The sequence below is a fragment of the Mesoplodon bidens genome (assembly GCF_964165515.1).
Source record: "Mesoplodon bidens genome assembly, chromosome: 10".
In the NCBI taxonomy this organism is placed as follows: Eukaryota; Metazoa; Chordata; class Mammalia; order Artiodactyla; family Ziphiidae; genus Mesoplodon; species Mesoplodon bidens.
The window spans coordinates 66,607,041-66,751,219 of record NC_138172.1 but is presented as its reverse complement, the minus strand read 5'-3'; the positions used below and the strand labels follow the sequence as shown (position 1 = coordinate 66,751,219).

The 144,179-nt window shown below is 41.6% G+C and overlaps 2 protein-coding genes across 3 annotated transcripts; both read left to right on the top strand.

Moving 5' to 3' along the window:
- Positions 1-17,308: 17,308 nt before the first annotated feature.
- LOC308623219 (small ribosomal subunit protein eS10) lies at positions 17,309-23,109 on the top strand. Its single transcript, XM_081245295.1, has 6 exons — positions 17,309-17,385; positions 18,234-18,383; positions 18,607-18,778; positions 20,261-20,338; positions 22,324-22,379; positions 23,015-23,109. Exons 2-6 carry the CDS (start codon positions 18,234-18,236, stop codon positions 23,054-23,056), a joined length of 498 nt encoding a protein of 165 aa, XP_081101421.1. The 5' UTR covers positions 17,309-17,385; the 3' UTR covers positions 23,057-23,109.
- A 19,188-nt stretch (positions 23,110-42,297) lies between these two features.
- On the top strand, positions 42,298-138,683 carry LOC308623218 (diphosphoinositol polyphosphate phosphohydrolase 1). Of its 2 annotated transcripts, XM_081245293.1 has the most exons (6): positions 42,298-42,620; positions 77,830-77,910; positions 98,096-98,206; positions 132,292-132,336; positions 133,681-133,765; positions 136,916-138,683. In XM_081245293.1, exons 1-6 carry the CDS (start codon positions 42,522-42,524, stop codon positions 137,092-137,094), a joined length of 600 nt encoding a protein of 199 aa, XP_081101419.1. In that variant the 5' UTR covers positions 42,298-42,521; the 3' UTR covers positions 137,095-138,683. The 2 variants fall into 2 exon arrangements, with proteins under 2 accessions (XP_081101419.1, XP_081101420.1); XM_081245294.1 differs by lacking the exon at positions 77,830-77,910 and having other exon boundaries at positions 42,312-42,620.
- Positions 138,684-144,179: the final 5,496 nt, after the last annotated feature.

Below are 144,179 nucleotides of genomic sequence, written 5' to 3'. Positions count from 1 at the left end.
CTGGAAGGGGAGACTCCCCTGTTTGTTTGGTTTTTTTCTTTTTTTTTTTTTTTTGGCATTACCATGCAGCATGCAGAACTTCCCTGACTAGGGATCAAACACACGCACCCCCTGCAGTGGAAGCATGGAGTCTTAATCACTGGACCACCAGGGAAGTCTTCCTCTATTAGTCTTAAATAAGAAAACATCCAGGCTATGAACAGCCTATGGAGAGGGCCACATGACAAGAAATTTGGGGCAGCTTCTAGAGTATAAGGGCCGTCTCCAGCAATCACTGGGAAGCATCTGGAGCCCACAGTTTTGCAGTTGCAAGGAAATGAGTGCTGCCAACAGCCAGAATGAGCTTAGAAGTGGATTCTTCCCTAGTTGAGTCTCCAGATGAGAATGCAGCCTGACCAACACCTTAACTGCAGCCTGTGAGCCCCTGAGAGGAGGACCCAGCTCAGTGGTGCCCAGGCTTTTGACCCATGGAAGCTGAGAGATAATATATGTGTGTTTTTTTTTGTTTCTTTCTCTTTTTTTTTGGCTGTGCCTCACAGCTTGCGAGATCTTAGTTCCCCGACCAGGGATTGAACCTGGGCCCTCGGCAGTGAAAGCGAGGAGTCTTAACCACTGGACCACCAGGGAATTCCCTATGTGTGTGTTTTTTTAACCCACTAAATTTGTGATAATTTGTTACACAGCATAGAAAAACTAATACAGAAGGAGAACCTACAGATTAAAAGAGACTTAAAAGACATCAACTTTTTTTCTTCTATCTCATTCTTTTTATTTGTGCCCTTTTTTGTGTGTGGATAAACCTTGAGGACATTATGCTAAGTGAAAATAAACCAGCCACAGGAGACAAACATGTATGATTCCACTTATATGAGGTACTTAGAGTAGTCAAAAACATAGACAGAAAGTAGACGGTAGTTTTCAGTGGCTGGTTGGAGGGGCAAATGGGAAGTTATTGTTTAATGGGTATAGAGTTTCAGTTTTGTAAGATGAAAAGAGTTCTGGATGGTGGTGATGGCTGCACAACAATATGAATATACTTAATACCATCGAACTATACACTTAAAAATGGTTGAGCTAGTAAATTTTGTGTTGTGTGTATTTTACCACAATTTTTTAAATTAAGGGGAAAATATATGTAAAAAAGCAACATCAAATTTTTTTCTTATCTCATTCTTTTTCATGTGTGCCTTTTTTTCTTTTTTCATTTTTTTTTTTTTTCGGTACGCGGGCCTCTCACTGTTGTGACCTCTCTAGTAGTTGCAGAGCACAGTCTCCGGACGCGCAGGCTCAGCGGCCATGGCTCACAGGCCCAGCTGCTCCGCAGCATGTGGGATCTTCCCGGACCGGGGCACGAACCCGTGTCCCCTGCATCGGCAGGCGGACTCTCAACCACTGCACCACCAGGGAAGCCCTCTTTTTTCATTTTTAAGTAGACCTTGTTTTGTAGAGCAGTTTTAGGTGGATAGCAAAATTGAGCAGAAAGTACAGAGAGTTCTCATGTACCCCCTGCCCCTCTCCTCTCAGCTTCCCCCACTATCAAATCCAGTACCAGAGTGGTACATTTGTTACAATCAATATTTGTACAATTTAAAAAAATTTTTATTTTGAACTAATTTTAGACTTAGAGAAAAGTTACAAGAATAAAGAGTTTTCTGATATCCTTCACCTTGCTTCCCTTAATATTAATATCTATATAATCGAGAATAGGAAGTTAACATTGGTACAATATTATTCATTAAACTACAGACCTTACTTTAATATGAATTTCCCACTAATGTCCCTTTTTGCTTCCAGGATCTGGTTCATGATCCCACATTGCATTTAGTTGTTATTTCTGCTTAGTCTACTTCAATCTGTAAGCTTTCCTCATCTTTTTTTTTTTTTGCCACACTGAGCGGCTTGTGGAATCTCAGTTCCCTGACCAGGAATTGGACCTGGGCCCTTGGCAGTGAAAACACGGAGTCCTAACCACTGGACTGCCAGAGAATTCCTTGGAATTTTTTCTTGATTTTTTTTTTAATTGAAGTATAGTTGATATACAATATAGTGTTAGTTTCAGGTGTACAGCACAGTGATTCAGATATATCTATCTATCTATATATCTTTTCCAGATTCTTCTCTCTTATAGGTTATTATAAAATATTGAGCATAATTCCCTGTGCTATACAGTAGGTCTTTGTTGGTTATCTATTTTTCCTCATCTTTTATGACACTGATCAAAATATTTTTTTAATGAGCAAGCCAAAACAATTTTCTTTTAAAGGATGAATGAAGTTGGAAGACTTATGCTACCTGATTTCAAGTCTATCTATAAAGCAACAGTACCAAGAAAGTGTGCTGTTGGTGTAAGGATAACACTACAGATCAGTGGAAGAGAAAAAAGAGCCCAGAAGTAGAGCCACTGATGTGTGATCTATTAATTTTCAATAAAGTTAATTCAATGTGGAAAGAGTAGTCTTTTCAACAAGTGATGCTGGAAGAACTAGATATTCATTTGAAACAAAAAGAATCTCAATCCTTATACCACACACAAAATTTAATTTGAAGTCGATCATAGACATAAGTGTAAAAGTTAAAACTAAAAGAATTCATAATGTTCATTGCAGCTCTATTTACAATAGCCAGGACATAGAAGCAACCTAAGTGTCCATCGACAGATGACTGGATAAAGAAGATGTGGCACATATATACAATGGAATATTACTCAGCCATAAAAAGAAACGAAACTGAGTTATTTGTAATGAGGTGGATGGACCTAGGGTCTGTCATACAGAGTTAAGTAACTCAGAAAGAGAAAAACAAATATCGTATGTTAACACATATATATGGAATCTAAAAAAAAATGGTCATGAAGAACCTAGGGGCAGGACAGGAATAAAGACGCAGACATAGAGAATGGACTTGAGGATACGGGGAGGGCAAAGGGTAAGCTGGGACAAAGAGAGAGTAGCACTGACATATATACTCTACCAAATGTAAAATAGATAGCTAGTGGGAAGCTGCTGCATAGCACAGGGAGATCAGCTCTGTGCTTTGTGTCCACCTAGAGGGGTGGGATAGGGAGGGTGGGAGAGAGACCCAAGAGGGAGGAGATATGGGGATATATATATATGTATAGCTGATTCACTTTGTTATACAGCGGAAACTAACACACCATTGTAAAGAAATTATACTCCAATAAAGATGTTAAAAAAAAACCCAAAAAACTAAAAAAATGGGAATCCCCTGGTGGTCCAGTGGTTAGGACTCTGCACTTCCACTGCAGGGGGCATGGGTTCTATCCCTGGCCCAGGAACTAATATCCCACAAACCATGCCGGGGGTGGAGGGTGGCTACTAAAAAATCTTCTAAAGGAAAACGTAATAGGATATTCTCGTAAGCTTGGGCTAAGCAAAGATATCTTAGGACACAAAAAGCACAGGTCATTTTAAAAATTAACAAATTAGTCTATTAATAAATTAATTAATTGAAAACTTCTGGGGGTAGCAGCCATCTTGCCTTCCATCAAAGGAGCCCCGTCGTGCCCGAGGAAGGAAGACAGAAGATGAAAGAAGCATGCGAAAGAGTGGCAAGGACTCAGAAACCCTCTTACCCTCTTCCTGTATTGTGCCTTCCCTAGAGCGCAGGGAATGTTATTCCATCTGTCTTTGCATTGTCTTGTGATATGAGGCTAAAGAGCAGTTGGGTAGTTGTTTGCCTTGTGTATTAGTATCTCTGGAGTGGTATTCAGAGACATTTGTGCCACTTTTATAAATGTAAAAAGTAACCTGATTAAAATAGCTTGATGCTTGTCAATATTAGATGTTCAGATTGAAATTCAACTTAAACAGGCAGAAAAAAGCCCTACATGTTGAACAGTATTCATATTCTTACATGAATAAAATTATATCTTTGTGTTCAAAAAAAAAAGCAAGAGAACTTTTGGGAGATTGGGATTGAGATACACACTCCTACATATAAAATAGATAACTAATAAGGACCTACTGTATAGCACAGGGAACTCTACTCAATACTCTGTAATGACCTATATGGGAAAAGAATCTAAAAAAAGAGTGGGTAGGGAATTCCCTGGCGGTCCAGTGGTTAGGACTCTGAAGTCTCACTACCAAGGGCCCTGGTTCGATCCCTGGTTGGGGAACTAAAACCCCAGGAGCCTCATGGTGCAGCCAAAATAAATAAATTAATTAATTAATTAAAAAAAAAGAGCGGTTATACGTGTAACTGATTCACTTTGCTGTATACCTGAAACTAATACAACATTGTAAATCAACTAGACTCCAATGAAATTTATTTTTAAAAAAAGAAAGAAAGCTTCTGGTCTTCAAAAGCTATTGTTAAGGAAATAAAAAGACAAGCCACAGACTAGGAGAAAATATTCATGATATATACACATATCTGAAAAAAGGACTGGTATCCAGATTATATAAATAACTCCTACAACTCAATATTAAGAAGAAAAATGATCCAGTTTTTAAAACAAGTGAAAGACTGAACTGTATACTTAAATATGGTTAAGACTGTAAATTTTATGGTGTGTATATTTTACCACAACTGAAAAAAAAATTTTAATGGGCAGAAGATTTGAAAAACTCTTTCAGAAAAGAGGATATCAAAACATCAGGCCTTAGACCTTAAGTATATACAATGTTTATTTGTCAATCATACCTCATTAAAGCTAGGGGGAAAGTTTTTTTAAAAAATAATATTAATAACTGACTTTCTTGAGCACCTGCCACGTGCAAGGCACAGCTCCAAATGCATCATTTATACAAACTCTTTTAATCCTTCCCACAACTCCACCAGGTTGGTACTGTTATTTCCAGCAAAGAAATGAAGAAACCAAGGCACAGAGAGGCTAAGAGCCCCACAGCTACAAAGTGGCAGAGGTTTGCCAGGCAGTGTAGCTCTCGATTCTGTGCTCTCAATTGCAGAGGTAAAGAGGCTCCAATGGGCAATGAGAGAGGAAACCCTCCCAAGAGAAGTGTGGCTGCCTTGCTTGTCCTGGTGGACTGTGCTGAGGAAGGAGGCCCGGCAGGAAGAGGAAATCGAGATAGATGTTTCAAAACCAAAATGCATCACAAGCTTCATTCATTTCCTTAAGAAATATTTACTGAACCTCTCCTGTGTGCCAGGCACTGTCCCAGGCTGCTGGGGATCCAACCATCAGCACCACAGGCACAAATCCCTGCCCTTGTGGAACTGAGATTCCAAACCTTCCCATGCCTCAGTTTTTCCAGCTGCAAAATGTGTACTCAAAAATATATTGGATTGGCCAAAAAGTTCATTCGGTTTTAAATAAAAATAAAGGACACATTTTTCATTTTCACCAAGAATTTTATTGACTAATGTATTCACTAACTGAACAAACTTTTTGGCCAACCCAATAGTTAGGCAGTGAAAAAGAAAACAAGGGAGTATGAGAAATGCTCAGAGATTTACAGGTGACAATGGATGAACCAGACCTTGACAGCAACATGGATCACCTCTGCAGGCAACAGATCCAACAGGCTGTCAACAGGTGGCAGTCCCTGAACTCTGTCTGCAGTTTTTGCCTCCACATTGCTTATTATCAAATAATTCAGGAAAATAATCACGGCAGCCTCAGGCAAGTGAGGTCAGAGGAGCTGCCCCAAACAATGACAGGCAAAGAGGTGGTAGTCGATTAGGGAGAGGTCGTCTGCGGTGTGGTTTGCCCATGTGGAGGAGAGGGTCAGGCTCCATTTAGAGAATAAATCACACCCTCAGCCCCATGGCAACAGATGTGGGTGACGTGTGTGTGTGTGTGTGTGTGTCCGGGAACGTGTCAGTAGCCATCTACCTACAGATCACAAACTCATATATGCCTTGGGAGCTATAAATGTAAATTCACAGCAGAGATGGCTCTTTCGAGGAGGTTTCTTCTGGAGTGGGAGGAGGTGTCATGCTACAGCATTAGGAAGCTATTCTAGATAGTGTCTATTGAGGACATCTGGTTTACTGTTGTCACAGCCAGGGCCTCACTGTACCTGGGCCCTAAGAGGGTGCCCTCCACTCTGTTTCCAGAGTCACAGAAATAGAGGCCACCATGCTGACCACAGAGGGCACTGCTCCCCAGGACTCCTTCCCTTTCCTCTGTGACCGGGGAGATTTTATTCAAGGCTCTGGAACCTCAAAAGAAAAGGAACTGCAACTAGAAAATCTCTACAAGGTAGTTTATTCATTTCCAATCTGGGGGGACTCCAGGGGGTCTCTGGGGGCCTAGAACCTGACTTTCATTCTTCCATCTTTCCAGCAGCCCACAGGATTTTATAGCTTCGCTAAGTCGGTGGTTCTCAATGTTGGTGGCTTTAAAACTGCTGCTGCCCATACCCATGTTCACCAGAAAACATGTCGAAGTACATCCTTAGCAGCTTTATTTGTAAATGCTGGAAACTACTTAGGTGGTGGTCCATCAACTGGTAAATGGATGAACAAATTGTGCTGTAGCTGTACAATGAAATGCCACTCTGCAACCAAAAGGAACAAAGTACTGATGCCTGTGACGGGGATTCTCACAGACCTGATGATGGAGAGGGGTGGGTAGCCAGACACAAACCAATACATACTGTGGTGACATCAGAATAGTGTGTATCTGGAAGTGGGGGTGGGGCACTGACCAGAAAGGGAGACTTCTGGGGTACTGGTCATATCCTCTCTCTTGATCTGAATGGTAGTTAACATGGATTTACACACACACACACACATAAAAATACACTGAGTTGTAACTTTAACATTTGTGCAATGTACTGTAAGTATACTACACATCAAGAAAAACTAAAAAGCAAAATACTGGGGGAATTCCCTGGTGGTCCAGTGGTTAGGACTCTGCGCTGCCCCTGAAGGGGACCCAGGTTCCATCCCTGGTCAGGGAACTAAGATCCCACAAGTCTCGTGGTGCAGCCAAAAAAAACAAAAAAGGCAAAATACTGACGCCTTGGCCCCACCCCCTGTGTCTGACTTAACTCAGTCTGGGGTGTGGCCTGGGTAAATGGATATTTAAAGGCTTCCCAAAGGGTTCTACTGAGCAGCAGGCATGAGACCAAACCCTGCAAGAGCCAGAGCCCTTCCTCTCACTTTTCTGAACCCTGGGCTCTGGCTCCCTGCCCCTGACCTTGGCCCCAGGAGGAACACCCCATTGCAGAGGGGCAGCCTGAGGTATCAGGAAAGGCTCCAGGCTCTGCAGACAGAGTCCAGTTCCATCAATTCTTACTTCTGCGACCTTGAACAAGAAACATCTGTTTCTCTAAGCCTGTTTTTTGTTCGTTTGTTTTTTGGGTTTGTGTGTGTGTGTGTGTGTCTTTAACACGGGGCAGGTGATAGACCTATATCTCACGCACAATACAGCGTAGGAGTGGTAAAAATGGGGTTGGTCTTGATAACGGTAATCTCTTTAAAATATACATCTGATCCTGTCACGACTGCCTGAAACCTTTCCGTGGTTCTTCATTGCACTTTGAATAAAATCCTACCTCTTTCCTGAGGCCACCATGCCTGTCCAGGTTCACCAGGCTCACCCTGTCCTGGTCGCTGGCTTGCCTCTCAGTTCAAGCCCTTCTTTGCAGCAGGGCCTTGCACTGGAATAGTTCCTCCTGGTTTTTCTCAGCCCAAGCTCTGGGTCATCACGCCCTGATCCTTTTCTTCATAGCTCCCAGCACATAATAGAGGTATTTGTTGCCTGGCGTGGGATCCGAGTGTGTTCTTGCCTCCACTTTTACCCCATCACCGGGCCCAGGGCCAGGTGCCTTGTGCCTCACTGCTGAATGGAATTCAGTGAACTCAAGGGTGCGCTGTCATCTGAGAAGTCTTTTGTAAATGTCAGAGTGTATTATTATTCGTCCTCCTTCCTGACTCAGTAACCTCTAATCTCCTCTGCTCACCATGAGGTTGCTGTTTACTCCTGAAACATTTAGTATCCCAATCATGTGTGAGACATCATGGTAACTGCTGGAGAGGACAAAGAGAGGAGCAAGGCATGGCCCCTGCCCACGAGAAAGCTCCATCCAGGGCTGGAGACACCACAGGAACCTCATCTGAGGATGAGCTGGGAGGTGCTGCAGTGTCCCTCCGCATCCTCTTCTCACTCCACATCCTCTCTAGGTGATCTCAGAGCCTCACAGGGTCTTAGATGATTCCCTGACCTAATGTAATGCAGCTCTCTCCCACAGGACAAATTCTGAGCTCTTTATCTAAAACCACCCTGGGGAGCTCTACCCACCACCAGTCCCTGCCATTAGGAAGCTTGCACAAGCCTCTTAGATAGCCTCGTCCACCAGAGGGCAGACAACAGAAGCAAGTAGAACTACAATTCTGCAGCGTGTGGAAGGAAAACTACATGCACAGAAAGACAGACAAAATGAAAAGGCAGAGGACTTTGTACCAGATGAAAGAACAAGATAAAACCCCAGAAAAACAACTAAAAGAAGTGGAGATAGGCAACCTTCCAGAAAAAGAATTCGGAATAATGATAGTGAAGATGATCCAGGACCTCGGAAAAAGAATGGACGCAAAGATGGAGAATGCAAGAAATGCTTAACAAAGACCTAGAAGAATTAAAGAACAAACACTGAGAAGAATTAAAGAAAAAACAGAGATGAATAATATAATAACTGAAACGAAAAATTCACTAGAAGGAATCAATAGCAGAATAACTGAGGCAGAAGAATGAATAAGTGACCTGGAAGACAGAATGGTGGAATTCACTGCTGTGGAACAGAATAAAGAAAAAAGAATGAAAAGAGATTAAGACAGCCTAAGAGACCTCTGGGACAACAATAAATGCAACAACATTCGCATTATAGGGGTCCCAGAAGGAGAAGAGAGAGAGAAAGGACCCGAGAAAATATTTGAAGAGATTATAGTCAAAAACTTCCCTAGGGCCTCCCTGGTGGCGCAGTGGTTGAGAGTCCGCCTGCCGATGCAGGGGATACGGGTTCGTGCCCCGGTCTGGGAGGATCCCATATGCCGTGGAGCGGCTGGGCCCGTGAGCCGTGGCCGCTGGGCCTGCGCGTCCGGAGCCTGTGCTCCGCAACGGGAGAGGCCACAACAGTGAGAGGCCCGCATACCACAAAAAGAAAAAAAAAAAAAAAAAAAAAAAAAAAAAACTTCCCTAACATGGGAAAAGAAAGAGCCACCCAAGTCCAGGAAGCACAGAGAGTCCCAGGCAGGATAAACCCAAGAAGAAACACGCTGAGACACATAGTAATCAAATTGGCAAAAATTAAAGACAAAGAAAAATTATTGAAAGCAACAAGGGAAAAATGACAAATAGCATACAAGGGAACTCCCATAATGTTAAAAGCTGATTTGTCAGCAGAAACTCTACAAGCCAGAAGGGAGTGGCAGGACATATTTAAAGTGATGAAAGGGAAGAACCTACAACCAAGATTACTCAACCTGGCAAGGATCTCATTCAGATTCCATGGAGAAATCAAAAGCTTAATAGGCAAGCAAAAGCTAAGAGAATTCAGCACCACCAAACCTGCTCTACAACAAATGCTAAAGGAACTTCTCTAAGTGGGAAACACAAGAGAAGAAAAGGACCTACAAAAACAAACCCAAAACAATTAAGAAAATGGTAATAAGAACATACATATCAATAATTACCTTAAATATGAATGGATTAAATGCTCCAACCAAAAGACACAGGCTCACTGAATGGATTCAAAAGCAAGACCCATATATATGCTGTCTACAAGAGACCCACTTCAGACCTAGGGACACATACAGACTGAAAGTGAGGGGATGGAAAAAGATATTCCATGCAAATGGAAATCAAAAGAAAGCTGAAGTAGCAATACTCATATCAGATAAAATAGACTTTAGGGCTTCCCTGGTGGCGCAGTGGTTGAGAGTCCGCCTGCCGATGCAGGGGACACGGGTTCGTGCCCCGGTCTGGGAGGATCCCACATGCCGTGGAGCGGCTGGGCCCGTGAGCCATGGCTGTTGAGCCTGCGCGTCCGGAGCCTGTGCTCCGCAACGGGAGAGGCCACAACAGTGAGAGGCCCGCATACCGCAAAAAAAAAAAAAAAAAAAAAGACTTTAAAATAAAGAATGTTACAAGAGACAAGGAAGGACACTACATAATGATCAAGGGATCAATCCAAGAAGATATAACAATTATAAATATATATGCACCCAACATAGGAGCACCTCAATACATAAGGCAACTGCTAACAGCTATAAAAGAGGAAATTGACATTAACACAATCATAGTAGGGGACTTTAGCACCCCACTTTCACCAATGGACAGATCATCCAAAATGAATATTAATAAGGAAGCACAAGCTTTAAATGATACAATAGACCAGATAGATTTAATTGATATTTATAGGACATTCCATATAAAAACAGCAGATTACACTTTCTTCTCAGGTGCACATGGAACATTGTCCAGGATAGATCACACCTTGCGTCACAAATCAAGCCTTGGTAAATTTAAGAAAATTGAAATCATGTCAAGCATCTTTTCTGACCACAACGCTATGAGATTAGAAATCAATTACAGGGAAAAAAACGTAAAAGACACAAACACATGGAGGCTAAACAATACGTTACTGAATAACCAAGAGATCACTGAAGAAATCAAAGAGGAAATCAAAAAAATACCTAGAGACAAATTACAATGAAAACACGATGATCCAAAACCTATGGGATACAGCAAAAGCAGTTCTAACAGGGAAGTTTATAGCAAAACAATCCTACCTCAAGAAACAAGAAACATCTCAAATAAACAATCTAACCTTACACCTAAAGGAACTAGAGAAAGAAGAACAAACAAAACCCCAAGTTAGTAGAAGGAAAGAAATCATAAAATCAGAGCAGAAATAAATGAAATAAAAACAAAGAAAACAATAGCAAAGATCAATAAAACTAAAAGCTGGTTCTTTGAGAAGATAAACAAAATTGATAAACCATTAGCCAGACTCATCAAGAAAAAGAGAGAGAGGACTCAAATCAATAAAATTAGAAATGAAAACGGAGAAGTTACAACAGACACTGCAGAAATACAAAGCATCCTAAGAGACTACTACAAGCAACTCTATGCCAATAAAATGGACAACCTGGAAGAAATGGACAATTCTTAGAAAGGTATAACCTTCCAAGACTGAACCAGGAAGAAATAGAAAATAAGAACAGACCAATCACAAGTAATGAAATTGAAACTCTTATTAAAAATCTTCCAACAAACAAAAGTCCAGGACCAGATGACTTCACAGGTGAACTCTATCAAACATTTAGAGAAGAGCTAACACCCATCCTTCTCAAATGCTTCCAAAAAATTGCAGAGGAAGGAAAACTCCCAAACTCATTCTATGAGGCCACCATCACCCTGATACCAAAGCAGACAAAGATACTACAAAAAAAGAAAATTACAGACCAATATCACTGATGAATATAGATGCGAAAATCCTCAACAAAATACTAGCAAACAGAATCCAACAACACATTAAAAGGATCATACACCATAATCAGGTGGGATTTATCCCAGGGATGCAAGGATCTTTCAGTATATGCAAATCAATCAATGTGATACACCATATTAACAAATTGAAGGAGAAAAACCATATGATCATCTCAATAGATGCAGAAAAAGCTCTTGACAAAATTCAACACCCATTTATGATAAAAACTCTCCAGAAAGTGGGCATAGAGGGAACCTACCTCAACATAATAAAGGTCATATACTACAAACCCACAGCAAACATCATTCTCAATGGTGAAAAATGGAAACCATTTCCTCTAAGATCATGATGTCCACTCTTGCCACTATTATTCAACATAGTTTTGGAAGTCCTAGCCACAGCAATCAGAGAAGAAAAAGAAATAAAAGGAATACAAACTGGAAAAGAAGAAGTAAAACTGTCACTATTTGCAGATGACATGATACCATACATAGAGAATCCTAAAGATGCCACCAGAAAACTACTAGAGCTAATCAATGAATTTGGTAAAGTTGCAGGATACAAAATTAATGCACAGAAATCTCTTGCATTCCTATACACTAACAATGAAAGATCAGAATGAGAAATTAAGGAAACAATCCCATTCGCCACTGCAACAAAAAGAATAAAATACCTAGGAATAAACCTACTTAAGGAGACAAAAGACCTGTATACAGAAAACTATAAGACACTGATGAAAGAAATCAAAGATGACACAAACAGATGGAGATATATACCATGTTCTTGGATTGGAAGAATCAATATTGTGAAAATGACTATACTACCCAAAGCAATCTACAGATTCAATGCAATCCTTATCAAATTACCAGTGGCCTTTTTTACAGAACTAGAACAAAAAATCTTAAAATTTGTATGGGGACACAAAAGACTCCGAATAGGCAAAGCAGTCTTGAGGGAGAAAATCGGAGCTGGAGAAATCAGACTCCCTCACTTCAGACTATACTACAAAGCTACAGTAATCAAGACAATATGGTACCAACACAAAAACAGAAATATAGGGCCTCCCTGGTGGCGCAGTGGTTGAGAGTCCGCCTGCCGATGCGGGGGATACGGGTTCGTGCCCTGGTCTGGGAGGATCCCATATGCCGCGGAGCGGCTGGGCCCGTGAGCCGTGGCCGCTGAGCCTGCGCGTCCGGAGCCTGTGCTCCGCAATGGGAGAAGCCACAACAGTGAGAGGCCCGCATACCGCAAAAAAAAAAAAAAAAAAAAAAAAAAAACAGAAATATAGATTAATGGAACAGGATAGAAAGCCCAGAGATAAACCCACGCACCTATGATCAACTAATCTATGATAAAGGAGACAAACATATACAGTGGAGAAAAGACAATCTGTTCAATAAGTGGTGCTGGGAAAACTGGACAGCTATATATAAAAGAATGAAATTAGAACACTCCCTAACACCATGCACAAAAATACACTCAAAATGGATTAGAGACCTAAATGTAAGACCAGACAATATAAAACTCTTAGAGGAAAACATAGGAAGAACACTCTTTGACATTAATCACAGCAAGATCTTTTTTGATCCACCTCCTAGAGAAATGGAAATAAAAACAAAAATAAACAAATGGGATCTAATGAAACTTAAAAGCTTTTGCACAGCAAAGGAAACCATAAGCAAGGCGAAAAGACAACCCTCAGAATGGGAGAAAATATTTGTAAACAAAGCAACTCACAGAGGGTTAATCTTCAAAATATACAAGCAGCTCATGCAGCTCAATATCAAAAAAAACAAACAACCCAATCCAAAAATGGGCAGAAGAACTAAACAGACATTTCTCCAGAGAAGATATACAGATTGCCAACAAACACATGAAAGGATGCTCAACATCACTAATCATTAGAGAAATGCAAATCAAAACTACAATGAGGTATCACCTCACAACGGTCAGAATGGCCATCATCAAAAAATCTACAAGGAATAAATGCTGGAGAGGTGTGGAGATAAGGGAACCCTCTTGCACTGTTGGTGGGAATGTAAATTGATACAGCCACTATGGAGAACAGTATGGAGTTTCCTTAAAAAAGTAAAAACAGAACTACCGTATGACCCAGCAATCCCACTACTGGACATATACCCTGAGAAAAGCATAATTCAAAAAGAGACATGTACTCCAATGTTCATTGCAGCACTATTTACAATAGCCAGGACATGGAAGCAATCTAAGTGTCCATCCACAGGTGAATGGATAAAGAAGATGTGGCATATATACAATGGAATATTACTCAGCCATAAAAAGAAACAAAATTGAGTTATTTGTAGTGAGGTGGGTGGATGTAGAGTTTGTCATACAGAATGAAGTAAGTCAGAAAGAGGAAAACAAATACCATATGCTAACACATATATATGGAATCTAAAAAAAAATAAAAAGTTTCTGATGAACCTAGGGGCAGGACAGGAATAGAGATGCAGAAGTAGAGAACAGACTTGAGGACATGGGGAGGGGGAAGGGTAAGCTGGGATTAAGTGAGAGTAGCATTGACATATATACACTACCAAATGTAAAATAGATAGCTAGTGGGAAGCAGCTGCATAGTACAGGGAGATAAAAAAAGAAAAAAAATCATCCTGGGTTTTTTCACCAGTGTGTCTCACAGGCACAAATGCAACAAAATCTAAAACTGAATCCATCTCTCCTAAACAATTTAGTGATATTTCAGATAAAAGCATAGCTTATTGAGGTAATGATGCTGAGAAACCAGCTTACCCTTTGGAGGGAAAATTTTTACATCAGAAGACATTCCAGGAGGATAAAAGATTTATTTTTTAATTAATTAATCAATCTTATTTTTGGCTGCGTTGGGTCTTCGTTGCTGTGCACAGGCTGTTCTCTAGTTGCAGTGAGCGGGGGCTACTCTTCGTTGCAGTGTGCGGGCTTCTCATTGCAGTGGCTTCTCTTGCTGCGAGCCCAGGCTCTAGGTGCATGGGCTCAGTAGTTGTGGCTCTTGGGCTCTAGAGCACAGGCTCAGTAGTTGTGGCACATGGGCTTAGCTGCCCCTCGGCCGGTGGGATCTTCCTGGCCCAGGGCTCGAACCCGTGTCCCCTGCATTTGCAGGCAGATTCTTAACCACTGCACCACCAGGGAAGTCCCTAAAAGATTTAAACATAAACAATTTAGTCACGTAAAGACTTTGAATATTTTTGTAAGTGAACTGGGGAGTCCTTGGAGGATTTTAAGCAGAGGAGTGACATGGTCTGATGTTGTAGCAGGATCACTCTAGCCACGGTAAGGGAAGAGACCTGCGAGACTGTATTTCAGTAAACTGCATCCCAGAGCTGCTGCTGGGAAGTGAGCCATCACCCCTGTGTCTTCCTGCTGGCTGCTTTCAAGGTCTTCTCTTTGTCTCTGATGTCCTGCAAATTCATTATATGTTTAGGCATGGATCTGTTTTTATTTATCCAACTTGAGATTTGATGATCACAGTGACTCTGAAGTGTGTTGTCTTCCAAGAATTCTTGAGGATACTGACAGTGTCTCTTTCCCATATTCTCTATCATTTTCTTATGTGACTTCACATAGACATGTCTTAGACTTTCCCTCTCTATCCTTCACACCTCAAATCCTTTCTTTCAACTATCCCATCTTTTTTTCCAGTTATATATTTTTTTATTAAAAAAATTTTTTACTGAAATATAGTTGATTTACAATATTGTGTAAGTTTCAGATGTACAGCACAGTGATTCAGTTATACATATATACATATATTCTTTTTCAGATTCTTTTCCCTTATAGGTTATTATGTAATATTGAGTAGAGTTCCCTGTGCTATACAGTAGGTCCTTGTTGACTATCTATTTTATACATAGTAGTATGTATTTGTTAATTCCAGCCTCCTAATTTATTCCTGCCCACACCCACTTATTCCATCTCTTTTAATCTCTGGACTACATTGTGAATGTTTTGTTTTTTCACATCTATCTTCCCTTTCATGATTTTTCTCTTCAAGTGTGTCAGATCTATTGTTTATTTTTTTAAATTGTTTTAAATTTCAATCATTTTAGTTTTCATTACTAGGAATTTTATTGTATTCTTTTCCAAATATGCTTGACCAGTCCTTAGATTATGTTTTTCCTTGTTCCTTGTTTCTTGTTGTTCAAGACTTTTAAAAAAATTTTCTGGAAACATGTTATGAATACTTATTTTTTAACTTGTGACAAAATACTCATAAAATTTACCATCTTAACCATTTTAAGTGTACATTTCCGTAGCGTTAAGTAATTCACATTGTTGTGCACCCAATCTCCAGAATTCTTTCCATCCTGCAAATACTTATTTTTAAACAGTGAAACCACAAAAATACTTGAAGAAACTATAGGTGAATATTTTTTAAAATTAATTTATTTATTTTTGGCTGCATTGGGTCTTCATTGGCCCCCGTTGCTGCGCGCGGGCTTTCTCTAGTTGGGACGAGCTGGGGTTATTCTTTGCTGCGGTGCGCGGGCTTCTCATTGCGGTGGCTTCTCTTGTTGCAGAGCACAGGCTCTAGAGCGCAGGCTCAGTAGTTGTGGCGCATGGGCTTAGTTGCCCCGCGGTATGTGGAATCTTCCCGGACCAGGGCTCAACCCCGTGTCCCCTGCATTGGCAGGCGGATTCTTAACCACTGCACCACCTGGGAAGTCCCTAGGTGAATATTTATATGATGTGCAGATGTGGAGTGCCTTTTTAAGCATTGTACCAAAGTCTGAAACCATAAAGATTTGAATACAAAGAAATGTGAAAAAAAAGTGAAACTTCTTCGAAATACCATGAAAATTGAACAAATGAAAAAAACTGGGAGAAATTCTTGAAAAATACGTGACAAAGGGTTAATAGCTTTAATACATAGAGTAATTTCAAATCAATAAGAAAAGAAAAAACTTAATAGGACAACAGGTAATGGAAATGAATTTATAAAAGAAGGAACACAAACGCCTAAAAAGAAAACTATTTAACCACAGAAGTAATCAAAAAAGCAAATCAAAAGAGCAATGAGATTAATAATTCTTATCTATCAGACTGAGAAAAATGAATATCCAATGTCACCAGGGTTAATAATGAGGAAGTGAGCCTTGTTAATAACAGCTGACCAGAATGTAATTGATAATGCCGTCCAGAAGTCAATGTGGCATGTGTCAAAAACCTTAAAATGTGTACTTTGTTACTCAACAATTACACTGCCAGGACTTTGTCCTAAGAAAAATATTTGAGAAGTGTGCAGGTGTGTGGCATCGTTAGTTATAATAGTGAAAAAATTCTAAAATATATATCCAGTCATAGAGTGTTGATTAAACCATCCATCAGCGGACTACTACGTAGTCGTTACAATTGAAGGTATTAATTAACAAGAAGAGATTCATGATGTATTAGTAAACGAAAAAAACAGGTTTCCAAACATCATACCATAACGTACATACAAAACGTCCCATTTTTGTTAAAAAATACACTTTCTATGAGTTTGTAAGAATATATACCAAAATGTTAACAGCGATCCTTCGGTTGATGGGATTCTATTTTTATTCTTTTATTATTATTGTTATTGCAGTTATTATTATTTCGTCTGGTTTCTCTTTCCCCCCCTCAAAGAGCATATATTATTTACATAATAATAAGTTAAATTACCGACGGGAAACAAAAGAAAGACGTAGCGACTTTCTAAAAGGCCTGCCCACGCAATAAAAGTGACCATTTATTGATAAAGCACGCAGGGTCAGAAGCCTCCAGCGGCGGTTTCCACGTGCGTTCGTCCTCAAGGCAGCCAGGGTTCGCGGTAGCCCGGAGACGCCAGCCCCTCAGGCACCGCCGAGGCCACCTCAGGCAGCGCGCGGGTCCTGACAGGGGGCGGGGCACGGCAGCCCGGAAGAGACGCCGCGCCGCACATACCCCTTCCTTTCCAGCTCCGGCCCCGGACGCAGCAGCCGTCGCGGTGAGTTCCTTTGGTTTTCGGGTTCCATCGGCCCCCATCCTGGCCCTCTCGCCGCCGTAGTCGCTGCTCCTCCCCGGGGTTGTGGCGGAGGCTGCTCGCTCCCGTTCTCCTCACTTCCATTTCTGAGCAATGAGAGGGGCCAGGGGCGCACTTCGCGGGGTAGTGGGGCCCTGGCAGGCGAAGAGTGGCGTCCCGATAGTGGAAGGCGGAGGGGAGAGGAGGATGAAGCCCTTGAGTGGCGGAGAAGATCCGGACGAGGCTATGGAGACTGTGCTCCTCTTGCACGCTGTTTTTCGGGGTAGAATCCCGCACCCTGAGTTGCTTCTTTGCTTGGTCATGGAAGTTTAGTTTGGGAGAAGAGTGGTAGGCTGTGAAGGTTTCAGCCCTTTGGTTTGGGGTCAGCGGCCTGTCATGAATCGAGGGCTTTCCTCTGGGTCCTTCCCGCGCACCTGAAGGTACCGCCGCTTCCATTCCGCATTAGGTACTGTTGCTGATGGTCCCCAAATAGTCCGAGCATACAAGGTCTGCTTCCCGTTTTATACCTTTGTTGTGAGTGTGAAAGTCTTGCAGCGAGTATGTACCTCCCTCCTCGTTTTATTTTAACGTCCTGGCAATTTCTCACCTGAATCGTGTTCTCGAGGGTGGGGGAGGGAACTAGTCACTGTTGGACTTAAGGTAGCGGAGTTTGAATTCTTGTTTTTCATGGTGTGTTTGAGATTTCAGTCCATTGGACAGTGATTTGTGTGTGTGTGTGTGTGTGTGTGTGGTCTTTGGGGGTGATGAACTGGGTTACTGGCCCGTGGCCACACTGCTCAAAAATGCTCTTGATAATCTCTTCCTTCTTGCAGATGTTGATGCCCAAGAAGAACCGGATTGCCATTTATGAACTCCTTTTTAAGGAGGGAGTGATGGTGGCCAAGAAGGACGTCCACATGCCTAAGCACCCCGAGCTGGCAGACAAGAATGTGCCCAATCTTCATGTCATGAAGGCCATGCAGGTAGCCGGGGGGGCTGCTGGAGTGGGGTGCAGATGGAGGGATTTTCCACTGGTGTTCAAGGCAAATTCCAAGGAGAGGTCAGGACAGCCAGAGCTGCTTGCTGCCTTGAAGGGCTGAGAGGTAGATACACCGTGAAAATTTGTCTACTGTGAAGTTTAGCTTCCCATTTGCGCTGCTTTTCTTGCCTCTAGTTATGTCTTAACTGTGGTTTTCTGTCTTACAGTCTCTCAAATCACGAGGCTACGTGAAGGAACAGTTTGCCTGGAGACATTTCTACTGGTACCTAACCAACGAGGGTATCCAGTATCTCCGAGATTACCTCCACCTGCCCCCTGAAATCGTGCCTGCCACCCTGCGCCGCAGTCGTCCTGAGACTGGCAGGCCGCGGCCCAAAGGTATAGTGCCCACATAATGCCTCTGAAGGCATTCTCTGAAGTTACTCTTTCTGGGGAGAGAGGTGAAACAGTGGGGTTTTTGTGTGTGGGGCATGGAGGTGCTCTTAGTAATATAACATTGGAATCAGTTTTTGAGGGACTCTGGCACGCAAGACCTAGGTCAAGTCCTAGAACCTTTAATGGAACTGGACTCAGGTCTTTAGGCAATTCCTAGAAATGGCATTAAACACATGATATTAGTCTGTGGCAAGATAAATGTGGTAGAGTATTACTGAAATTTTTCCTGTAGAGCGAGAGGCTTATCCCACCCCCGCCAAGAAATCCAAAGCAAAGCTGTTTACCATGTGAAATAAATGAAGAGTTGTCTAGAGTTTCTTGGCAATGGGAGCAAAAATAATCACGACAGATAGGGGAGAACGGATATAGAGAGTGCGTGTGTGTATATTAGCAGTGTGCAAGGGGTCTGTGTGTGGGGAATTACCTTCTAACTCGAGGTCATTGTTGGCTTACAGTTGGCACTTGTCAGGGCTAGGGTTCCTTTTCCTTAGGTTTTGAGAAAACTTGTCACTGGAACTTTGTAGGAGGAGCAGTTTGTGAGTTTGATGAGGTGAGATGCAGAGATTCCTAAAAACAGATGATCATCAGACTGTCAGGTCCCCTGGAATGGCACTTCATGGAGCTCAGGAATCTGCATTTCTTATGAAAGCTCCCTAGGTGGTTAGGCAGGATTACATATCTTTAAAGCAGAGGTTCTTCACTGCATCTTGGAATCTTTGGGGGCATGGGAGTGTTGCCAATGCCATTGTTTGTTCCCACACAGATTCCAGTTTGCCATAGGTGGGGCCTGGCGTTTATTTACTTTGGCCACTTACTACAGATACAATCTAAAAAAGTCCATCTTCAAATCATGAACTCTATAGGTAATTTTCCAGCATAACAAGGTAGAGAGAATACTAGATTAACCTTTCAGTGTTTGTGAGAATGTTATCCCACAACCTAGCGAGACGCGAGGAGGAACTAGAGGATTCTCAGTGGTCTCTGTATTTATATACTTATGTTGGAGGTGGGGCTTGCAGCTTATGGTGCCTCCTTTCCTGTTTGCACAGGAAGTTTTCTATTTCAGAGATGGGTCAGTTTCAAAACTTTGGCTATTCAAATGTTTGTAGAAATGGCTGGATTTCTTAATTTGCCAAGGAATTGGAAAATGTCTGTTTATGCTGAGAAATACAGTAGAAGAAAGCAAACTTTTTGCAGGTGTATGACATTTTAATTAAGGTGTGCGTTTTCCTAGGTCTTAGAGGAGCCAAAACGTCAGCGATGGCAAGTTTCTAGCTGACAGTTCTGGGTGTAGGGGTTCCTGTTCCCATTAACCCATCATAACTGAGTGTTGCCCAGTGAGAATGGAGAGCAGTTCGTTCTTTTGGCCTGAAGGGGACAGTTCCCACGTTGCCCTGTGTTCATACTGTGGTTTAATTTGTGTAGGTCTGGAAGGAGAGCGACCTGCAAGACTCACAAGAGGGGAAGCCGACAGAGACACCTACAGACGAAGCGCTGTGCCCTGTGAGTAGCATCATCTGTATCTGGGTATTGGGGTAGAATCTTGGGATTCTACTCTGGTTGGGGCTCGGCCCTTGTAGATGCCAAGGTAACCAGTAAAGATCCTTCGTTTCATCTCAGATCATCTCCGGCTGGAGTCCTTTGTACTTTTGTCTTATGCAGGGATGGGGATTAGAAGGAAAGCCCTTTGAGCTGGGGACACCAAAGACTGTAGTTGAAGACCTTTAGAGCAAAACTGAAGACTTTTAGGAAAGCAACATGCTTTCTTTGTTTTGTAGTTGTGTTCCTGTGTTGTGCTTGAGGGCAGGGCCCACTCACGTCACCTTTGTTGCTTTTTTATTGCAAAAATAGTGTAAAATCTTATTTTTAAATAGCACATGTTTGCACTGATGGGAAAAACAGATGTCTGTTCATTCAGCAGATACATACTGAGTGCCTATGGTATGCCAGACACAATTCTAGGAACTGGGGGGCTAGTAGTGTACATGAGAGACAAAAGGCCCTTCTCTTGTTGAACTTGCATTTTAGTAGTAGGGGGTGGATAAACAAAAATAAGTATATATCATGTCCATCGTGGGTGCTATGGGGGCGGGGGTGTGCGGTTTCCAATTGGATTTTTAGGGAAAGTTCTGTCGAAGTGAGATTGAAGCAAACATCTGCAGGAGGTGAGGCTACCTGGGGGAAGAGCATTACAGGCAAAGGTCCTATGGGGAAGGCACCTGGCTTGTCTAAACAGAAGATGGTGGGAGAGTCAGATAAGGATGTGGGTCTCATAGTTCTGTGGGCCATGGTATGACTTGGGATTTTACTCTGGAATAAGATGGGGAGCCATTCAATTTGTTTTAAAGAGACTCTGTCCTTGCTGCAGAAGCAGTTAATTGTGATATAAAAGAAAGGTGTAAAGGGAGTTTTTATTAACTTTTACTGCTCTTGCCTCCTACTTGTGCCTGATTCTTCAGATGTGAGATAGAAGTGAGCAGTTAACCTAAATAGCTTATAGGATAGTAGTAAGAAAGATATCCTCCAGCAAACAGGCTCTCAGTTCAGAGAAAGTTCGTGGTCACTTTTATTAGAAGTCAAACCACACGAATCAGCCAGGGGATGTTACAGTTGGTCCTCAAGTTGAGGGTGGGGGAGTGAGCATTTCAGGGAGAGATTGGCATGAACAAAGGTACGGAGTTGGGGGGGATACTGTGGCTCTGGTCAAAGGGCCAGGGGGTGAGCAGACAGGAGCCTATGGTGGGTGTGGTCTGAAATGGGCCAAAGGGGAGCTCCGATTTGAATAAGATTTGCTGAAACCACACTGACTGTTAGCCCTACCCCTCAAATGTGAATTGTAAAATTTCCTAGTGGTCACATTTAAAGCAAATAGAAATGGTTTATGTGAATATTAATTTTTTTTAATCCCAGGATATTTTGAAATATTTTAATATGTAACCTGTATAAACATTAATGAGATATTTTGCATTCTCTTAAGTTTTGAAATCTGATGGGTATTTTGCACACATCTCAATTTGGGCTAGTGGCTGACATAGGACAGAGCAGCACTAGGTCTTTCATCTTGTTTGCCACTTTCCCTTGGTCATAATAAAGTTGCTTTTTGCTTCTGTGGGCCCTTCACCTCTTAGTTCCCCCTTCATTGAGCTCCCTCTGAGCTAGGTGCTGGTCTGAAGCATGGAAGTAACTCAGTGATGGGAAGTGCCATATAGGAAGTGCACATAATCCAGACTTCATGGTCAAGGCAGCCTTCCTGGAGGAGGCAATAGTTTGGTCTGTGAGTTTTGTAAGGTGACGTAAGGAAGGCTGCCTTAAGGGATGGGGCAGAGGTGGCTCAGAAGATGTTTCCCCACTGCAGGTTATAATTTACTTGTACTTCATGGTACCTTTGCTGACATGGCTTTTCTTGCAAGGTGGGGTTGGGTGACTTGTCCTTGTTCTGTAGTGGATCAGATCATATGATGAATCTAAATCGGTGTTTCTCATTCCAGCTGGTGCCGACAAGAAAGCCGAGGCCGGGGCTGGGTCAGCAACCGAATTCCAGTTTGTAAGTATCCCCTTTTTGCTCTTCATAAGCAGTCACTATTCTGGTCTCAGCCCTTTGGATCTGCATGTCCAGAGATGCAGTATAGTGTGGTGGGTCCCACCCCTCTTCCCAAACACATATTCCAGATAGGTTTTTGTATTAAGGCACAGTATGCAAACATCTGTAAATATATAAATTACTGAAACATGTCTCACAGATCAATACTTCATGAGGCATAGTGGTATTTTCTAGTTCATTAATGGCCATCATAGGCTCCCTGGATTAGTTTCGTGAACCAAAACAGGGTTGAAACCTGAACACTGGAGATTGAGCAGGCTCTAGACTCCAGATGGTGTGATCTTCGGCAGGTGCCCCTCTGTGCCTGTTATCTCATCTATAAAGTAGTAGCTATCTCAAGGTAGTTGTGAGACTAGTTAATCCAAGTAAAGGATTAACCCCGGGGATGGTGTATCACTGTTGGGACAGCAGCTGTCCTAGGCAGCAGGAAATGGGCCTAGGAGGTGAATGTGGCCCCAGAGCCTGTAAGAGGCAGGGCTGGGTTTTCTGAGCCCTTACATACGGGGACCTCTCCAGTGATGATGAGGCCTGCTGCCCGGCATACCACTTATGCTGATGTCATGTGCTTTCTCTTGCAGAGAGGCGGATTTGGTCGTGGACGTGGTCAGCCACCTCAGTAAAGTTTGGAAGAGATTGTTTTGTGTTGAATAAACGTGTAGCCAGAAAAGATTAATCTTGTGTGCCCTGTTTTGTGCGTTATGTAGCCTGAACAGGACTGGTTTAAGGATCAGAGTGTTAAGTGGGGTAAGACCGGATAGGTTTTGGGAGTTGTCCTTAACCAGGGTGACATCACTTGTTGCTGTTAGAGCTGCAGTACTTGGCTTTGACCTGGGCCCTCTTTGCTCCAGCATAAGCCTCCCTGTGGGGTCCTGTCCCGTGTGGTTAACCGTTCTGGGAGGTGGTTGGAAAGCTGGTTGTCTTTACCACACCAGCCATGCTGGCTCAGCTCTGTATGGTGGGAAAGTTGCTATTCTGGACCTGGAATTATTAATCTTCCAAGCTCAGGGTTTTCAAGAATCGGGGAGAAAATATTGCACAAAAAAATCACCCTAAAGGGACTGCCCAGCCTCCCCCCAGGAATACTAGACAACTGGAGGTCTTGCTATACCAGGGCTCCTTGAAAATGGGAAATCCACTGTCCCATTTTCCTGGGGTTTGTCAGTGATGACCCAGCATACGACATGAGTACATGGGCAAGAACTGTGTGTTAGTTTTCTCTTGGTGGGGCCAGTGTCATGTAAGTATCCAGAGGGGTTTGATGGGACCATTTCTGTGGGCCTGCACTGCAAACACCACATGCCTGGCGCAGTGCCAGGAAGTGAGCCCTGAAGGTGCAGCCCAGTAAGAGTCCAGGGGCACAAGCCTGCAGGCAAGTTTGCTGGGTGAGATACCAACTTTGACTTGCAGGTCAAACCTGGGCTGCTGATGGCTGCACTAAATCTGCACTTCCTGCTCAGAGGTCAAAGCTTTTGAGGCAGCAACTCTGGGTCAACCGGCAGGCCCACCAAGGTAAGGAAAGCCAGCAAGACAGAGAACTAATAGAAGTGGCTCTTCTTAAGGGGTATGGGGACTTGGGAATAAGTTGTGGGGTACTATGGGCCAAGCATTGTATGGAGAGGGAGGATAATTAGCCAGGTGAAACTGATGACTGATAAAAATCCTAAATTGCACAGGTGGTTTTGCGCTGGTAACCACCTATTTCAGTCCTGACTGGCAGTTGTAATTTAGACCACAAGGTGGCAGCGGACAGCAACCCTGAATGTGCACTTACACTTAGTCCTGGGAGGTGAGCTTTGTGTGCTGAACTGCCAATGAGTAGAAGCTTGCTTTGGCAGAAGGAGATGGTGTTGGGGGAAGCTGTTTCAGAGCAGCCTTGGCTGCCTTGCCAAAGATTGCTTTATATTCCAATTTTTCTGCTGGCTCGAGTGATGTCAAGTGGTTTGCCCGTGTTCACATGCCTTGTGATTGTTTAACCTGGATTCTACTGTGAAATGTTAGCTTTCAGCTTTACTCTTTCCCACCAAGGCCAGCAAGTGAGCAGATGGGTTTCCTCTATTGCCTTGGTGATTTTTCTAGCCCTAAAATGTCACTTTTTCAGCTGTGGCTCTTTGCCAACCTTTTCCCTCGTGATTTAAATTAGTTGCAGAATGTGTTCTCCAAGATTACCCATGGACTCTGGGAAAACCCAAGGAATCTACAAAGTAGAGTCAGAGCCTACGGATAAAAATATACAGATGGAGGTGGTTCTTGCTGCCTGCCAGCCCCGCTCCCTCCCCCTACCTTGGTAAATTGAATGGCCCCTGCCAATCAATAATCTTTGACAATCATTGCTTGGGGATCAATGCTGATAAATGCTCTGGGAAACAGGCGGCTTGAAATTTGCCTTCAAGGACCTAACTGTCCAGTTAGGAAAGCAAAACCAAAGCTCTACAATTGGCAAATTGTTAGTCCAGAGTGAAAGGAAATGCAGGGCAGGGGCAGTGAATGAAGGCTGAAGTGACCCAGAGGTGGGGATGTGGAGCAGGGGAGGGGTGAGACCAGTCGGTATCTTGAAGAGGTTTGATTGGAAAATAAAACTGTCAGGTGGTGTCTGTGAGGTTATGAAGCAGATGTCAAAAATTAAGGCTTTTTTTTTTAATGAGTTTGGGAAAAACAAATTTTGTTATTATGAATGCCTGAGAAGGTCACTTGGGGTGTGTGGAGTCCGAGGGGCAGAGAGAGGCCCCCCTGGCCACCTGCATGGGCACATCCATCACTGGGCGAAAGCGTTGGAGAAGTTTTGGCCTCTTTTCCAGGGTTGGTTTCGAGGCCCATGAAAGCCTGGCATCTGCCCACCAGCCCCATATATGGCTCACCAGCTAATCCCCACCACCACTACCACCAAAAAACGGGCTCCAAAGGATTTTTAAGGGATTTTGGAAGCTGACAGCTGAAGGTACATTTTCCTAATACAAACTTCCCTATATGGATACAAATCCCCTTTCCCTGAAAAATACGGTCCCCTTACAGGGAGTGCCAATAACAGCTCTAAGTCTCTTGGTGGGGCCAAGTGCCATCTCACAAGTGCCCTGGTTCTTTAGAAGTCCAGATTTTGGTTTGATTAATTTAATAGACCTTTGAGAAGCAGCTACCATATGCCTACGTTAGGTGCTGGGAGACAAAGATGTATTTGAGAAGGATATATCCTCTAGCCCTGAAGGCGTGAGGGCCCACTTGGACCCCCCCTCCACAAGTGCCTGACCAGGCCTCCAGCAGTGCAGTGTGGGTCCTAAGAATTCCCCATCCCTACCCTTGTCTCCAGAAGCCAGGCCTGTTCAGTGAGAAGTAAAAGACAAGAGGCACGCCTGTGCCCAGACTGTTCTCCAAGCTTTGGGAATGCAGCCTGTAGTAGCCGCACAGCAATGCAGGGTCATGGGCTCCCACCACATCTGCTTTGATGCTGAGCCTCAAAATGGATTTATCAGTTCTTAGACCTGGGAGAAATGAGATGGGAGAAAGGAATCTTGCTGATAGCGCGAACTAGGGCAATTGTTTCAAAGCCCACAGATGAAGCAGACCTGGTTTAACCTGTCCTGGGACCCGGTTTGCCCAAGTTTTCAATGAACGGAAAGCACTCTTGGCTCTCAGATCAGTGACTGAGGTGAGAGATGGCCTTTTGAAAGGTTGGGCTTTCAGGACAAAGTCTCAGGATGTTTTGGAGGGAAGCGGGGGTCTGCTGGCGGGTAGGTGACTAGGCTGGGTGTCGGGGCAGGAGTGTAAGACATCCTCCTGACCTGGCCCTCTCTCCTCCACCTTGCCTCGTGCCACCATGAACTTCCCCAGAGCCAGTGCAGTGCCCTCCTAAGAGGTCCCCTGCCTCTAGCTTTGCCTTGATTTCAACTACTGTCCCCACCTCAGCCACAGTTATTTTTCAGAAACAGATGTGAACAAGCTACTCCTCATCTTAAAATCCTTCCAAAGTTCCATGTTGCCTTCCAGAGTCTTCTAGAATCTGGACAAATGCCAGGCTCCATGCATGGCCTAACAGTTTCATCTGCCTACCAAAACAAGGCTCCAAGTTCCAGAATCCAGCTACACTGACGCCCTTTCTCAGCTTCAGTTTTTTTTGCATGTGGTGTTACACATGTGGGGAAACTCTCCCACCCCCACCTACTCGGGGCTCTTGTTCATTCTTCAGATTAAATATCTCCTCTGAGAAGCCTTTCCTGACGGAACCCACCTGACTGCAAAGCCTGGCTAGGGGTTCCTCCTGTGCATGCCCGTGGCGTCTCAGCTCTCGCAGGCTGGGTGGGAACTGTTTGGACGCTGGTCCATTTTCTCTCTAACACTGAGTCTCGCTCCAGTGGCCTAGCTCAGAGTCTCAAAGGTAGTAGCTCTTTTTTTTTCTTTTTTTAATATTTATTTATTTTGGCTGTGCAGGGTCTTAGTTGCAGCACGGGGGATCTTTAGTTGCGGCATGCGAACTCTTTGCGAACTCTTAGTTGCACCATGCATGTGGGATCTATTTCCCCGATCAGGGATTGAATCCAGGCCCCCTGCATTGGGAGCGTGGAGTCTTACCCACTGGACCACCAGGGAAGTCCCTAGTCTTTTTTTTTTTTTAACTTTTTATTATTTTATATTGGAGTATAGTTGATTAACAATGTTGTGATTGTTTCAGGTGTACAACAAAGTGATCCAGTTGTACAATTTCCCATTTAGGTTGTTACATAATATTGAGCAGAGTTCCCTGTGCTATACAGTAGGTCCTTGTTGGTTATCCAGTAGCTCCTTCGTAATTGTTCACTGCATGAATGATGTCCTTGAGGGAGTTATCTCTGAGAAGCCTCCCCCTTCTGTAGAAAGAACACTGGTGGGGAAAACAAAAATCTCTTCAGGAGCCTAAACTGGGAATGCAAAAGTGACTGTGACACATCCTGACCGTGGAGGTTCTGCCAGAGTTGGGGAGACAGACCTAGAAACATACACCAAGTGGTAAGTGGTCCAGTGGCTATGGTTGGAATTTAACTGGTGACTTCTGGGGACGAGGGAAGCAAACATTATCAAGAGGAAGTCCTCTCATAGTGGGCCACCGTGACCTGAGCTGAATCTTACAGTTTGAACTAAAGTAGCATGAGGCTGGCCCAGGTGATGTCTCACAGAGTAACTGGAGAAGCAGCCTGGGGCTCCCTTCCCCAAGTCTAGGAGTTTGTATTATTTTTTTTATTTTTTATTTTTATTTTTTTCTTTTTGCGGTATGCGGGCCTCTCACTGTTGTGGCCTCTCCCGTTGCGGAGCACAGGCTCCGGACGCCAGGCTCAGCGGCCATGGCTCACGGGCCCAGCCGCTCCGCGGCATATGGGATCCTCCCAGACCGGGGCACGAACCCGTATCCCCTGCATCGGCAGGCGGACTCTCAACCACTGCGCCACCAGGGAGGCCCAGTTTGTATTATTTTTATTCTTTTACTTACTTTCTTTCAGCTTTGTTGAGGTATAATTGACATGTAATAAAATACATATACAGACATACTTCAGAGATATTGCAGGTTCAGTTCCAGACCACTGCAATAAAGTGAATATTGCAATAAAATGAGTCACATGAATTTTTTGGTTTCGCAGTGCATATGAAAGTTATGGTATGCTATTAAGTGTGCAATAGCATTGTGTCTAAAAAACAATGTACATATCTTAATTTAAAAATGCTTGGGACTTCCCCGGTGGAGTAGTGTTTAAGAATCCACCTGCCAGTGCAGGGCACACAGGTTTGAGCCCTGGTCCGGGAAGATCCCACATGCCGCGGAGCAACTAAGCCCGTGCACCACAACTACTGAGGCTGTGCTCTAGAGCCCGCGAGCCACAACTACTGAGCCCATGTGCCACAACTCCTGAAAAGCCCGCACGCCTACAGCCCATGCTTCATGACAAGAGAAGCCACTGCAATGAGAAGCCCATGCACCACAACGCAGAGTAGCCCCTGCTCGCTGCAACTAGAGAAAGCCCATGTGCAGCAACGAAGACCCAATGCAGCCAAAAAAAATTTTTTTTTAATTTAAAAAATTTTAAAAAGCTTTATTGCTAAGAAATGCTAACCATCATCTGAGCCTTTAGTGAGTTGTAGTAGTAACATCAAAGATCACTGATCACAGAGCACCATAATAAATAATAATAAGAAAGTTTGAAATGTTGCAAGAATTGACAAAATGTGACAAAGACATGAAACGAGCAAATGCTGTTTGGAAAAATGGCGCTGATAGATTTGCTTGACGCAGGGTTGCCACAAAACTTCAATTTGTAAAAAATGCAGTATCTGTGAAACGCTGTAAAACGAGATATGCCTGTATTTAGAGTGTACAGTCTGATAAATTTTGACATCTATAAGCCCATGAAATCAAGACAATGATTGGTAATATCTCATCCCATCCCCAGGCTTTCTGCCTGATCTGCTTTCTGTCAGTATAGGTTAGTTTGCTTTTTCTAGAGTTTTATAAAAATGGATTTATACAGTATGCGCGCTTTTATAGACTGGCTTCTTAGAAACATCGTTTTGAGATTCATCAGAGTCATTGCGTGTATCAAGTTCCTTTTTGTTGCTAAGTGGTATTCCATTGTATGGATATAGCACAATTTTTAATCCATTTACCTGTTAGTGAGCATTTGGGTTGCTTCCTGTTTTGGGCTATTGTGACTAGTGCTACTATGAACATTCACGTTCATTTGTGTGGACATGTATTTTCACTTCTCTTGGGTATATACTTAGGAATAGAGCTCCTAAGTATATATTACTATATGGGTCATATAGTAATTCTGTAACATTTTGAGGAATGGCCAAACTTTTCCAAAGTGGAAAGTTTTCTAAAGTGATCTTCCTTGCAGCGTGCAGACTCTTAGTTGCGGCATGCGGACATCTCAGTTGTGGCATGTGGACTTCTCAGTTACAGCATGCATGTGAGATCTAGTTCCCTGACCAGGTATCGAACCTGGGCCTCCTGCATCGGGAGTACAGAGTCTTACATTTTATATATCCTGCCAATAGCATATGAGTTTAAATTGCTTTCATCTTCATGGGTACTTGGTCTGTTCAGTCTTATTATTTTAGCCAGTCTAATAGGTGTGAGAGTTGGGATTTTATCCTGTAGATTGGTAGTAAGCCAATTAACAATATAAAGGTGAGGACTGATGTAGCCAGGAGTGCTGGTTGCTTGGCAAGCACTTGAATCCCCACTGCAGGAAACTGTAGACTGAATCTGGGTCTGTGCAGTGACCACCCTGGGGCACTGAGTGGTCGTGGGTAAACCACTCAGTCAATAGTGACCACAATACACATTCAGCCTGCTAACGGGAAAGGGGAGGGGGGGAAATCCATCATTTGATTGCTCAGTTTTAGAAAGGGAAACTAGGACAGAATGAGGGCATTAAGGGGAGAGAAATGAAAGGAATTGTTTCAAAAGTTACAGCCCATAGAAAGCCTGGAGCCCATTTCTATTAAAAGTGCTTTATTGGAAGCCCGTGATAAATGCATGGCACAAATCCAAAAGAACAGCCACTTGAAAAATAAGCCCTGCATGGTTTACTGACATATCAAAGAGGCCATTGTGAGGAGAAAGGCATCTTTAAAAATAAATATTAAATGGGAGAGGATACCCAAGCTGAGGGAATAAAGAGACCTCAAAATGGAACAAAACTTGTAAAAGCCACAAATCAAATGACATTAAAAAATTCTGAAGAGTACCAGCAAGAAATGTCAAAGTAAATTGTTCTAGTTTATTTAAGTGCATGAGAAGCAGGAGGTCAGTTTGAGAATCTAGGGTCATCAGTTCATTAATGTGCAAAGAGTGTATGGGGCGGGGAGGGAGGGATGAGCAGTCAAATGACTCTGACATCTTCGCCTCCATCGCAGAGATTTCCCCTTCTGTTAAAAAAAAATTATTATGGAAAATTTCAAGCATATATAAGGTAAACATAAGAGTGTAATAAACCACCATATATCCACCACCGGGCTTCAACAGTCATCAACATTCTGCCACTCTAGTTACATCGATCCCTATACCCACTGCCCTCTTACCCCTAACTTGATTGTTTTTTTTTAAGTCAAGTTTATGGAAGTATAATTTACATGCAGTAAAATTTACCCTTTTTAGGGATACAGTTCTGAGTTTTGATAAACATATAGGCATGTAATCACTGCCACAGCAAAGCTATAGAACTTTTCCATCACCCTAAAAAAGGTCCCCCATGTTGCCCCTGTGTGGTCAGCACTCTGACAACCAGTGTTCTTAGTCTCCATAATTTTGCTTTTCCAGAATATCAGAAAACTGGAACCATACAGTATGTCCTTTTATCCCCCCTATTTCTTTACTTATTTATTTTGGCTGTGCTGGGTCTTAGTTGGGAAAGGCGATATCTTCCTGTGGCATGCAGGCTCTTAGTTGTGGCATGCAAACTCTTAGTTGCAGCATGCATGCGGGTTCTAGTTCCCTGACCAGGGATCGAACCCAGGCCTCCTACACTGGGAGTGTGGAGTCTTACCCACTGGACCACCAGGGAAGTCCCAGTATGTCCTCTTTTGTGTCTGACTTCTTTTGCTCAGCATATGGTTTTTTGTTTTTAATTAATTAATTAATTATTATTATTTTTTAGCTGTGTTCGGTCTTCATTGCTGTGCTCAGACTTTCTCTAGTTGCAGTGAGCGGGGGCTACTCTTCGTTGTGGTGCATGGGCTTCTCACAGCAGAGGCTCCTCTTGTTGCAGAGCACGGGCTGTAGGCGCGCAGGCTTCAGTAGTTGTGGCTAGCAGGCTCTACAGCACAGGCTCAGTAGTTGTGGCTCACGGGCTTCATTGCTCTGCAGCATGTGGGATCTTCCTGGACCAGGGCTCGAACCCGTGTCCCCTGCAATGGCAGGCGGATTCTTAACCACTGTGCCACCAGGGAAGTCCCAGCATATGGTTTTGAGATTCATCCATGATTCTGCCTAAGTAGTTTATTCCTTTCTGTTGCTGAGTAGTATTCCACTATGTGGATGTACTACAGTTTGTCTATCCACCTCATTACAAATAACTCAATTTCATTTCTTTTTATGGCTGAGTAATATTCCATTGTATATATGTGGTGCATCTTCTTTATCCATTCATCTGTCGATGGACACTTAGGTTGCTTCCATGTCCTGGCTATTGTAATAGTGCTTCAGTGAACATTGTGGTACATGACTCTTTTTGAATTATGGTTTTCTCAGGGTATATGCACAGTAGTGGGATTGCTGGACTGTATGGTATTTCTATTTTTAGTTTTTTAAGGAACCTCCATACTGTTCTCCACAGTGGCTGTATCAATTTACATTCCCACCAACAGTGCAAGAGGGTTCCCTTTTCTCCACACCCTCTTCAGCATTTATTGTTTGTAGATTTTTTGATAATGGCCATTCTGACCGTTGTGAAGTGATACCTCATTGTAGTTTTGATTTGCATTTCTCTAATGATTAGTGATGTTGAGCACCCTTTCATGTGTTTGTTGGCAATCTGTATATCTTCTTTGGAGAAATGTCTACTTAGGTCTTCTGCTCATTTTTGGATTGGGTTGTTTGTTTTTTTGATATTGAGCTGCATGAGCTGCTTGTATATTTTGGAGATTAATCCTTTGTCAGTTGCTTCATTTGCAAATATTTTCTCCCATTCTGAGGGTTGTCTTTTCGCCTTGCTTATGGTTTCCTTTGCTGTGCAAAAGCTTTTAAGTTTCATTAGGTCCCATTCGTTTATTTTTGTTTTTATTTCCATTACTCTAGGAGGTGGATCAAAAAGGATCTTGCTGTCAAAAGAGTGTTCTTCCTATGTTTTCCTCTAAGAGTTTTACAGTGTCTGGCCTTACATTTAGGTCTTTAATCCATTTTGAGTTTATTTTTGTGTATGGTGTTAGGGAGTGTTCTAATTTCATTCTTTTACATGTAGCTGTCCAGTTTTCCCAGCACCACTTATTGAAGAGGCTGTCTTTTATCCATTGTATATTCTTGCCTCCTTTATCAAAGATAAGGTGACCATATGTGCGTGGGTTTATCTCTGGGCTTTCTATCCTGTTCCATTGATCTATATTTCTGTTTTTGTGTCAGTACCATTACTGTCTTGATTACTGTAGCTTTGTAGTATAGTCTGAAGTCAGGGAGCCTGTTTCCTCCAGCTCCATTTTTCTTTCTCAAGATTGCTTTGGCTATTTGGGGTCTTTTGTGTTTCCATACAAATTGTGAAATTTTTTGTTCTAGTTCTGTGAAAAATGCCATTGGTAGTTTGATAGGGATTGCATTGAATCTGTAGATTGCTTTGGGTAGCATAGTCATTTTCACAATGTTGATTCTTCCAGTCCAAGAACATGGTATATCTCTCCATCTGTTTGTATCGTCTTTCATTTCTTTCATCAGTGTCTTATAGTTTTCTGTATACAGGTCTTTTGTCTCCTTAAGTAGGTTTATTCCTAGGTATTTTATTCTTTTTGTTGCAATGGTAAATGGGAGTGTTTCCTTAATTTCTCTTTCAGATTTTTCATCATTAGTGTATAGGAATGCAAGAGATTTCTGTGCATTAATTTTGTATCCTGCTACTTTACCAAATTCATTGATTAGCTCTAGTAGTTTTCTGGTAGCATCTTTAGGTTTCTCTATGTATAGTATCATGTCATTTGCAAACAGCGGCAGTTTTCCTTCTTCTTTTCCGATTTGGATTCCTTTTATTTCTTTTTCTTCTCTGATTGCTGTGGCTAAAACTTCCAAAACTGTGTTGAATAATAATGGTGAGAGTGGGCAAGCTTGTCTTGTTCCTGATCTTAGTGGAAACGGTTTCAGTTTTTCACCATTGAGAACAATGTTGCCTGTGGGTTTGTAGTATATGGCCTTTATTATGTTGAGGTTGGTTCCCTCTCTGCCTACCTTCTGGAGGGTTTTTATCATAAATGGGTGTTGGAGTTTGTCAAAAGCTTTTTCTGCATCTATTGAGATTATCATATGGTTTTTATCCTTCAGTTTGTTAATATGGTGTATCACATTGATTGATTTGCATATATTGAAGAGTCTGATTTTCTTTATACAGGCATTTGGGGTCCAACTGACCTTGTAATATACAAATCCTAACTCCACCCTTTTGACAAATGGATACAACCATGTAACTCACTTTTCTGAGAAGGAGAAAAGCAGTCCCTGACATCCAGGAGCTGGCCTGACCCTTACAGCTAGGCCTTGGCTTGTTAGAAGTTGGCCTGGCACTCACAGTTGAGGCCATGTCACTCTTCTGTTGGATATAAACAATGTCATCAAACATCAGCATCAGACAAGGTGACTTTGTGACTCAGAGTCAAAAAACTTTATAATCCTGTCTAAGCACAAACAAAAACAATTTAACTGTACAAACCACTAAAATATAAAGCATGCCCCTCACTCAGATGATATGAGGGACTGCTTCTCTACCAGTTATGTCTTTAGTCATGTTCTCCCTCCTTCTAGGAAAGAATTTTTAAGATACCCAATCATAGAGTTACCCTGCTTCCTGACAGCATCCGATCCAGAACAAAACCCTGTTTCCTTAAAACCTCCACCAAATCACCTCACCCATTTTAAAAATCACCTTTCTGAGGTGCTTTATGCTTCTCCATGGTATGTGTTCTCCATCATTGTAAGGAGCAAAAATCCCAACTTGTTCAACTTGGTTTTGACCTGGAGGGCACTGACACCCCTATTCGGATGCAGAATATTTCACTTTCCCATAAAATTCTCTTATGTCTCTTCCCAGTTAATCCATCCCCTGTCACAGATGGACTTCTATGTTGTTTGGCTGTTACAAATAAAGCAGCTGTGAACATTTTGTACAGGTCCTTTTGTGGACATGTTTTCATTTTTGCTAGGTGTATTAGTTTCCTATTGCTGCTGTAACAAATTCACACACATTTAGTGGCCTGAAACAACACAAATTTATTATCTTACTGTTCTAGGGGTCAGAAGTCCTAAATGGGTCAGCAGGGCTGTGTTCCTCTTGCTGCTTTGGGGAGAATCTGTTTTCTTGCCTTCTCCAGCTTCTGGAAGCTACCTGCATTCCATGACCCCTTCCAACATCTTTTTTTCTTTTTTTAATTTTTTAATTTATTTTTGGCTGTGTTGGGTCTTCGTTGCTGCATGTGGGCTTTCTCTAGTTGTGGCGAGCAGGGCCTACTCTTCGTTGTGGTGCACAGGCTTCTTATTGCAGTGGCTTCTCTTGTTGCAGAGCATGGGCTCTAGGCACACAGGCTTCAGTAGTTACAGCACATGGGCTCAGTAGTTGTGGCATGCAGGCCCTAGAGTGCTCAGGCTTCAGTAGTTGTGGTGTGCAAGCTCAGTAGCTCCATTGGCGTTTGGGATCTTCCCTGACCAGGGATCGAACCTGTGTCCCCTGCATTGGCAGGCGGATTCTTAACCACTGTGCCACCAGGGAAGCCCCCTTCCAACATCTTAAAGCCAGCATCTTTAAATCTCTCTCCCTCTGACCTCTACTTCTGTCATCACATCTTTTTGTCTGTCTCTGACTCTCCTGTCTCCCACTTTCCCTTATAAGGACCCGTATGATTACATTGGGCCCACCCAGGTAACGCAGGTTAATATCCCCATCTCAAGATCCTTAACTTAATCACATCTGCAAAGTCCCCTTTTCCGTGAAAGGTGATGTGTTCATAGATTCTAGGGATTACAACGTGGACATGACTTTGATTGGGATTGCTTTGAATATACAGATCAATTTGGGGAGAATTAACTTCTTAACATGCTCAAGTCTTTCAATCCGTTAACATGGTATATCTCTCCATTCATTTAGATTTTCTTCAATCTGTCTCAACAATGTTTTGTAATTTTTAGTGCAATATCTTTTGTTAAATTTATTCCGGAGTATTCTAATGGTATTTTAAATGGAATTGTTTTTATTTAATTTTATTTTCTAATTGTTTTCTTCTAGGATATTAAAAATCATTGATTTTTAGCCCTTTAAATTAAAATGTAATGAATATACAATAAAAATGCACAGATTTTAGATATTCAGTTCATTGAGTTTTGACAATTGCATACTTCTATATAATCACTGCCTAAAACAGGAGATAAAACATTTTTATCCCCCTGGGATGTTTTTTCCTGCCCTTTTCCAGCCAATTCTTTCCCCAGCATTCCTACAACCACTGTCAGATTACTATCACCACAGGTTTGTTTGGTCTGTATTTAGATTTTATAGAACTGTATTTCTATAATATACACTTTTCAAAATGACTAGCTTCTTTCACTTATAATGTTTTTAGAATTTATCCATATTGTTGCACATATCAGTAATTTATTTTATTGTTGAGTAGTATTCCATTGCACAAATATACCATTATTTATCTATTTTCCTTTTGACATTTGGGCAACTTCCAGCTTGGGGTTATTATGAATAAGGCTGTCGTAAACATTCTTTTGTTAAGTTTTTGTGAACATTTGTCTTAACTTCTGTTGGGTAAATGCCTAGGAGTGGAATTGCTGGGTCATAGGCTAGATCTGCCTAACTTAATAAGAATTTTCCAAAAGGTTCTTTGGAGTGGTGTTTCATTGTACAACCAGCACACAACCATTGTATCAGAGTTTCATTTGCTCCACAGCATAGTCAACATTTGCTGTTGTAAGTCTTTTTCATTTTATTCATTCTAATGAGTGTGACATTGTATCTCATTGTAGTTTTAATTTATAGTTACCTAATAATGATCTTAAACATTTTTCTATGTGCTTGTTGGGCATTTTTGTCTTATTTTGTGAAGCATCTGTTCAATTATATTTTACATTTTTTAAAATTGGGGTGTTTTTTGTTTTATTGTTGATTTCTGTAAATATAAAAATACATCTTGGATACCAGTCATTTGTTTTTTATATATGATGTCTTGTCTATTAATTTTCTTAATGATGTCCTTTAACAAGCAGAAGTTTTAAATTTTGATGATGTCTATTTTGGGAGGCTTTTTTTTATGCTAATTAAAAAAAACCATTTATTTATTTATTTATTTACTTTTGGCTGCATCAGGTCTTAGTTGCGGTATGCAGGATCTTCTGTTGCAGCTGTGGGCTCCTCTCCAGTTGTGGTGCAAGGGCTCTGTAGTTGTGGCGTGCAGGCTTAGTTGCCCTGCGGCATGAGGGATCTTACTTCCCTGACCAGGGATTGAACCCTTGCCCCCTGCAGGGGAAGGGCAGAGTCTTAACCACTGGACCACCAGGAAAGTCCCAATTGTTAGGTTTTCTTGAAATGTCTCTATCTCTGGTGGTATTCCATTTCTGAAGCAGACAGGAAAAAAATCCTCGTCAGGTGAGAAGGGCTAGAACCACATAGAGGTAAATGTAGTGACGTCAAAGTAGGTGGAGGCATGGGCCAAAACTTGTGACTAGCCCCCTGGAAGGGATGAGTAAGCATGTTTGATTCCCTAGCTCTATTAAAAAATTTACCCTCAGGCCTGCTGTGGAACTTGAAATATATTTATTAGAGCTTTACCCTACAGGACTTTTGGAAAATTGAACATTTTTAGTAGAATGACGTATTTGTTAGGATTAATTTATTTGATTTAAATCTACTAGCACCCATTATCACCTAAGGAAGCGTAGCCACTTCTCAAGAATTATCTCCTTTCCCTCTGTTAAGTATACTGTCTGGGACATATGGGCAATGAATGAATGAATTACAGGTCAGGCAACTTTTATTAAAGGTGTGGTAGGTAGCTTCTCATATGGCCCCCAGTGATCCTTGCATCCTGCTATTCGTGCCTTTGTGTAACCCCCTCCCACATTGAGTCAGGCTGACTTAACATGATCAGTAGAAAGCTATGGAACCGATAAAGTGTGACTTTCAAGGCTAGGTCATAGAAGGCATTGCAGTTCAGTCTTGGGATATTGTACTGTTCTTTGTGGGAGGAATCCAGCCACCATGGCATGAGGATGCTCAAGCAGCCCCATGGAGAAGTCCACACAGAAAGGTGGACTTCCAACCAGAAGTGGATCCTCCTACTCCAGTCACGCCTTCAGTTGACTGCAGCCCCAGCCAACATCTGACTGCAACGTTATGAGAGACACCACACCAGAACCACTCAGCCAAGCTACTCCAGGATTCTTACCCCATAGAAACCATGAGGAATTAGAAATGATTCATGTTTTAAGCTACTATGTTTTGGGGAGCAAAAGGTAACAAATACAAAAGCAAAGATCAGAAGCAGAAGGTGCTCCTGGGGGACTTAATGGGATGGACAAGGTAGTCCTGGGAGGCGGGAGGAGTGAGAGGCATGTTAAGGGAGCAGGGTGGAGTAAGGAACCTGGGAAAACCAGTTTTCTGTGTTTTATTTGCCATTTCATCCAGGATTGGCTCTAAAAAGTTGCTACAGATGATCTCCAAAATGTGTAATCAGGAGAATGCTGTGTGATCTTCATTCAGAAGACTGATTTTAGGTGTGTCATAGGGGATATTCCTATAGACAGGTGAGTCTCATTCCATACTGGGCAAGTGATTGAGCTCTCTACTAAAGGTCAGGTTCTAGAAGGGCAACAGCTGTTCTTCCATTAACAATTTTTTTTTTTTTTTTTTGAGATGTGTCTGTGTCAGGTCCTGGGATAACTGCTGAGCAAGATAAGCAATGATAGGTGAGACAGAGACCCTGCCTTCAAGAAATCTGAAATATGAGATTGGCAAGAAAACAATGACAACAGTATGTGACAAATAATGTAACAAAGCAGGACAAACCTAGGCCAGGAGGAAGCATAAAGGCAGTTAGGAGGGCTTTTAACCTGCGTTCTGAAGAATATAAATAAATATAATTTGGTCTCTGGGTGGGAGTAGAGGGACAATGGAATGTGTGAGGGTCTTGGAAGACAAGTCCTCCAGACAGCAAGGAAGCATGTTCAAAGACTTGCAAGGCTGTCTGGAGGTTCAAGAAACCATAGTTAGTTCAAAAAAAAGAAACCACAGGTAGTTCAGAATGACTATAGAGTAAGGTCGGCAGGGGCCAGCTCTTGCAGGGTATTGTATTTCCTGGTAGAATTTGGATTTTATCTTCTTCAAATCACTGAGGAGCAACTGTAGGTGTTTCCTTTTTTGTTTGTTTGTTTGTTTTTGGCCTTGCCACATGGCTTGAGGGATCTTAGTTCCCCGACCAGGGATAGAACCTGTGTCCCCTGCAGTGGGAGCGTGGAATCCTAACCACTGGACCACCAAGGAATTCCCCAAAATAGACTTTTTTTTCCTTATTTTATTTGTTTATTTTTTGGCCGCACTGCGCGGCCTGCAAATGTAGGTGTTTAATCAAGGCCATGACTTACTCAGATCTTCATTTGGGAAGGATTCCTCTTGCTGCAGTGGGTGAATGGGGCTGAACAGGGCTGGATGGGAGCCAAGAAGAACACTGTTTAAGCAAGAGGGAGAGTCCTAATGAAGTAATGGCAGAGGGCAAAGAGGGAAGGGGTTGAGGATGTCCAGAAGGCAGAAGCATTGGAGTTTATTATCAATGGGATGGAAGGTAGGAGATACATTGACTCCCAGCTTTCTGGCTTAGGCACCTGAAGAGTTACCTTACTCTTTACTATGGTCATAGGGAAACAGGCAACATTTTACATATTAATTTTTTCTTATAGGACTTTCAGAGAAGAATTTAACTGGAATAATGTTAATAAGTACAATTATTTTATGAATTTAAATCTAGTATTTACCCATTATCTTCCAGGAAAGGGTGCAATTCTTTGGTTAATGTTTCCTTTTTTTTTAAATTTATTTATTTTGATTTATTTTATTTTTGGCTGCGTTGGGTCTAAGTTGCGGTGCGCAAGTTTCTCATTGCAATGGCTTCTCTTGTTGCAGAGCACGGACTCTAGGTGCGCAGGCTTCAGTAGTGTGGCGTGAGGGCTCAGTAGTTGTGGCACACAGGCTTAGTTGCTCCACAGCATGTGGAACCTTCCTGGCCCAGGGCTCGAACCTGTGTCCCCTGCATTGGCAGGAGGATTCTTAACCACTGCACCACCAGGGAAGCCCTGGTTAATGTTTCCTGAATGAAGAAAAATTAATTATTACTATTAAGGCAAGGGATCTGGGAGCGATCTAGTGAGTTCTTGCAACTAAAGAGGCCCACAAAAGGTGGAGAAGGAATTAGAAACCAGCAGAAGACCTCCATCCGTCTAGTCAATCCACATTTACTGAGCTCTTATTTTGGACAAAGCCCTGTGCTAGGAGGTGGAGATATCCAGGTAAATGAGACACAGTGCTTGCCTTCGAAGATGTGGCAGTTTAACTTGCTTATTACCTTTACTCTGGTGTGCCGAAGCCTGGAATGCCGTTTGCAGTTCTGCTCTCTACCTTATGAAAGTGGCAGACGGTATGGTGTAGCTCTCTAGCCACTGGTGTAATTGTACTCATACAACTTTTCTGGGAAGCCTTTGACGAAAAGCAGCAAGAGCCATAAGTGTGTTCCTACCCCCCTTATCCGCCTCTGGGAAATTATCTTGAGGAACTATCTGAGTCAGAGACAAGAAGTTATGTACAGGGATGTTTGTTGCTGTTCTGATGAAACAGAGGATACAACCTAAGCTTCTAACAGCAGGGAAATGGTAAAATTGATGGTTCATCCCTATGATGGACTATTGGGTAGTAATTAGAAATGGTATTTAAAAAAAAATCCTTAATGACGTGGAAGAGACCAGAAAAAAAAGCAGGATACAAATCTCTACAGAATGTGCTCAAAGATATCCATAATTTAGGGTTTTTTTTTTTTAAGTCAAGTGTCATTCCCCTCACATCCCCCCCCATAAGTTAGTTTTTTTTAATTAAAAAAATACTATGGGGACTTCCCTGGTGGTGCAGTGGTTAAGAATCCGCCTGCCAATTCAGGGGACATGGGTTTGATCCCTGGTCCGGGAAGATCCCACATGCCACGGAGCAACTACGCCTGTGCGCCACAACTACTGAGCCTGCGCTCTAGATCCCATGAGCCACAACTACTGAAGCCTCCGCGCCTAGAGCCCGTGCTCCACAACATGAGAAGCCACCGCAATGAGAAGCCTGCACACTGCAACAAAGAGTAGCCCCTGCTTTCCGCAACTAGAGAAAGCCCACGCGCAGTAACAGAAACCCAGTGCAGCCAAAAATAAATAAAATAAAAATACTATGTTTTTTTTTTTCAAATTTTTGACAGTGGGCATATTAAAGTATTTCTACGATCAGAACTTTTGGCTTTATCTTTCTTTTTTTTAAATTAGACACATATGGCAGAGGAGAAGGCTAGAAAGACAAGCAAAATGACCAAGATTTTGGGAATTCTGTCACATGAAGATTGACTAAAACTAACTGAAATTCCATATCTTATGTGTCAAGGGCTTAGTGAAATGTCAATAACATTACAGGCATACCTTGAAGATATTGCTGGTTCAGTTCCAGACCATGCAATAAAGCAAATATTGCAATAAAGCAGGTCACAGGAATTTTTGGTTTCCTATGGCATATGTTTATACTATACTGTAATCTATTAAGTGTGCGATAGCATTATGTCTAAAAAAATGTATATATCTTAATTTTAAAATACTTCATTACTAAGAAATGCTAACCATCTTCTGAGCCTTCAGCAAGTTGTGGTAGTAACTTCAAAGATCACTGCTCATAGGATAATGAAAAAGTTTGAAATATTTCAAGAATTACTAAAATGTGACACAGAGACAAGAGGTGAGCAAATACTGTTGGAAAAATTGCAATTGGATAAAAGTTGCTCAGTGCAGGGTTGCCACAGACCTTCAATTTGTAAAAAACAAAGCAAAGCACAATAAATTGAGGTATGCCTGTAGTTACAATGTATCGAGTGAGTACTATGTGCCAGGTGCCACATGAGTTTATTATCTCTATCTTACAGGGGTAAATAAATTATGTAAATGAGATTCCAACCTAGGTTTGTTTGGTTTCAAATCCTCATCTTTTCTGACAATGCTAAATATAAGCAAATTCAAAAAAGGGTAATAAGCAATTCACAGACAAATCCTGCACATGATTTTCAGCACGTCCAGGGCATCGGCATGGTACCGAGGTTTGGTCTGGGCTGCTGAGAACTTTCACAAGTCATACTCCCTTTTCCTTGCTGGAGGGCATCTGGCTGTATGTATATCCTTCCCTGGAGAATCTGTTTGACACCACAATATATCCTCCTCCTTTACTGCCCAAAATGATGATGCCTTATGATTTGCATTGTGTGTACACATACACACACGTACACACACACATACTCTCTCACTCTTTCCTGGCCCTCCTGTATACCTAAAAAGGAAGCATTTACTTTTTTGCACCAATAAAGGAATGCAGAATAAACATCTGTTCTTTCAATGTACTACATGCCTCAGCCCATAAGACGTCCAGAGCTTCTGGATGTCAATGCACCGCGCCCCCCGCCCCGTTTCCCTGCAGTGCTTAATCCAGGCATCTCAGGTTGCGCTCTCCGTTGCGTTTAACTGCATCCCACCTTTACCTCTAGACCTTCCCCCTCACCCGCTCCCAGATGGATGGGCAAAGCCAAGGCCCGGGCGCCGTGACCCTGGGCAAATCCTCGCTTCCCCCTCCTCAGCGGAGCTGGGCGGCCCTGCACCCGCATCCCCTTTCCCCCGGCTGTCTCCCAACGCGCCTCACCGTCCCCACCTCTACGCTATTGGCGTAGAGGCCACCTCCAGTCGCGCGGCCCTCTCATTCCATACGCTCGTTTACGCCGCGCGGAATGGGAGGGCGCGATTCCCGAACGCGGCCTGCGCTGCGAGCGCGCGGCCGTCCGGTAGGCCGGCGCGGCTTTACGCCCTTGACGCAGCGCGCCCAAGATGGCGACGCAGTCGTCGTCCGGGGTGGCGGCGGCAGAGGGGGCGGCGGCCGTGGCGGCAGCGGCGACGGCAGCCGTGACGGCGACGGCGCGGGGCCTGGGCCGGGGGAAATGAGGCGGCCGCGGCGGGCCAGCGGCGGAGCCGTGTAGCGGAGAAGCGGCACCCCTTCCCTGCTTCCCTTGGCCGAGCCGGGGGCGCGCGCGCGCGCGGCCGTCTGGAGCGGACTCCCCACCCTTGACTCCCGCGACCCGCACCTCACCCCCATCCGGGCCCGGAGGATGATGAAGCTCAAGTCGAACCAGACCCGCACCTATGACGGCGATGGCTACAAGAAGCGGGCCGCGTGCCTGTGTTTCCGTAGCGAGAGTGAGGAGGAGGTGAGGCGCCGGGCCGGGCGGGCCTGGGGTCCCCGGGGTCGGTGGCCGCCTCGGGCCGAGGCGCGGGGGGCGCGGCCGCTGGAGAGGGTTTGCCCGGGCCTCGGGTTGGGCCGCTCCTCTCGGACCCAATGAAGTTCCGACGGAATTTCCTGAGGCGAGGAAGAGGAGGAAGGAAAGAGGACGGTGGGCGGAGGGGAAGTGGGTCTGAGCGTGGCCATGCGGCACGGGCCGGGCGGGCGGCTGGGGCACTTCGGAGCGGGCTGCCTGTCACTGGGGAGAGTGGCGGCGGGTAGAAGGCAGTGAGTGGGTGGGAAGAGCGTGTGGCTTTCGGTCCAGGCCTGCAGCTTTGGATCCAGAAAGGGCAGCTCCGCACTTGTCAGCCCAGCACATGTGTGTAGAGGCCTCCGTTCACGAGGCGCGGGCCGGCCCTTTGTGACAGAGAAAGAGTCCACTTCATTGGCAGGTTGGGGGTTTGCCGAGGGATTATGTGCGTCTGTGAGCCGGAGTGGGGGTGTCTTAGGAAGATTTAGGGCGTTGTGCAAAAGCCAAAGCCAGTTGTTCATTTTACACTGCTCTGGGTAGCCCTTAGGATGTAGCCTGAGAAGAAAGGACATTTGATAGATAATCTTAGTGTGTTGAAAATTTTTCATTTTAATTGGGAAGGCCAAAAGCGGTATTTAAGATCTTTGCCCTGACATTCCTCTACTGCCCTATAGGAAGGCCTTTAGGATTAAATTTGCTTGCAGAATAGAAATGCTTAAAATCAGTTTCTTTTTGCATAGGGTACTTAAAAAAATCTCAGCTCCTCACAGCCGTTTCTGTGGTGATAAAGGGAATTCAGAGAAGGCAAATGTTTTGTAAATCCTCACAGAATAGCTGCTTTGGAAATTCATAAGATGCCTGTGGGAACGCGTTTCTCTCATGTGTACGGTGGTAAAATGGCAGTTAAACTGGAAACAATAAAGGACAGTGAAATTCAATATGCTGTATTCCGGCATTCAGCAGTGGGCTATCGTGGCAGGGCTGCAAGTACAGTACATCGTGTTGAAATGGGGAGAAAAGAACTTGACCCGTTAGTTATGAAAAGAAGTTGTGATGAAAGACACAGATGGGTTGCCAGAGTTGCTGTCCAAAGATATTTAGGAGGAAGTGGGAATTTATTGCCTGAAAAAAAAAAGTTAAAAGCACTGTAATTGTGCTGTTGAGAGATTTTGTGTGTTCCCGTTCAGCAAAACAGTAGGAAACTGCATATGGAAATGTATACTTTTGTCCTAGAATATATTGTAAAAGTCCTCAAAACACATGCATTGTAATAGCCTGTTACGCAGGGCCTTGCTGTAAATTAGGTACTTGTTTTGGAATATATGCTTGAGTAAAGTAAAATTATTGGCGATGTTTACTGCTCCAGAGGCTTTGTTCTCTTTATTGTCATATCATATTATGGGAAATCAGATGAGATGACAGGCTGTTAACTGGAGGGAAAACTAATTAGCATAATAACATGTCTTACTATAACACTATGGTTAAATCTGTGAGCACCCCAATTATAAGTAGAAGGGTGTATAATTTACTTGTATGAATGATGCAAGACTTTGTTAAAAAAAATCATACTAGAAATTGAGAACACGTGAGTATTTTGGGTAAGTTGGAAACCCTTTATAGATCATAAGCAAAGTAATAAAGACTTGATTTTCCATTTTCTGTTAAAGTTTTATTATGTACTGGTACAAGCAGCATCAGTGTTAAAACATTTGACTGATCATGGAGTTTACTGAATTTCTTTTTGAACATTGGTTAATGAGCAGAAGATTGATGCATATCTTTCATTCAGATTCAGTAGATGTTACAGCTAAAACCTAGGAAGAATGAGAAAATAATGAAATGGAACCTATTTTAGATTTGTTCAGTTAAGCAAATATGTATTAAGAGCCTATTGTATAGGCTCTTTTGTGTGTTCTATACAGAATGCTGTATAGGTGCAGCATTCTGTAATGTGGGATTTAAAGATTTACATCCCTCCCTGCCCCCAAAAGTTGAGTAGTTATCCTCCCTTAATTGGGAGGGATTTTGGACCACAAAATAATCTCTAGGGTGCCATTCAACTCTCAGATTATATAATTATGTTGGAAGGGAAGTAATTTGTTAGTTCCCGGAGAACTTTTATGTTCTCAATAGTAGTGCTAGAAACTGGAAGTATTAGCTGCCACACATTGTGGGCATGTGAAATTCAAACTCAATAGGACATTCAACCCAATTTTATTTGTTAATGAGCACTAATGGCTTTAATCAAGATAGAATACGTTACAGAATACTATTAGCATTAATACAACAATAACGTAAGTATGAATAGGACCCTGATTTATAAATTTAGTTAACCAGTGTCAGGAAACGTACTTACAATGTAAAGAAAAAGAGATGGAAAGTATTAGCAGATAACAGACCATGAGTCAAACCTTCTAACATTCCATTTTTCCAGCCCCAGAAAATTTTATTTATAGGCCAGCAGTGATAGCAGCTATAATACTGATTCAGGTTAGGGTGTGTGAACATATCCAGCAAATTTACTGAGCAAGTTTGTTGAGCACTCACCAAGTGTCAGGTTCTGTGATACAGTTAAAAGGAGACAGACAGTGAGGGAGCTTAGAGGCTAGTGGGACAGACTAAACAACATGATGAAAATGAGTTCCCTTTCCTTCAAACCTCTGGCTGCTTTTCCTGTTGATAAGCAAGCATCAACAGCAGGAAAATCCCCCTCCTTAGACGTTTTACTAATTATGGTGACACATTTTGATAAATTAATATCTTTAGGTTGGGGCAATCCTGATAACTAACATTTCTTTTCTTTTTTTTTTAAATAAGTTTATTTATTTATTTTTGGCTGTGTTGGCTCTGTTGCTGCGCGCGGGCTTTCTCTAGTTGTGGCGAGTGGGGGCTACTCTTCGTTGTGGTGCATGGGCTTCTCATTGCGGTGGCTTCTCTTATTGCAGAGCACGGGCTCTAGGCACGCAGGCTTCAGTAGTTGTGGCTTGCGGGCTCTAGAGCGCAGGCTCAGTAGTTGTGGTGCACGGGCTTAGTTGCTCCGCAGCATGTGGGATCTTCCCGGGCCAGGGCTCGAACCCGTGTCCCCTGCATTGGCAGGTGGGTTCTTAACCACTGTGCCATCAGGGAAGTCCAACTAACATTTCTTACAGTGCTTTGAACCTGATGAACTGTGTACAGTCTCTTGCCCAGCCTCTGTTTTAACCACTTGGTGCCCTGAACACTTGCTTTTACTCTGTGAGCTGCTGGGCCTGACTGGCCCCGGAGCATGTGGCCTCCCAGCCAGTCATGTGCTTACAAAGAATCAGTTATATTTATCCGTATATCTGTTTATGTTCATTGTACTTGTTATTGTAGTTATGCAGTGTAATTAAATATGACGTCAGCTGGTGAAATTTGAGTTCAAAAAGAATGGTTTTGTGAGAAGTATTTCAAATGCTTTGGAATGGTTTTGTGAAAAGTATTTCAAATGCTTTGGAATAATTTCAAGTCACTGAAAAAAAATGCTGCTCAATTAATATGGATTAGTATACTGAAATAGATGGAGAGGGAGGGAGTTTTAAAAGTCTAGAAGGACTCTGCACATAGATAACTTCATGAATGTTTTCAGATTTTTCTTTGTTTTTAAATATTTATTTATTTGGTTGCGTCGGGTCTTAGTTGCGGCAGGTGGGCTCCTTAGTTGTGGCATGTGAATTCTTAGCCGTGGCATGCATGTGGGATCTAGTTCCTGGACCAGGTATCGAACCCGGGCCCCCTGCATTGGGAGCGTGGAGTCTTAACCACTGTGCCACGAGGGAAGTCCCAGGTTTTTTTTTTCTTCATAGAAACTAAGTTGGGTGATACGACATTTATCTTTGTCATGTCATTCACCTTGGGCCTTCCTAAAGCACTTCCAGTGAAATTTTCCCTCTTCCCCCATTCCTTTCCTTCTTTGGAGCCTCCGTGCTTACAGAAAGTGAGAGATACTAGGGGTGGGATTGCTTGTACTCTGTGTGCCCTCTCCGGACTGGGGGTAGGGGAGTGTAACACAGGCATTTTAGACAGTTGGAGTATCTAGCAATGTGCAGTACTCTTAGAAAGGCTGGTGATACTGACTATACATTGGATGGCATCACAGTGCCTGGGAAAGTTGAAGTTGCTCCTAAGGGGTCTGTGTTTACTGAGGGAGAAAAGTGAGTACTGATAGGATCATCTCAGTTAGATTTCCCTGTGCATTAAAACTGTTTTTAAAAGGAAAGGACAAAAGTGTCCTTAAAGGTCTTAGTTTTGCTTGTTGAGCTTTTCCATCAGGAGCCCTGCATCTCTTGGCATGGGGCTCCTGGTTCTCATTTTCTCAGATCCTTGAGCTCACTAGGTTGGATGAGAAGATGATTGACATCGAAGCTCCTCAGTGAGTGGAGTCTCTGGTGGCCTGAGTGTCAGTAAAAATGCCCCAGAGGAGCAGGTGGAAGGACGTCCCTGCCGACTATACCTTCCCCCGGGCTCTAGAGTGGGGAGTAAGGCTCAGGTGGCAATCCCAGGGGCGAAAACCATGACGAAGGGTTTCTAGTCGATCCCAGGCTGGTTGGGGAGTCATTTTTCAGCATATCTTGGTCGTGTACAGTATTACATTGTTCTAGGATCACCATGTGTGCATGGATCCAGTCATCTGACTGGACATTTCTGATCCTCATTTCTCTAAATCTTTTCTGAGGCTTTGTGTGCGTGCGTGTGCACGCGCACACACACACACACACACACACACACACACCCTTTCCCTTGTGTCTGCCTAATAAATACGGGTTAGTCAGATGTTTTTCCCATTACCTCCTTTTCTGCCTACTTCCCAAGATGTGAATTCTGGTCTGAAATTGTACTGCAGTCTTCATTCTTCTTTTCCACTCCTTGCCCTAATCTTTTGCTTTTGGGTGTGGGTGATTCTCATTTCTCAATAAACAGAGTGTTATGTATATACTGGGTGTGAAGCAGTCTATATTCTTCTTCATAAAATAGTACAAAAAGGAAGGGCTCTTGTTCAAGAATGCATTTGTTTATTCATTCCTTCAGCACACTTTTTTTTCTTTTTTGGCTGCATGGCTTCCGGGGTCTTAGTTCCCCAACCAGGGATGGAACCCGTGCCGCCTGCAGTGGAAGCGTGGCGTCCTAACCACTGGACCGCCAGGGAAGTCCCTCCACTGTACTATTTTAGCCTAACCCATTATTGCCTCTTGCCTGGATTATTGCTTTGTCTTCCTAACTTGTCTCCCTGCTTCTGCCCTTACCCCTCTAGTCTTCACTGCTGCAGCTGGTGGAGTGATTCTTCTGACACAGAAGTCAGGTCCTGTCACTCCTCTACTCCAGTGGTGTTCTGTCTCAGTAAATCCAAAGTCTTAACCATGATCCTCAGCACTCTGGATGGTCTGGTCCCCTGCCATAGCTCTGACCTCATCTCTCCCCACTCTCCCTCTTACTCATCCCTCTCTTCCAGCCCACTGGCTTCTGTGCTGTTTCTCCCCCATATTATCTGCATGGCTCGCTCCTTCACTTGAGGTCTTTGTTTAATTTTCACCTTATCAGACAGGTCTTTAATGATCACCGTGTATAAGATAACACCAGTCCATTGTGCATCTCTTATGCTTTTTTTTCTTGGCAGCACCTGTCGCCGTCAAGACATGCTATGTATTCATCTATATATTGTCTGTTTCCTCTCAAGTGAATGCAAGCTAGTCCCTGAGGATAGGAATTTTTGTCTCTTTTGTCTGTTTTATTCACTTCCGTGTCCTCAGTGCTTAGAACAGTAGTAGATGCTCAGTATTATTTGTTGGCTGTGTGAATGAGTGAATGAACACATAGTCCCTACTTTCAAGAAGCTTGCAGTCTAGTGGAGGAACTGAAAATAACCAAAATATACCGAATGCTAGTGTCTACCAATAATGTGTTGGTATATAGGTTTCAGAGAAGTCTCCCAGTTCTTTTCTTATTTCCAGTCTTAGTGACAGGGTGTCTGATAATCTTGAGTATCAGCCTATCGAAAGTATGTGTGTATTCGGTTGTAAATACTTTCAGAATCTTATTGGATCGTCCCATCATAGGACATATAGGATTTCTTTCAGATGCTGAACTTGAGAGTCTGTGCCATCTCACAGGATTTGTGTTGGCTAATTGATATAATGTACTGATCCCCAACCCTAGTGGTGCAGTACCTGAGGGAAAAGGATTTTCATTTTGCTCATAGCCTGGAACCTTTTATTAATAAGTAAATAAATGCACCAACAGACTACAATCAAGTAGTAGATACTGTTTTAATGACTTGTTGGTAGTGGTTCATAGTCAACAATGTATGTCAAATCGGTATTCTAAAGTTAATATTAACGTAATTAATTTGAAGATGAAGGTTGATAGGGATGCTCATAAAATTTTCCTGTCATTATTGCTTTGTTCTTTATGTAGGTCAGAGTAAAAGAAACACAATGTAAAGTTTATGGGTGCTGAGTCTAAAGCATTTGATTGATGGTGGTTAACGTGAAACAGAACAAAGAAACCATCATAGGCAAAAAAGATAATAAGATGTTATGCGGTTAAAAGAAGAATAAAGAATTGAATTTGGAAATAAAGTTCAAACTTAAAATTTAGTGATAAAACATATGCATCTGAGTTTCTGAGTAAAATCCTCACAACACCCAAGAAAACTTCTTGAATCCAGCTTGAGAATTTCTGCCTTAAAGTAACATGGGTGCTTGAGTGTTCACAGTGTTTTTCCCAGCCTTCTTGAAGGCTTTGCTTCCTCATCCTTTGAATAGGGAAAAGTGTTTATTCTTATATTCATTCATTCATTTACTCATTTGTTCTACAGAATTTTATTGAGTGCCTACTTCCAGGTTTGACACTGTTCTGGGGACACAGTGATGAACAAGGCGGAATGGAAGTCATTGCTTTTGTGAAGCATCTGATATAAATGCCAGGAGACAGTAAATGAGCAAAAATATCAGTGAACTTGATGATTTTAGGCAGTGGTGGGTGCTGAGCAGAAAGTAAGTGTAGGATGTGACTGAGATTGGGGTGGGGGGGAATTGGCAAATTTTGATTGGGTGGTCTCTGAAAGGCAAGGTAGAGGGAAGAGCAATTACAGAGGCCCCAAGTGGAGAATGAGCTTGGGAAGGAGGAAGAACTGGAAGCCAGCCAGTATAGCTGGAGATGTTAGAGAGGTGGGAGGGAACCAGATCCTGTGGGGCCTTGTCACCTTTCCAGTTTTCCTGGCTCTCCTTTACCCCGTCCTGCAAAGCCAGCCAGCAAACAAACCAGTAACCTCCCGTGAAACCACCTTCCTTCCTTTGAATATGAAGTGTAAAGTGAATAGGATGGTAAAAGAGTTTATGAGAAAAAGCTGTATTTAAGTAATGTCCAGGTGGAGATAAAATAAAGTACTGTAATCTTTTCAAGAGATAAGTCTGAAAGGACCCGAAGTAGAGACCCTAAAGTTTCTTTACACTCTTTTTAGGGTAGTTTACTCAGAAAGACTATCTTTTTTTTTTTTTTTTTGGCGGTACGCGGGCCTCTCACTGTTGTGGCCTCTCCTGTTGCGGAGCACAGGCTCCGGACGCGCAGGCTCAGCGGCCATGGCTCACGGGCCCAGCCGCTCCGTGGTATGTGGCATCTTCCCGGACCCGGGCACGAACCCGTGTCCCCTGCATTGGCAGGCGGACTCTCAACCACTGCGCCACCAGGGAAGCCCGAGAAAGACTATCTTGAATAGGTAATATATAGGAACACACTACAAAATTCAAAAGGTACAAAGGATATGGAGTGAAAGGTAAATCTTCCCACCGGTCTTCTCTAGCCACCCCGTTTCTCACCCTCAGTTCTTCTTTCAGAGGTTGTGTGTGTGTGTGTGTGTGTGTGTGTGTGTGTGTGTGTGTGTAGCAGGCTGTTGCACACAAGTCAGGTAGTTAGCTTATAAAAGTTAGTACTGCAGTGTATTGCTAATAAAAGGTTGGAGGACATTTTTTGTTTAATAGAACAAAGGCTTGCCAATTTTTCCTAGAAATGTATTTGAACCCAGGCCACTCGAGTATGTTTGACTTTTCAACACTTACCTAGTTTTATTGAGGGTTTGGTTACCTTAAATGCCAGGGATTCTTCTAGAGTGGGGAACTGCTGGGAATGGAGTGGTTTTGTGTGTGTGTGTGTGTAGGTTCAGTTCTTGCGAGGCTGGGGATGTGTTGGCAGTGGGCTGTATGTGTTAGGAGAGTGCTGTCACGGGGAAGCTAGTTGCCTTCAAGCTCCTGAAAAGCAGCTCAGCAGTCGTCTGAGTCAGACTGGGTTTGCTGATTTCTGAACTCCCATTGTTTAGACTACTCAGAGTTGATTAAGCCATAGTACCTTCCTTCTCAAGGTAATGTATGAGCCTAAATATGATAGGATGCTGTTTGCTTTAGCCATGTGCCTTTGTCCCCAGCTGTGGAATGGGGAGCAGGTGGAATTCTGAGTGGAATTGTGGCTTTTCAGCTCTTCTTGAGACAGGCTGTGAGATAATAGAAAATATATATTGATCTCTGTCCCCGGTTCCTGGCATAGAGCTCCTTAAACGCTTGTAATTTCCTAAGTGACAAGAACACTAGGAGTGCCTCTTATTCTAATATTGGTCTTTGACCTCTGTTCCTGACACAGGGCTCCTGAAACTCTTGTAATTTCCTGGGTGATAGGAGTGTCTTTTGTTCTGACGAGGCAACTCTGGGTGGGCACCTGGATGGCTCCTGGATGAGGACTGGTCACTGGAAAGACCAAGCCGTGATTAGAAGCTTGGAATTTTCAGCCCTGCCCCCCGTTCTCTTGAGAAGGGAGATAAGCTGAAAATGGAGTTAATGATTGATCATGCCTATGTAATGAAGCCTCTGTGGGGTTTGGTGAACTTCCAGTGGGCAAACACATCCACACTGGGAGGGTGGTGTACCCAAACTCCATGGGAACAGAAGCTCCTGCATTTCAGGATCCTTCCTGACCTCACCCTATGTATCTCTTCATCTGGCTGTTCATCTGTATCCTTTAATAAGCTGGTAAATGTAAGCAAGTGTTCCCTGAGTTCTGTGAGCCGCTCTGGCAAATTAATGGAACCCAAGGAGGGGGGTGATTGGAACTGCCGATCTATAGCTGGTTGGTCAGAAGCACGTGGGCTTGTGACTGGCATCTGAAGGGGGAGAGGGACAGTCCTGTAGGACTGAGCCCTTAATCTGTGGGATCTTCAGGTAGACACTTTCTCTGGGTAGATAGTGACAAAATTGAGTTAAGTTGTAGGACACCCAGCTAGTGTTGCAGAGACTTGCTTGGTGTGGAAAACCCCACACGTATTTGGTAATCAGAAGTCTTAGAAGTCAAGCATTCTTTTTTTTTTTTTTTTTTTTTTTGGCTGTGTTGGGTCTTGGTTGCTGCGCGCGGGCTTTCTTTAGTTGCCGTGAGCAGGGGCTACTCTTCGCTGTGGTGTATGGGCTTCTCATTGCGGTGACTTCTATTGTTGTGGAGCACGGGCTCTAGGCGAGCGGGCTCAGCAGTTCTGGCTTGTGGGCTCTAGACCACAGGCTCAGTAGTTGTGGCTCATGGGCTTAATTGCTCCGCGGCATGTGGGATCTTCCCGGACCAGGGCTCGAACCCGTGTCACCTGCATTGGCAGGCGGATTCTTAACCTCTGTGCCACCAAGGAAGTCCCAGAAGTGAAGCATTCTGTGTGAGTAGTAAAGGAGACTCACAGGGAAGAAATACACAGCAGGGAAGAACTAGGTTTTTCCCTACTCAAGAAGGAAGAAAACTGGATTGTTTTCCTTCTCACAGACCATGCCTTAAACTTCTTTTCTCTCTCTTCCTAACACTCCCCACAAAGTGCCAACCCAGAGCTGTGTATGGGAGGACTTGAAAGAAAAAGGTCATTACAGTGCAACCTCCTGATTTAATTGGAAATAAAAACAAATTACTGAATGATACACCTATATTCAAGTGTAAGCACCAAAAGTATTGCAAAGCAAACATGAGTGGGTTTTTTCCCTTTTTTTGGACATCTTATCATTTATTTTATTATTTTTTAAAATTTATATTTTTGTTTATTATTATTATTTTTTTGGCTGTGTTAGGTCTTCGTTGTTGCGCGCGGGCTTTCTCTAGTTGCAGAGAGCGGGGGCCACTCTTTGTTGCGGTGCACGGGCTGCTCATTGCGGTGGCTTCTCTTGTTGCGGAGCACGGGCTGTAGGCGTGCGGGCTTCAGTAGTTGTGGCTCACTGGCTCTAGAGCGCAGGTTCAGTAGCTGTGGTGCGTGGGCTTAGTTGTTCTGCGGCATGTGGGATCTTCCCGGACCAGGACTCAAACCTGTGTCCCCTACTTGGCAGGCAGATTCTTAAGCACTGCGCCACCAGGGAAGCCCTGACATCTTATTTTTTAAATTGTGTTCTGCTGCTGCTTTCTTAGTGTAACCAGATTTGCAGAAACAGTCCACTTTTGGTTACGTATCTGAGGCAGGATAAGAGCATGGTTTTTGTGTGCTTTGTCCAAATATACTTTAAAAAATTGGTAAGCAGTGTAGGATGCTTTTTAACTCCTTTTAAATGGAAAATTAGTAACTCAAGTGTCATAAAGCATTATCTTATGGGGAGGGTGGGAGGAAGGGAGATGCAGGAGGGAGGAGATGTGGGGACATACATATATGTATAACTGATTCACTTTGTTATAAAGCAGAAACTGACACACCATTGTAAAGCAATTATACTCTAATAAAGATGTTAAAGGGCTTCCCTGGTGGCGCAGTGGTTGAGAATCCGCCTGCTGATTCAGGGGACACGGGTTCGTGTCCCGGTCCGGGAAGATCCCACATGCCGCGGAGCGGTTGGGCCCGAGAGCCATGGCCGCTGAGCCTGCGCGTCTGGAGCCTGTGCTCCGCAACGGGAGAGACCAAAACAGTGAGAGGCCCGCGTACCGCAAAAAAAAAAAAAAAAAAAAAAGATGTTAAAAAAAAGCGCATTATCTTATGTTGTGGTAAGTATTTTGTGAGCACTTCCAAAAAGAGATAAAGACAGTGGATATCTACTCCATATTAAAAAATGATTACAAAAAGAATAAAAATTTAAAGCAAGTAGAAACAAAACGTTATAAAGAGAAGAAGAGTAATATAAACAAAAAAGAAATGATCCCTTAGGTAGACTTTCTTTGTATACAGTTAGTTGATCTCTTTGTTCATAAAAGAGTAAAGTCCTTTTAAAGGACTGCCTGGGGCTTCCCTGGTGGCGCACTGGTTGAGAGTCCGCCTGCCGATGCAGGGGACACGGGTTCGTGCCCCAGTCCGGGAAGATCCCACATGCCGCGGAGTGGCTGGGCCCGTGAGCCATAGTCGCTGAGCTTGCGCGTCCGGAGCCTGTGCTCCGCAACGGGAGAGGCCACAACAGTGAGAGGCCCGTGTACCGCAAAAAAAAAAAAAAAGAACTGCCTGGAAAATCTTTTCTTTGAGTCTGTTATTTAACACTTCTCTCATTTGCTTTATGAGAGCAGCTTAGCAATGATGAACAGAAATGGATATGAACTTAGACATACAGTGCTTCTACTTCTATAAGAAGGAGGAAGGATGGTGATGTGTCTTTGAATATTTAAGAATCCTAGTAAAATATGCTATAAGAAAAGTTATATGCTTTTATAAAACACTTTTTATAGTGAGTAGTATGAGCTAATATATTTTAAGTAATGGGAACTTTTGATTATTTAATTTTTCATTTTCTTCTTTGCAGAAATAACTCGTTTACTAGACTTATATTCAGTCATCATTTACTGAGTGTGCTGAGCCCTGACTCAGGGTTTTTATACCTATCGCTTCAATGCTTATTTCTTCCCAGTAGGTTTTGTAGTTTTAGTAGGCTGCCTTTAATAATTATAAGACGAGGGACTTCCCTGGTGGTCCAGTGGCTAAGACTCCGTGCTCCCAATGCAGGGGGCATGGGTTCGATCCTTGGTCAGGGAATTAGATCCCGAATGCCTCAACGAAGATCCCGAGTGCTGCAATTAAGAGCTGGCACAGCCAATCAATCAATCAATAAAATAAAATAAATAAATTAAATTAAATAAATAAAAAAATAATAAGACGGAACCTTTAGATTTCATTGGTAAAATGAGTTAGGAAGTCTCTGTATGTAATAACTATATTTCTGTGGTATTTTCATGGGTTTGACACTGTTTAAAAAGGAGCTAGCTTGGTATCGTCCTTCAGCCAGGCACTCTGAGTGACGTTTTCTTTCAAAAAGGAATTTTTTTGTTTAGTACAAAAGTAATTGTATCTATAAAGAATGCTTCAAACTGAGGGGTTTAAGGTGTGTAGAATACAGAATCCGAGCTCTTGAGGAGCTTTAAACTTTTGCAAGATGCAGTTTAGGTTATAAAATGTAAAATAGAAAAGTGATGGAGAGGAATTTGAAGGAGTCTGTGAAGATGAGGTGGAATATTAGGGACAGTTTTGTGGGGTGTGTGGCACCACACCTAAATGTCTTGGTTGGATTTGAGTAGCTGACAAAGAATATTCCAGATGGGAGACATGGGGCCAGGTAGGCCATGGAAAGTCAGAGGCCTGGATATATAGCCCTTGAAAGCCTGTTTGGCCTAAAGTGTTGTGAGGACCACAAATTGTTGGCTTGTGGCTGTTTTGGGGCTGCAAGATAATTTAAGAATTTTTTTTTTTTCCGGTATGTGGGCCTCTTACTGTTGTGGCCTCTCCCGTTGCGGAGCACAGGCTCCGGACGCGCAGGCTCAGCGGCCATGGCTCACGGGCCTAGCCGCTCCGCGGCATGTGGGATCTTCCCGGACCGGGGCACGGACCCGTGTCCCCTGCGTCGGCAGGCAGACTCTCAACCACTGTGCCACCAGGGAAGCCCAAGAATTTTTAAAAATTAGTAGCCAACATACTAATATTGAAAATTTTCAAATAAGAAATCTGGTCTTTAGGTTTTTCTTGAAAAATCAGAAGATCCAGCAGCACTGGGCTAGCATTCCTATGTGAGGACTATGGCCAGAGCTGAGTGGTGGCTGCTCTTTGGACTCTCCGCCCCCTTCAGTTGGCCAACATCCCTTCTCCCATTCCCTGTTTTCTCTGTGATACCAGGGCCCAGGGTCAGCTGCCATTTATTGTGGTGGCTGAGATGTTCTTGCCTTCTGAAGGTAGAGTTAAGAGGAAGGTCAAATATTTCTCATACCCTTGTAAATTTCTCTCAAAAGTGGGAAGATGGAAGATAAAAAAGGCTACATGTTTCAAGAAAAATGGGAGAGTGCTGATTTCTTTGTGGAGATGAAAATATTCTTACCTCTTTACTTTGGAAACATGATGTGTCTCTGTCAGAATAATCTGATGGACCTCACACACTTATACCCTGCCTAGGCCCCATATGGTGTCATTTGAGTTTTGGTGTCTGTGGTGGTGAAGAGCTTGGGCCCTGGAGTCAGTCAGGGAGGGAGCCCTGGCTCTTACACTCACTAGTCTGTGATCTTGAGCCAATTACTTTACATCTCTACACGTCATTTCCTCCCATGTAATAATAATACCTTCCTATTTCATTGTAGTGTGGGAAGATGAAGTGAAATTATTTATTATATAGAACACTTAGTCCAGGGGCTGGCACAAGTTAATATTCAGTGTCAGCTATGTAAATATAAAACCAAGAAAGAAGCCATTTCTACTTCTAACTTGGGGTTGTAGTAAATTGTGATAAGAAGATGGTTTGGGGAGTTTCTGAACCTCAGTTGTTTGTATTTGTTTGTTAATTTAGCTAGTGCTTCTTGAGCTGTAGGCACTGTTCTGTGTTCAGTGAACGAGGCCCCGACCTTCACGTTGTTTACAGTCTGACAGTGGAGATAGATAAGCCAGCCATTGCAATATAGTGCGATATTTGGAGTAGAAGGTCTTACAGTAGTTCAGTGATCCTCTGGTTCATCTTCTGGGGCAATTTTAGTGTTAGAAAAGGTACCAGACAGGGCAGACAGAGTACTTGGTGATGGTGAGCCCTGTTCATAGGAGCATGGCACTGTAAGTGGTCCACCATCTTTCCTTCTTCCCTTAGATCATCGTTTATGGAGCAGCTACCATTGATAAGGCAGAAAAGAGGAAAGAGAAGCCTTTCTCTGGATAGAGAAAGCTCTTATCCTCTGCCTGCCTCCCTGCTCTGCCTCCAGTCTGTGCTGGGAGAAAGAGAAGTTAAGAGGGACCAACCCAACCAATGTCTGGCCGGGCGGGGGGGAAAGATACTTTTCCTCCTCATCCCCACGGACTTGAAAACAAAAAGCTCAACAGAGAACCCTACCAATTTTGAACTTTGGAGCCGCTGCTGGAACCAGGAAAATCTTTCAAAATTTAACTTATTTTTTATTTCATGATATTAATACGATGTACCATGAAAAATTTGTACTTTATTGCATGTCTAAGAAATAATTTTAAATGCATGAAAGAAAACCAGTGTGACAACTTATATTTATTTAAAATAATCCCTGTGGATTGCTTTGCTTTTATAATTAAACTTTTTTTTTTTTTAAGTAGAAATATAACGCTATGGGAGAAAGAAATAGGGAGATGAATTCTTCTTGGGTTTGAGAAGGTGTGTGGCTTGGAAGGACTTGGCAGAGGACTTGATCAGGAGACTTGGGGGATAGCATGCTGTGGTCAGACTGAGCAGAAGAGGCCAAGGGCAGTTGAGGCAATGGCATACACTGGGGAGCCTCTGGAGAAGAGTTTGGGGCTATGGTGCAGGGATTTGGAGTGTACTGAATGATTGATTTTTCTGGCAGAAAATCAGAGAGCATAGAATAATGTTTCTGGAGTCGTTCTGTGAATAACTTTGGAAGTGGGTGTGTCTCTGGAGAGAGGGTTAAGTGTTTATTATTTCTAGGGTCTCTGGCCCACTCTTCCTTCCTCAGAGCATTCTCTGCTTTTTGGAGAAAGCCCCTCTTGGAGAGGAAGAAGAGCCCACTTACCACCCCAGAAACCAAATGGGCCGGTGTGCTAGCTCCCTTCTCTGATGGGCCTGTGTGGGTACAGGATTCAGACTCCACTAGTTGGCTGCTCAGTGCTTGGAGGCTGGGTTCTGAGGAGGCTGCTGGAGGGTGAGTGGAGGGCAATGGCTATATGCTGACCGGATGTCTGTGTTGTAGACCCAGGCTGTGCCTCTTGCTGCCAGCCCTGGAGTGCCCGTGGTAAGGACCCATCTTCCAAGCCTGGCCCTATAGTCCCTGCCACTCCAATTTTCTGAGCCTTTGATGTTTCTTCCACTACATTCTTTTTGGCTACAGACAGCCAGACTTGGTTTCTGTTCTAGCAACCCAAGAACACTGTCTAATATACCCCCTGGGTCATTTTTTAAGGTAACCTCCTTACTAATCCAGTGTACCAGACAGATGTCTGTGTCTTGAGTCAGAATTTTCATTTATTTATTTTTCTGGGAGAGCTTTTTCATTTTATTTATGGAGCAGACTTTAACATTCCCCCCTCCCTTTTTTGTGGTAAAAATTTTTTCATGCTAAAGTTTGTAAAATTTATTTTAAGTGGCCAAAAAATAATCCAGTCAAATTAGAGCAAATGTAACTAACACTGACCTGAACTGATATTTTTATGAAACGCTTACCAGCATCATACCCTCCTATCCTTGATGCTTATGGTTTCTTTTTTTAGAGTTGACCTATAGAATATTTGAGAATGTGTGAATTTTTAATATTTTAAACCTTATGGGTGTCAAGGTCCAGATAAAAAATGAATTTTAAAAATGCAAGCTTATGAAAACTGTAGGATGCTTCTTTTTTATTTTTTAATATATTTATTTATTTATTTATTTATTTATGGCTGCGTTGGGTCTTCGTTGCTGCGCATGGGCTTTCTCTAGCTGCAGTGAGCTGGGGCTGTTCTTTGTTGTGGTGTGCGGGCTTCTCATTGCCGTGGCTTCTCTTGTGGAGCACGGGCTCTAAGGCGCGCGGGTTTCAGTAGTTGTGTCACGTGGGCTCAGTAGTTGTGGGTCGTGGGCTCTAGAGTGCAGGCTCAGTAGTTGTGGCGCACGGGCCCAGTTGCTTCGCAGCATGTGGGATCTTCCCGGACCAGGGCTCAAACCCGTGTCCCCTGCATTGGCAGGAGGATTCTTAACCACTGCGCCACCAGGGAAGCCCTGTAGGATTCTTCTTAAAATGCACATTGTAACCAAGTTCTATCTTGGTTAACAAGAATTTATTGAGTCCTTACTTTATACAAAGCACTATTGTAGGTACAGTGATGATTTTTAAAACTGTGGACATGTTCCCTAGTCTCCAGGAAGATGCTTTTCTAAACTGATGAATTAAATTTCCTTTAGCCATTTCAGTACAGTTGAACACGTGGCTACTGTGGGTCTTGTGTGGGGTCAGATAGAAAAATTGAAAAGGCAAGACTTAACAGTACTTGGAGCAAATAGAAAAAAATGTAGGGAATTCCCTGGTGGTCCAGTGGTTAGGACTTGGCGCTTTCACTGCTGGGGCCCAGGTTCAATCCCTGGTTGGGGAACTAAGATCCCACAAGCTGCGAGGTACCTCCAAAAAACAAACAAAAAAAAAGCCATGTTTTGGAGGTACATCAGGTTGGAGGCAAAATACTGAAAGAGTCAATCTTGGGCTTTAAGAAATGGATGGAATTTAGATAGATAGGAAGGAGGGGAAAGGGTATGTTAGGAGAAGGGGGCTCACTATGATTGGGGTTGGGAATGAGCTGGTTGCGCGCTCGAGACTGAGCGCCTGAGCCTGGGGTGGGGCTAGTGGTGTGGCAGGGTGAAGGGGGAGGTTTATGGTGTAGAACCTTGATTTCAGAGGATGAGGACTTTGGTTTGATCCCACAGTGGGGAACCATAATTGTCCTTCAAAGGGTTGTTGTGGAAAGGCTCGAGATTGGAATGTAGGATAAACGCTGGGCTTTTCACCACAAGGAACCGTTGGGAGAATGCTACTCTGTGCTAGAATTAAGAGCCATGGCAGCAGGGGAATGAAGTGAAGGACTGAAGTAGGAGGAGTTGCAATCAAAGGAATGGACAGATTTAGTGAAGGGATGGTGTGTTAAAGATGAAGGGGGTTTTGTTTTTGTTTTTAATGTTTATTTATTTATTTATTTATTATTGGCTGTGTCGGGTCCTAGCTGCGGCATGCGGGATCCTTTGCTGTGGTGTGCGGGCTCCAGAGCGTGCAGGCTCTCTGGTTGAGGCGCACAGTCTTCGTAGTTGAGGCAAGTGGGCTTAGTTGCCCCGTGACATGTGGGATCCTAGTTCCCCGATTGGGGATCGCACCTGTGTCCCCTGCATTGGAAGGCAGATTCTCAACCACTGGACCACCAGGGAAGTCCCTGAAGGGGGTTTTGGTTAAATATGACTTTAAAATTTTGATCCTGGGTGACAGGAAAAATGGAAATTTAGAAGAGAGGTTGGTTTTGGAGAGAAGATGAGACTTTGGTTTTTGTCATGTCAAATTGGAAGTAATGCAGTGAACTGATGTTGTAGGATTAGAGGAGCGAGAAGTCAAGACTATGGGTAGAGAGTTGAGTGTCAGGGACTTAGATGGGTAGAATGGAGAGTCAGCATAAGAGAAAATGCACAAAGAGAAAAGCTGAAGGCAGGGCCTGAGCTTGGGGCCCCATAGCAGCCAGAGAGGGAGGAGAACATTTCAGAAGGGAATGGTGGGCAATAGTGTCAGACCTAGAGCAGTCAAATAGTGTGAACGCGAGATGGAGTAATGGAATGAACAATGGCTATCGAAAGCTGTTCCAGTAAAATGGTAAGATGGACTCATAGATTTGGGTTGATTAGGACAGGTTTTAGGACGGAAATGCACTTTCTACTGAGACTGGAGGGTGGATAAAAGAAAAAAACCTAGGGACCTCCCTGGTGGTTCAGTGGCTAAGACTCTGGACTCCCAATGCAGGGGGCCTGGGTTTGATCCCTGGTCAGGGAACTAGATCCCGCATGCTGCAATTAAGAGTTTGCATGCTGCAACTAAAGATCCCGCATGCCGCAACTAAAGATCCTCCACTCAGCAACAAAGATCCCATGTGCCTCAACTAAAAAGACCCAGTGAGGCCAAATAAATAAAGGAAAAGAAAAAGAAAAGAAAAGGAAAAAAACCTAGAGCCTGAATTATACTGATGTGAATTTGAGAAAACTCCTTCCAGATGACCCCATCCTTCTGAGAAAGAGAAGTGAAGTATATTTACTGGAAGTGGTCTGGTGATAGGAATTTGAGAGGCAAGAAGTCTGGCAGAGTTGCAGTGGTTTGGTTGGGATTGAAATGATAGTTTCTGAGGTTGGGGGTTGAATGGTATGTATCCTCACAAACAGTTGTGGGCCTACTGTGTATAGAGCACCATGGAGGATAAACTAAGAGCAGGAGAGACACTTGTAGAACTCTGGTAACTTATAATCTGTTGGGCTCAAAAGAGGATAGAATTGATGGTGTTTAAGTTTTGTTTATTTCCTTATCCCTTTTCACATAGGAGCTGGAGAGGGGAAGGGGAACAGTGGAGATGTTCCAAGGTCTGGGACTGATTTGGGAGTATCGTGTAAGATCAGAAGAGTGGGAAGCTGAGAGTCGGTTTTTTCATCTGTGAAATGGGAATAAATCGTGCCTAATTCCTATAGTTGCTATGAAACCTGAGTGAAGAAAGATAGATAAAGTGCCTCCCCGTCCATCTTGAGCACTCAGGAATTGTTAGCCATTGTTACTAAGGCCGGAATCACTGAAGGAATCACAGTGGTCAACAGATAGTTGTAAGTATTGTAAGAAAACCCTTTCCAGAAGGCTTTAGGCTACAGAGGAGTGACTAGTGCTGAATTGGGAAGTTGGAAACAGTGGGGAAAAAAGTAAATCTGGGTATTGAAGGGTGAGTAGAAGTTTGCTGTCATTACGTTAATGCAAATTGTGCAGGCATAAAAAAAGTCAGATCCTGATCATAACAGCCTAACACAGCTGCACAAAGATAGACTTCGGTGTGGACTGTGATACAAAAATATAGGAACTGGGAAAGAAAGGACTTAATGCATAAATGGAGCTGTGTGGGTTTACTCTGAAAGGGCTTTATATGGAAGAAGGTAGGACCTAAGTTTATAGAATCTTTAAATTTGTAAACATAGAAGTAACCTAAGACATGGTCTGTCTAGCCACTTCAGGGAGATAAGGGACCTGAAACCAGAAGGGTGTTCATACCCGTCTACTGTGATATTTCTGGTAAAATAATGTACAGAGGTAGAAAGAATACAAATTTCTTTTGACAGATCCACAAAAGGAGTTAAATGAGTGGAATGGAGAAATTTGAATAAAAATATGTTTCTAAAACTGACTCCCCACACCAGCATTCAAAACAAAACACAACAAAGCAGGTGGAATGAGAGGCTGTGATACAATTATAGGAGCATAATCTGTACCAACTTCAGCAGCATCTGTTGCTCATTGTCACCCTTAGCTGCAGCTGATCATGCATCCCGGAGGTAGCACGTGTGTATTGTGGGAAGAAGTTGAATTTATCAGAAACATGGATTTTTTTGGTAGATTTTGAATACCAAAGCCAAATATTTTTGAAGGCGGTTTTATTAGTTTTCTTCCATTATAAAGATATTTCACACTCACTATAGCAAATGTGGGAAAAACACCCCCTCTTTCGAGCCCACTAGATTATAAATTACCAGAGTTCTAATGTCTCTCATAGTTTATCCTCCATGGTACCTACATGGTGCTCTTCACATAGTAGGCCCACAATTGTTGTGCGGATAAATACCATTCAACCTCCAAATAATTTCTTCTAAAACATAAGGAGGAAATTCTTTTCTTTAATCATTATGGTTTTTAGTTTTTATAACATTGTGATTTATTTAAATACAATTTTATAATCTGTTTTTTCCTGTATAATAAGCATTTTTTATAATCTGAATTGTGCGTACACATTTTAATGTTTATGTACCCATTGAGTGGATGAAAAATTTACTTAAATGTTCCACTCTTGTTGTAAATGACATTGTTAAATCACAAAAGAAGATATTTGGCAACCGTAATAATCATTGGCTTATCTTTCTCCAGTCTCATGAAGTACACATTTTTTGGAATATGGCAACCAACCATCTTAAAGAATTACCACCCTCCGTTTACCACCCTCTTCCCCTAGTGCTCATTAATAAGAAGCAAATGTGAGATTAGTGAAAAGAGTGGTGGTATTTTACAGGTTTTACAAATCTCTTTAATGTCTGAATTAATTGAAGATAGCTGGGTTTTCATTACTGCATTCAGAATCTTTCAATATAAGTATCTAAAGAAAATTGAGTCTCACACAGAGTATGTAGTGAGTTATTTTGCAGAATGTTCCTTAACTTGTGTCTAATGGTGGTTTCTCATGATTAGATTGAGGTCATGCGTTTTTGGCAATAATATCACAGAAGTGATGTGCCCTTATCATTGCATCAAAGGGTACATGATGGGGACTTCCCAGGTGGCGCAGTGGTTAAGAATCCGCCTGCCAATGTAGGGGACATGCGTTCGATCCCTGGTTTGGGAAGATCCCACATGCTGCAGAGCAACTAAGCCAGTGCGCCACAACTGCTGAGCCCACAGGCCACAACTACTGAAGCCCACGTGCCTAGAGCCCGTGCTCGGCAACAAGAGAGGCCACTGCAAGGAAAAGCCCGTTCACCGCAATGAAGAGTAGCCCCCACTCGCCGCAACTAGAGAAAGTCCGTGTGCAGCAATGAAGACCCAACACAGCCAAAAATAAATAAATCAATAAAAATAAATCAATAAAAAACAAAACCACCATAAAAAAAAGGGTACATGATGTCAGTGTGTCTCATTACTGGTGATATTAACCTTGATTGCTTGGTTAAGGTGAGGTCTTTCTGGTTTCTGCACTGTAACATGTTTTTTCTTGTGATGAGAACTTTTAAGATTTACTCTCTTAGAAACTTTCACATATATAATACAATATTGTTAACTATAGTCACCATCCTGTACATTACATCCCTAGAACTTATTGATATTTCTCTTAAAACTGAAAGTTTGGGGAGTTCCCTGGTGGCCTAGTGGTTAGCCACCTAGTTCCCTGGTAGCTTTCACTGCTGTGGTCTGGGTTCAATCCCTGGTTGGTGAACTGAGATCCCACAAGCCATGCGGCATGGCCAAAAAAACCCCCAAAATCTGAAAGTTTGTACCTATTGACCATGGGCACACCACCCCACCCCCACCTTTGTTAGCCACCAATCTGTTCTCTGTTTTTACGAGTTCAGTTTTTTTAGATTTCACCTATAAGCGAGATCATACAGTATTTGTCTCTCTCTGTCTGACTTATTTCAGGAAGCATAATTCCCTGAGGTTCCATCAGTGTTACAAAGAGCAGGGTTTCCTTTTAATGGCTGAATAATATTCCGTTGTGTGTGTGTGGGGGGGGATGTATCACATTTTCTTTTCTCGTTCATCCATTCATGGACTCTTAGTTTGTTTCTTTGTCTTGGCCATTGTAAATAATGCTGCATTGAACATAGGTGTGCAGATATCTTTCAAGATAGTGATTTTGTTTGCTTGGGATATATACCCAGAAGTGAGATTGTTGGATCATATGGTAGTTCTATTTTTAATTTTTTGAGGAACCTCCATACTGTTTTCCATAGTGGCTAAACCAATTTACATTCCCACCAGCAGTACACAAAGTTCCCTTTTCTCCACATCCAGTACTTGTTATCTCTTGTCTTTTTAATGACAGCCATTCTTACAGGTCTGAACTGATATCTCATTGTGGTTTTGATTTGCATTTCCCTGATAATTAGTGATTAGTGATGTTTTCTTGATGATTAGCACCTTTTCACATACCTGTTGGCCATTTGGATGTCATCTTGAAAAAAATGTTTATTTAGTTCCTCTTCTTGTTTTTAACATCAGATCTTTTATTGCTGTTGAGTTTTATGACTTCTTTATATATTTTGGATATTACCCCTTATCAGATATATGATTTTTTAAAATTATTTATTTATTTATTTGGCTGCACTGGGTCTTAGTTGTTGCACGTGGGACCTAGTTCCCTGACCAGGGATTGAAACTGGGCCCCCTGCATTGGGAGCGTGGAGTCTTAACCATTGGACCCCCGAGGGAAGTCCCCAGATATATGATTTACAAGTATTTTCTCCCATTGAATAGATCACCTTTTCACTTTGTTGATGATTTATTTTGCTGTGCAGAAGCTTTTTAGTTTGAATCCCATTTGTTTATTTTTGCATTTGTTGCCTTTACTTTTGGTATCGAATCTAAAAAATCATCACTAAGATCAATGCCAAGGAGCTACCCCCTATGTTTTCTTCTAGGAGTTTTATGGTTTCAGATCTTATGTTCAAATCTTTAATCCATTTTGAGTTGATTTTTATGTAGGGGGTAAGATGGTAGCCCAGTTTTATTCTTTTGCATGTGGCTGTCCCGTTTTCTCAACACCGTTTATTGAAGAGACTATCCTTACCCCATTGTATATTCTTGGCTCCTTTGTCATTAATTGGCCATAAATGCAGGGGTTTATTTCTGTACTTTGTATTATTTCCTGTTGATCTGTGTCTGTTTTGATGCCAGTACCATATTCTTTTGATGACTATAGCTTTGTAATATAGTTTGAAATTGGAAGCATGATGCCTCCAGCTTTGTTCTTCTTTCTCAAGATTGCTTTGGCTATTTGGAGTCTTTTGTGGTTTCATACACATTTTAGGATTGTTGTTTTCTATTGCTGTGAAAAGTGCCATTGGAATTTTAATAGGCATTGCATTGAATCTGTAGATTGCTTTGGGTTATATGGACATTTTAACAATATTCTTCTAATCCTTGAGCATGGAATAACTGTCCATTTATTTGGGTCTTCTTCAGTTTCTTTCTTTTTTTTTTTTTGGCTGCGTTGGTTCTTCGTTGCTGCACTCAGGCTTTCTCTAGTTGTGGTGAGTGGGGGCTAGTTTTTGTTGCGGTGTGCAGGCTTCTCACTGCAGTGGCTTCTCGTTGCAGAGCACGGGTTCTAGGCATGTGGACTTCAGTAGTTGTGGCACACAGACTCAGTAGTTGTGGCTCATGGGCTTTAGAGCACAGGCTCAGTAGTTGTGCATGGGCTTAGTTGCTCCATGGCATGTGGGATCTTCCTGGACTAGGGCTCAAACCCATATTCCCTGCATCGGCAGGTGGATTCTTAACCACTGTGCCACCGGAGAAGCCCTTCTTCAGTTTCTTATAGTTTTCATCTCCTTAGTTAAATTATTCCTAGGTATTTTATTATTTTTGATGCAATCATAAATGGGATTTTTTTCTTAATTTCTCTTTCTGATAGTTCATTGTTAGTGTATAGAAATGCAACTGGGGCCTCCCTGGTGGCGCAGTGGTTGAGAGTCCGCCTGCCGATGCAGGGGATACGGGTTCGTGCCCTGGTCTGGGAGGATCCCATATGCCGCGGAGCGGCTGGGCCTGTGAGCCATGGCCGCTGGGCCTGCGCGTCCGGAGCCTGTGCTCCGCAACGGGAGAGGCCACAGCAGTGAGAGGCCCACATACCGCAAAAAGAAAAAAAAAAAAAAAAAAAAAAAAAGAAATGCAACTGATTTTTATATATTGATTTTGGACCCTACAACTTTACTCAATTTGTTTAACTTTGGTGGATAGAGTGTTCTGTAAGGTTATGTCATCTGCACATAGTGACAGTTTTTCTTCTTTCCGACTTGGATGCTTTTTATTTCTTTTTCTTGCCTAATTGCTCTGGCTAGGATTTCCAGTACTGTGTTGAAAATAAGTGGTGAGAGTAGGCATCCTTGTTTTGTTTCTGATCTTAAAAGAAAAGCTTTCAGTTTTTTGGCCTTCAGTATGATGTTATCTGTGAGTTTGTCATATATGGCCTTTATTATGTTGAGGTATGTTTCCTCTATACCCACTTCGTTGAGCGTTTTTTGTTTTTTGTTTTTTGTTTTTTTGCAGTATGCGGGCCTCTCACTGTTGTGGCCTCTCATGTTGCGGAGCACAGGCTCCGGACGCACAGGTTCAGCGGCCATGGCTCACGGGCCCAACTGCTCTGCGGCACATGGGATCTTCCCGGACTGGGGCACAAACCTGTGTCCCCTGCATCGGCAAAAAAAAAAAAAAAAACAAAAAACTCTGCCTTCCAGTGTAGGGGGTGCAGGTTCGATCCCTGGTCAGGGAGCTAAGATCCCACATGCCTTGGGGCTGAAAAACATAAAACAGTAGCAATATTGTAACAAATTCAATAAAGACTTTTAAAATGGTCCACATCAAAAAATCTAAAATAAATAAATAGCAGTAATTGCTGTTTAAAAAAAAAACAAGCTTTGAATGGGTTTTCCCTGGTTGCACAGTGGTTAAGAATCCACCTGCCAACGCAGGAGACGCGGGTTCGAGCCCTGGTCTGGGAAGATCCCACATTCTGCGGAGCAACTAAGCCCGTGCGCCACAACTACTGAGCCTGAGCTCTAGAGCCCACAAGCCACAACTACTGAAGCCTGTGCGCCTAGAGCCCGTGCTCACAACAAGAGAAGCCACAACAATGAGAAGCCCTTGCACCACAGTGAAGAGTAACCCCCACTCGCCGCAGCTAGAGAAACCCTGTGCGCAGCAACAAAGACCCAACACAGCAATAAATAAATAAATAAATACATACATACATACCAAAACAAAAAAAGCTTTGAAATGATTAGTCTCAGAATGGTACCTCAATAATAATATTAGAAAATGTCATTTATAAGACACAATAAGGTAAATAATTAACATCATCAAGCCATCATATTTTTGTGTCTTATTTCAGTTTCATCCAGTTTTCTTGGCATAGACTCCTCTTTCATGAATCAGACAACTCCCTGCTATGGTCAGTTTCATCTTTTTCATCATCTTTAGACGTGGATGGTACAGCTGTGGTTTGAGAAATCGTGTCTTCTAACCTTCCTTTTTTAAGGAAACAATTCATTTTTAAATCTAAAAAGTTATTATAGACACATTTTCTTTTATTTGGGAATAAAATGTTGTTACAGGCATAAAATGTTAAAATAGTAGTTTTAGATAAAATTTTTAAATTTAGAAAAGTTTAAAAAATTTAGAAACATTATTGCAAAATAAAACAACAAAATGTACTGCTTGTGTTTTTGTGTAGGCATAAGCAAAGCTTCAGAATTGAAGTTATCGATATGTATGTTAGACAATATTCAGTTTATAGGAATAGCATGTGTAATTGATGGTAGCTGGTAAGAGTGCAGAACTGAGATGAAACTGAGTTAATCTCTGAAAAACATATTTGTACCCTAAACCTGTTATCTTAGAAAATTCCAGGTAACACAAGACTATACAAGCACACATTCCATTAGTTGTCAGAGTGATGGCATCATTGCTATCATGTAGCCTCTGGAAAACTCCACTGTATACACCTGAGAGAATAAGAGTGGAAAAGGCAGGTAACATTTTAGTATTAATATGAAAATAGTACTGGCCCCTCAGAGGCCTGTGGCCCTTCAGGAGTCTTTGAGAACTGCTGCACTAAGTGACTGTAACTGCAGCCAGATGTGAAACTCTGATGGGAGGAAGGGCATTGTTATTAGTCCAAGTGCTTTTTTGCCCGGTACTGTGTTAGGAGCTTTATAAGATATAATCTCATTTAATCAAAGTCTTTGTAAGGACTTTGGCAGTGAAGTAGTATGAGGATGTGGATCTGGAGTGAGATGGGGAGTCATTAGAGGGTTTTGAGCAGAAGAAGGATATGATCTGAGTTTAAAAGGAGTTTCCCTTCTTTCTGTGTTGAGAATAGCCTATGTTGGCAAAGGGGCAATGATGGGAGCAGGGAGACCAGTTAGGGAGCTGCTACTTTAATCAAAGTAAGAGCTAAGGATTGCTTAGATCAGGATGCTGGCAGAGGAGGTGGTATGAGGTCACAATTGGATTATATTTGAAGGTGAGATTTTGTTAATTGGTTGAGTGTGAAATGTGAGTTGGGTCAAGGATGGCCCTAAGGTTTTTGACCAGAGTAACTGGAAGGGTGGAGCTGCCATTTCCTGAGATGGAGAAGACTACTGAAGGAGCAGGTTTGGGATGGGGAGAAGATCAGCTATACATAGAAATTGGTGTTCAGGGGAGAAGTATGGGTTAGAGATATAAATTTGGAAGTTGTCCGCCTATCAGTGGTATTTTAAGTCACAAGCCTGGACAAGATCACAAAGAGAGTGTAGGTATAGAAGAGAAGACAACTTGAGGACCAAGTCCCTCAGCGCTGCATGATTTAGAGGCAAGGAGTTAAGGAAAGAGTAGCACGCAAGGGAGCAACAAAACCAGAAGAGTATGTGTCCTGGAAACCAAGGAAAGATTGATTCAACGCAGAGTGAATGTCACCATGACAAGGCTACTGATGCGTCAAGTGGGATGAAGATTGAGAGTTGACCATTGGAGGTCATTAATTGGTGACCTTGATAAGGGAATGAAATTCTGTTTGTGGTGGGTTCAGGAGAGAGTGGTAAAGGAGAATATACATCGGTTATTATAGACAATTTTATTGAATAACTTTGCTATAAAGAGGAGCAGTAGATAGACGGGGGACGTAGAGTCGAGTGGGTTTTGTTTTTTCTTAAGGGAGAAATTAAAGCATGTTTTATGATGATGGAAATGATTTGATCTGGGAGAAAGGTAAAATGTTATGATGCAGAAGATGGGGGGGAGAATTGTTGGAGCAATGTCCTTAAGTAGGGCAGAGAGAAGATCTAATGCACAGATGGAGGGGTTGATTTTCACCTGGAGCACAGATAGTGCCTCTGTAGTACCAGAAGGAGAGGCAGGGTATGTGGGCATGGATGCAGGTAGGTAGGTGAATGTAGAGATGGAACATGTGGGTGTTCTATATTCTCAGCAAAACAAAAACCAAGAGATTGAGGGTGGGGCAATTAAGGGTAATACGCAACGTCAAATACAGCTGTGAAAATGGCAAAGAAGCTACAAAAGGACAGTCTGGGGTAATGTAATATAGCAACAAATTAGTCTACTTGTGAGTTTCACATCTGGTTATCTCAAGTGAATTCTAGGATTAACCATTACAGAGCTTCCCATTTTGGTTCAAGATTCTCACTAAATGAGGTATACTTAAATTTCTTTTTTTTAAATTTATTTAATTTATTTTATTTTTGGCTGTGTTGGGTCTTCATTGTGGTGCGCAGGCTTCTCATTGCAGTGGCTTCTCTTGTTGTGGAGCACAGGCTCTAGGCGCACAGGTTTCAGTAGTTGTGGCTCGTGGGCTCTAGATGTAGGCTCAGTAGTTGTGGCTCTCAGGCTCTAGAGTGCAGGCTCAGTAGTTGTGGTGCACGGGGCTTAGTTGCTCCACAGCATGTGGGATCTTCCCGGACCAGGGCTTCAACCCATGTCCCCTGCATTGGCAGGCGGATTCTTATCCACTGTGCCACCTGGGAAGCCCTTAAATTTCTTTAAGTTTATTTAAATTTATAACATCTTATCCTCCATGTCAAGGAATATTTTTAAGTGTACTGCCTGATGAGGGTGTGATGTTTTATATGTGCTCCAATGATTAGCTTTCACAGTCAGGTTTTACCCTAGAATTATCCTTGTTTTAATGGTCATAACTTACAGTTTTTTTATAGGTAATGTATAAAAATATTAGAAGAATTTATTAACAGGAAATCAAAAGGGTAAAAACAGTTGATTACATCAGGTCTGTTTTATATGCTAATAACACTAATGAAAACAGCAACCATCAGTTGTATAAAATGTGTTTATTAACTTTTTAAAAAATATTTAAATATTTATTTATTTATTTGGCTGCGCTGGGTCTTAGTTGTGGCATGCGGGATCTTCGTTGCTGTGTGCGAGATCTTCGTTGGCGGCACGCGGGATCTTTAGTTGCAGGATGCGGGGTCTAGTTCCCTGACCAGGGATCGAACCCGGGCTCCCAGTGCGCAGAGTCTTAATCACCGGACCACCAGGGAAGTCCCTAAATGTGTTTATGAACTTTGATATAAAACGCAGATCTGTAAAACCAGTGGCCAAATGATTTCTCTCTTTTTTTGGCCATGCCCCGCAGCTTGCAGGATCTCAGTACCTGACCAGGGATCGAACCCAGGCCACGGCAGTGAAAGCGCCAAATACTAACCACTAGACTACCGGGAACTCCCCGAAATGATTCCTAATGAAGGAAGAAATGCAAACAGATTCATAACTCACATTTTTGTCAAGTCATCCATTCCTAGAACTGTTTAAGGACTTCGCCTAATCAATGATTTTTTTATGCATTTGAAAGTATATTGCTTAATATTTACTCTTTTGAATGAAATCCAAATTTATGTTCATTATTAAAGTATATAATCAAAGTCAAAGCCTTTAAACAGTTAACTTTAGGAGAAGCAGCAAAATAAAACAAAAACCAGTGCTGCCGCTTCCATGCTTTTGCAGTTCTTTCTTTGCTCTTGATCCTTATCATGTCATATATCATCATGGTTTTTTTGTGTTTACAAATGATGTTGTAGACTGGTGTTATTTCATATGTAAGTTTGAAAAGACAATACATAGGTGATTACCCCTTTTCTCTTATTTGGAGAGAATTTTACTGTCTGGCTGAGACCAGGATTTATGGATCTCGTCTTGGTTGGTGTCACCTCTTAAAGGTAGTACAGTGACCATGCTAGGAAAGAGCTGGCTATCCCTGCTGAAGTGATCAGGCTGATCAGCTTACTGTTGCAGTTGTTTCCCTGCCTGCCCCAGCTGTTACATTGTTGTAGGTTGAGTTCTAGGGTCCGTATTAACCTGTTTCTTTTGCATTCTGGATTGATGATCTAGGAGCTTCTTGATAAAGATAATTGTCTTGGTTGTGCTCAGGAAGATCACAGCCCTTTCTGCAGAATGGGCACTGTATTTTGGACTGAATAATTGTGAAGCTGGCTGGGGTTAAAGCTCAAACTTTACAGAAAGAGAAAAACAAATGTTGTATATTAACACATATATGTAGAATCTGAAAAAATTGGTATAGATGATCTTATTTACAAAGCAGAAATAGAGACACAGATATAGAGAACAAACATATGGATACCAAGGGGGTAAGGGGAGGGTGGGATGAATTGGGAGATTGGGATTGACATATATACACTATTGATACTAGGTATAAAATAGATAACTAATGAGAACTACTGTATAGCACAGGGAAGTCTACTCAGTGCTCTGTAGTGACCTAAATGAGAGGGAAATCCAAAAAAAGGGGATATAGGGACTTCCCTAGTGGTGCATTGCTTAAGAATCCACCTGCCAATGCAGGGTTCATGGGTTTGAGCCCTGGTCCAGGGAGATCCCACATGCCGTGGAGCAACTAAGCCCATGCGCCACAACTACTGACCCTGTGCGCTAGAGCCCGTGAGCCACAACTACTGAAGCCCGCGTGCCTAGAGCCCGTTCTCTGCAACAAGAGAAGCCACCACAGTGAGAAGCCCGCGCACCGCAACAAAGAGTAGCCCCTGCTCACCACAACTAGAGAAAGCCCGCATGCAGCAACAAAGACCCAATGCAGCCAAAAATAAATAAAATAAAATAATTTTTAAAAAACAAGAGGGAAAAAAATAAAATAAATATAAAAAAACAAGAGGGGATATATGTATACGTATAGCTGATTCACTTTGCTGTACAGTATAAACTAACACAATATTGTAAAGCAACTATACTCCAATTAAAAAAAAAAAAAAAAGCTCAGACTTTACCAGAAGAATCATGTGTACAGGCATAGCTTTCCCCTGGTTCCCTGGGAGTTCAGAACTGGAAGCTGTCATCTAATTCCACCCATAGGCATTATGCTGACAGACAAAGAAATAGAAGACTGATTAAAAAAAAAAAGTCTATACACATTTTAAGATATTGGCAGGCAAATTGTATTTATACAATGAATTTGACACCAAGTTCTCTACCAAAGAAAAGTTAGCTCTGTGGAGTGATAGACATGAACAGCCTTCTCAAGGGCTCTGATACTTGAGGCTGGTGTAGACACACTGAATGGCTTACTTAAACATTTGGTCAGTGCCACCATGCATACAATTAATTGGCAGTACAGGATACCTAAGTCTTCTAGTAACTGCCAGAGGAAGAGCCACAGAAGAGGGATTACTTAATAAGTGGTCTGGTATATGTAAGCAGGTTACTCAACATCCAGTAAACACCAGAATGGGACTAATGATAGCAGGGGGAGTTAGTTAAATACAAGGGCAAACATCTAACACCAGTGACAATCAGCAAATAAACACTGTTATAGCCTATTAAGTCTTTCCTTAAAGATGGGCTCCATCTGTCTAAAATTGAAATGCAGCCTTTCCTGCAGGTAGAGAATGATCTAGTTTTCAGAAGTTCTCCCCTCTAGCCCTGGTTTTATAATTAGCAAATGATAAGGCAGTCTTAAGAACTCTCCTTTCCAGATAAAAAGATAATTTCTGTTAAACCTTTTTTATTTACTGAACTTGGCAAAAAAGTTTTTAAAAATCCATGAAGGTCTTTCAGTACCCTTATTCAGCTTTTGAGTAGATAGTCTTATTCTTATAATTTTAGTAATTATTTATTTAGCCATGCCATGCAGCATGCAGGATCTTAGTTCCCTGATCAGGGATTGAACCCATGCCCCCTGTAGTGGAAGCGCGGAGTCTTAACCACTGGACCGCCAGGCATGTCCTAGTAATTACTTAATTTATGAAGAATGGTTGCCCCGAAGAAATTCCTTAAGAGGAATTCTAAAATTTGCTTACTTTCCTGCTCTGGTGTTAGAGGCCAATTTTGTGTTCAAAAATATGATTTAAAAGTATAATGGGACCTCTTTTTTTTTGTGTAAAGAACCTTCTTAATTCAGACTTATCTACCAGTAATAATGCCAGTTAGCAGTTTGAACAACATATTGTGGAGCTTTCTTGATTCACAGATACATATTTACATAGCATTAGAATGTTCCCTGGCAGCAGGGGAGGGCGGGGGGGCAGGGGTCCTCCCTGTTTAGCCTTAACTGACAAGAGTGATTTGTAGTTAACACGGATTATTTTCATATGAACAAGTACTTGAGGGTGTTCACATTTTTTTTTTGACTCTACTGTTGATTTACTTCACAGGTCATAGATAGAATAAAAGTTAAATTTTTACTTGGCTCCTCAATTATAAATTTGGATTAATGATGTCTGAATTAATTCATGAAGCCTGTGCCAGATGCTTCATGTGCTTTTTTGTCTAGAAGATATTTTGATAAATTTAGTCTCCTTGCTGGCCATTTATTTCTTAGGGTCTTAATGGCCCTGTAGTTCTAAGAAATATTGAATTAATGTTCAGGATGTCACTCTCTAGTTACATGAATTGTTACACTGAATGTTAACATGATAAAATAAAATCATTTAAATCAGATTTAGTTTCTAGCTTCTGTTTTATGCCTGTCTCCTAGAAGTTTTGATAAAATGAAAAGATAAGCCCTTTTAATGTCAGTTTACCACATGATACAAAGTAAATGTCCCTGTGATGATGCCTGGAATATATTGCAGAAGGAGTGTTAGTGGTAATCACAAGGGAAGCAGAATGGAGCGAAGTCCTGGGGCCTCGGCTGAAGCATCCCTAATGGATATCTGCTTGCCAGCCATCTGGAGCAGGAACTGAAAGGAAGTTCCAGGGGTCTGTCAGGGAATTTATCCCCAAGTGTCATCTAGTCCTTTGATGTTGATTTGGGTGAGGGAGGAGGAGAAGCAACTATGAAGAAGAGTGAGACAAGACCAGGGTGTGGATTTGTGTGGTTATTTTTGGTTGGTAATCATGATACTTCCATCACAGGAATGTTGAGTACTCCAATATCTCAAAGGAAAGACTCTCCAAAGGGAATAAATAAGAATGATTTCTCTGTAGCAACTTGAGGGAAACTGAGACCAAAATAACAACTAATTTTTTATAAATTTAGAATATGTTTTGTTATAAAAATTTGAAAGCGATTCCCTTGGTAGTCTTAGATAGTAATCATTCAACAACCACTTTTAAAGTGCTGGCTCTCTTCCAGGTCCTGTGCTAAATGCTTAGTATTCACTGATAAGCAAAAACATGGACTCCGCTCTTATGAAGTTTACAGTTAACCACATTCAGAAATATTTGCTCACAAAATGAGGTGACATTGTCTAGGAAAAAGGAACATCAGTTAATGAGCACCATTTGACAAAAGACCTTGATATGGACATAGTGGGCAGGGGTGTCTCAGGGAGGCTGCTCTGATCTCTGAGTAGGAGTTAATGAAGGCATTCCAGATAGAGGGAACAGCATATGCAAACACTCTGTAGTAAGAAGGAGCGTAGAGCAGTTGAAGAATGAAATTAGGCCAGTGCTGCAGAGGTGCAGAGTACAAGCATGAAGTGAGGTAGGTGGGGCCAGACCATGGAATCCTTGTAAGCCATGGTCTTTCTTTGTTTTTTTGGTTGTTCATTATTTTTAAACTTTTTATTGTGGAAAATTTCAAACATACACAGAAGAGAGACACTCAGCGTACTTATCGTCTAGCTTTCATCAGTACTTGGTCAATCTTGTTTCATCTGTATTTTCACCCATCTGATTATAGTTGTGATTTTAAAAGTAATGGAAGGCATTTGAAGGGTTTTAATAAGAGCAGGGGTAGGTGGGAAACTTGACTTGATATTTGTTTTGAAAGATAATTTGGACTGCAGAGAGAGAGTAGACTGGAGCGAGGGGAGTACGTATATTGGGAGACGAGTTAGGCAGTCACTATAGTAGTTCTGCCCAGGTAAATGCCTTGAATCAGGTTAGTGGCAGAGGAGCTGAGAGAAGTGGACAGATTTCAGAGATGTAGAGAGGAAGATCCCAGACTTGGTAACAGGTCGGATATGAGAGATGAAGGAGAGGGAGAAGTTGGCTCTGGTGACTCCTAGGTTTCTGACTTGAATCTAGGATGGCTGAAGGATCCTGAACTTGAAGGATGGTTGGTGGTATCACAGTGTGAAGACCAAGCACAGGAAGAAGGAAGGCAGCCAGTTTCACTGTCTTACCAACTCCTTAAACTTCAAATTCTGTGCCTTCCTCCAGGTTACGTGACAGCATGGTTTCTCACACTGAGGCCAAAGAACTAAGCTGAATTGGCACTGTGCTCTCTTAACCCTCTTCAAAGCAAAGGATATGGTCATGTTTGGGTTCAAAGAACATCCTGAAGATGTCTTGTAGCATGGGGCCAGGAAGGCAGCAAAGCAAAGTCTGTCCTAATGGACAGGTGCAAGTAGTCAGAAACATTTTCTTTGGACTTTGAGTAACACTTGCCATGTTCTTTGAGGAGTCACCAATTCTTTAAAATAAACCAGAAAAAAAATGTAACACTTTCTAAATATTGTTTCAGGGTCTTATTCAACCATTTCCTTTCTTTTTAATCTTTCAGGTAATAGACTTATAATAAACTGCCTCTAGGAAATCTTGGCTTTGTCTCCAAGATTATGAGTATTACGTGTCTTAGCAGAGGCACTTGTGTTAGTCCTTTTAGGGAGAAGTCAGGATTAGTCTCCTGTCTCTGGAGTCTCTACCAGCTAGCTGCTTGTGCTGCTTACGGTTCCTGAGAAGACCCTCTTGGCCCCTGCCCAGCTCATGGCTAGCTGTAGTCGTCTGTAGAAACTTTTTGAAAATCGCTTCACCATCCTGGGGTGGCATGTGATAAACGAATGATTTTAAGTAAAAGATGAATCACTTCAGATCAATTTATTGGTTTTTCTCAGAGAGGTCTCCCCTGTAACATAGCTCTCCAAGTCACACACCGTCACATCATGCTCCTCCATCTTCTTCCTAGCACCTATCACTGTCTAATATTACCATATTTCCCCTTTACGTGACTCCCTCCCTTAACACTGAGTCCACGAGAGCAGCACTCTCCTCTGTCTTGCTTACCAGTGTAGCCCAGTGCCTAGACAAGACCAATACACATTCCCCAGAGACAGTTTTTGAATGAATCAGTGAATGTCAATATATATTTCTACCTTTCTCATTCACATAGTTTAAAATAATCACATAAGAGAAGTGATTTATCAACAGGTAAATTGTTTGGTACTTAATGCATATTAAAACGCACAGTGAGATGAAGCTATGCATTATGGTTTACAAAATAGACAGAAGTTGCTAACATGATGTTTGGAATTTTTACCATTAAACTACTAGTTTATTTCATTATTTTAGAATAATTTTATTTCTAACTGATGAAAAGCGAGAGATTTCAGGATGCTTTTTGCAAGTACAGTATCTTTCAGTATATAACATTGACGGTGTGAGTAACCTTTAATTCCCACTAGTAAAAAGTCAAGATGGAGATATTACTCATCATTATATTTTTTCTTTTGCTATTAGCTTTTGAAGTATAGGGACATATTCATGTCACATATAAATTTTGATCCGTTGAATGCAACTTACAGATCTCGTAGAAATAATTTTGAAAGAAATTTGCATAAATATATTTATGTTCCTTGTAAACTTACATTTTTATACTAGTGTTCCTTCTCTATCCTGTATTCAACTATAATAGATTCAATGATCTATTATAGGTTGTGACATGATAATCATTTGTGTTGATAGGATCTCAAAGGATGGGTAGAATTTACATATTGATTTTTTTGTTTAGATTTAGACGCTGTCATCAATTTTGAAATTGTTAGTAAAAATGCATATTTAAAAATATAAGGTTTTTAAAAAAGCTTCTGCAGAAGGGAAACAACAGGTTAAACTCTTGTTGGAAATATTGAAAATGATGCAGGAGTCTTTTCAGTGCTAGAGAACAAAAGGCTTGAGCTTCCATGTGAGAGCAAAACCTGAGTTCATTTAAATTTAGTTATATTTGCAGTGACTGACAATAAGGACAACTTAAGAGCTATTACAATTTCCTATGCCAGTCTTGTTTTCTGACTTTTTACAATCATCTAAACATGTTTCTTGATGTCCAACAGAGGTAGATAAAAACAGTCTTTGTAATATACTAATTTGACAGCAGTAGAAAATACCAGCAGAGAAATTTGTGACCTGAAACAAAGTGTGGTCAAGTTTAGTCTTACTTGAGAACTTAACTCAATCTGGTTAGTTAGCAAAATGGATTCCTTGTGTAGCTTCCCAAGGATGAAGCTAGGAACAGATATTGGGAGACAACCAGGAGTCTCTGCAACATTTCTCTTCTTCCTGCTTTCCCTAGGCTGCCACACCATCACCCCCACCCACAAATCAAGCATGGAGTGTAGAGGAAGTTCCTTTTGACTGGAGGCAGGGGTGCAGGGTGAGTAAAGGTGAATGGTGGGAGTGACATTTGTAACTGTCAAGATGGGTTACCAGGTTCCATCCAGCGCAGTGGCAGAATCAGTGCTGGGCTTTGACTACATGATTTTTTCCTTTGTGAGGATCCCTGTGGAGTAGGAATCATTTTTCTGGCATTTCAAGAGACTGATAGCCAGACTAATTTTGAACTGGACATGTGAAAGTTATAAATGTGCAATTACTAGAAATATGTGCTGATCAGAACTCTCACCTAGTCGTGTTTAATACATCTATTTTGGGCCCACTTCCCACTGCCAAGACTCCCTAATCTCCCACAACTGCTGAGTTTGCTACCTACCCTTAAATGACAAGCCTGCTTCCCTCCCTCCTTTTAATGGGCTAGGATAAAAATTCAGTTATTTATCAATGCTGCGGGTGAATGAGGAGTTGTCTGCCCTTTGTGTTTTATTTCCCTTTGCTTCTTTGTCACTTTTGCTAATATATTTTGCATAGCTACCTTCCTCTAGTGGAAGTGACTAAATGCCAGTACTTGTTAACTTGCAAAGGGACCCAAGTAACCCCTTATCCTTCTTGAGGTGAGTGTGTGGATCTGGAGGACTCCCAGGCTCTGCTGGCTTGGAACCGAAGGAACCTTGGCACTCCTGCTAGTGTATAATACAGCCTCACAGATCATAAACCAGTTATAAACATCTGTTGGCTTTTGGTTACCCAGAAAAGTGGAGAGGAAGATGATATTGCTAGCTTTGAGTGTTGTGATTGTTACTGTATATGCTGAGCATGTTTTGCAAATTTAAACCACTTGCTGTAGAACTGAAGCTGCAACAAGTGTTATTTGCCCTTTATTCAGCTGCAGACTCCCAGGACTCTCACGAGTGTTAGCTAATGGATAGTGCTACAGCCGTCAAGTGGAGTCGGGTGTGGAGGAAAGAACATGTTTTTTTGTTTGTATTTTTAATTTTTTTATTGGAGTAAAATTGCTTTACAATGTTGTGTTAGTTTCTGCTGTACAATGAAGTGAATCAGCTATACGTATACCTATATCCCCTCCCTCTTGGACCTCCACCCCCTGCCGCCATCTGGGTCATCACATAGCACTGAGCTGAGCTCCCTGTGCTATACAGCAGGTTCCCACTAGCTATCTATTTTACACATGGCAGTGTATTTATGTCAAACCTAATCTCCCAATTCGGCCCACCCTCCCCTTCCCCCGCTGTGTCCACAGGTCTGTTCTCTACGTCTGCGTTTCTCTTCCTGTCCTACAAATAGGTTCATCTGTACCATTTTTCTAGATTCCACATATATGAGTTAATATACGATATTTGTTTTTCTCTTTCTGACTTACTTCACTCTGTATGACAGACTCTGGGACCATCCACATCTCTAAAAATGACCCAATTTCTTTCCTTTTTATGGCTGAGTAATATTCCATTGTATATATGTACCACATCTTCTTTATCCATTCATCTATCATTGGACATTGAAGTTGTTCCCATGTCCTGACTATTATAAATAGTGCTGCAGTGAACACTGGGGTACATGTGTCCTTTTGAATTATGGTTTTCTCAGGGTATGTGCCCAGTAGTGGCATATACTATGGTCATATGGTAGTTCTATTTTTAGTTTATTAAGGAACCTCCATACTGTTCTCCATAGTGGCTGTATCAATTTACATTCCCACCAGCAGTGCAGGAGGGTTCCCTTTTCTCCACACCCTCTCCAGCATTTATTGTTAGTAGATTTTTTGATGATGGCCATTCTGACCTGTGTGAGGTGATACCTCATTGTAGTTTTGATTTGCATTTCTCTAATAATTAGTGATGTTGAGCATCTTTTCATGTGTGTCTTGGCCATCTGTATATCTTCTTTGGTGAAATGTCTATTTAGTTCTTCCGCCCATTTTTTAATTGAGTTGTTTGTTTTTTTGATGTTGAGCTGCATGAGCTGTTTGTATATTTTGGAGATTAATCCTTTGTCAATTGCTTCATTTGCAAATATTTTCTCCCATTCTGAGGGTTGTCTTTTCCTCCTGTTTATGGTTTTCTTTGCTGTGCAAAAGCTTTTAAGTTTCATTAGGTCCCATTTGTTTATTTTTGTTTTTATTTTCATTACTCTAGGAGGTGGGTCAAAAAAGATCTTGCTGTAGTTTGTGTCAAAGAGTGTTTTTCCTATGTTTTCCTCTAAGAGTTTTATAGTATCTGGTCTTACATTTAGGTCTTTAATCCATCTGGAGTTTATTTTTGTGTATGGTGTTAGGTAGTGTTCTGATTTCATTCTTTTACATGTAGCTGTCCAGTTTTCCCAGCACCACTTATTGAAGAGGCTTCCTTTTCTCCACTGTATATTCTTGCCTCCTTTGTCAAAGATAAGGTGACCATATGTTCGTGGGTTTATCTCTGGGCTTTCTATCCTGTTCCATTGATCTGTATTTCTGTTCTTGTGCCAGTACCATACTGTCTTGATTACTGTAGTCATGTCTGTACTTCAGGTCTGAGTTACCCTCTTGAAACCACAGTTTCTTCAAGTGTAAAATAGAAATATGTCCACTAACATCATCTCATTCCTAGGGTCATTGTGAGAATTAAGTTAGATTATATTTACATGCATAGCACTTGGGACATTCTAAATTGCTATAAAAATATTAGTTACAACTGTTACTAATAATCCTATGAGTTCAGATTGAGCCTTTACTGGTCCTTTAAAGGAATCCAGCAATAACTTTTTAAAATATATTCAATACCTTTAAAAAATATTTTAAGGGCCTCCCTGGTGGCGCAGTGGTTGAGAGTCCGCCTGCCGATGCAGGGGATGCGGGTTCGTGCCCCGGTCTGGGAGGATCCCATATGCCGCGGAGCGGCTGGGCCCGTGAGCCGTGGCCGCTGGGCCTGCGCGTCCGGAGCCTGTGCTCCGCAACGGGAGAGGCCACAACAGTGAGAGGCCCGCATACCACAAAAAGAAAAAAAAAAAAAAATATTTTAATACTTTTTTTTTTTTTTGGCCACACCGCACAGCATGCAGGATCTTGGTTTCCCGACCAGGGATCACACCCATGCCCCCTGCAGTGGAAGCACAGAGTCTTAACCACTGGACCACCAGGGAAGTCCCTAATACTTTTTTTTTTAATAGACTTTATTTTCTAGAGTAGTTTTAGGTTCACAGCAAAACTGAGTGGAAAGTACAGAGTACTCATATATGTCCTCTGCCCCCACGCGCTTACAACCTTCCCCACTATCAACATCACCCACCAGAGTGATGCGTGTGTTACGATCAGTGATTCCACACTGATATATCATTATCACCCAAAGTTCATAGTTTACATTAGGATTCACTTTTGGTGTTGTATGTACATTCTGTGGATTTTGACAAATGTGTAATGACATGTGTCCGTCATTAGAGTATCATACAGAATAGTTTCATTGCCCTAAAAATCCGCCATGCTCTGCCTATTCATCTCTCCCTTCCCACAGTCCCTGGCAGCCACTGATTTCTTTTTACCGTCTCCATAGTTTTGCCTTTTCCAAAATGTCATAGTTGGAATCATACAGTATGTAGCTTTTTCAGATTGGCTTCTTTCCTTTAGTCGTATGCATTTAAGGTTCCTCCATGTCTTTTCATGGCTTAATAGCTTTAGCTCTGAATATTTATCCATTAACCTGCTGAAGGACAGCTGGTTGCTTCCAAGTTTTGGTAATCATGAATAAAGCTGCTGTAAATGTTTGTGTACAGGTTTTTGGGTGGACACAAGTTTTCAACCCCTTTGGGTAAACACAAAGGAACATGATTGCTGAATCCTATGGTAAGAGTATGTTTAGTTTTGTAAGAAACCACCAAACTGTCTTCCAAAGTGGCTGTACAATTTACATTCCTACCAGCAGTGAATGAGAATTCCTGTTGCTCTGCATTCTTACCAGCCTTTGGTGTTTTCATGTTCTGGATTTTGGCCACTCTAATAGGTGTGTAATGGTATCGCCTTTTTTTTTTTTTTTTTTTCTTTAATTTGCAATTCCCTAATGCCAAATGAGGTTGAGCATCTTTTCATATTCTTATTTGCCATCTGTATATCTTCTTTGGTGAGGTGACTGTTCAGGTCTTTTACCTATTTTTTAATTAGGTTGGTCATTTTCTTATTGTGAGTTTTAAGAGTTCTTTGTATATTTTGGATAAGTTCTTTATTGGATATGTCTTTTGCAAGCGTTATCTCCCAGTCTGTGCCTTGTCTTCTCGTTCTCTTGATATCCGGTACATTTTTACTTTCTGGGAGAAAGAGTCTAGTTAGTTGAGGTTTTTCTTGGGGTTAAAGGGGGAATAAGAGTTTACTATTTCCCATTCTTACTGGTCAGGCATTCTACCTTCCTTCAGAAGTTAAGTAATTATTAGGACATTCTTTTTTTTTTTTTTGCGGTATGCGGGCCTCTCACTGTTGTGGCCTCTCCCGTTGCGGAGCACAGGCTCCAGATGCACAGGCTCAGCGGCCATGGCTCATGGGCCCAGCCGCTCCGCGGCACATGGGATCTTCCCGGACCGGGGCATGAACCTGTGTCCCCTGCATCGGCAGGCGGACTCTCAACCACTGCGCCACCAGGGAAGCCCTAGGACATTCTTAAAACTAATTTTACCACCTCACACCCGCTTCCAAAAAATGGAAAATAAGAAGTCTTAGGATGTGGAGAAATTGGATACCTGTATGTTGTTGATGGGAATGTAAAACGGTTCAGTCGCTGTGGAAACAGTTTGGTGGTTCTTGAAAGTTAAACAAAATTATGTTTGATCCTGCAATTCCACTCCTGGATATATATGGAAAACAATTGAAAACAGGTATTCAAATATTTGTATACAATGTTCAACACTATTCATGATAGCCAAAGGTAGGAACAACCAAATGTCCATCAATAAATGAATAGATAAAACAATTGTAATATATGCATAAAATGGACTGTTATTAGCCATAAAAAGGAATGAAGTACTGATACATGCTACATTGTGGATGAACCTCAGAAACATGCTGAGTAAATGAAGCCAGACCTTTTGATCACATGTTGATCACATGATTCCACTTATATGAAATATGCAAAATAGGCAAATCCATAGGTGCAGAAAACAGATTGATGGTTACCAGGGGCTGGAGGTCTGGGGTCTGGAATGAGGAGTAACTAATTGTTTAATGGTTATGAGGTTTTATTTTGGGGTGACAAGAGTGTTTTGGAGCTAGAGGTGGTGTTTTCACAGCATTGTAAATGTACTAAATTCCACCTAATTGTTCACTTTAAAATGGTTAATTTTGTTATGTGTACTTCACCTCAATTTTTTTTAAAAGCTATTTTTTAAAAGCTATTTTTTAAGACTGTAGTAACTTTTTAAAAGTATTCTCTTAAAAATTTTCCTTTTAGAGTGGTCTGTTTTAAATAGCAACTTATAATTCATTATAATTTCATGGGTAAAAAGGCTTTGTTTTCTGCATACTTCATTGGGTGGGTGTTGTGAGGCCATTTCATTCTCCAAATGCTTTGAAGACGAATTTAGCATCAAATTGTTAAAGTTTTAGAGGCACTGCAAAAATATGTTCAGAAATGATGCTTTTCCAGAGTAGGGTAGAGTACTTATTGACTTGGCCTTTTGATTGTTGAAAAAAAGAATGTCAAGGTTAATTTATAATTTTGATACTCTTTACTTTAAGAAAAAGATTTGAGAGAGCTTGCATTAAAAATATATGAAACAGGGACTTCCCTGGCAGTCAGCAGTTAAGACTCCACGCTTTCACTGCAGAGGGCGTGGGTTTGATCCCTGGTTGGGGCACTAAGATCCTACATGCCATGTGGTGTGGCCAAAAAATAAAAAAAATAATAAATAAAAAAATATATGAAACAGATCAGCTAAAAATTAAGAAAGATCTGTGGAAGAGATGTTCCAAGAATGGACAGTTGTCCGCTAAATCTAGCTCTCCCATGGATTAGCTAAAAAGAAAGAGGAAAGGATGATAGGAGTAATGGCTTTTTAATGGCTGATAAAAGAAGACATAAGTTAATATAGAAATAGACTTTTCCTGACATTACATTTTAAGATGCATTTATAGAGCAAAGTATCATATGTAGGGAATTTGAACATATAATGATAATGCCTTTAAATGTGGTTTGTACCACAATGAGGTATCACCTCACACCAGTCAGAATGGCCATTATCAAAAAATCTACAAACAATAAATTCTGGAGAGGGTGTGGAGGAAAGGGAACCCTCCTGCACTGTTGGTGGGAATGTAAATTGATACAGCCACTATAGAGAACAGTATGGAGGTTCCTTAAAAAACTAAAAATAAAATTACCATATGACCCAGCAATCCCACTACTGGGCGTATACCCAGAGAAAACCATAATTCAAAAAGAATCATGTACCACAATGTTCATTGCAGCACTATTTACAATAGCCAGACATGGAAGCAACCCAAATGTCTATCAACAGATGAATGGATAAAGAAGATGCGGTACCTATATACAATGGAATATTACTCGGCCATAAAATGGAATGAAATTGAGTTATTTGTAGTGAGGTGGTTGGACCCAGAGTCTGTCATACAGAATGAAGTAAGTCAGGAAGAGAAAAACAAATACCATATGCTAACGCATATATATGGAATTATAAAAAGCGGTACTGATGAACCTAGTAGCAGGGCAGGAATAAAGACGCAGATGTAGAGAATGGACTTGAGGGCACGGGGGTGGGGGGCGTGGGGGAGAGGAAGCTGGGACGAAGTGAGAGAGAACACTGACATATATACACTACCAAATGTAAAATGGATGGCTAGTGGGAAGCTGCTGCATAGCACAGGGAGATCAGCTTGGTGTTTTGTGACAACCTAGAGGGATGGGATAGGGAGGGTGGGAGGGAGGGGATATGGGGATATATGTATACATATAGCTGATTCACTTTGTTATACAACAGAAACTAACACAACATTGTAAAGCATTTATACTCCAATAAAGATGTGGGAAAAAAATGTGGTTTTTAGAAGATTCAGAATTGTTCTTCATTTGGTCATTTATAATGTTTAATGAGCTCTTCAGTTAAATTTACTTTTGAATAGGCAGTACATTTACATGGTTCAAAATTTAAAAGGCACAAGTGGGATACAGTGAAAATTCTCCCTTTCATGCTTACTCCCCCAGTTACCCAGTTTCTTTCCGCATAAGACAACCTGTGTTATCAGTTTCTTGTGACTCTTACAGTAGTTGTTTAATTATATAAGATTTATTTAGGGCTTCCCTGGTGGCACAGTGGTTGAGAGTCCGCCTGCTGATGCAGGGGACACGGGTTTGTGCCCCGGTCAGGAAAGATCCCACATGCCGCGGAGCGGCTGGGCCGGTGAGCCATGGCCGCTGAGCCTGCGCGTCCGGAGCCTGTGCTCCGCAACGGTAGAGGCCACAACAGTGAGAGGCCCAAGTACCGCAAAAAAAAAAGATTTATTTATACTCATTTTCTATGGATTTGGAGTAATTAAAACATCTTGGGTCTATAATAAACCCCCTCTTCCTACATTTACTTCTGTTTATTCTGAGTCTTAGAGCATTGGATTGTCTTCAAGTAAAGAACTCTTAGCCAAGAATTCTCAATCTTAATGCAGTTGCTACCTAGTTTTCGTCTGTGATTTCTAGTGATACTCCCCCATCTTCCTTTTTATGTTGTTGTTTTTATTTTATTTACTTAGTTTTTTATAGATCTTTATTGGAGTATAATTGCTTCACAATACTGTGTTATTTTCTGTTGTACAACAAAGTGAATCGGCCATATGCATACATATATCCCCCTATCCCCTCCCATTTGAGCCTCCCGCGTCTTTCTAAATAGAGTAAATAAAGTGTAATTTGTAGTAAAATGGAAGTTTGACAGTTAAATTTAGTTCAGTTAGGAACACAAAAATTTGTGAAATACAGTACTTGAAATTACATAAAACTGTTTTCCTTTTAAAAACTATCTTTCTATCTTAACTCTTGTATAGTTAAATGTTTGTTTTGTTCCTGGTGCACCATGTATATCTGGCCCATTTTTTTGTTCTTATTTTTTCGTAAGAATGATAAGCTGGAGTTCACACACATGTGGTCAGAATTGCAAAAGAACAGTTGTTTATGACCTGCCTGCCCCTGCTTATTGCTCTTCTGGCCCCACCATGAGGCCTGCCTTTCCTGTACATCTGGTCATGTCTATCTATATCTGGTCAATATAGTTTAGCTGGGCAAACTATAGCCATGAAATATACCGTCATGGTTTAGAATACATTGGTGTAAAGTAAAAATTTCTTTTTTGCTTTTAAAAATAATTTCTCTTAGTCCTGTGATTGTGCTTATGTATGGAATTAAGATTATTTTAATAGTAACCTGTAAAAATTTGTTATGACTTCTTTTAAATAATAAGCAATAGGATAGAGTTATATCAGTAACAAAAAACAGTAAACTTAAGAAATGGGCAAGATCTGTGCCAAGGAAACTTTAAAAATGTTATTGAGAGGACTTGAACATAAATGTAGTTTATGGATGTCAGGAATGCTGTTCCTGTGGCTTTGTTTTAATGACCTGAAGAAACTTGAGCATTCTGAATATTTCATTCACTCCATTTGGCTTTCAGAAATTTCCTAGGGAATAATGCTTGGCATTCTTCTTGCTCAATTATAAAAGTCCGAAATGCTTGTTCTAAAATATTCAAGCTATACACAAGGTTTTAAAGTGAAATGCCTCCTCCTCCTCAGTGCCACCAATTGTACTGTACAGAGGCAACCACTGTTTCTTGGGTGAATGCTTTCAAATGGACGTTTAAATTGAGATTTTAGAAGTTCCCATAATATACGGAGAGTGTAGGAAGCTTAACTTTTCCTGTAGTATCTCAAACTGTTTTTTCCTTTCCTACCTGCTTCTCTCCTGTATTTCTCTCTCTTGAGAAATGGATATCTCTATCCACCTACGGACCCCAGTTAGAAGCCATAGCCTCTGCATCCCTTTCACGGCACCCTAATTTCAGTTTAATTACCAGTTCCTATCATTGCTGTCTCCTAAATATGACTTGAATCCACTTGCTGCTCCCCTTCTCCAGGGACACGGATTACATCCAGCTCCCTTATCCTCTCTAAGGGAACTCTGTCCCACCTCCCACCCATCACTCATTCAGCCTCCAGATTCAAGCGTCTGAAACACAAGTGAGATTGCCTTCTTCCTCCTCAGAAACCAAGGAGGATTCCCAGTTGCCTTCAGTTGCCATAACTCTTTGATGTACTTATGTGAACTTTTTATACTAGTCTCAGTTAATTTATCAGCCTCCTCTGTTGCCCTCTTCCTCCTTTCCATCATGTACCCTTCACCATATCAAACTACTTGAATTTCTCAGCTTTCTCTGGATATAATATACTGTTTCCTGCATCTGTGGCTTTGTGATTGCAGTGCCCCTTGCCTGGAACACCTCTCCTTTCTGGGCTCAGTAAATTTCTCCTCTAGGCCCAACTCAAATGTTCCCTCTTGAGAAGTATTCTGGGACCCTCTCAGAATCTTCTTTCCTTCATAAAAGTCCTTATCAACATGATGTTGTGGCTGCTTGGGCCCTTCATTAGATCAAGGGTTGGCAAACTTTTTCCATAAAGGACTAGATAGTAAATATTTTTGATTTCTGTGAGGACTACTCAACTTTGCCATTGTAGCTTGAAAGTAGCCGTAGACTGTAGGTAAATGAATGAGCATGGCTGTGTTTTAATAAACTTTATCTATGGACACTGAAATTTGAATTTCATACCAGCTCACATGTTACAATATTCTTCTTATGATTTTTTTCAACCTTTTGAAAATGTAAAAACCATTCTTAAGTCATGGGCCATACAGAAACAGGTGGTAGGCTAGCTTTGACCCAGGGGCCATAGTTTGCCAGTCCGGGCATTAGAGGGTGGGCTGTTCAAGGGTAGGCTTTGTATATTTTTGTACATCACCCCCACCCCAACCCCCCATGCCTCAATTCATTTCTAAGCAAGTATTTCAAATTATTGATTTGAATCAGAGATTAGATTAAAATACCTTCTCCATCCTTTCCTTGTACCTGGCCTGGAGAAAATCATGTCATGGCTTTTATCCAGTGGTGGCTGTTTTCAGAGGGTTTTTCATATGCTGCTAGCTACATCATGGATGTAACAGGCTCTCTCAGTCGTCTGGCTGTCAGTCAGGCCTATAGCCTGTGGTTTGAATCCTGGCTCAGTGCTATCCTTTCTATGTCCTTCACCACATCACTAAATCATCTAAGGCTTGGTTTCCTGATCAGTATAATGGCAAGAATTACATAATGCCCGGCTTGTATGATTGTTTGAAAATTAGGGATAGTATATTAGAAATAGAACATGTAAAACAGCAGCACCTAGCACAAAGTGGGCACTGAATAAATACTACCTGCTGTTGTTTTTGTTTGTTTCCCCCCGTATTAGTCTTTTTGTTGTTGTTGTCTTTTTTTGTGTCTTTTTTTTCATTATTTACAAGAATTGTGGGAGGGAGTTAAGGTTTACAGGAACAACTCAATCATTCCAGTAAGTTATGTTCAGACAGTGTGATCCAGCAACTTTAAGTCTTTGTTTTTATTTTTATATAACCTGCAAATACAGCCAAGTTTACTGGGTTTCTTTTCTTTTTCAAGATTTTTTTCTGATAGGGACGATTTTTAAAGTCTTTATTGATTTTATTATAACATTGCTTCTGTTTCATGTTTTGGTTTTTTGGCCGTGAGGCATGTGGGATCTTAGCTCCCTGACCAGGGATTGAACCCTCACCCCCTGCACTGGAAGGTGAAGTCTTAACCACTGGACCACCAGGGAAGTCCCTTTACTGGGTTTCTTTAGTCGTCTTTTTAGAAATTAAAAAAATAATTGAATACCAGATAATATAAAGTGCTATGTGTGGTTATCTTAACATTTGGACATTCATTTGGAAAGACAGGGCAGGACACTCAATCACATAGAACTCTAGCAGTATACTCCATACCCTGGGATATCTGTTCTTAAAATACCTTGTTCCTCCCAAAGTAAAAACTGTGCAGAATATCTGGTCATATCACAGTCTTTGTACTAAGCAGAGTTTCCTCTTTTGTTAAATAAACAACCTGATTAGCTAGATAAAATGAAGGGATTTTGTAAACTGTTTATGTCTACTTGTTCCTCCTTTTTAGCAGTATTCTGAGCTCCTGTGTAGGGAAAAAAAAATAGCTAAAGGGTAATATGGCTTTAAAACTCTTAAGGGGCTTCCCTGGTGGCGCGGTGGCTGGGAGTCCGCCTGCCGATGCGGGGGACGCGGGTTCGTGCCCTGGTGCCGGAGGGTCCCACATGCCGTGGAGCGGCTGGGCCCGTGAGCTATGGCCGCTGAGCCTGCGCATCTGGAGCCTGTGCTCCGCAACGGGAGGGGCCACAACAGTGAAAGGCCCGCATACCGCAAAAAAAACTCTTAAGAACTGAAACTGCTATTGGTTGGCCCTGTGATAATTTATTGATTTAATTTGAACAAGTTATTTCACCTCATACTCAGCATTATTCATCTTTTAAACATTTTATAGGGTCCTTGTGTCCAAGAACTTGTGGCAGCTGTTCTTTAAAACATTCTGTAAAAAATGGTAAATTTGGGGAATTCCCTGGCAGTCCAGTGGTTAGGACTCCACGCTTCCACTGCAAGGGACACCGGTTCGATCCCTGGTCAGAGAGCTAAGATCCCACGAGCCAGAGAACGCAGCCAAAAAAAAAAAGGTAAATTTATCCGGAATCCGAACAAGTGCAGATAATTATTCACTATTATGGATCTTTTTTTTTGATTAATTAATTTTTTGGCTGCGTTGGGTCTTCATTGCTGAGCGTGGGCTTTCTCTAGTTGCGGCAAGCGGGGGCTACTCTTCGTTGCGGTGCGCGGGCTTCTCTTGTTGTGGAGCACGGGCTCTAGGCACACGGGCTCAGTAGTTGTGGTGCACAGGCTTAGTTGCTCTGCAACATGTAGGATCTTCCCGGACCAGGGCTCGAACCCGTGTCCCCTGCATTGGCAGGCGAATTCTTAACCACTGCGCCACCAAGGAGGTCTTCTTATTTTTAAGAAGGGACACATAAACGGTTAGAATGGGCTTAACTGTAAAAGCAGTTTGCAGAGCACGCCACAGATCTGATAGGGTGCAGCCCTTGTGCCATCTGGGCTACCAGCAGAGATGTCTGGCAGTAATGGCATTGTTAAGGGGCTGTTGAATGCCGGGGGCATTGCGTTGTTGGAAATGAGATTATGTTAGGTGCGTTACTGCCTACAATTTTCTGGAAATTAGTAATGTGTCTAAGATATATAACTTGCTAATCAGGATTTTCCATGTTGTAGATTATCACCATAGATAATTGATTTTTTAAGAAAAATATTTCCAGAACTTTAACTTGGAATACCTAGAATATATCTACCCCTGCTATACTGTTGGCAGTGAGATTGGAAACTTGCTGGACACCACGGGGAGTGGAAGGTAAGTAGGGGGAATGGGGATAGCTCCTCTAGCTAGAGCTTTGCAAATGCACATTTTCTCCCTGTGTTTGTCTCTTCCCCTCTTTTTAGCGCCTGTCCAACATTTATATGATTATCTACTAGAAATATCCGTTAGACATCTTATTGAACTCTCAAATTCATATGTTCGGAGGACAGCTTCCCTGTGGTTCCTTCCTCCCCCCATCCTTCCACATCCTCCTTGGAGGGCAGCTTCACCACTGACCTGGCCTACATCCTGCCAGTCACCTGGTCCTGTGGACTCTTCCCTTCTGTATATCTGGAAATCTGTCCCTTCCTTCCAGCTCCCAATTTTGTCCTTGTTCTTTCTCTGAATCAACTGCAGAAATGTATTTCTGCAGGTCTGCCCATATCCAGCCCAAGTCAGAGTGACCTTTCTAAAACCCAAATTGGGTTATGTCATTTCTTCTGACAACCTCAGTGACTTACCCATTGCCTTCAGGTTTCGATCCAAACTCTTTATAATTGGACCTCTGCCTTTTTGTTCAACCTCCTTCATTAACCTTGTCTATATGCTCTCTGCATTCCTTTTTTTTTTTTGCAGTATGTGGGCTTCTCACTGCTGTGGCCTCTCCCGTTGCGGAGCACAGGCTCCGGACGCGCAGGCCCAGCGGCCATGGCTCACGGGCCCAGCCGCTCCGCGGCATATGGGATCCTCCCAGACCGGGGCACGAACCCGCATCCCCTGCATCGGCAGGTGGACTCCCAACCACTGCGCCACCAGGGAGGCCCTGCATTCCTTTTTTAAAGCAGTTTGTTCCCTCAGTCAATGGTCCATTCTTTCATTTGCTCATCAAACATTTATTGGCCACCTATATGGGTCAGACACTATGCTTAAGTATGAGGCAATCAGCAGAACCAATCCTTAGACCTTTCACTGATCTTTCACACTCTTAATCGGGATCAACTAGGTTATATTGCCGTAACATTTATCCTGAAATCTCACTGTTGTAACACAACAGAGTTTTATTACTTGTGATGATGCTTATCAGTCATGGGTTTTCAGAGGCTCTGCTCCACATGGAACTCTCTTCCATTCAAGGGGTTGAGGCTTGTAGCTACACCAGCTGGAACTCACAATGTTCTTGAGCACTGTGACAGAGGAGGAAGGAGACTGGATGGGCTTCTCCCTGTCTCAGCCCAAAAGTGACACATGTCCCTTCTGCTCATATTTCATTACACAAAACTAGTCAAATGGTCCCACCTAACAGCAAGGGGAGGCTGGGTACCGTAGGCAAGAGCATGAAATATCTAGTGAGCATTATGGTCTGTAGCACAGTCACTGAAATATAATCGGTCACCTGACTTCTTGTCGGTCTCATCCATTGAACTTTATTTATTTATTGGCTGCGTTGGGTCTGCGTTGCTGCGTGCAGGCTTTCTCTAGTTGCGGCGAGCAGGGGCTCTTCTTTGTTGTGGTGCGCGGGCTTCTCATTGCAGTGGCTTCTCTTGAGGAGCACGGGCTCTAGGCGCACGGGCTTCAGTAGTTGCAGCATGCGGACTCAGTAGTTGTGGCTCATGGGCTCTAGAGCGCAGCCTCAGTAGTTGTGGCACACAGGCTTAGTTGCTCCGTGGCATGTGGGATCTTCCTGGACCAGGGATCGAACCCGTGTCCCCTGCATTGGCAGGCGGATTCTTAACCACTGCGCCACCAGGGAAGTCGCTCATCCATTGAACTTTAAGTTTCTCAAGAGCTGAGGCTGTATCTGCCTTGCTTTGTATCCTAAGCACAGGGCCATACAGTAGGCTTCTGATGATTTTTTGTTGAATGAGTGTCCTTGAACTTGGATTCAACTCAAGTCACTTCCTTTAAGAAACCTTCCCTTACCATCCCCCTACCACCCCCCTGCCAACCTGGGTTAGGTGTCTCTTTCCATTGTCATTTATCCTGTGCATACCTCAACCATAGCACTTCTCACCCTGTATTAGTACTCTTTTTTTTTTTTTCTCCTCTGTCCACTAGATAATCAGTTTCTCTAGGTCGGGGACTATGGCTTTCTTTTATATTCTTTTGAAATTTTGTATTAAACAATTTTAAAGCAATTTTTTAAAACCTAAAAAATAAAACATTGGGCTTCCCTAGTGGTGCAGTGGTTAAGAATCCACCTGCCAATGCAGGGGACGTGGGTTCGAGCCCTGGTCTGGGAAGATTCCACATGCCACAGAGCAACTAAGCCCATGCGCCACAACTACTGAGCCTGCGCTCTAGAGCCCGCGAGCCACAACTACTGAGCCCACTGCCACAACTACTGAAGCCCGTGAGCCTAGAGCCTGTGCTCTGCAACAAGAGAAGCCACCGCAATGAGAAGCCCACGCAGTGCAACGAAGAGTAGCTCCTGCTTGCCGCAACTAGAAAAAAGCCCGTGCACAGCAACAAAGACCCAACGCAGCCTAATTAATTAATTAATTTTAAAAAATTATTGAGAATTTCCTGGGGGTCCAGTGGTTATGACTCGGTGCTTTCACTGCAGTGGCCTGGGTTCAATCCCTGGTCGGGGGACTAAGATCCCGCAAGCTGCGTGGTGCAGGCAAAAAAAAGAAAAAGAAGAAAGAAATAAAATATTACTGTTTTAGCTGAAGCCCTTTATGTAAATCTCCCCACATTTCTTTATTTTTTCACTACACCCTTGTCCCTAATCAATATAATGATTTTTCTGTGTCCATGAGGATACTAAGTTGTCCCAGGAGGACCACCTGTGTCATGAATCCAAGAGTTCGTATATGGATGGGTGTGTTCTGTGGGTTCATTTATCCATCTCTGCAGGGATATCACCTATCTTGATGAAAAGAGCTTCACAAGAGGTCTGATACACTTGGTTGGCGAGTCCCCCAGTTTGATCTGCCTCAAAATTGCAGAGGTTCTAACCTCTGCATTTCCTGTTCCTGGCTCATTGTAATGCCTAATGAATATTTGTTGAATAAATGACAAATTTTTTTTTTCTTAGTGTGTCATTTTCAGAATCTCTTAGGAGCTTTGCCATTTATTTCTTTTTAGATAATTTGTATTTAAAAATCAAGCTTCAGAATAAGGATTTACTGACCAGAACACCACTTAACTGTTTTATAAGGTAGGAGGGAGTAAACCCTCTGGCTGAAATAAAGAATATTTTGTTTTGGTTTTTGCAGTAAATTTTCAATGGGTTGTCAAGGAAACTTACTGAGGAGAAGAACTATTTGCTGGTAATAGTGTTTGCTTTGAAGTATGACTACAAAGTAATGCAGCTCGCTTCCTCCAGCTGCAGTGTTATATGTAGTCTTACCTCATATAGTCATGCTTTGAATGTACAAAGCAATAACACTGGCTAGATTTACTCATTAATATTTCACATTTACTGATATTTAGAAATTAAATTATACTCTGTGGTACAAGTTTCCTTTTCTTTGCTTTAGCTTTGAAATGTCCCCTTAATGGTCTTTCATTTGGACTATAACCTAATTGGATGGCCCTAGTCAACCTTTGAAGCAAATGCTTAGGCTTAGAATGGCTGGTAAACACTTTGCCAAGAAGTGGGAAATCTCTAGGAAGAAAGACTACATGTTGTTATTTATATAACAAATCAGTGAAGGATTAACCCATTTTACTACTTTTTCTTCTTGAATCTCCCTTACAGATAAGATAGATATGACTTAAATGCCATTGTCTAGAGAGTCTTTGGAGGACTTTTTAAAAACTTTTTGGCTTGAATTAACAAAGATGGTTATATTTGGGTTTATTTTTCTTTTGATAAGGAATTTTTGAAAATGTAAGATTGGCCACAGTTATCGAGGAGAATGGGTATGGCAGTGATCCCCTTTTTCTTTTATGGAAATGATTTAATATAGTAAAACTAAGGATAACCTGAGAGGCCACTCCTCTGGAGTGTAGACTCTGAAGAAGATAGTGATGACACTGACTACTTTAACTTTTAAAAATTACTGTGATCTTAAAACTAGTTTTATTTTATTGAGCTGAAGTTCACATAACATTAACCATTTTAAAGTAAGTCCGTGGCATTTAGCAACCACCACTTATGTCTAGTTTCAAAACACTTTCATTGTTCCAAAATAAAACCTGTATCCATTAAGCAGTTACTCCCTATTCTTCCCTTCCTCCAGTCCCCGGCAACCACCAATCTCCTTTCTGTCACTATGGATTTACCTATTCTGCATATTTTGTATAAGTGGAATTATACAATATGTGACTTTTTGAGTCTGGCTTTCACTTACCGTAATGTTCTCAAGCGTAACATTTATGTTCCTTTTTATGGCTGAAAACTAATCCTTGTATGTATATGCCATGTTTTGTTTATCCATTCATCCATTGTTGGACATTTGAATTATTTCTGCTTTTTGGTTATTGTGAATAATACTGCTAGGAGCATTTGTGTCCAAGTGTTAGGGTACCCGTTTTCAATTCTTTGGGGTATGGCGTATACCTGGGAGTGGAATTGCTAGATCATATGGTAATTTTATGTTTAATTTTTTGAGGAACAGCCTAACTTCCACAGTGCCTAAACTATTCTACATTCCTACCAGCAGTGTATGAAGGTTCCTGTTTCTCTACATTCTTGTCAGTACTTACTATTTTAAAAATTGTAACCATTCTAGTGGGTGTTAAGTGGTCTCTCTTGGTAGTTTTACTTTGTACTTCTCTAGTGACTAATGGTGTTGGTCATCTTTTCATGTGCCTGTTGGCTATTTGTATATCTTCTTTGGAGAAATGCTGTATGTTATTTTGTCCTTGAATTGTACGAGTTCTTTATATATTTTGGATACCGGACCCTCATCAGATGATTTGCAAATATTTTCTTCCATTCTGTAGGCTGTCTTTTCACATCCTTGATAATGTCCTTCGATGCACAGAAGTTTTTAATTTTGATGAAGTCTAATTTATCAAAAATACTTTGGTTTTGTTTCTCAGGCTTTTGTTGTCATGTCTAAGAATTTGGTCTATGTTACCAAATCCAGGGTCATTAAGATTTACCCCTGTTTATAGTTTTAGCTCTTACGTTTAGGTTGTTGGTCCACTATGAGTTAATTTTTGTATATGGCATGAAGTAGGAGTCCAACAAAGACCCTTATTAGCATAATTTCATGAAACCTCCACATTGTACTTTTTAAAAATTAATTATTTGGCCACACCTCGTGGCTTGCGGGCTCTTAGTTCCTCAGCCAGGGATTGAACCCAGGCCACTGCAGTGAAAGTGCCGAGTCCTAACCACTGGACCGCCAGGGAATTCCCTCACATAGTACTTTTAATATCCCTTGATTAAATATATATACACACCAACCTAAAACTACTGTGGATTTTATATTATTTTAAGCTATTCCATGTTGTATTAATCAAAGCAGAGTTTATATATATTTTTTAAAAATAGAGCTTGCAAGTTTAAGACATTATTTTCTCAGTCCATGGGCTATAGATTGGTGACTGTATATGGATTCATGGATTTCCTTCTTATATCTTGTGGTCCCCTCTAAGTCTGCAGATCATAGATTTTGTAGAAGAGCATCAGGAGAATCTATCATGGCAAGAAGAAAAGGCATTAAAGATTAAAGATGAAGAAAAAGGTAGAATTTCCAAGGGCTCATAGTAGTTGCAGAGACCTTAAGTGGGAGAGAGAATACTGGAAGGTAGGTAACTGGAAGTTAGTGGTGGGATCTCTGAGCGCCAGAGAGGAAGGAGTGATTTCTTGCAGGCAACAAAGATGACTGCAGAGTAGAAGTTAAGTGCTGGGGAGTGGAGGGGTGGGTGGGGAATACGGTTTGGAATAGGGCCTGAGGCCCAAAAGACATCATCGGAAAGTGATTGTTTAGGGAGCAATTGAGGATTCCTTTAGTTTTGGAAATAATGCCAACCCAATGCTACCTCCAAATGAGGAGTAAAGCTAACTTTATTTAACATCTGTCCTAGAGAGGGTTAAGGAAAAGAAACTAGGGAAATTCTAGATTTTATTTCAACCATGACTCCAATACTGGTTAAGTTTGAATTAGTAACCTATATTCTGTATCAATATTCTGTGGGTTTTTTTTTTTTTTGCGGTATGCGGACCTCTCACTGTTGTGGCCTCTCCCGTTGTGGAGCACAGGCTCTGGACGCGCAGGCTCAGCGGCCATGGCTCACGGGCCCAGCCACTCCGCGACATGTGGGATCTTCCCAGACCAGGGCACGAACCCGTGTCCCCTGCATTGGCAGGGGGACTCTCAACCACTGCGCCACCAGGGAAGCCCAATATTTTGTGTTTGTTTGGTTTCTTTTCATTTCTTTTTTAAAAATTAATTTTATTGCAGTATAGTTGCTTTACAATGTTGTGTTAATTTCTGCTGTACAGCAAAGTGACTCAGTTATATATATATATTCTTTTGCATATTCTTTTTCATTATGGTATTTCACATGATATTGAATATATATATATAGTTCCCTGTGCTATACAGTACGACCTTGTTGTTTATCCATCCTATATACACTAGTTTGCATCTGCTAGTCCCAAACTCCCAATCCTTCCCTCTGCCACTGCTCCCCCCAACCCCACCCTTGGCAACCACAAGTCTGTTCTCTATGTCTGTGAGTCTGTTTCTGTTTCATAGATATGTTCATTTGTGTCGTATTTTAGATTCCACATATAGATGATATCATACGGTATTTGTCTTTCTTTGTGACTTACTTCGCTAAGTATGATAATCTCTAGGTCCATCCATGTTGCTGCAAATAGCATTATTTCATTCTTTTTTACGGCTGAGTAGTATTCCATTGTATATATATGTACCACCTTCTCTTTATCCATTCATCTGTTGATGGACATTTAGATTGTTTCCTTGTTTTGACTATTGCAAATAGTGCTGCTGTGAACATAGGGGTGCATGTATCTTTTTAGTTTTGTCTGGGTATATGTCCAGGAGTGAGATTGCTGGATCATATGGCAACACTATTTTTAGTTTTCTGAGGAACCTCCATACTGTTTTCCGTAGTGGCTGCACCAATTTACATTCCCACCAACAGTTTAAGAGGGTTCCCTTTTCGCCACATCCTCTCCAGCATTTATTATTTGTAGACATTTTAGTGATGGCCATTAAATGTCATTTCTTGATAAAGTTTACTAGTAAAAGAATTCCAGTTTTCTCTCAGCTGAAAGAATGACGAAAAGAAATCTTTCTAGTCCTCATGTCGGTGAGAGAGTTAGGTTCTCAGCACATACTTAGAGCTTAGGGTGATGATGTGTAGTATCGGCCTATGGCCATCTGATGGAGCAGGAACTGGGGCACACAGGAGTGAGAACCTTGGAGGGACAGTTGGGACTGTGGTGCCAACTAGGGCCAAGGCCAGCTCTTCATAGCACTCACAGGCTCATCAGTGACAATCTTTGTTTTTTGTGTTTTTTTGAGTGTCTTTGTCAGCTGTGTGTTCAAAGGGCTTTAGAGAAACGAACAAAGGAGAGGATAGATTGGACAACTGAGTGAGAGTCTGAGGGGGGAACACATAATGGCCACTGGTTCAGATGCCCTTCTGCTTTTACTGGCAGATTGTCTGCTTTTTCATACAGAAATGAAAGCTACTTTTCAAGAAGTGATTTGGAGAGGTATCAACAAAGAATGGATCTTAGGTATTTTTTTGTAGTGTTTCAACTCTGAATTTGTATGAATGTGTCTTTTTGAGTTTTTAACTACCCCTGTGACCTCTGTGACTTTCAGGTGCTACTCGTGAGCAGTAGTCGCCATCCAGACCGATGGATTGTCCCTGGAGGAGGCATGGAGCCCGAGGAGGAGCCAAGTGTGGCAGCGGTCCGTGAAGTCTGTGAGGAGGTGTGCACTGCGAACAAAGGGCATGGCTGTACCTTGTCATCATGAACCTGTCATGTCTGTGTAGTTCTTTAATTTATCACCACTCACTGAATGAACAGACTCATGATCACAGAAAGAAAGCACTTAACAGTTACCACATGCCTCCTTGATTAAAGGGGCAGTCAGGTTGTGACATGGTGATGTTTATCAGGCACTCTGTGCAAGGGGAGGGCTCATAGTAGTGACCGTATGTGATTATACCAGACAGTCCTTTGTGATTTCCTATGGATCTCTTCCCACACTGCCTCTGTTACCTGTGGCAGAAGATCAAGAATCAAATAGTTCATCAGCCCTAAGCAATAAGAGGAGTAAGCAGTATTGGTATTAATGGCTTATTCTCATTAACCTTTGGGGGAGGAGGAGGCAGCCCTTGTTCTCCTATGCTCCCTGGGTCCTGGCAATAGAGCAGTGGCTAAAGCAATAGTTCTGTTAGCCAGAAGTTGTTAATGGTGCACCTAGAGAGACAATAGTATCTTCTTTTTTATTTGGTCACGTGATATTCAACATATATATATATTGAGTTCTTGGGCCATGCCCAGTATATCTTACTAGATACTCTAGAATAAACAGTCAGAAGTCAAATCTCTTGGTTCCCTTACTTCAAGGGCTTACAATTTTGTTGGGGAAACTCAGAAACAAATTGCAATTCAAAGCCAGGAGGAAGGAACTAATGTTTCTCCATAGCCTCTGTGGCAATACCACGCTCTGCTCTGCTTATGCTAATCTCGTTTAGGAGTCTTAACTCAGTGGTGTAAGTTTTACCACCCCCATTTACTTGCCTTGGCTACATAGTGCTTTTTAGATCCATTTCCTTGTTCCAGAAGGGACTTAAGACTGATTCTAAGGACATAAAGTAGAGCTTAGAAAAAGTCTAAATTCTGCATTTCTTTTGGGTCAAGCCCTTGCTGAAGTCTTCTTAGACTAATTTTACTTAGGAATACCCAAGGAAGTCTCTCCTTGCTCTGAAGTCCTGCAAACTTATGTTGACTCGTGCCACTCTCATTTTATCATATATCTGTGTATCTATAACTAGATTGTAACTTCTGAGGACAAAGATTATATTTCCTATTTTAAATCCTCCCTTCTTGTGCCTAGTACACAGCTGGGTGAATAGAAAGTAATTAATACATGCTTCTATGACAGATGGAACATAAAAGTCCTGAAGAAATACCCCAATTGGAAATTATCAGAGTTCTTTTTGGAGGATCTCGAAGGTTTGACTATTCAAATAAGTGTGGTAGGGCCAATTGGTGGACCTAAGCTACATAATTTTGACTTCAATCCAGTTGGCTTCTGTGAGTTCTGAGGCACCTAAGCCAAAAGTGATGTTTGACAGAGTTATTGTGGCTCTGTGGATTCAGACAGGTTGTTGGAAGACCTGAAATAGACTGATGGTTCTAGAATAGAGAGGAAGGAAAAAATTCACAGACCTTGGGCAAAACTTGCTGCCTGGTTTAGAAGTTGTGGGTGAAGTGTGACAGCTTTACCTCTGTAGAGCACATTTGGATTTGGCATCTGTCTCAGGAAGACTTATACCCGTTGTTGTTACTATTGTTTCGTTGAGTGCTACACTCGAATTGTCCTTGGGTTATATAAGTGCAACTAAGATGTAGAAAACTAGATGATTACAATAGGAAGTACGGTGAGGGAGTTGAAAAGGATATAGGGTTACCCTTTTGTTTCCTGGAAATTACATACCATCCTTCAGTAGGTAAAAGGGAATAGAGTGGAGAATAAAGTGGAGTTGGGACATGAGAAGGTGAACAATGCAGCACAGATAATTAAAGTATACTTTTCATATGGTCAGTATCTTACCTATCTCCCGTCTTAAAGGGAATCCCAAGCTTGAAATTAAACGCTGCCTGCCATTCTCAGCCCTGAAGAATCCTGCCTGACTTTGAGCAGATTTTTTACTCCCCAGTCAAGAGTCATATCATACCCTGTTCTTTATTCCAGCATTATTGAGAGGATAAAGAATAAGGTACCAAATAAACCAAATATTCGTACAAACAGTATAAATTAGAGAAATGTGTCATTATAAAGACAAACATTTCCATGGCTTACATCAAAATAAAATGGAGGGGGTGGCTTTTCTAATTCCACGTCTATCAACAGAGAATAAGACTTGAATCAGAGAGGATGTAGGTAGATGTTTTTTATTGTCCTTGAAGGGTAGCTTTTGTAAGCAGAAGCCACTGTTCAGCGGTTTATTTAGTTTTCAAAATGTTACGACTTTTTAAAAGCACACATTCAAAAACTTTGTTCTTTCCTAATGCTTGCAGATCTGATTGCTATATTTATAAGCATAGAAGATTTTTAAGGGGCCTTTGGATAATGTCTTTTTTTTTTTTTTTTTGCGGTACGTGGGCCTCTCACTGTTGTGGCCTCTCCCATTGCGGAGCACAGCCTCCGGACGCGCAGGCTCAGCGGCCATGGCTCACCGGCCCAGCCGCTCCGCAGCATGTGGGATCTTCCCTGACCGGGGCACAAACCCGTGTCCCCTGCATCGGCAGGCGGACTCTCAACCACTGTGCCACCAGGGAAGCCCGGATAATGTCATTTTTAAGGGGCCTTTGGATAGTGCCTAGGCCAGTTCATTGAAGACTTTTAGATGTTTCAAATTACATTTATAAATTTAATTAATTTGATTGCTTTTTAAAGAATGTCAGTTGTCTGACTTTAAAAAAATGAAAATCTTATGAGGCTCTTCAACAAAAAGTCCTGTGAATGTCATGTATTAAACTTACAAATAAGATGAATCTTAAATATTCCCATAGTGTATATAAACTTACTAAGATTTTCAATTTAAAATCACAAGTCAGAAATAAGTTATTCAGTTATACTTTCAAAGTTGAGGTTACCGTCTAATAGGCCAAATTCTTTTAAACATTACAAAATCATAAAATATGTCTGGTCTCCTTCACCTTTCCTGTTAAATGAGGCCAGGACTCAGGGGTGGCCTGTTAGGAAAGGTCGATCCAGTTCACTGCAGCTCAGTCAAGACTATAACTTCATAAGGCTGACTGGCGGTCATGGAATCCACGTGGGTGGTGATGGGTACTGAGTGAGCCATCTGTAGTATCTGGCACACTAGGCTAACTTTGTGCTTCACCCTGAAGGTCTCTTCCTCCATGCAGTCTTCATGATTCCTCCCTGCAGGCTTGTTCTCCGTATGTGTTTCCATTGCAGTCTGTACTTCTAGCATTGTATTTATCATGTTTTATTCATATCGCTTGTCTAGTTGTCTTCTGTGCTAGACTTTACACTCTTATGTAGCCAGGTACCATTCTTTCTTGCTCACTGTTGAATCCCCAATGCTTAACACATAACAAGTGCTGAACAAAATAAGTGCTGCAGTTTTTGGCGTGACCGCTAGAGCAGCTGCATAAATGCAGTTGAGGTAGGCCCTTGTGGGTTGTCAGGAGTAGACATAACATCTACAGGCCCCTCAGTTAATTGAGGGAGAAGAATATGGCAGTATCACAGCAGCTGTCCAGCCAGGCTGTGCAGAACTGGAAACTTAGGTCACAGAGCACAGGCAGGCCTTGCTCGCAGTGGGTGGTTGGATGGTGGGGACGCACTGTAGCTCAAGAGCCTGGTCACCATACCAGAGGCCCAGCCCCTCTCTTCCACTGTGGAGCGCTGCCTTTCTAATGTCTTCTTAGTCTCCCGGCTTCTGCTTACCACTTTTTTTTTTTTCATTTATTTTTGGCTGCGTTAGGTCTTCATTGCTGCACGCGGGCTTTCTCTAGTTGCAGCGAGCGGGGGCTACTCTTCGTTGCAGTGCGCAGGCTTCTCATTGCGGTGGCTTCTCCTATTGCAGAGCACAGGCTCTAGGTGCGAGGGCTCAGTAGTTGTAGCACGTGAGCTCTAGAGCATAGGCTCAGTAGTTGTGGCTCACAGTCTCTAGAGCGCAGGCTCAGTAGTTGTGGCACACGGGCTTAATTGCTCCGCGGCATGTGAGATCTTTCTGGACCAGGGCTCAAACCCGTGTCCCCTGCATTGGCAGGTGGATTCTCAACCACTGCGCCACCAGGGAAGTCACAGCTTACCACTTTTTGTTTGGTGTTTTTCCTCCCTTGTGCGTCACTAACCTGTCTGTCGACTCACTCTGTCTGTGTATCTCACATTCAGGCTTCCTGAGAGAGGACTTGATGGGTTTTGCCTACTTACAACCTTCAGAACTGCCAGGCCACATCAGTTTCTAGCCATTTTGAAGATGTCTGCTTTACCTTTGCATCAGTTGCTGATCTCTTATTCCTCTAACTGAGCTCAGAGTGGCAAGGTCATGTGCTATAAAACATGACAGCCTCTACTTAAGTACTGCCTGCAGCAGCTGTACCAATGATATGTAGTAAAAAGATATTTAATAACACAGGAAAATATTTGCAGCACATTCCTAAGTGATCAAAGCAGGTTATGAAACAGTATTTATGATAGAAAACCATTTAGTGGGGAAGAAATATGTGTGTCTATTTGTACAGAAAGAACAGATAACACTACTTATACACTTATTATGTGCCAAGCTGTGTTTAAGGGTTTTGCATATGTCGCCTCATTTCCTCACCAGATCCAATGAGGTAGGAACTGTTATTGTCTACATTTTACAGGTTGAGATTCAATGAGATCAAGTAATTTGTCCTGGCACACCAGGACAAATTGTGCCCAGCTAAATGTGCTCAAGTGCTCAAGGTAAGATTTGAATCCGGAACATCTAATCTTAGCATCCATGCTCCTAATGCCTTGAAAGAATGCCCATCAGGTGTTCACAGTGGTTATCTTTGGGTTAGCTCTTAGATTATGAAGTTTTCTACATTGAACATATATTTGTTACTAGAAAAATTTTCTGTATAAACGTGAATGGAATGAGGTTATTAAGTAGTTTATCATGGCATTGTCAGTCCTAGATACCATAAAACTCAACCTGTTCTGAAGCTTTGTTCAACCCAGCTTAAAAGTTTTAGCATATTGGCTGAATCTCAGAAACAGGTAAATCTGTAGCACTTGAAACATTACCAGTCACATTTAAAGGGCTGAACTTCCGTGGCAGTCCAGTGGTTAAGACTTCACCTTCCAGTGCAGGGGGTGCAGTTCTTCCCTAGTCAGGGAGCTAAGATCCCACATGCCTCTCGGCCAAAAAACCAAAACATAAAACAGAAACAATATTGTAACAAATTCAGTAAAGACTTTAAAAATGGTCCACATCAAAAAAAAAAACCCAAAATCTTTAAAAGGCTGAAATATTCCCTTTTGGAAACTAGCTTCCATTTTTTAGCTGCTTCTAGTTAAAGTCCTATTGAAGTGACCCCTCAAAGGCTTTCTCCCAGGACTGGCCATGGGCCTTGGTAACAGTACATCTCTAGCAAAGCCTAGTTTGAGCCAGCCATGTGATGCTCCCTCTGTATTAAAAAAGAAAAGCACTTCTTTGTGTGGTTTTCAGAGCTATTCTTTCTTGCTAATTCAATGGGAAAGGTAAAACTGCTGGCTGACAGGGAAGAAAGAGAAGCTGGATCTGAAACTGTTCTGTCTTCTGTTCAGCTGTTATGTTTCCATTTCTTTCATCCATTCTCACCTCAGCCAAACCAAGAATGTTATCACAAAGATACAGTACATCTGAAAACAGAAACAGGAAAAAATTATGTGCAAACTTCAACTGCATTCTCTTCAAGGGTGACAAAGATGGGTACCTTCTGCCTTTGGAGAAATGTAGCCAGTGATAACTGAGAGTGTGGCCAAATGCCAGTTCCTTTTATCTGCTGCCTCATGTCTGGACAAGGTCCATATCCATATCCATTTCTAGCATATAAATTATGAAGCTTTTGTAGGCAGCCTGATAATTAACCTGTGACATAGGCCTAGCTTTAAAAAAAGGGGGGGGCTTCCCTGGTGGCACAGTGGTTGAGAGTCCGCCTGCCGATGCAGGGGACACAGGTTCGTGCCCCGGTCCGGGAGGATCCCACATGCCACGGAGCGGCTAGGCCCGTGAGCCATGGCCGCTGAGCCTGCACGTCCGGAGCCTGTGCTCCACAGGGAGAGGCCACAGCAGTGAGAGGCCCGCATACCGCAAAAAATAATAATAATAATAATAAATAAAATTTTAAAAATTAAAAAAAAAGAACTTGTTCCCTGACTTCCTCACTTGTGTCCTAATATCACACTTCTCTGCTGCTCCTTTGTCTCTTACCACCTGTTGCTTTGCCACATAAATTCACCATCATGGAAGTTTTTTTCAAGTCAGTGATGTCGCTTTAAACTTCCCTGTACCTTGCTGCCCTCCCTCAAGTTTTGGGGGTTTTTTGTTTTGTTTTGGCCTCACCGCGCAGCTCGTGGCTTCTTATATTTCCCCAACCAGGGATCGAACCTGCACTGCCTGCAGTGGAAGCATGGTGTCTTAACCATTGGACCGCCAGGGGGGAATTCCGTCAAGTTTTTGATACACTGTCTTATGTAAACATTTCACAGCATGTTTGACTGAATTCACCTTCATTTAAGATAGTTTTTTGAACATCTAGATGCTTTAATATAGTATCAAGGATCATGGTTGCCTTGAGCCCAGAGCTGCTTCCTGATTATCTCTAGCCTTACTAATCTTATTTATGTCAGCCTATCAAGAATTTATTGTAACCCTTCTTGATCTCATTTGTATTCTCAGATAAGACCAGGGAAAATGCCATAGTGAACTTTATTTTTAAAATCTATATCTTCTTATCCCAATTCCTGTACTATGTGTTCCCTGTCCCTGCAAAAAAAAAAAAAAAAAGGTTGTACTCTCTTTTTATGTAACATAGCAACCAGAAGGCTCCCGTTGGTATCTCAGAACTGTCTCTGACAGGGAAACAGTGTTTCATGTCTCTTGTTATATGCAAGTAGAACATTTGAAAAGCCTGTGACTACTTGGGAATAATTTGAAATACAGTTTTGTCAGCCTTTTTCTTAGCTCATAGTGTTAGACTCTGTTTGGAGTAGAGAAAAAAGTGAAGGCTCTGTGTGACTGTTGTATTTTCATCTTTACTTTTTGGCCCAGCCTAAACAGTTACGCATGGAAGGTGGGGATAGTATATCACAGAATTTATTAGGGAAATACGTTAATTTTTTTTAATTTAGAACTTTAACCACAAAATATATATCATAATATATTAAGAATAATTTCAGTCATTTCAACATGATAAATAAAACAGGGGGAAGTAATGTAGACCAGGGGTCTCCAGCTCATAAGCTTGTAGCGAAGCAGTCAGGCAGTTGATGGTGGGTGTAGCGCTGGTAAAGTGGGGAGAGCCTACCCTAGACCAGAGACAGTCCTCTTCAGGCCCAGCCGGTAGTTTTCATGTGGCAATTAAGATGCAGTGTGGCTCTGATGTTTTAAGAGAAGCGTGAAAGCTGGATTTTTTTTTAATATATATATATATTTTTTTTTTTTTTTTTTTTTTTTTTTTTTTTTTTTGCTGTACGTGGGCCTCTCACTGTTGTGGCCTCTCCCGTTGCGGAGCACAGGCTCCGGACGCGCAGGCTCAACGGCCATGGCTCACGGGCCCAACCGCTCCGCGGCATGTGGGATCTTCCCAGACCGGGGCACGAACCCGTGTCCCCTGCATCGGCAGGCGGACTCTCAACCACTGCGCCACCAGGGAAGCCCTATATATATATTTTTTAATAAATTTATTTTATTTTTGGCTGCATTGGGTCTTCGTTGCTACGCGCGGGCTTTCTCTAGTTGCAGCGAATGGGGGCCACTCTTTGTTGCAGTGAGCGGGCTTCTCACTGCAGTGGCTTCTCTTGTTGCGGAGCACGGGGTCTAGGCCCGCGGGCTTCAGTAGCTGTGGCTCGCGGGCTCTAGAGCGCGGGCTCAGTAGTTGTGGCACACAGGCTTAGTTGCTCCGCGGCATGTGGGATCTTCCCGGACCAGGGCTCGAACCCATGTCCCCTGCATTGGCAGGGGGATTCTTAACCACTGTGCCACCAGGGAAGCCCTGAAAGCTGGATTCTTATGTGAGATCTCCTGATCTTTCAACATAAGCAACTAATTTTTAAAATTCGTTTTTAAAATGTCAATCAAATAATATATGCATAGTAGATTAAAACAACAGCAGTAGTGGTACTAAAAGGCTCATAATGGAAAACAGCCAAAAGATGTGTTCTTAATTAGGTGGATGATCTGTTTTGCAGATTTTTACTTTATTTTGAACTGTAAACTGAGAAGCTCCAAGCTCTTGGAAGAAGATAGTTTTATTTTTTAGTCTCCTATATGATAAATGAAGGCAAATAAAGGTTTTTAACCTTGGGAATATTGCATTGTTTAATAGAAATGTTAATATGAGAAAATATATCCAGATGTAAATTACTGTAAATCAAGAGAGATCACAAACCAACCCCATTTGTTTGTTGAAAAGCAGGCTTTATTTAGGTAGCATTTTCTGAATTTCTATTATTTAATTTTTAAGGAATTTAAAAACCACATGAATATGAATTATTAATAATAATGTACATGTATGTTATATGCACCTATAGATTTATCTTTTAAATTGATTTAAGGGAATTCCCTGGTGGTCCAGTGATTTGAATTCTGTGCTTCCACTGCAGGGGGCCCAGGTTCGATACCAGCCAGGGAACTAGGATCCCACAAGCCACGTGCCAAAAAATTAATAATAATAATAAATTTTTAAAAATTTCTTCAAAAATAGGCAAAGCTTTTTTCTATGGTTGAAATTTTTCAAAATAAAAAGTTTGGAAGAAAATAAGCTTAAACACTTACCACTCAAAGTCTTCAGGCGGAAACCACGAAGTACAACGATGGATGCCACTTTGCCCAAGAAAAATTGTGTTTTTATAAGTACTACCATGTCTTTATTTTTACTTGGTAAAAAGATAGATATTTTTAGCTTCTTTGGTCAAAGCATTATAAAATGTAAGAGTCATGTCTCTTAATGAATTATATTTAATCATCTTATTCTGGTAATTTATTCTTTTTTAAGAATTTAATGGGAAATGTGGCTCAGTGGTAAAACATTTCAGGAAAGCCTTTGTTCACCTAACATGGGGTTACATGTTTGTGTGTGGCAACATGTTTATTCTGTGGTCCTAGAAAAGCATATACACAAAAATATAGCAAAAGAAGTTAAGAGCTTTTCCTTAGAAAAAGTCATTTTGAATATCTAAAATGATCAGAGAAAACATACCATGTCTTAGATGGAAGACCATTGGTGTGAAGCTGTTTTATGTTAGAGTACAGATTGAATCCCGCGGATCTCTGGCAAAGGCCCTTAAGTAAATCCGTATTGAATCTCCTGTTTCTGGCAGCTGAGAACTTAGAAAGGGCCTTTCCTCTCAGTTACAGTTCAGGGATGAAAGGAGACCTTGGCATAGACACTGCCTCCAGTGAAGGGCTTGGCTGAGGCAGCTGTGATAATCCCTGTGCTCAGTTTTTGCTCTGCGCTCACATGACTGAGAATGTAATTCAACTCTGGCCCCAGAGCAAGGGAGGCCTCTTTCTCCTTTCAGAGGAGGACTCCTCTCTGCTCCTAGGCTGCCTCAAAATGGTAAATGGCTACTCCTAGGTTTCTTCCACGATGACTTCTGGAGTCAACCTTAAAATGATTGAGAATTTTTAGTGACTGTCATTTTAGCTTTTGTGAAAATACTTAATGGATATTCTTGGCTTTATGAAAAGTGTTATTACATATTTATGTTATTGACCTTGTTTAAATACACAAGTGCTTTTTTTTAAGTTTATTATTTATTTATTTTAGTTTTGGCTGTGTTGGGTCTTCGTTGCTGCGCACGGGGTTTCTTTAGTTGTGGCGAGTGGGGGCTACTCTTCATTGCAGTGCGTGGGCTTCTCATTGCAGTGGCTTCTCTTGTTGCGGAGCACAGGCTCTAGGCGCGTGGGCTTCAGTAGTTGTGGCACACAGGCTCAATAGTTGTGGTGCATGGGCTTAGTTGCTCCACGGCACGTGGGATCTTCCTGAACCAGGGATTGAACCTGTTTCCCCTGCATTGGCAGGTGGCACTGCACCACCAGGGAAGTCCTACACAGGTGTTTTTGACTAGGAATTTCCATTAGAGCTATTTGTAAAAATTTTAATATTAAGAATAGAAACAATATAATCTGAACAGGACTCTTATTCTGAGGGCTTTTAAATGCTCACTCTAGCATTTAGTGATGCTATTAGTGTAGCCAGTTTGATTACTTAAGTAATTAAGCTGGTGACTACTTCAGCTCACTATTTTTCTGGTTATAAAAGTAATACATGCTCCTAGCAGAATGAAAAGCCAGACAGTACAAAGATGATGATGTGTTACCATAGTTCCTTGGCTGATTATTTTTTCTCCAACTATTTAATTAAGAAATTTTACAAACATGTAAGTAATATTTTAAAAGAGTGAAACAAACACTGCATACCTTCTTCTAGGTATAATATCTGTTGACTTGTTGCATATTTGCTTTCTCTCTCTGTGTTTATATCCATACCCCTTTTTTGGCCATTCCGTTTGAAATTAAGTTGTAGCTATCATGGCACATTACCTCTAAGTTCTGTTCTTTATTTAGCATGCATCTCTTTAGAATAAGGCCAGTCCCCTACATAACTATATACCATTGTCGCACCTAAGAAAATTCATAATAATTCCATAACATCGTCTAATATTTACTCCATATTCAAATGTCCCCAACTGTCATGAAATGTCTATTATATCTGTTTGTTTCCTCACACATTACAGTTGGAGATATGTCTTTTCAGGCTATATGATATAGATATATTTATACAATAAATAGAACCATAATCTCAGCCTTTTCACACCCTGCTCACCATGATGCTGACTTTTTAAAAGAGTCCAGGATCATTGTCTGATAGAATGTCTCATATTATGGTTTTGTTTGATTGTTTCTTCCAGGTGTCTTTTAACTTATTTCCTTATCCTCTGTATTTCCAGCAACTTAGTCTAGAGCAGTGTTGTCCAGTGGAATATTCTGAAATGATGGAAGTGTTCTATATCTGTGGTGTTCAGTGTGGTAGCCACTAGCCATATATGCCTATTTAAATGAATGAAAATTAAATAAAATTTAAAATTCAGTTCCTTAGTCATACTAAGCATATTTTAAGTTCAGTAGCTACATGTGAATGGTGGCTACCATATTGAATAGCACACGTCTAGAGGCTTGATTCGATTTAGGGTAAGCATTTTTGACAAGTTGCTGCATAGGTGATGTCATGTACTTCCTAATACTTAATGTCATGAGGCACATAATGTCAGGTTGCCTTGCCATTCGTGATAAAACATTTGATCAGGTAATAACTGACAGTCTCTCCATTGTAGAACTATATTTCTCCTTATGTAGCAAAATTGGTAAGTAATCTGTTGAACAGTTCTTCCAGGCTATATGAATCTCTTGTCTCCCAACAACCCAACATTTTTTTTTAATTTATTTATTTTTGGCTGCGTTGAGTCTTTGTTGCTACACACGCAGGCTCTCTCTAGTTGCAGAGAGCAGGGGCTACTCTTCATGGTGGTGCACTGGCTTCTCATCACAGAGGCTTCTCTTGTTGCGGAGCACAGGCTCTAGGCACGCGGGCTTCAGTAATTGTGACACGCAGGCTCAGTAGCTGTGGCACACAGGCTTAGTTGCTCTGCGGCATGTGGGATCTTCCCGGACCAGAGCTTGAACCCGTGTCCCCTGCATTGGCAGGCGGATTCTTAACCACTGTGCCACCAGGGAAGTCCCCAGCAGTCTTTCAACTAACAGTTTTAGCATCTACTGCTGAACCTTTTACCAAATCAGATAAAAAGAGCAGAGACCGAAGAACAGTGATTTTCTAATTCTTTTTTTTTTTAAGCTGAAATTCTTCTTTAAAGGAAAGCTTTCTTCCTCCTCCCTCCCCACCCCCCTTTTTCCTTATTTTAAATAACCCCACTGGAGTAATGGATTAGTTGGTTAGGACTCCACACTTCCACTGCAGGGACACGCGTTCAGTCCCGGTCGGGGAACTGAAATCCCATGTGCTGTGTGGCATGGCCAAAAATAAATAAATAAATAAAGTCACTGGAGAGAGAATGATAATATAAGTAAATAAATAGCCTAGGGGGAACGAAGTTGGACTGGAAGGAAGCCCCTGGGAAATTTTGTTTTATCTAAATTTTTTTAGTTTTTTACAACCCCAGAGTCTGGGCAGAAACGTGAAGAGATCAGGTAGTTGAAAAAGTCAGTATTTAAAGTGCTTAATGGCATAGCCATAATCCCCCAAGGAATTCTAAGGGGATATATTTGGGTTCAGAAAGATTAAAATTAGCATTGCTGAAATTTTGTTCTGTATTGTCTTCTTGGGTGCAAGGAAATGAAAGCAAAGCCATCTCTGGGGGCAGATGACAAAGCTTCAGTTACATTTTTTGTTTTTATTTTTGCTTTTTTTTAGCCTTGAGACTTGATCTTGCTCTTCGAAGAATTTTTTTTTTTAATATAAGTTAGAATGATTGATGAAGATAATGTTATTGGGACAAGGGATGGTTCACATGGAGATCATCAAGACAGTTTATTGTTTCCAGATGACTAGATTAATCCTTAAAGGAGTATGAATAGAAGTAATCCATGAAGAATCATCAAATGTGCTAACCTCCCTGAGAACTAAAGAGTATTGCAGTTGGATACATTTATGTGGACTCTTTTATTGGTGATGCTGACACAGTTGTGTATTTAGAAACTGTTAGTTACTTATTGCTGCCTCACAAAACCTAAAACAAGAATAATCATGTTATCTCATAGTTTCTGTGAGACATGAATTCAGACAGCATGCAGCAGGGATGGCTTGTCCATGGTGTCTGGTGCCTCAGTGGGAAGAATCAAAGACTGGGAACAGAATACTGTTGAGAAAAAAGCTTGAATAACTTTTTCTACTAGGCTTCCAGGACTCAACACTTTTCTGATTTTTCTCCTCCATCTGAGTTGTCTGCTGATTCCTCCCTGAAGGCTGAATGTCCTGAAGTTCAGTTCTTTGTCTTTTTTTTCCTTATCTCTCATCTACTCCTTGGTGGTCTCATCCAATCTCAAGGATTTAAATACAGTAGGTGGGTGGTTGGGTTAGTGGGTAGGTAGGTTGGTGGATGGGTGGATGGATGACCCATCCATCCCCAACCACAGCTCTCCTTAACCTGCCTATTTGGTATTTCCATTGGGATGTCCAGTAGGCGTCTGAAACTTAAGATGTATAAAACTAAACTTGTGATCCCATTATCTTCTCTCAAGACTGCTGCTCCTCCAGCAGTCTTCTCCATCTCAGTAAATGTCACCTCCATCCTTCCAGTTGCTTAACTCAAAAAACTAAGAGTCATCCTTGATTTCTTTCTTTTCTCACACCCAGTATTTAGTTCATCAGCCAATTCTGTTGGGTCTACCTTCAAAATACATATATGCAGAATCTAACCACTTCTCACTATCTCTGTCTTTACCACCTTGGTCCAAGCCACCATCACCTTTCACCTCAATTCCTCTGGTCCCCCCTGTACTCTTACCCCTTTAAGTTTATTTTCAGCACAGCAGGCAGAATGGTCCTGTTTTAAAAACCTGGTCAAGGCTTCCCTGGTGGCGCAGTGGTTGAGAGTCCGCCTGCCGATTCAGGGGACACGGGTTCATGCCCCGGTCCAGGAAGATCCCACATGCCGCAGAGCGGCTGGGTCCGTGAGCCATGGCCTCTGAGCCTGCGCGTCCGGAGCCTGTGCTCTGCAACAGGAGAGGCCACAACAGTGAGAGGCCGCGTACCGCAAAAAAAAAAAAACCCAAAAAACAAACAAACAAAAACCTGGTCAGATGATGTTACCCGAAGGCCTTCTAAGCCTTAGAGTGGCCTGTGATCTCACTTCCTCTGGCACCTCATCTTTCACTCCTCTCTCTTGATCACCGTGCTTCACCCATCATGGTAGCACCCTTGCTGCTCCTCCAGCGACAGACTTGCTGTTCCTTCTGTCTGTAATCACCATGGTATATACAGTCTTAGACATTGAATCTGGAGTAGAGAGCCTCTATCCTGCTGGTTTTTCGAAATGGTTTATATAGTAATTGCCTTTTATTGGTGAAGAAATACCATAGTACTGAAGATGGGAAATTAACAGTTTCAAAAAACAGATATAATGTGTTTGTACTATACCCAGCGGGTCTACACATTTACCATCTGTGCCAAATGAAATACCTTTTCCATCTGTCTACCTGCCATTCTTGCTCATTTAGAGCTCTTCCATACTAAACAGTCCTGTCCTTTAGATGAGGTGGCAGTTGTTCATTTCATTTGGCTTGATTTTTCTTTCTCTTTACTCCCTTTTGGGGTTGAGGAGTGACTTAAGGATATGAATGGACTGTCTAGGATGCCATCTGAACAGCCGGTTTTATCAGTTTAGAGATTTGGTAGAGCTCCATGTCAGGCCCTAGAGCAGATATGGTTTTGGTTTCAAAGTAAGTCATAAAAACACTAAAAAGGGCTGAGCTTTTGAAGTGGTTTTTTAGAATGGAGAGTGAGGCAGTTAAAGAAGGGAAGAGTATCATTTTCAACCTAGAGCTCCTCCATGACATGGTTTCACTGAGATTTATGAGAGCTGAAAGAAAGACGATGAACTATTTATGGCTGTATTACCAGCAAAGTTCTGGGTGCAAAACTGAATGAGGACCTTGCTGAAAAGATCTGTGGGCAGCGGGTGTGCCTGTCTATGTAAGGACTATGATGCTAAGTGGAATTTATTTTTATAGGGTTATAGAAGCACGTTGTTGAAAAGGATATCAAGAGGTTATCTGGTTTAAACCTACACTTTTGGTCAAGCAGAGCTAACATTCAAGCCTTCATTTTTTTCTTTTGAATATGTATGTTTGAAATATACTAACTCTTGTACATTATCTAAATGAGTTAACCTTTAATGCCATCCAGCAATGAAATAACCACTACACACCTATTAGAATGGCTAAAAATTTTAAATGCATGCCATTCAACAGCAGATGGAGAGTAAGAAATGCAATTGTAGTTTCTTGCTGCTTTCAAATAAACTGTTCATCCCTGTTGAGTGAGTTAAATATATGCAGTTTTAAATGTTTCAGAAATATCAAGATCACCTTTACAGTGATACTTGGCAACATGAAGTTTTTTGTCATTTCAAACTGAAATTGCCAGTTCTGCCTTTAAAATAAAACCTAGATTATTGTTAAGAAAATTGACGGGCCTATCAGGTAAAGAACACCAGAATCACTTAAAATTGCTAGACCAGCTTTTCTTAAGCCCCTCCTTTTTAAAGTTGATCCTCATACTATTTTTTCAGATTCTCAGGTAGTCTAGAGGGCAGATTTATGTAATACGCCCTCAGTTATTGCAAACTCAAAAAATGATTTAAGATTCCGTTTATATAATCTTGCCTGACCTCCAGAAGGTGTCCTAATTTATTCTGTCAGCAGCAGAGATGAGGAGGGCATTGGCATGGTTGGTAGGTGCACGGACTGTGGAATCAAAAGACCCCTACGTCCAAATCCTGGTGCTGCTGCGTAATTGCGTGGCATTGGCAAATTATTTATCATCTCTAAGCATCGGTTTTCTTTTCTGGAACATAGGAATCATGATAATACCTGCTTCATAGGTAGACATTTAGTAAGAACTCAAATACTAGTTGTTATTATTACTGGAAAAGATGAATGATTTGACCTGAATCACACAGCAAAGCATGACTTGACCACTCAGGTGTATTTGATTCCAAAGCCTGTACACGTACCAACCATATTAAAGCCCTCATCTCCCCCACTCCCATTCCCGATACCCTCATCAGGAGGATGCTAGTGAGATTATTGAACTATATGAGCATTTTAGGTTGCTTTAAATATATATTTAGGAAAGAAAATTGATTTATATTTTTGGCATTGGGTTTATTTAGATTGTTTTATTGTTGCTTTATAAAAAATGCTCACATGAGGTCTTCCCTGGTGGCGTAGTGGTTGAAAGTCTGCCTGTCGATGCAGGGGACACGGGTTCGTGCCCCAGTACGGGACGATCCCACATGCCACGGAGCAACTAAGCTCGTGCACCACAACAACTGAGCCTGTGCTCTAGAGCCCGTGGGCCATAACTACTGAGCCAGTGCTCTGCAACAAGAGAAGCCGCTGCAATGAGAAGCCCAAGCACCACAACAAAGAGTAGCCCCTGCTCGACGCAACCAGAGAAAACCCGCACACAGCAACGAAGACCCAGCGCAGCCAAAAATAAATAAATAAATTTATTTTAAAATATAATAAATAAAAGTATTATCTGTTACTATAACACCGACTAGGTGGTTCAGTTCAGTTGTTTACCTTTGGAGGTGAGTTATAATGAGGACTATAGTCAACCAGCTGGTAATTCTTTTTTTTAATAAATTAATTTATTTAATTATTTTTGGCTGTGTTGGGTCTTCATGCTGCTCACGGGCTTTCTCTAGTTGAGGAGAACGGGGACCATTCTTCATTGCAGTGTGCGGGCTTCTCACTGCGGTGGCTTCTCTTGTTGCAGAGCAGGGGCTCTGTGCACACAGGCTTCAGTAGTTGCAGCACGCGGGCTCAATAGTTGTGGCTCGCAGGCTCTAGAGCATAAGCTCAGTAGTTGTGGCACGTGGGCTTATTTGCTCCATGGCATGTGGGATCTTCCCAGACCAGGGCTCAAATCTGTGTCCCCTGCATTAGCAGGTGGATTCTCAACCATTGTGCCACCAGGGAAGCCCCAGTTGGTAATTATTTATAAGAAAAATACGAGAGTCATTACATGTTTGATAAAAATTTTTTTCTTCACACATGACTGGTTTGCCTAATTATTAGACTCCTTGAATAATCTTTTTCCTCAGGACTCTTGACTTCAGGCATTGGGTGTTATAGAGGAAAAGTCTGGTATCAAAAAAATTTTCACCTATGTAAACACATGAAAACTTTTCTTCTTATTCTTAGCGCAGAGATGTCACTGGAGTATGCCTCCTATTTGGCAAGCCCTTTTGGTATGGAGATTCATATCTTTTCTTCTTCAATTATTACCCCATCTTCATCAGTTTCATTTTTTTCTGCTGCAACTCCTATGACATTGTATTCCCTTTTTTTAATTTATTTTTTATTTTAATTTATTTATTTTTGGCTGCATTTGGGTCTTCATTGCGGAGCGCAAGCTTTCTCTAGTCGTGGCGAGCGGGGGCTACTTTTCTTTGCGATGTGCAGGCTTCTCATTGCGGTGGCTTCTCTTGTTGTGGAGCATGGCCTCTGGGTGTGTGGGCTTCAGTAGTTGTGGCATGTAGGCTCAGTAGTTGTGGCGCACGGCTTAGTTGCTCCGTGGCACGTGGGATCTTCCCAGACTAGGGATCAAACCCATCTCCCCTGCACTGGCAGGCGGATTCTTAACCACTGCACCACCAGGGAAGTCCCCCTTATCTTTTGTGATAATTTTGATCTCTGCGTTTTTACTCTGTGTGCTGAGAGAATTCTTCAAATTTTGGCCTTCTATATCTCTAGTTTTCTGCTGTATCCAGTTAACCATTGATTGCCTTTTTAAGGTTATTAGTTTGTTAATAATAATGGTGATGTTATTTAAGAACTGTTTTCTGTTTTCACATTGCTCTGTATTTGTGACAGCTTGCCTTTTTTTTTTTTTTCTAATTGTAACATCTTGAATCTTACTGAATAAGAATTAGTTTTTTCTTGGAATAACCCTGTTTCTTAAATCATCAGATTGGTTCCCTTTTTTTGAACTAGTATCTTTCCATATGTTTCACTTTTCTCTGAGTGCTCATTTTTAGAGTGTAGTCTGAGTTTGTTTGGTAGTTAATAACTGAAATAAATGCTTCTGGTGATTATGAATCTTCTCCTTAGAAACAGTCTCTTCATGACAATAGCTTCTCCCGCTCATCTGCCTCAGCAGTGACCCATAGTACACCAGCCTGCCAAGCTCGCTCCTTATAAACTGATTCATCTTACAGGACCCCTGTTCCCCATACCCTACAAGGTTAGAGTTCTGCTGACTGTTTAACCTCTGCTTCAAGCATGCAGAGTTTAGTAGGACTGTGTATGTGTGTGTCAGGGGCGTTTACAGGGAGTGTGTCGGGGGGCTGGGCAGAGATTCCTTTACTTTCCTCACAGGTTTCACTTCTTGTTGATGCTTTTCCATTCATTCCACTCTTATCTGCCCAGTAGTTTGCTAAGATTCAGTGTTTCCTTATGTGTTGATAATTACAGAAGGAAATTAAGACTGAGGGAGTCAAGCATAATAAATACACCTATCCATCTATTGATAGAATGTCTTAAAAGATATTTTTCCCCCTTGAGTTCTAAAATTGTATCAAAATAATATTTGTTCATGGTACATGGCCCAAAAATAAAATAGGACTGGAAGACTTTGAATGAAAAGAAACATTCCTTAAGTAATTCCCTAAGGAAAAACACCCAGTAGGTAATATCTTATTTCTTGCCTCACACTTTCACTGTCTCACTGTAGGTTTTGCTAAGTAGAATTTTTTTATTGAAAATCACTGTTGCTTAAAATTAAGAGTATTATTATCAATATTATGGATATAAGTCTGATACCAGTTTGGTTCTTATTCCTCTGGAGATAACCTATTTTTTCTCTCTCTTTACCCCTGAGGTTTTGAAGTATCTCATTGATTTGTCTGTAATTTCTATTAATTAAATATTAGACCCTCTAGACTGAGCCTTTACTCTTATTCATTTTTGGTCACACTTTTCACCTCCTTGTTTTCTTTTATATGTTTTGGGAAGTTTCATTGACTTATCTTCTAACTCTTCTAATCAGTGTTTTATTTCACCAGTCATACTTTTAAGGTCTAAGCTACCATTTTTATTCTCGTTTGCTTTTACATACATTTTGTGCTTGTTTAGCGTGCCATAGCTTCTCTAATTTCTTTAAAGGATAACCAATTTTCCCCAAGTTTTCTTCTGTTTCTTGAATTTTTCTTTCGACCAGAGCCAATTTTCATTAACTTATTTTGATCTTCCTTTTGGCACCTTTCCTTGTATGTCTCATGACCCGTGGTTGTCTCGTCACAGTTAGGGTTGAGGCAGTAGCAGCACTGAGTGGGAGCTCCGTGTAAATGGGTGGGTATAGAGAGCGGCCTGGAGGGAGGTGGAGCGGTTGTGCCAGGACCTTTCCAAAAGAGTGCCACAATAGGAGGGCTTTATTCTGGGGATGTGTATAGACATAGAAGCTGCAGTAGTTCTTTCCAGTTTTTCTGCTTCGATTAGAGCCCTCAGAGTTGTCTGGGTGATAGATGCCTGGGTCCAGACCATTCTCTATATATGGGGATAGTTGTTTGGTATTTAGACCTTTGGCTTTCACGACCCCTTCTCACTCTCTGTTCCTGCCATATCCTATGCTTGAATCTCTCCAGCGTCTGGAAGCTAAGCTGGCTTCTTTTGCTTTTCTTCATCTTTCAACCCTCATTCATCACTTTGCACATTCTTGGAATTTTTTTTTGAAATCTCCTTTCTTCCAGTACCTCCTTTCCAGTCGTATTCCTCTACTTCCATTTTAATGAGGTTTTAGGAGAAAGAAGAGATACTATACTTAGTCAGTATACCACTACAGGCACACCTCGGAGATGTTGTGGGTTTGGTTCTGGACCATGCAGTAAAGCAAATAGCACAATAAAGCGAGTCACACAAATTTTTGGTTTCCCAGTGCATGTAAAAGTTATATTTATACTATACTGTAGTCTGTTAAGTGTACAGTGGCATTGTGCCTAAAAAAACAATGTACATGCCTTAAATATTTTATTGCTAAAAGATGCTAACCATCTGAGCCTTCAGCGAGTTGCAGAAATAACATCAAAGATCACAGATCACCATAACAAATATAATAATAAAGAAAAAGTTTGTAATATTTTGAGAATTAGCAAAATGTGACACAGAGACACAAAGTGAGCAAATGCTCTTGAAAAATGGTACTGATAGGCTTGCTTGACACAGGGTTGCCAACAAACCTTCAGTTTGTAAAGAAAGCACATCTGCAAAGCACAATAAAACAAGGTGTGCCTGTACGTTAACAAATTTTTAAATTATTTTTAGGGGGCTTCCCTGGTGGCGCGGTGATTGAGAGTCCGCCTGCCGATGCAGGGGACATGGGTTCATGCCCCGGTCTGGGAGGATCCCACATGCCGCGGAGCGGCTGGGCCCGTGAGCTGTGGCCGCTGGGCCTGTGCGTCCAGAGCCTGTGCTCCGCAGCGGGAGAGGCCACGGCAGTGAGAGGCCCATGTACCGCAAAAAAAAAAAAAAAAAAAAAAAAAAATTCTTTCTAGAATTATATCTCCTCTTCTCCTTTGACTCTGAAGTAATGCTATAAATATTTTTATTTGTTTAAGCTAATCATCTAAGATACTAAATAGGAGTATCTTTCTTTCAATAGATATATCCCCCATCAAAAATAACACAGGTAGGTCATGTGTTTATAAATTAAATCATTTTTATTTATGATTTATCTTAAACACTAGCAGCTTTTTAAAAGAATCACTTTTTAAATCAAGGAATTGATATTTTATTTATTATTTATTTTAAGCTTATTAGGAGAACCGAATTTAAAGGTTAGCTCTCTTACTGCAAATAACTACTCCTAAATTATCTTTCAGCTGTTGTTTTTAAATATTGGAATTTTAAAAAGATATCTTTTTACTCAATTTATCTGTCTACATTATCACACATAATTGAATGCTACACATTGATGAATAGTTAATTCAGTGGTCTAATGTGGAGATTAGAATCTGCCCAGTTAGAGACTATAGTACTGTATTTGAGCTGGTTTCTATTGGAAACCTGAGTAGAGACTGAATTACTGGGATAGGAGCCAGTTGCCTTCTGCTAAATGAATTGATTCCAGATGACTCTTCCAAAACAGATGTATTTGCTTTCCCATCCAGCTCCACATTCCAGGAAAGGATTTTTAGTCATTAGGAAGTATATTCTGTTGACTCCAATACAATTCACAGTGGCTTCAGCAAATACTAAGTGCAATCCTTGCCTCTAGAGACTCCTCGGTCTTTAAACTACCAACAGCCACTGGACCTGGACAGGTCTAACTTATCTGGCTAAAGTGCCACTTAACAGCTTCCCCTTAATTCAGTGAACTTACAAATGCAAACGGCTAGTGCAGAGCTTGCTACACAGGAAGTAAATTTAAGGATTCTGATTCTAACTTATCTCCAAGGGACCCCATGTGGCTCAGTATTAAAGCTAAGTTTCCAGGTTAAATCACAATAAATGTAACTTGATTATATTTAGTTACACTAACTAATTAATAGACACATACTTAGATTTAAAAAAAAAACTTGCCATATGTTGTTTTCAAACACAGTAATACTGAATGACTAAGAATGAAGGGCTGGAAAAAGATATATCAGGCAAATACTAACCATAAGAACACTGAGATAGTAATTATAATATCAGGCAAAACAGAGTTCAGGTGAAAAACCTTAAAGGGACAAGAGGAACATTTAATATTGATAAAAGGAACAATCTGCCAAGACAAGATAGCAGTCATGAACTTGTGTGCACCTGGCGAGCTCTTCATCGGCATAAAGCAAAACTGACAGAGTTATGGGGAAAAGCTGACAAATCTCCAGCCATATTGAAGACTAAAACATCTCATTTAGAAACTGATAGAAAAAGCAGCAAAAAAAAAGGATTGCATAACAATTAATAGGGTTGATCAAATAGCTAAATTGAGGAATAATCTTGCATCTAAGAAAGAATATGTAAATTTTTAAGCACACATGAAAGAATTATAAAAAAGTAATCCTATGTTAAGCCATAAAAGAGGTATTAAAAATCCCAGAGCATCCATAATATAGACTATAAAAGAGGTATTAAAAAGAGGTATTAAAAATCCCAGAACATCCATAATATAGACTATACATACTGTGATACAGTGCAGTAAAATTAGAAAGCAGTAATAGAGCCAGCTTGACAGAGAAACATACTTGGAAACAGAAAAAAATGTTCTAAATAATCCTTGAGTTAAAGCACAAATCACAAAAACTAGTAAGCAAATAGAGCTGAACAATTATGAAAGTTCATATCATGAAGCTTCATATCATGACTTACGGATGCAGCTCATTCACTTTGAGCCCTAGATGATTTTATTAGAAAGCAAAATAGACATTAAATAAACTAAGCAGTCAATTCAAGAAACTAGCAGAAAAACAACAGGATACTCTCAAAGGAAGTAAAAGGATGAAAATAACAAGGAAAAGAGCATGAATTAATGGGAGAAAATAGAAATGATCAACAAAACCAAAAGTGGGTTATTTTTATTTGTCTAATAAAATAGACAAACCTCTCACTGAATCCATAAAGGAAATAACCACAGATAAAATAGAGATTTTTAAATTAAGAGAATGCTATGAAAAGCTGCAAACAAAATTTGAAAACTTCGATAAAAATTTTCTAGGAAAAACTACCCAAATTTACTTAAGAAAAATTAGAAAGTCTATATGTAGATCATTAATCCTTATAGAAATTAAGTGGTAATCGCCACTCTCTCCAGCAAAAAGATTCCAAGATCAGACGAGTTGAATTTTACCAAAATTTCCAAAAATATATATTCTTACCTTAAAGAACTATTCCAGAGAAGGATAACTACACACCTCTTGTAAGGCCAGTATGATCTTGATTAGCAAACAGCATACTTTTTCTGTAAAGGGCCAGATAATAAATACTTGAGATATAGAAGCCATATGGTCTCTGTCACAAATACTCAACTCTGCTGTTGTAATGCGAACACCCTCATAGACAATACTTAAATGAATTACTATGGCTGTGTTCCAATAAAACTTTATTTACAAAAACCGATGGCAGGGCAGATTTGGCCTGTGGGCCATAGTTTGCTGACCCCTGATCTTGATACTTAAAAGTAGAAAGAACAGTAAATTCTGACCTATGAACATGGATATGAAAATCCTAAGTAAAATAACAGCAAATAGAATCTAATGCTTTGTCAAAATATCACACAACTGGGTTATCCCAAAAGTACAAGGATAGTTCAGTCTTGGAAAATATGTTTATGTAATTTACTTCAGTAAGAGTTTAAAACAGATAAAATTATCATCTCAGTAAATGAAGAAAAAGTATTTATTAAAATTCAGTACCCTTTCGTCTTAAAAACTGTTAGCAAACATAAAATAAAAGGAAATTTCTTAACTTGATAGAGTAATAAAAACCTATAGCAAACATTATATTTTTGAAATTTTCAAAGCATTCCTATGGCAGACAGGAATAAGACAGTTATGATTGCTATCATGCTGCCATTTGTTATTGAACTGGGGTCCTAGCCACTGCAGTAAGACAAAAATAAAGATTCAAAAGGAAGAAGCAAATTGTCATTATTTGCAGATGGTGTGACCATTAATTATAAAAAACCAAAGAAAAACAAAAAAAAAACACAATAGAAACTAGTAGAACTAGTAAAAGCATTTAAAAAGGTTGCAAGACAAAAAGGATCAGTATGCAGAAACCAGCAATGTTTCTTTAAACAAGTGATAATCAACTAGAAAATATGCAACTTTAAAAAATATACATTATTCACAATAGCAGAACTATACTAAAACTGAAATACCTTGCTGTAGACTAACAGAGTGCAGGATCTTTACAATAAAAATAATAAAACTTCATTAAAGGAATTTAAAAAGACCTGAATAAATGCAGAGTCTATTCTTGAATGAAAAGACTAAATATTGTAAAGATTTGAGTTTTTCTTGAATTAACCCCAAATTTCAAAAATAAAAGTAAACATCCCCGAAGGATTTTTCAAGAGATCTAAAAAACTGATTTTTGAAATTCGTGTAGAAGAATAAAGGTACAAAAGTGGCTTTGAAGTTTTTGAAAAAGAACAGAGGCAGAGACTACCTTTCCAGGTATTAAGATAAAGCTATATTAGTTTAAAACCATGTGATATTAGTACATAAATTAACAACTATATTAGTAAAACAAAGTAATATCCATGGGACTCTTCTGGCTACTTGGGAATAAATTCCCAAATTTATTTTGCTGGATCATAGAAAACATACGGGAGACTAACTTTATGCCATGGGGACAGGGACATGTTTCTTAAAAAGACATTAAACACACACACAAAGAAAAAAAGTAAAATCAGCAATGTCTGGTAAAAACATGTTTAGCAAAGGACATCAAAAGTAAAGATAAAAGACAAATGCCAGATTGGGAGAAAATATTTACCACAGAGGATAAGATATAAATAATTTCTGAAGATCACTAAGATGGTCAATGAACACATAAGAAAAATGGATAAAGAGTATGAATTCCCAGACGAAGAAATCTCAGTGTTCATTAAACATAGGAAAAGTGCACGATTTCAATTTTAAAATTATGCATTATAATTTTATACTCACTATATTGACCCACAGTTTTAAAAAAGCTGATAACAAGCACCAGCGTTAAAAAGGAGCAAGAGGTACAAGGTACAAGAACTTGTATACTGCCTCTATACTTGGAGAATATGTCAGTTAGTTGTTGCTGTAAAACAAACTATCCCAAAATTCATTGGCTTAAAAAGTAAGTATTGGCTTCCCTGGTGGCGCAGTGGTTAAGAATCCACCTACCAATGCAGGGGACACGGGTTCGAGCCCTGGTCCGGGAAGATCCCACATGCCACGGAGCTACTAAGCCCATGCGCCACAACTACTGAGACTGTGCTCTAGAGCCTGTGAGCCACAACTACTGAGCCCGTGTGCCACAACTACTGGGCCTGCGCTCTAGAGCCTGTGCTCCACCACAAGAGAAGCCACTGCAGTGAGAAGCCCATGCACCGCAACAAAGAGTAGCCCGCACTCTCCACAACTAGAGAAAGCCCGCACACAGTGAAGACCCAATGTAGCCAAAAATAAATAAATAAAGTAAATTTTTTTTAAAAAAAAAGCAAGTATTGATTATTGCTCACAAGCCCATGGGTCAGCTTCCCGTGTCAGCTCGACTACTCAGTTATCTATAGCCAGCTCTGCGTTGAGTTGGCAGCTGTGCTGATCTTAGCTAGGCTGTCTCACTTTGGAGGTTAGCTGGCTGTAGGCTGCTTTGTGATATCCTCAGCTGAGACTGGTCTTTCATCCTTTAGGAGACTAGCTCACATGGCGGTGGCAGAGTTCCAAGAGAAAAAGTGGAAACTGTAAGGCCTCTTGAGGCCAAGGCTTGGAACTGGTACACCATCCTTCTGCATTTTGTTGGCCAAAGCAAGTCACAAGGCCAGGAGTGGGTAAATAGATTCTATCTCTTGATAGGAAGAACTGCAAAATTACACTTCAAAGGATATGGGTACAGGAGTTAGTTCCCTGGTGGTCCAGTGGTTAGGACTCTGCACTTTCACTGCTGAGGGCAGTGAAACTAAACTAAGATCCCACAAGCTGCGCGGCACAGCCGGGAAAAAAAAGGACATGGATACAGGGAGAGAATTGCAGCCATTTCTGCAGCTGATCTACTGCAGAGAGCAGCGTGATAATAAGTGGGAAAATTGGAGGTACTTTTACCCTGTGATTCAGAAATTTGACAGTTAGTTATAGATCTTGGAGAAACTCCCACACATGGTAAGTAACAAGGATATCTGTAAGAGAAGTTCTTTTTTTGGCGATTTTTTTTTTCGCGGTACACGGGTCTCTTCACTGCTGTGGCCTCTCCAGTTGTGGAGCACGGGCTCCGGACGCGCAGGCTCAGCGGCCATGGCTCACAGGCCTAGCCGCTCCGCGGCATGTGGGATCTTCCCGGACCGGGGCACGAACCCGTGTCCCATGCATCGGCAGGCGGACTCTCAACCACTGCGCCACCAGGGAAGCCTGGCGATGTTTTTTATAATAGCATGACTAAATGTCTACCAAAAAGTGAACAGATTAATAAATTGTGATAAATTCTTTAAATTATTGATCAAGAGTTAGAATGAATTAACTAAAACCACATGTATCAATATAGCTAAAAGTCAGAAACATGATATTGAAGAGGAAAACGTTGCAGACTTTATAATTCTTTTTTTTAATCAAGTAGAGAAACATGCAGGAAATACTATGTACCATTACTAGTGGATATATACCTAAGTAGTAGAAGTGTAAAAACATATGATCGAATGATAAAAACCAAATTTAGGTGAGTAGTAGTTAGTTACTTCTGGCAGGAGGTGGGGAATACACAAGAGGCTTCTGTTGTACTAGTAGTTTTATTTTTTAAGAAAAAAAATGACACAAAATGATACATTACTATTTGACAAAGCTGGTTAGTGACTACCTGACTACCTGAATGTTTATTTTATTATTATCTTTAGTTTTTTGACATTTGAAATATTTCATTTAAAAAGCAAAAAAAAACCTTGGGATGGGATTTCAGTGGACTTAAACTGTCTTCTCATTTACTTCCATCTGTCTTCACTGTAATTCTTTCCTTCTATAATTGACAAGTTTGGTGGATACCAGAAAGTTATGTGTATTGAAGACCATATATTTTTGTTCATAGGTTTCCTCATATAGACACTTGCACTAGAGTTGTTCCCCTGAGCTTCTTTTGGGCCTGGGCTTATTGCTTTAATAGAGGAAGATTTTATACTACAGCTCCCTAAATGTACAGAATTTTTCTTTTGGGATATGCAGTCTTCCTCAGAGAGCTGCCTTTTAAATCAAGGGAAGTAGCAGGCAGCTTTCAGATACAGGTGCCAGCATACCTGACTAAAACTGGCTTTAACATCACTAATTATTTTTCTCACATAAGAGGTCCAGGGGTTGGCCATTACCCTGTTGCTTCAGCAGCTCAGCCGTCAGGACTTTGGTTCACTTCTTATTGATTTTCTAGGCCTTAACCCTTATGATCACAAGATGACTGTTGCAGTTCCAAGTTTCAGGTCCCCACCTGACAAGCAAGGAGGTATAGGGTTTCTTTTTGTACAGCTCTTTTTATCATGATGGGAAATCTTTTTTAGAAGCCTCCAAGAAACATCCTCTCAGGAACCACTGACCCAGAATTGGGTCATACACAGCACCCCTAAACCTTTCACTGCAGAGGGCAGCAGAACTCCCTATGCGGTTCCAAGTGTGCCATAGCTCTCACCTGAACAGAATCTGGGTCTTACTGGTAGCAAGGAGGAAGGGATAATTCTTGTGGGCTAAACAGCCATCTGTGTCTGCCACCATATTCACCTGAGAGTGAAAAAATTGCTTTCAGAAGGTGATGGTCCACTTTATGCCTATCCAAACTAAGCAGCAAAGTCAGGGATCTTTGTGGTAGGAGATCATTTTAGGGGCAGGTTCAAAGGCCCATCACATCAGTGCCTCTGCCTAGGCTTCAACTACACACCCCAGGAGACTGCTAGAGGGAAAGAGGGGGGTACTGGAGTGTCCCTGGTCAGTCCAGCCCTTTACAGATAAATATAGTGTTGGCCCAAAAGTTCGTTCGTTTTTTTCTGTAAGATGGCTGTAGTAGCACTTAGTTATCTTTTTTTTTTTTTTTGCGCTTAGTTATCTTTAATTTCATTCAAAACAATTTTGTTGGGACTTCCCTGGTGGTCCAGTGGTAAAGAATCTGCCTTGCAGTGCAGGGGATGCAGGTTCAATCCCTGGTCAGGGAATTAAGATCCCACATGTCGCGGGGCAACTAAGCTCACATTCCACAACTACTGAGCTCACGTGCCTCAACTAGAGCCTGCGTGCTGCAAACTACAGAGCCTACACGCTCTGGAACCCGTGTGCCACAACTCCAGAGCCCACACACCCTAGAGCCTGTACGCCACAACTAGAGAAGAGAAAACCCGCACGCCACAACTAGAGAGAAGCCCACGCACCACAATGTAGATCCTGCATGCCTCAACAAAGATTCCATGTGCCGCAACTAAGACCCAACACAGCCAAAAATAAATAAATAATAAATAAATCGTTTAAAAATGTTGTTAGATTGTATTGTGACAGCTGTCATATCAGCGTGCATTTTTAAAAAATTATCAAAATTGGTGAATTTTGTGTAGCCATTTTAATATTGAAGATGGAAGAAAACAACATTTCTGGCATATTATGCATTATTATTTCAAGAAGGGTAAAAACACAACTGAAACACAAAAAAAGATTTGTGCAGTGTATGGAGAAGGTGCTGTGACTGATTGAACGTGTCAAAAGTGGTTTGTGAAGTTTCACGCTGGAGATTTCTCGCTGGACGATGCTCCACAGTCGGGTAGACCAGTTGAAGTTGGTAGCGATCAAATCGAGACATTAACTGAGAACAATCAACGTTATACCACGGGGGAGATAGCCGACATACTCAAAATGTCCAAATCAAGCGTTGAAAATCATTTGCACCAGTTTGGTTATGTTAATTGCTTTGATGTTTGGGTTCCACGTAAGCTAACTGAAAGAAACCTTCTTGACCATATTTCCACATGATTCTCTACCTAAATGTAACAAAAACATTCCGTTTTTAAAACAAATTGTGATGGGCGTTGAAAAGTGGATACTGTACAATAATGTGGAATGGAAGAGATCTTGGGGCAAGCGAAGTGAATCACCACCAACCACACCAAAGGCCAGTCTTCATCCAAAGAAGGTGATGTGTATATGGTGGGATTGGAAGGGAGTCCTCTATTATAAGCTCCTTCGGAAAACCAAACAATTAATTCCAACAAGTACTGCTCCCAGTTAGACCAACTGAAAGCGGCACTCAATGAAAGCATCTGGAATTAGTCAACAGAAAACGCATAATCTTCCATCAGGATAACACAAGACTGCATGTTTCTTTGACGACCAGGCAAAAACTGTTACAGCTTGGCTGGGAAGTTCTGATTCATCCACCATATTCACCAGACATTGCCCGTTCAGGTTTCTGTTTATTTCGGTCTTTACATAATTCTCTTAATGGAAAAAATTTCAATTCCCTGGAAGACTGTAAAAGGCACATAGAACAGTTCTTTGCTCAAAAAGATAAAAAGTTTTGGGAAACCCCAATAAATATGTTTTAAAAAAATGTTTTTGGAAGATGGAATTATGAAGTTGCCTGAAAAATGGAAAAAGGTAGTGGAACAACATGGTGAGTACATTATTCAATAAAGTTCTTGGTGAGAATGAAAAACGTGTCTTTTATTTTTACTTTAAAACCGAAGGAACTTTTTGGCCAACCCAGTACTTCCAATCTCAGTAAAAACACCCCAAAAGGAAAAAAGGCATTTGTGTTTTTTCCTTTTTAAAAAGTAGCCAGTTACTCAGGTAATTTTTGTCAACTAGACCTCAAGTATTAGAATTGATATTGTATACTTTGAAGTTCAAGAAAGCACTCACCTGCATATGGTTGAATAATGAAGGGCAGTAGATATTTTAGTTGGAATTCTTACTACTAGCTAAGATGGGCTTTTAAATAAAGACTTCTCTGGATTAGGGGCTTTTGACAATACAGACAGAAATTGTAACTGCTTTCGTATGATTTTGAGAAAATCAGGTCTATACCAGTAACCTGACGGGACCAAACTTACATATACTCTGAATCAAATCTTATCCCCAAATATCTGTCAGATGTGACCCTGACACCTACCCCATCCTGCGTGCAAGAATCATATGAGAGGTAAAAATATCTCTCTCCAATTGCTTGTGGCAGCATTTGAGAGAGAGCTAGGATATGAAAGTTGGACTGTGGAAGATTGTGAAAAAGTAAAATGGTTACAGTGAACTCTGTCTAGGAGAAACTCTGCCTATGAGGAATCTTCCTCTTATCGGCACTATGGCTTTAAAGAACTGAAATCCATTTTCTTACAAAAGAGGAGCCTCCTCCTAAGAAAACTGCTAAAGCCCAGTTTTAAAAACTGGTAAATACAAGAATCTTTCTTTGCTTTTTACCATAGATAATCATTGGTACAATCACCTTAGATAGAATTCTCCCAAGTAGATCTTCCAAGAATAAAACTTGAAAGAAACATTTAAGAAACAAAACTAGTGTTGATTAGAAGTGATTAGTTAGATTAATTAGAAGTGAAAATAAATGCCAGTGTATTTCAGTGTACAGATGACAGCATTATTTGATTTACTCTAGACTATAAAAATGCATCTGTTTCATTAAGAAAAATGTCTTTATACTTTTCCCAACTGCCTCTGACACAGAGTAAATCATAGATACATGTTGATGTTGAATGCAGAAATTACTATAATTAAAAGTTTTAAATAAATTGTCATAATATTAAGTTGATTTATGCCTTTAAAATTTGGAGATTATTTTCTTTTCTGCATTTTTGTTTTCTTTTAAGAAAAGTAAATAATTGAACAGTAACTGCTGAAGAGAACTTTCTCCACTTTGCAGAAGAGAAATGTGAATGATGTCTTCTGTGAACCTCTATGAATCTTGTGCTGCCTCCCCTCCGCCAACCCACCACGGCCCTCACTCCCCTGAAGCCTGACGGCTCTACTCCCAGACCCTGTCAGTGGAGGCCTGTGACAAGCGCACAGGTGACACATCTCAGGAGCTGATCTGAGCATGTTTGGGCTGCCTAGGATCAGAGTACAGCATTGGCTTTCCAGATGAGGACAGCTTGCCAGCACGTCCCACTTGTTCAGGCAGCTTCATTGGTTAATTCATGAAGTACAGTCTAGCTAGTCTTAGCTGGCTGTGGAGTGCACTTATTTCTAAAAACGTAGAAAAGCAATTTAAATAAGAAAAGGTGCACACTTCCATTGAAGTAGACCAAAAGCCACATGGGGAAAAGAATGGATGGGAAAAGAATAGGAAAAGAAATAGGCGTGTTGGCAAGAGAAAGGAAAGTAATTTCTTGACAGATAATTAGCAAAAATTAATTTCAAAATATAGCTTATCTAGGAATCTAGGCCTTTAAATTGGCTTCTGTTGTTTCTATTACTGAATATCTCTAAAGAACTTTTGGAGTACTTATTTTAAATTTTATTCTGTACAAACTTATTGAGCACTTACTGTCTTTAGAAAGTATATTTGCCTTAATTTTTAATGTATTGTACAAAATAACATGGCAGTTGTAATAGAAAACAAGTTACTGCATCCTCCAGGCATTTCCAGGGAAATCTTTCCCTCACCTCTCACCCCCTCTACTCCTAGCAGAGACAGATATAAAAGGCAAAAGCTAAAAAGACAGCCTGACTCAAAAGCAAAGTGGATACCTCCATAGATCAGTAACAGAGCAGAATTGCAGAACAGCAGAGGAAAGTTGCAGCCTGCATGGCCTTGCATGGCTGGTGGTTGGAGCCCTTGGAGTAAGGGGGAGGCTAAGTACCCAATGGAAAGGACACCAGGAGCTGAGACTTTTAGAAAGATATGGGCCAACAAGAGGCACATGAAAAGCTGCTCAACATCACTAATAGAGAAATGCAAATCAAAACTACAATGAGGTAATCACCTTACACCAATTAGAATGGTCGTCATCAGAAAATCTGCAAACCACGAATGCTGGAGAGGGTGTGGAGAAAAGGGAACCCTCTTGCACTGTTGGTGGGAATGTAACAGCCACTATGGAGAACAGTATGGAGGTTCCTTAAGAAACTAAAAATAGAATTACCATATGACCCAGCAATCCCACTACTGGGCATATACCCTGAGAAAACCATAATTCAAAAAGACACATGCACCCCAGTGTTCATTGCACCACTGTTACAATAGCCAGGACATGGAAGCAACCTAAATGCCCATCAACAGACAAATGGATAAAGAAGATGTGGTACATATGTACAATGGAATAGTACTCAGCCATAAAAAGGAACGAAATTGGGTCATTTGCAGAGACGTGGATGGACATAGAGACTGTTATACAGAGTGAAGTAAGAGAGAGAAAAACAAATATATTAATGCATATATGTGGAATCTAGAAAAATGGTACAGATGAACCGGTTTGCAAGGCAGAAATAGAGACGCAGATGTAGAGAACAAATGTATGGACACCAAGAGGGGAAAGCGGGGTGGGGGGGTGATGAATTGGGAGATTGGGATTGACATATATACACTAATATGTATAAAATAGATAACTAATAAGAACCTGCTGTATAAAAAAAGGAAGATATGGGCCTAGGTAGGGAGAGGATGCAGGTGCAGTGCACAGTAAAGGATGGGACTCTATCTACAGTATTCCCTATATTACCTTGAAGCAGGAACCCTAAATTTTCACTTTAAGACCTGGCTCTGGAGAGCCTGGTGAAAGCAGCGTCACAAGTAAGCCCTTCACCAGTTGGAACGTGAATTTACTTCAGGTAAAATGAATTTTATAGCATGACCTGACAAAGAACTTAAATATTTTCAGAATGTTCAAAACATAAATAAAGGAATAACTTCTATTTTAAAAGAACAACAACAACAAAAATCATGGAAGGGCTTCCCTGGTGGTGCAGTGGTTAAGAATACGCCTGCCAATGCAGGGGACACGGGTTCAAGCCCTGGTCTGGGAAGATCCAATATGACACGGAGCAGCTAAGCCTGTGTGCCACAACTACTGAGCCTGTGCTCTAGAGTCCGCAAGCCACAACTACTGAGCCCACGTGCCACAACTACTGAAGCCCGCGCACCTAGAGCCCACGCTCTGCAACGAGAGAAGCCACCACAATGAGAAGCCCGCTCACCGCAACTAGAGAAAGCCTGCATGCAGCAACAAAGACCCAACACAGAAATGAATGAATGAATGAATGAATGAATGAATATTTTTTTAAAATCATGGAAACAGGTAGATATGTAAAGAACAAGTAAAGATGAAAAAATCAAATTAAAAGTGGACCAGAAATGGATAACTCTAGCCAGGATATGGCTGAAAAGAAAATTAGTAAGTTGGAATAGAGTGAAAAAGTCACCTATAATGCCTCAGAAAGTCACAGATCTAAAAAAAAATACCAAAGGGCTGATGGGATAAACAGAGTATATACTACAAAGACCTAATCACTGTGCAAAGCTGCCCCTCTCGCCTAATTCTCGGTCCATCACATGCTCTGTGCATTCCTGTCATAAAACCTGTCATTTAGCAGAATTACCAGATTTTTTTTTTTTTTTTTAATTTTTGTCTGTGTTGAGTCTTAGTTGCAGCACACGGGATCTTCGTTGTGGCACGTGGGCTTCTCTCTAGTTGCAATGTGCAGGCTCTAGAGCGCCTGGGCTCTCCAGTTGAGGCACGTGGGCTCAGTTGCCCCTCAGCATGTGGGATCTTAGTTCCCTGACCAGGGATCGAACCTGCATCCCCTGCATTGGAAGGCAGACTCCTAACCATTGGACCACCAGGGAAGTCCCACCAGGTCTATGTTTTTGTTGACTTATTCTTTATGAAGCTCCTGCCAGGTGCTGAGCTCTTTTCTAGTCATACTGGGTACAGACAGCCAAGAACGAGTCAGATAAGGGTCTTGCTCTCATGGACTTTGTGTTCTAGCCTATTCATCACTATACCTCTGGCATCTACACCATTGTCTGGCTCAGATTAGGCATTCAGGGTATATTGGTAGAATCAATGGGTAAATGAAGGAAGTAATTCATACCTCAAAATATTTTTTGTATGGCTATGGCCTTGATTATCTTCCTCTGTTTGGCCAGTTTTGCATTGGTGAGAGAGGGAAGAGATGAGAGGAATTTCTCTCCCTAGAGCATACCCCACTGTTATCAGTCTGTGACACAGATGACACACTGGTATGACCCCCACAGACCTGGAGTCCACCTGAGCTGTGTCCTCTAGTTTTTTTACTTCTGTTTTACAAATTGGTCAAGAAGATTCAGAATGAGGGTTTCCCTGGTGGTGCAGTGCTTAAGAATCCTCCTGCCAATGCAGGGGACACGGGTTCGAGCCCTGGTCTGGGAAAATCTCACATGCCGCGGAGCAGCTAAGCCTGTGAGCCACAACTACTGAGCCTGTGCTGTAGAGCCCGCGAGCCACAACTACTGAAACCTGTGCGCCTAAAGCCCACACACCGCAAGGAAGAGTAGCCCCCACTCGCTGCAACTAGAGAAAGCCCGCACGCAGCAATGAAGACCCAACGCAGCCAAAAATAATAAATTTATTTTTAAAAAAAAGAAAAGATTCAGAATGAGACCAGCAATGTAAGCAATGTCAATGTATGAATCTTTCTTTTTTATTTTTCAGGCTGGAGTAAAAGGGACATTGGGAAGATTAGTCGGAATTTTTGAGGTAAGTCTGTTAAAATCTTTGGTGCAGTTGGTATCATATTAATAACCACGTATATCTTTACCATGGGCCATTCAGGCTTCCGTAACAAAATACCAGAAATTGAGTGGCTTATAAACAATAGAAATTGATTTCTCATAGTTCTAGAAGCTAGGAAGTTCAAGATCAAGATGCCAGCAGATTCAGTGTCTGGTGAGGACCCACTTCCTGGTTCATAGACAGCAGTTTCTCTCGGTGTTCTCACATGGCAGAAGAGGAAATGTCTCTGGGGTCTCTTAAAAGAGCACTAATTCTATTCATGAGGGTCTTCTGTCATAACCCAATCACCTCCCACTGTCCCCTACTTCCTAATACTATTACCTTGGTGGTTAGGATTTCAGCATATGAATTGGGGGGCGGGGGAGGACATAAACATTGTCCATTGCAGTCTTAATCTAGGAAAGATGCCATCTTTGTTTCACCAAGTTTTCAAAACAGTGCAGCACCAACAGCGAATAACGTACGCATTCTTTTTAAAATCCCATAATCTCCTCCAAACAACTAGAATTATCTGTTAGAATTGTTTTTCCCGTGTCTACCTCTCTTCCTCTCCTCCCAAGATGTGAGGAGGGGTAGTTAAGAGTAGAGGAGACAGAGAAGTGGAAGATAAGTAGCTATAGCACAAGAGACAAACAAGGACATGGGCTGGAGTAGAGATTTGGAGAAAGTAGGAAATCAGGGAATAAAGATGAGCAGGGTTAGGAGGAGGAGGGGAGATGTGTGAGATAATCAGCTTGCTCACATTGATGGGACCCCTGCCCACCACAGTCTCTTCTCTTTCTGGTGTTCTAGCTAGTTAAATTTACTTGGTGCCTTTTTCTCAAGAGGTCCCAAATCCTTTTCTCAGTATTCTTGAGAAGTTGCGTGGAAAAAAGAGGGTAAAGCCTTGGCTTTGGAAACCCAGGCAAAGAGCTCACCCTCAGATTCAAGTGTGGCATGTTTTAAATAGGCCAGCTGGTGCTATTCCATATCTGATTGTAGGATGATAAAAAGTGAAAGGAGGGCCTCCCTGGTGGCGCAGTGGTTGAGAGTCCGCCTGCCGATGCAGGGGATACGGGTTCGTGCCCCGGTCTGGGAGGATCCCATATGCCGCGGAGCGGCTGGGCCCGTGAGCCATGGCCGCTGGGCCTGCGCATCCGGAGCCTGTGCTCCGCAACGGGAGAGGCCACAACAGTGAGAGGCCCGCATACCGCAAAAAGAAAAAAAAAAAAAAAGTGAAAGGAATCCTTGGGTCTAAGCTCTCTGGATGTTTACATAATCTCAGCTCTCTAAGGAAAAACTCTTTCTCTGTCCCTCTTTGCCCTTCAGAACCAGGAGAGGAAGCACAGAACGTATGTCTATGTGCTCATTGTCACAGAAGTGCTGGAAGACTGGGAAGACTCAGTTAACATTGGTAAGTTATCCCCAGATGGCCTCCAAAGAGCTCCCCACAACCGGCCCTGGCCATGCCATAGGTCATTACCCAGAACCACAAATGAGAGCCTGATAAAGAAAAGAAATAACAGAAGGATGTCCATTTTTGAACTTGTGAAAGGTACTATTTTGAAATGTTTAAGAGGAAGCCAGAGTTGGGTACATAGTCAACATTTAGAAATGCGGCCCATAAAAATAAGACCTGTTGATTCTAAAACCAAATTGGATCCTCCCAAGCAGGTATTGATCAAGGCCTCCACAATGCTAGGCCCACTGCTGGCCATGAACCTCAAGCAGGACCGTGGCTGTTCCTTGCAGTGCTTATTCATACTGTTAGAGAAAACTGTCGGTTTGGTTGTGTGAGCTCCTCCCTCCAGAGCTGTATAGTAGGTATAGAGTATGGGAGTAGTTTCCAGTTATATTCATGTTACCCTTCAGATGCATGCGACTTTCTCCTAAGGAGCCATTTTCTTTGATCTCAGATCACTACTGCATGTATATGTCCTTTTTTTTTGTTTTGGCTGTGTTGGGTCTTTGTTGCTGCACATGGGCTTTCTCTAGTTGAGGCAAGTGGAGGCTACTCTTTGTTGCAGTGCACGGGCTTCTCATTGCTGTGGCTTCTCTTGTTGTGGAGCACAGGCTCTAGGTGTGTGGGCTCAGTAGTTGTGGTGCATGGGCTTAGTTACACTGTGGCATGTGGGATCTTCCCGGACCAGGAATCGAACCCATCCATGTCCCCCGCATTGGCAGGCGGATTCTTAACCACTGTGCCACCAGGGAAGTCTGTATATATGTCTTTTGACCTAAAAATTGAGGTGATTTTAATGGTTGGCTCATGGTTTAATCTTTTAGCTCTGAAGGAAAGTATATTCTAGAAAAGTGTAATATTAATTTAACTTCTGTTGTAAATTGGCAAACAGATATAATTCACTTACCAAAGCCTCTTTCTTTATTGTTAGTATATGCTTTGCCATCATGCCTCTCACAGTGTTGATCTGGGCATTTTATAGCTCTTCAGCTTTTAATTGCTTTGTGTTTGGTAAGAATGCAATAAATTTAAGTATAAATAAATTCAGTGGGGGGGTATTAAAAATAGACTCCTTGACAGCCAGTGCTGGGGCCTGAAAAAGAGACAGAGGTGAGTGGTATGGCTGGCCCTGTCCTCAGAGTACTCTGTCGGGTGGGAGTCACACACTTTTGATACTAATTTTTAAGGTACCATTGCTCTATTAATATCCAAACAGGCCTTGCACCTGTACTCCCACTGCTGAGAATTGACCCTAATGAAACAATCTGAAATATGGGAATAAGCCTATGAGCCTTCCTTCAGATGAGCCTTTTACAGATGAAAAATTGGGTCTTAAAATGTACAGGTCAGCAAATGTTAAGTGATCTAAGGTCCATTCATCTGATGGAACGTTAGGCAGCTGTTAAAAGCATACTTATGAAAGCTCTACACCATGGGAAAGTGCTTATGAGATCAGGTTGGTGACTGAAAACAGGGTATATAGAATTGTATATACACTAATTAGAACTACATTAAAACATGAATTTGAAGTGCAAACAAAGATGAGGTACTGGTTTTCACCTAAAGAATTGGCAATGACAAACAAAAGTTAACAGTGCTGGCAGGAGTGTGGTAAGACTGACATTCCAACACACAAAAGCAGGATTGGGGATCGGTACATCCTTCTGGAAAGCTGTTTGACAGTATCACAAGCCCTATAGTGTTCAATTTTTTTTTTAAGTGTAGCATTATTTATAATAACTAAAATTGCAGACGTTGATGTCCAATGATAGGGAAATAGTTAAGTGAATGACATTATATCCATGCTAGATATTACGATGTAATGCAACCATTAAATGTCATACTTTTACAACAGAGAAGAGTGCTTAAGAAACAATGTGAAGTGGAAAAGAAGCAATAACAACAACAACAACAGTAATAGTAAAGCAAACTCTTACAGCATGTACTCTGTCCCAGGTATTGTTCAAATGCTTTACATATTAGCTCTCACAACAGACTTGTGAGATAGGCACTATTTATTATCTCTATTTTATAGATGAAGAAAGTGGGGCACAGAGAGGTGAGAGGTTCAGTAACTTCCCCAAAGCTGTGCAGCTCATTAGAGCCATTGATGCGATTGGAGCCCAGCATATTAGCTTCAGTGTCCATGTTCCTAACAACAGCACTCCATCAGGGCCTCTGAGGATTCTGAGCACCTTAAAGCATGATCCCAATTATAGTTGCTGAAATAACTGTGTCTTTTTCAAATAAGATGAAAGAAAAGCAAATGCACTAAGGTATTAAGAGTAGTTACTTCTGGTTTATAAGATTACAGGTAATTATCTTATTTATGCTTTCTTCTGTTTTCCCAATTTTAACCAATGTTCTTTTGTTATTTTTGTAAGAGAAAAAATAATGGAGGATTTTAAAACATGCATTTGAAAAAAATTTTAAATACACTGAAAAGTTAATAATGATTGTGTTGAGATTATATTTTCCTCTTTTTGAGAAAATATTTTCTTTTTTGTAGATATATCACTCTTATACAAAAATTTTAAAATAAATAACTGATTACAAGTCAGCCATCCTGGTAATTCTGGAAGCTGATGCTCATGTCTATTTTTGCAGGAGATGGGGTTGCTGGCGGGCTTCAGGCACTTATGTACAAGCCGAGGAAGGCCCAGAGGCCCAGGAGCTCAAGAGGAAACCACTAGCAGTGGTTCTCTTTAGAGGGCAGATTTCACACAATTACTTTCAGCTCTTCAGTTTTCAGATTTCTTACCTGTTTTCTGCATTAGGCATTTGTGTAATATTTGAAGCATATAAAGTGTGCTTGCATCACCCTTGTAAGAAAAGAAAATAAGGAAAAATAGATTTACATGTTTTTTAAATGTTGATAACCATCGTGGTCATTTTGTAATGTGTAGAAATATCAAATCACTATGTTGTACGCCTGGAACTAACATAGTGTTGTAGGTCAGTTATACTTCAGTGTAAAAAAGAAAAGAAAAACATTGATAACCATTGCTTCCATGTTTTTTTCTACATTTTCTCAAAAGTTTTAGGGTCAGAAACCTGCTGCTTTCCTTTTGTACTAATTTCTTTTTCTCTCTGCCTCGACAGGAAGGAAGCGGGAATGGTTTAAAATAGAAGATGCCATAAAAGTGCTGCAGTATCACAAACCGGTGCAAGCATCGTATTTTGAAACGCTGAGGCAAGGCTACTCAGCCAACAATGGCACCCCGCTCGTGGCCACCACTTACTCAGTTTCTGCTCAGAGCTCGATGCCAGGCATCAGATGACTGAAGATTTCCTGTAAGAGAAATGGAAATTGGAAACTAGACTGAAGTGCAGGTCTTCCCTCTCACCCTTGCTCTTTCACCTCTCCTCACAGGCCTCCTCTTTCAAATAAGGCATGATGGGCAGCAGAGAAAGGGTTTATTGATAATGTTGCTGTTTGGTGTTAAGTGATGGGGCTTTTTCTTCTCTTTTTATTGAGGGGGTGGGGGGTGGGTGTGTAATTTGTCAGTACTTTTGTGCATGATCTGTCTCTCCCTTTTCACACCCCTACAATTCTCTAAAGAGGCAAACAGCCTTCCCTCTGCCTTGGATTCTGAAGTGTTCCTGTTTGTTTCATCCCAGCCCTGGCCAGATTTTTTTTTTTTTTTTAATTAAAAGATACCAATATGAGATGAAATCTTTCAAGAATTTGTCCTGTAATGTGCTGTTAAGTCCGGCAGGTTGGTCACTTTCACTGCAGGATACATTTATCTACACATTATATACTGGGCATATAATATGTAAATAAATGACTTTTAGAAGAGGGATTTAACTGTTTAATTTTTCAAAGTTTTGTTTTTTAAATTCAAGGTGTTTCTGAAGTGGAGAGCCTCACAATTAATTTACTTTTTTGTTTCTGATGCTAGTGGCTAGGTAAAGTTCCCTGTCCTCTCTCTTTTCCCCAGTCATCAACTGTAGTTATGTAGGGTATGGGAAGAGTTTAGCTACCTTCATAGTACTCCCAGGACTCATGGCCTTCTCTTCTCGAAGCTGTGTTTCCACGCCAAGACAGAAACAGGAAGAAACCTATTTTCTTTTTTATTACCAAGCCAGGAGCAAATGGCCTCAGCTCAGATCTGGAGAAACAGTGCTAGAAATTGAATTCCTCCCTACATGTTGACAATAGGGATTTGAACTGGATTCTTGGGATTACTATCTAAAAAACTGGAGCGTCGAGCACTGTTTCTATCCTGCTGGTTTGGAGTTTTTTCCATAATGCTACTTATCGCCGACAAAGGCCTCTCTCTCTGTGCATCCATGCCTTACACCGGGCTGAACTGGATATTGTCCTTGTGCTCTGAAGCATCCAACTATACTTGGCAAGCGCAGCTGTACAGTCCTGTCCCTGTTCTGGGTAACCATGTTACGTTCCTGAAAAGTACACAGGAGGAAAATTCAGATGTTTGCTTGTCTTTGTAATGTTATAGCACTTGTAACTGCACCATGGAGCATGCTCAGAAATATTAAATATGTCTCCCACTGGGATGTGAAAGGTCCATCGTCCGCTGAGAAGTGTTATGGGAGAATGCTTAATCAGTTATTAGAACAGCAACATAATGCACTGGCTCCCTGCAAACTGTCTTGTTGGGTTTTGATACAGGTTTGATGCTGGCTTCATTTGCCAATTGTGTTGTTTAGTCGAGAAGTATGCAGAAAAGGGTCTTGAGACCAGGGCTGGGGGTGGGAGGCACTGATCAATCCCTGGCTTGGGACAGGAGTTTGTTGCTATACTCTTAGTGGCATCTCCTTTGTCAAAACATAGCCAAGATGTGAAATTAAAATCGTAGTTCTCTTTATTTAAAAATTCTAATAAATACTCAAACTTTGAAAAGCTTTTGCTCTTCCCTCCCACTACAAGAAATGTAGTATCTGGTAGGCCTGTGTCATTTAATGTTCAGTGTTTTAGGGGACATCAGTTGATGAACTTAAATTTTTGCTATTCTCGGTTTGCATCTTCTCTCCCAGTCTTAAAACACGGAGCCAAAAAGCAGTGCTGGCAGTTTCCTTAGGATACCGCTCTACCTCTGGGAAAGGAATCCTGTCCCTAAGTAAGGGTCCCAGTGGATAGAAAGCACCATGGGATTTGAGTCTAAATGCCAACTCATTGTTCATGTGTCCTACTTAAAAACGAACACACTGCTGCTTATTACCTGATTTAGAGCATTCTGAGGTTCTGTGCAAATAAATAAAGGGGACAATAAAATAAGTTCAGCTCAGCACTAAATGGAGTCCCCAAAACACAATCTTCAAAATAAATTCTACCTGTATGATATAGATTGAAAGAGCTTTGCAGGAAAACGATTAGTACTCTTGAAATAGGAACTGCATTGTTAATAGGAATTTGTGCAGTTTTTAGTGACCGGAAGACGTTTTCACTGGGCTGGTATAATAATACTCTACCCTACAAAGTCCTGTTTGGATTGTTGTTGGCATCTCTGGGTCAGGAAAGTGAACTGTGCCAAGAAGTATTTGTCAGTGACATGAATGGATCCCATTAATGCAGTTAACTGGCGAGGTTGTGCTGATGCTTCCTTAACTGACAAAAGGAGGCTTTGTCCAACACCAGAATTGTTGAAACTGGTGCAGTTATCTGTTGCACTGGGATTCTGGTGAGCAGGGGTTGGTGTTTTCCCTCCCTGGCACCATAAACACCATGGCTATCTCCTGACGTGTAGTCACAGCCCTTTTGTGATACATTACTTAGACACATGGTTGCAGTAACCTTTCTATCTCCCCCAAAGAAAGCAAAGAAAAACAGAGGAAAGCTCAAAGTTCACCCTACTTGCAGAATATTTCAACAACACTGATTTGCCATTAATTCTGCAAGTACTCGCCTTATTCAGGCTTGGCAGAAACAGGTTCCTGTGTTCAGGGCAGATATAGAGTCTCTTTCTCACAGCGAACGGGCACGTCTTAGATTCTGGTTATTACCAGAGTGCCCATCAGAGTCCACCATACTCAGGATGGAGAAAGATAGCAATGGCTTTTTTTTAATTAAAATCTGTTTTTGGTTTATAAATCGCAGCCCTTCGGGAAACAACAGTGAGATCATGCCATTTTTTTGGACCAGGACTGTGTGTGAGTGAGTGTGTGTGTGTGTGTGTAAGAGAGAAAGAGGACTACCAGGAGTGGCCACGTTAGGTTTTCTGGTCGCCTCTCAGAACAGTGTAGCCCATGAAAGAGGAGTCCTGATTTTTCTCATGGTAAACATAACAGGATGGAAAAGTTACTGAATTGACTGTTTTATTTTTACAAGTGTCTGCTGCCCCATCTGCCCTGCGAGGAGAGGGTTCCCTCACTGCTGAGTCTGAGCTGAGGCCATCTGGAGGGATCAGAGAGTGTGGGAGTATCACCCCGCTAAGGCTGAGCAAGGCCTAGAAGGTGGCTTCGCCGCAGGATTTCTGCCCTCTGCATTGCGTTGCCAGTGCTGTGGAAAGTGAGGCACTGGAGGCCTTGCTTCCCGCAGCCTCTGGGGAGCAGAGTGGGTCACTGCCCTCTGAGAGTGTTTGCAGTTTTTTGTACACTGTTGCTACATAGTCAAGTTCCTTCATGGCAGAGAAATATTTTCTGTTTCAGTGTTAGGAGTCAGCCCATGTAAAGTCTGTTAGACTTGCTTAGAAGAAAAAAAAAGTCATCTTTTGTTTTTAGAATTCTAGGAGGAAGAAGTTCCCCATAAAACCATGCTTCCTCCTTCTCCTTCCCCTTTCTTTTCTCCACGTACAGTGCTCATTGGGGGCTTCTTCTAAACCTCTTCAACAGAGGGGAATAATCGGTCTTCTGATGGACATGGATGTGCGTTTCACACCTTGTACTTAACATATTTGTCATTTCCATCTAGTGCTGTGTTAATATCTTTGTTGATCTCCCCACCTGATCTTTTTTTTTAAACAGCTGAGCCTGAGCCATATTTTTTTTCATTTACAAAAAGGATTTAGTAACCACAATGTGATTTTTGCCACAACTGTATGATTTTTAATATTTCTGAAGTGTTCTGTAAGCCCATCATAGTTGAGAGTGGATGTAGCATTAGAAGAAATATCTGCAGTAATCTCCACAGTGGGATGAATTTTTGCTTAAAGAGAAATGAGAGTTGATAATATAACTCCATCCTGGTCCCACCTGCATGTCACATCCACATCTTTACAAAAAATAAGAGACATGCAGGATAGTCAACTCAAGTATTTCTAGGGAGAGGAGATTGTTTAATGGTGATTAAATAATGCAGATGGCTCTTTGAGTTCTTATTCTTGAAGACTCTAAAAGAAGTCAGACCTGAGGCTGTGCAGTTTTTACTGCCCAGTTGGGGTGGCAGTCGTTTCTTCTGAGCACTGCTGGGATGGAACCTATTTCCCCAAGGCTCTGCAGCTGTCGACCTTGGTGGCGTCAGCCTTGCTCCATCAGGACACGCACCCCTCACTTGGGGTAGGTGGGAAAGCACCCCAGAGTCAGCCTCTGCACTCTGGGGTGAGCTTGCAACAGAGACCACACCATCCAGAAGAGCTGTGTATTCCATGTCACCTGACATGTCACCTAAAGCAGTAAGACATTTGAGATTTTCAAGTAAATTGTGAATTGCTAAATACTGCAATCTATAGAGTATACTACATCAGGTTGACTGGAGGTCATCACAGGCCCTGGGAACCTGCTTTTAGGCAGACTCTCCTTTGGAAGCCAGGAGCCTTCCACTCCTGTCTCTGAAAAGGCAGCTTCACACTTCGACAGTGTTTTTGCATTAGCTTGATAACCTTTCAGGGATGGGTAAAGCCTAATCAGGACATTTAAAAAATGATATCTCTCACCTTCAGAGTAATCCAATAGTTTGTCCTCCTAATCCCCTTAAAAATTAATAAAGAGAAATAAAGAATCCCATTTGGTGTTGATTCTAACAGACTCCTTGAGCTGAGGCTGGCAGTCACGTGATTTGATTTTGGTTGTCTGCTACTTGAAGCTTTTGAAGTGAAAAGGGCATGTCTCTCCCCTAAATCTTTGTTGATAGTGATGATCTGTGAGCCTGAGCTTGTCCTAGAAAATGAGACTGTCCACCTGGCAAGGGGAGCGCAAAGGAAAGCCTCCTTAACTCAGAATTGAGCACAGCAGGAGGGCCTCTGCGGAAGAAGGAAGTGCTTTTGGCTGAAAAAGCAAGATTAATATCTAGAAGGTGTGGAGTCATTGCTTCTGTTCCTCCAGCAGTTAGGTTGTTTAATTAAATAGGTTTCCTTCAGTTTACATTCCGAGTTCTTAACCCCAAACAGGGGCCACTAGAACAGCAAAAAAAAAGGCATTTAACCCCCTGGAGATAGGCTTTAAAAGATACAAAAGCAGCAGCCTTGTCATTTTCTAGGTTCATCACCATTTTGATGTGCTACCCGTCCTTCCACCCCCACTGCAGCCAGGCCAGATGTGAAGATTCTATAAATATTTGAGTTGGGGAACATAAATTCTGGTTCTGGAACAATTACCTACTAAATTGCTCACCATCTGTGGACGTTATCCATGGGATGCGCCTTTCAGGGAACATTTCAACAATACAGTAAAATCACTCTTCTGGGCTTGAGGCCCCAATCAGGCATTAAGATCAAAATCTTAAGTCTTTGGAACTTCTCAGGAAGAAAGCAAGATACCCATTCCCGATGCTGGGCCTTGAGACTGGACTCCCTGTCTGTACAGTGGAGTGGAGTGGCTCACCTTCAGGAAGTCATTTCTCCAGTGAGGTTGACTGTAAGTCCCTACAGGAAGTAATACTGACACGAGCTTGGCTTTCTGAACACTTTTGTGCTGAATTGAAAATGTTAACTTAAAGCAATAGATCCATGTAGCCTCTTCTACCTCATTACTGTCCCATTGGAAAAAAACAGCATTTCAGTGTTAAGGCTTGGTCTTAACATAATAGATATGACTTATGCCAGGGAAGATAGAGGCTGATTAGGGAGAGAGACACCCACAACCGGAACAGATAGGCCTGCTCCACGTAAGACCTCCACGGGGGCAGGTTGAAGTTAGGTCTTGGAGAGCTTCCAAAGCACTGGGGGGAGGGGAGGACTTCGAGGGCCTTCGCTCAGCCAGCAGGTGGCTTGTGCTCCTCCCGAGGACATGAAGGATTCGGAGGGAGTGGCAGGCACCTAAGCCACGGTGCGCAGACACAAACCTGCCCTTTTGCTCCCTCCCACGTGACTGAGAGCATTTTTTGCTCAGAATCCAAAGGGATTCTCTTCTCCAAAATCCAGTTTGCTTCAGGTGTTTTGTTTCGCCTCTGAGAACCTCACCCTTTCACTCACCCGTTCATGGACGTAGATGTGCTGCTCAGGGCACAGATTCACGAGGGAGTCCAGGGCCCAGCAGTTGCACAGTGTTGCATTTTGTAGTTAGAAAAACAGTTGGTCCACTCTATTATAAAAGAGACACAGTGTAGGGTGCAGTTTTATAAATGTCAGGTCTGTTTTTATTGTCTCATGGTCTGAAAACATTCAAACTGATTTATAATTGAAGAAAAAGTTGGTGGTTAAAATAAAATGTCAGTTAGTGCATCTATCTTAAAGATAACTACCAGTGTATACCATGTGTTTAAGGAAGTAGGAGCATTTGAGGATGTTGTAAAAGTAAATCAGGTATCTCTGGCCTACCCAAGCGTTTCAGAGGGAGGATGTGGAAGCCCATTAGTAGCATCTTTATACTTGATTTTGTATAAAGAGGCCAGTCTTTATTTCAAGGACCTTTTTCCCACCTACCCAATCACCTTGGTAGGGGATGGGCTCTAAGGAAGAAGCAGTGAGGCCCCAGCTCTATTTGCTGAGCTACAGGGTATGATCTCCAAACAGCATGAGGCGTATTTGAGGGGTTTCCTAACTCTGCTCACCTCCACTCCACTCATCTACCATCAGCACCAGAAGGGTTAAACTCCCTGGGACCATTCCAGTTCTGAAACAGATGGACTAGAGGTGCTTCCGAACCCTGTCTTCGCAAGTGTATCACACAGGTGCAGTCTCCCTTTGGCCAAGTTCAACAGGTGTTTCCAGGGAACCCTTTGGATGGAGATAAAGTAGCCAAGATGTATTGAGTTTAACTTTTTCTGAAGGACAAAGTCTTTGTCCCTTTCCCCTCATGTTTTAGCTGAGGCCTAAATGACCAAGTCTCCAGAACTGAGACAGAGAGCCAGGGGCCCATGTACCCAGGGACCAGTCCCCTGGGGATCACACAGACTCAAACCAGACCATTCTGATTCCACCAGAACTCCGCTGCTGTCCCCTTCCATCAGGACCACCCAGAAAAGCAAACAACTTAGCCTTTCCACCCCTAGGTCACCTGGTTCCTTGGTGACCATTCTGCAGAG

Excerpts from the sequence above, each read along its gene's own strand:
- LOC308623219 (XM_081245295.1), top strand. The coding sequence starts at position 18,234 with ATGTTGATGCCCAAGAAGAACCGGATTGCCATTTATGAACTCCTTTTT. Across the intron at positions 18,384-18,606 it reads ATGTCATGAAGGCCATGCAG|TCTCTCAAATCACGAGGCTA; the intron begins GTAGCCGGGGGG and ends TCTGTCTTACAG. Across the intron at positions 22,380-23,014 it reads CAGCAACCGAATTCCAGTTT|AGAGGCGGATTTGGTCGTGG; the intron begins GTAAGTATCCCC and ends TTTCTCTTGCAG.
- LOC308623218 (XM_081245293.1), top strand. The coding sequence starts at position 42,522 with ATGATGAAGCTCAAGTCGAACCAGACCCGCACCTATGACGGCGATGGC. Across the intron at positions 132,337-133,680 it reads GATTAGTCGGAATTTTTGAG|AACCAGGAGAGGAAGCACAG; the intron begins GTAAGTCTGTTA and ends TTTGCCCTTCAG. Across the intron at positions 133,766-136,915 it reads GGAAGACTCAGTTAACATTG|GAAGGAAGCGGGAATGGTTT; the intron begins GTAAGTTATCCC and ends CTGCCTCGACAG.